The 121,896-nt window shown below is 44.7% G+C and overlaps 2 protein-coding genes across 4 annotated transcripts in view; one reads left to right on the top strand and one right to left on the bottom strand.

Moving 5' to 3' along the window:
* Positions 1-22,686: 22,686 nt before the first annotated feature.
* Positions 22,687-105,805, top strand: gdap1l1 (ganglioside induced differentiation associated protein 1-like 1). 3 transcript variants are annotated; one of them, XM_086005367.1, is made up of 6 exons: positions 22,687-22,935; positions 40,754-40,946; positions 61,900-62,073; positions 78,126-78,220; positions 95,499-95,613; positions 103,262-105,805. In XM_086005367.1, exons 1-6 carry the CDS (start codon positions 22,738-22,740, stop codon positions 103,603-103,605), a joined length of 1,119 nt encoding a protein of 372 aa, XP_085861493.1. In that variant the 5' UTR covers positions 22,687-22,737; the 3' UTR covers positions 103,606-105,805. The 3 variants fall into 3 exon arrangements, with proteins under 3 accessions (XP_085861493.1, XP_085861494.1, XP_085861495.1); XM_086005369.1 differs by lacking the exon at positions 22,687-22,935 and adding an exon at positions 30,524-30,642; XM_086005368.1 differs by lacking the exons at positions 95,499-95,613; positions 103,262-105,805 and adding an exon at positions 88,528-89,163.
* Positions 105,806-116,638: 10,833 nt separating this feature from the next.
* The window catches only part of fitm2 (fat storage inducing transmembrane protein 2), a 6,663-nt gene continuing 1,405 nt past the window's right edge, over positions 116,639-121,896 (bottom strand). The window contains exon 2 of the mRNA XM_086005366.1: positions 116,639-119,634. Coding sequence (XP_085861492.1) covers positions 119,031-119,634 — 604 coding nt within the window. The 3' untranslated portion in view covers positions 116,639-119,030. The remainder of the gene's footprint in view (positions 119,635-121,896) is intronic.

Here is a 121,896-nt window from a genome sequence, read left to right as displayed (position 1 = left end):
CATTCTCTCTGTATCTACTCTATCAAAACCTTTCATAATTTTAAAGACCTCTATTAAGTCACCCCTCAGCCTTTTTTCAAGAGAAAAGAGACCCAGCCTGTTCATCCTTTCATGATAGGCATACCCTCGCATTTCTGGTATCATCCTTGTAAATCTTCTCTGCACCCTCTCTAGTGCCTCTATATCGTTTTTATAATATGGCGACCAGAACTGTGCACAGTACTCCAAGTGTGGTCTAAACAAGGTTCGATACAAGTTTAGCATAACTTCACTACTTTTCAATTCTATCCCTCTAGAAAGAAAACCTAGTGCTTGGTTTGCTTTTTTTATGGCCTTGCATCTGAGTAAAGTTAATGTAGGAAAAGTGCTCCCTAAATATCCACTGCGGATATAGCCTCCTGCACAGTGCTCTCCTCCTCCTCCCTTTTATGGCAGCTGCTCCTGCTTTCTCATGTTTTCCTTGCTGCTCCCCATTGTCCTTCGACCCCGAAGCAGTCCTACAAAACCAGCCATAACTGCAGTCAAACTATTTCTGAGGCAGCCAATGGCAGTACACCAGCAAAATCTTGCTCTGTTGAGTCAAAGTGAACTCTCCAGAATGATAAAATACACCAAGAAGCACCCAAAATTAACCGGCAGCCTGAAATGATAAACCAGCCACTAACCTGTAAGTACTGCATGATCCCTTTAAATAGTACTGGCGAGGGGTCCTTCCTATCAAATAGCACCACGTGTTGCTGGGCAAGTTCAGCACATAACGAATAATGCGCTGGGACATACCAATATCTAAACAAGTCCTGCAGGAAATGCAGGACTCTAATTTTAAATAAATTATTCTGCTTTTCACATAATTATAACATGTGCTCTTGACGCCATCGCATCTACCCACACCAATATGGCAAGTTGAATGTTCTGAGTGAGTATACCAGGAGGTTTACAGTGCTGTGTTGGCCAATTATAACACTGACTTTCTTTCAACAGTGGTTCGATATGCATCACCTATTAGTGTCATAGAGAAACATCAAAATAAAATAATTCAGGGCATAAGCCAGGTAATTCAAAAGGAACTGATTTACTTCACTAATATTTTGTCATATAATTTGACAGGAAGTTTATATGGTACAGTCATTAATTGCAAGGTTTAAATTTCTAACGCAGTTTCTAAACATGCTGTTCAACAAATAAAACATGGTCTGCCAAAATCACAGACTGGGCAACAGCTTAGAGATGCCAAAAATATTTCCCTAAGCACCAGTTGTCTGATAACAGTCTTCTACTTTTGTGTTTGTAACATTTATAGCTGTGTCAAAAGTTATATTTTACTTTTCAACCTGAACCTTAAATGCTCTATACACAAATATAAGACAAGCACCAAAAATCAATGCCCAGATAAAGACTAGGGAGTCTCTTTCCTGTTCCTTATTCTGGCAATCATGTGAATGATTGAGGAGCAGCTCTAGATATCAGTATGCAGTGTAATTTAAACCTGCAGCAAATGTAGGTTGAGCAAATTTTGACAGACTTTGGAGTGCCATAGGACATAATCATCTTTTATTTGACATCATCATGTCAACATCTTGACATTCAAATTATGCTGACACTTACTGTCTAGCAGATATGAAGAACATTAACTTGGGTGAGGTACCAGAAAGCTGCCAGTGCCTGTGGGCTCACAAGGGTCAGCGACCTGGAAATTGGATCGTGCTGCACCAGTGCTACAGGTGTAAAACGGGCGCCTAAGGGTACAATATGGAGGCTGCCGTGCACGCACTGGAAGTGCGTCAGCCATATTAGATTGGGCTGGTCAACAAACATCTAGGGCGCATGTCCAAAACTGGCATTAGGCCCAGTGCATATGCAAACCCCCTTTGTGAAATTGTTCCGCGGAATTGGTCATGCACCGTCAGTTTTTTCAGACACTTTGCAGCCAAACCAGTGGTAAAGGGACTGTTGGAGGCTCCCAGCCAAAATTTAAGCCTTTTACTTACCTTATTGTGGAGCCAGGAGAAGCAGGAGTATTCCTGCCAGCTCCACACTAAACTGCAGGTTGCTGCTGCCCTCCTCCTGATTTCACCTTCACGTGGACTCTCATGAAGCCCTCAGCTAGCATCCAAGCCAGTTCATCTTGCCCCCCACGACCGGCGAGTTGCCTCTGGGTCCGCGACTGGTGTCCGCAACTTGCTGGTCTCTGTCCTAGTGAGGCCACAGACCTGTTTGGCATGGTTCTGCTGCAGACCTCATTAGGAGCATGCACTCCACTGGGATTGTGCCGCAACTTGGGTCCGTTCCAAGTGTTATCCGTTAATTAGAAACTGTGGAGTGTAGAGGTTTTGTCAGTTTCTGAGGAAGGGTCTACCCCCGAAATGAGAAACTATTTTTCCTCTGTACAGATATTAACAGACTTGGGAGGTGAAATTCGATAAGGCGATGCGAGATATGCCTGCACGTCAATTTGGTGTTGCCTGCTAATTAACATGATTGTAGCGTACAGCTTAGCTACTAACACACTGCTGACAGGCTTTGCGCTCAGCATGGGGCCCAAGTTCACATCGCTGGAGCGAGGCTGGCTTTACTTAAAGGTAGCCTGCTCCTTTTCAAGGCAGTCTCTAGCTCTTAAAGCTGAACTGCCTTGTGCACATAAAAAATGTTAAAACTGCTTCAGCACCAACACAAATGGTTCAACAGGCCAGGGAAAGGACACCCAGGGTCTCGAATGCAGTACTCCAGCTTTGTGCAGTGGGTCAACACTGGAAGAGAGGTCCTCTACCCAGAGGGGGGCCAGGAGGCCCTCCAGAAAGAAGGATGTGGAACCAGATCGCCAAGGTGATCACTGCTAGCAGTGTCACCCCCAGGACCTGGCTCCAGTACCCAAAGATGTTTCATGACCTCAGATGAGTGGCCAGGGTCAGTGAATGCATCTTCAAAAGCCGTCTCCTACCAACTGCACCACTAGCCTCACACACTGCTCAATGCATGGCCCCCCATCACTCACCTACCAACAATCTCTACCAAACACAAGGCACACCTCAGATTCCTAGCTTCACCTCACCTCCTTGGAAGAGACGGTGCTGGCCATTCTTAGCAGGGGCATGGCTGAGCCCTTGGTCACAAGGAATACAAGATGCCGGTATCCTCATACGTTACCTTCCTCACATCCCACTTCTCCCTCATTCCACAATCTCTTTTGATTTACAAGCTGCACATGGTGTAAGCATGCACCTCTTGCTTTATCCCCTCCCCTCACCACAACCTTACCCTTGTGCCTGCCTCATTTCAATCACCCAAGAAATCCAGCCTGCCCAGCCAATAGTTGACCAAGAAGAGGGAGAGGAGAGTGAAGAAGAAGAAGAAACACCATCACTCGATTTCACACTCCCAGCCACCAGCTCCTTGAGGTCATCCTGCAAGGCCATCTGCAGTGTCCCCCACTGAAATTCAGCAGCCTTCCACCAGCCATGCTGCAGCCACTGGGGTAGCATTGTGTGACATCACTAGGATTGGCAAAGGCACACGCAACACAGTCACAAAGAGAATGCACAAAGGTAATTAGTTGATTTTTTGATGTAATATCGGATGCATATGTGGATAAAGTTGGATTGGAAAGTTTGCTTTGTGGTGGCTTTTATTTCAGCATTGTGGCCAAGAGGACGCTGTGATGGTCAGTAACAGAGGGAAGGTGGAACAAATGTTAAAAGGGGAGTTGGGATTGTGTTCACTGGTATCGCGGGCGGATGATTCAATCCGGATATCCCGGCCAGAAAGGGGCTGTCTGGGTTGCCTACTTCCTTCCACTTCCTCCTCTGCTGCTTTTTCCTCTTCTGCTTTATCTGCTTCTGCTTCCTCTTCCCACTGCGAGCAGCTTGTCCCCTTTGCTGCCTCTGCTGCATCTCCATGTGATGTTGCAGTTCAAGGGGGACTGCAACTAGAGCCACCAGGACTGGTAGCAAGTGGTGTTATCAGAGGCCTTACTTTAACAGCCAAAGCCTTTCAAATGTTCAGCAGCAATCCCTGCACACTTTAACAACTTTTTAAATTATTGCACCAAGCTACTACTCCAATAAAATGTAAAAAAATCAGTCCAGAAGCAAAAAATCTAGTCTTACCTGAAATATATGTGTGTCCCTTTAAGAAGCACTGACAGCATCTCTGTTGTACTGATGCACGCACGATCTTCCATGCGTGGTTTGGAGAGGGCAGTATCAAGTGCGGTGACATTGAAAATCATAGATCGTGTGTCAATTCAGGCGTTGCATGCCGATTGACGTCGCAATCTGCATCATTTAAATGTGGGCGGCGAGCAAAGGCTACAATTCTTTGGTGAGACCACAACAGGAGTACTGTGCACAGTTTTGGTCTCCTTGTCTGAGAAAGGACATACATGCCTTAGAGGGGGTGCAATGAAGGTTCACTAGATTGATCCCTGGGATGAGAGGGTTGTCCTATGAGGAGAGATTAAGTAGATTGGGCCTGTACATTCTGGAGTTTAGAAGAATGAGAGGCGATCCCATTGAAACATACAAGATTCTGAGAGGGATTGACAGGGTAGATGCTGAGAGGTTGTTTCCCCTGGCTGGAGAGTTTAGAACTAGGGGGCATAGTCTCAGGATAAGGGGTCGGCCATTTAAGACTGAGATGAGGAGGAATTTCTTCACTCAGAGGGTTGTGAATCTTTGGAATTCTCTGCCCCAGAGGGCTGTGGATGCTGAGTCATTGAGTATATTCAAGGCTGAGATAGATAGATTTCTGGACTTTAGGGGAATTAAGGGATATGGGGATTGGGCGGGAAAGTGGAGTTGAGGTCGAAGATCAGCCATGATCTTATTGAATGGCGGAGCAGGCCCAACGGCCTATTGCTGGTTCTAATTTTTATGTTCTTATGTTCAGGCAACAGCAGCGCCGCTGACCTGTCCAAACTGGCGGCCACCGTGTTCCGCGTCGGAAGCTGGCAGACACAAGACAGCTGCGACTTTTTCAGCAAAACCAGCCTTAACTGCCAGCACTAAACCTCCCAATTTCGTGGTCTTTTTTTAATTCATTCCTGCGATGTGGGCATTGCTGGCAAGACCCATATTTATTGCCCATCCCTAATTGCCCTTGAGAAGGTGGTGGTGAACTGCCTTCTTGAACTGCTGCAGTCTGCGTGGTGATGGTACTCCCACAGTGCTGTTAGGGAGGGAGTTCCAGGATTTTGACCCAGTGATGATGAAGGAACAGCGATATATTTCCAAGTCAGGATGGTGTGTAACTTGGAGGTAACTTGCTGTGTATTTCCAGCAGTTTCTGGCTTTATTTCAGATATCCAGCATTTACAGGATTTTTAACTTTTATCTCCAATGTTGATTTTAATGTAGAATGATCATAGAATCATAGAATGGTTACAGCACAGAAGGAGGCCATTCGGCCCGTCGAGCCCGTGCTGGCTCTCTGCTAGAGCACGTCAGCTAGTCACACTCCCCCGCCCTTTCCCTGTAGCCCTGCATTTTTTTTCTTCAGGTACTTATCCAATTCCCTTTTGAAAGCTACAATTGAGTCTGCCTCCACCACCCTTTCAGGCAGTGCATTCCAGATCCTAACCAATCGCTGCGTAAAAAAGTTTTTCCTCATGTCGCCTTTGGTTCTTTTGCCAATCACCTTGAATCTGTGTCCTCTGGTTCTCGACCCTTCTGCCAATGGGAACAGTTTCTCTCTATTGATTCTGTCCCCTCATGATTTTGAATACCTCTATCAAATCTCCTCTCAATCCTCTCTGCTCTAAAGAGAACAACCCCAGCTTACATAAGAACATAAGAACATAAGAAGTAGGAGCAGGAGTAGGCCATACGGCCCCTCGGGCCTGCTCCGCCATTCAATAGGATCATGGCTGATCCGAATCTAGACTCACGTCTACTTCCCTGCCCACTCCCCATAACCCCTAATTCCCTTATCTGCTAGGAAACTGTCTATCTCCGTTTTAAATTTATTTAATGTTGCAGCTTCCACAGCTCTCTGGGGTAGCAAATTCCATAGATTTACTACCCTCAGAGTGAAGAAGTTTCTCCTCATCTCAGTTTTGAAAGGGCAGCCCCTTATTCTAAGATTATGCCCCCTAGTTCTAGTCTCACCCATCAGTGGAAATATCTGTAGGGGGTTTTGTTCCAGGGGCTTATTGTAGGTCAGCCAGTTATGTTTTCCTGAGCTGCCCTGCCCGCTGTGCGGTTGCGAATCGCTTTCCCCTTCCTGATTCTGAGCTCAGGACTTATCGAGTGGTAACAAGGACAAACAAACAGACCAGTGGATTGGTGCAAGGAAAACCAATGTTTATTAATTAGAAAAGCTAACACTACAAGAAAAAAACAGTATTATACAGAAGATAAAAGAAATCGCTATGGATGCAATACAGTTTTACACTTAACGGGAGAAGAAACAGACACAACGAGGGAAAAATTCTAAAATCACAATTTTGTAATACCCCTTTAACTCCCACCCTTACACCTAGCTAGGTTGTCTTGTGACGGCCAGAAAGATAATGCTCACCGGTGAAACAGATGAAAAGGCCTGGCCCTTGTGCCCCGCTGCTGCCGTCAAAATGTGCTTGCGATGCTTTCTAGATGGTTTTCCTTCTTGGTTGCTAGCAGACAAACAGGACACTGGGCCGAGGCGAAGAGAGAGAGAGAGAGGTGCTGGGCCACCCCAGTTATATCCTCTCAGCAATGGGTCATTATCGTGCCTCATCAGTCCGTTCCATTGTCCGATTTGGGCTCAAAAACGTAAGACAAGAGGACCTTGATTTTGGCCCATTTACGTTGATGGCACCGATCAGTACCACAACTGCCTTTCCATTGTTTTCTGAATGTCCTTAATTGTTCTGAATGTTCCTCAATTGTTCTGAATGTTCCTCAAGCAACTGGGACTATCTCCGCCCGAACTTAGATTGTGTAGGCAAACAATTGATAACCTGCCTCAGGGCGTGAATACAACTGAGCTTGCCTCACTGCATTGTTCAAATTAAACATGCAGTCTGTGAAGCTATCAGAAAATCCATATGGATGCCGCAGGCCCTTTGGCCATGTGTCTGACCGCAGCCATTTTGAGAGGCCCTGGATTTTTAAAACACAGTCACTCCAAGGTTTCTTTAATAACTCCAATTAATCTTCGGGGGGGGGAACATATGAAATTTTGCGAATCCCTTCAGTCCCCCCTGTGGATACTTAAACTTGCTTGAAGTGTCCATTCAAGGTGAGCAAAATTTCTGACCGCCGCAAACAACCCTCCCCTTTATTACCTATCCCCAATCCCTCGACACATACATTCCCTTACTTGGAGAGAGCCCCAGTGTACGGCAGGCATTCGGATAGAAAACAAGGTTGAATTACAACAATCCCAGCATGGAGGGGTCCAAATACCCCTGCACCACTTGGGATGAAACAGTATTTCACATACTATGCATTCTTTATTAAAATAATGAAACAGGCTGCCATCACTCGCAAGTGATGCATCACAGAACTCACACGGGTGTTCCGTCTACCCGAGCATACTGGTCCTTCCATACCCTTTGTGTTCTAACTACCACCTCGGGACTCCTTTTCTTACACTGGACGCAAACCAGGTAGAGGACGATCCCGAGCTGACAGATTACTAGTATGTGCGATGCCAGACGAATCCAGGAGGGGACCTCTATATTCTCAAAGATGTCCCACCAGGGTGGGGTCGTAATACTGAGAATATCGGCCCCTATCTGGACAGTCTTCTGTTCCAGCGTGTAAAAGTGTTTTTGGGAAACCACTACTGCTTTTAATAGTTTAACAAGGTGTTCTGGGAGAGGGGGGATCTGGTAGCCGAAGTGGGCTACATACTTTTGGAGGTTGGTGAAATTTTCTTTCACAGTGAGGTGAACAGTGGATGGTTCGTGACTGTGCCATTTGAACTTCTGCCTCGGGTTTAAAGCAGAAACTGCTGTCACTCACCGCGCACCAGCTGTGCTGACCGTGCTGGTAGTGGGACGCTGCTGTGGTGACGCAGTATGTCCCACCTCCTATATACGCCACCTGTGGGGGGACATGGCCTTGTGCCATGGCTTCCATGGTGCAGTTTATAGGCTTCGCGTCAGCAGCTCTGAACCCGCACTGTGGATTTGAATAGGCGTTCAAGGGCTGGGGACACAGGATTATGTGTGATCCCCGGCTACGGCACCCCGAGAGGTCAATACCCGTCATAGCATGCTCCCACTTTATGACATAGGGCGGGACCGCTGTAAAACGAATGTGTGCACCCCCCTGAATGACTCCAATGTTCTCCACCCTGTATACCGGCACAGATCGGGCCATCCCGCCCATGACTGGCATCCTTACAACTATCCCTATGATGGTGTGGTTGGAACGCCCACAGTTCACTGGGACTGGGTAGGCCTCAGAAGCTAGGCGGAGCTGGCACGGACTTAATGTGTTCTCAAAAGGGTGGAGGGCTGCGAGGTGCTTGTTGCTGATCCAGGACGGGACCAAACCTTGTTTTAGATCCTCCAGATTATTGCGGCCCTCGCCTAGCAACCATGCCCCGTACAAAACGCACACCTCGTTTTGCGCCGCCTGGTCTGATGCATTCCGATCCTCCCTAATGAGCGCATTCACCGTCTTTGCATGCTTCTCCAGCTCCGCTATGATCTCCTTTAAATGGAGAGTCATGGCCTGGTCTACGTGCAGTTCCGAACCCACCACCTTATTCTCATCAGTCAAAACCTTCTTTAACTGGGCCTTTAAACCGTTGATCTGCGACTGCAGTTCAATGTCATCGAAACTATTAATGACCGAAGACCCCGTATTAAAACCCGTTAACACATCGTTAACACTACCCCTCTTTTGTCTCCCCACCCAGTCCCCAGCCTCGTGGCTATGCGTATATAATTTGGTCTTATCGACCTCCGAAAAATTGAATTCATAAAACCTTTGAAACGTTTCTTTTAACAGGGCTTGATATAGTTTGGCCATCTCTGCAGGGCACCACGCGGGCAAGTGCACCTCTGTGAGATTTAAAATCACCGAGGCCACCGCGTAATGCACCCCTTGATACAGCACCTGGTCTGTGGGTATCAGCACCAGGCCGTTCCCTGGTCCCTTGGTGGTGGTGGGGCATCCCTCTGCTACAGTCTGTGATGTCGGGGCCTTGGGCAGGGGCTGTCGGGGACGGGTCACTAATTCAGTGGCATTAACCGAGATTGGGGAGTATGGGATCGCGCATGCGTCCAGGCGCGATTCCCAATCCATCCCCTTCCCATTATCTTGCCACTGGCTGCGGAAAATGATGGAAATGCCTGTGGGGCAGACCTTCTCTGAACCCCACATACAGACATAGATCCCCTGATCCGGTTCCCACCATTTGTCCCAGCACACACTTAACCCTCCCTGAGTCCCTGTGATGGTCCTGTGGGTGTTATTCCCTAACCTCTCCCACTCTACCCTGGGGTTCCCCATATCCTTACTTAATTTTCTAAGCCACCACCACCTATCCAGGGGAACATTGCCTTTACATGACAAACATATTCCTTTTCCCACGGTGACGCTAATCCTTGGGGTGACAATTCGTATCCTCGGGCACTGGAGGGAGGTCTCCCCATATGAAAAACCGGTCTGGCTCGAGTACTGGGTCGAATTTGACCCCAGCCATCCGGGCCAGCTCCCCTCGTGAGTGTACAAGGCGATTTCATCTGCCTCGCGTAGGCCACTCCCATCGTGGGCTAGGGGCGCCGTTTTTCCGGAGCATCCGAAGATGTGGTGGTCCTCGGTGTCACCCCTTCTCGCGAGGCTCAGCCCAGACAGGGCGAGCAGGATCACGCCTCCGAACATTCCCTTTTAATTCCCTGTAAAAGATGAAGAACATCTAGCCGGGCTCCCTGTAGGCTTCCTGGCTCGGGTGAAGTGTGAGCGGGTCCCTCGATCTCGGCTCACGTAGACAACACTGGAACGGTTCCATCTTAAAATTACACTACGGTTCCACACCTTATAATTAACCTAAACACCCTAACTTAAAACTACAAACTTAACTGCTAAAGTTATATACATCCGCCGCCCGTCTCCGAGCGGCCAGCTCAAATTCTGTCAGGATTGCTGCAGGCTGCTCCCTGCGGCATGGCTGTACTGACCTTTACTTCCGGTCCCTCACAGCCCGCGACTGCTGGCTGAGGACCTTTGTCTTTCGACTTAGCTTTAACACGGGAGGTAGCCCCTTTAAACTGGGGAGCCGGCGACCATGTCTTCCTAGGCTGGGGTGTCCGAGGGGACCTCCTAGGAAGTGCTATTGGTGGGGCTACCCTGGTGAGCGGACCCTTGCTGTGGGTCACAGTCCTCACTGGCTGGGGGCTTTTCCCCTGTGGCTCCTCCCTTCCCAAGTCTGAGCTGGGGACAAGCAACCCCTCGCCGCCTGCTGCCGGTGGCTGGGAGTTTTCCTCTCCAGGTTCAAAACCTGGGTCGGGGGCGGGGCTACCTGCCTCGGGCTCCTCCTCCTCCCCATCTGAGTCCCAGAAGAGAGGGTGAGTGGTTTGGACAGGGGCCTGGGTGACTCCTCCCCTGACACACGCGACTGCGCCTGCATGTGCTGCCTGTGAGCTGGGACCTGCTGGGAGCTGAGGATTTCTAACCTCGGGTTGGATCCCAGCTGCCTGCTTTTTCGCCTCCGGTCTAAACAGCTTACATTGGTTTATATGAAACCATTTCGTCCGCCGGGGCAATTTTACGGCGTAAACCATGGGGCTGGCTTTATCTACTATGCTATAGGGTCCCATGTACAGTGGCTCCAAACTCCCTACTCGGGCGTAGTTCCTCACCATTACCTGGTCCCCTATCTCCCACTGATGACTTTTGTTAGGCTCGAGCAGCAATCGGTTATTCCGATGCTGCTTCCCCATACTACCTGCTGCCTGTTCGTAAATCTGCTTCAGGCGCTCGAGGAGTGTTCGGGCGAATTTATCCCGGTTTACCTCCCGAAGCTGCCCTTCAGTAAGAACTGGGGCTAGGACATGGGTGGGGGTTCTCATGACCCTACCGGTCATGAGCTCGTGCGGGGAATACCCCGTACTCTTTGACTGACTGGCCTGGATCCCCATGAGGACTAGAGGCAGGACCTCTGCCCATTTTTGGGGCGAGTCCACTGTCTCCTTCCTCAGCCTTTCTTTGACGGTGCGGTTCATGCGTTCCACAATCCCTGAGGACTGTGGATTGTGAGCTATGTGCCACTTCCCCTGAATACCGAGCAGCATAAGGGTATTCTGCATGACCCGGCCGGTGAAGTGGCTTCCCTGGTCGGACTCCACAAATTGGGGTAGCCCCCACCGCGAGAACACCTCCCGTACCAAGATCCTTGCAGTCCCTAATGCTGTGGCTTTTCTACAGGGGAAGGCCTCGACCCACTTGGAAAACACGTCCACGAGGACGAGGCAGTATTTGTAGCCTCCCTGGGTGGTGGGCAGGGGCCCGATGTAGTCGATCTGGATTGACTGCCATGGTCCCTCTACCCTCCTAACGTGTCCCATGGGCACCTTCCTTCTGTGGGGGTCGGGGTTATTTGCAGCGCACACAAGACAGCTAACGCAGAACTCGCGGACATCTTCCCGGAGTCCTGGCCACCATCCCGCTTGTTCCACCCGCTGCCAGGTGGCCTCAGGCCTGGGGTGACCTGCTCCCGGCCCTTCATGGGCCAGTTGAAGGAACTCCCTCCGGTGCTGCTGGGGTACTACCCACTGTCCTTCCTTGAACAGCATGCCTTCTCTTATGGAGAGGGCTGCCACGCCGTAAGGGCCTTCTATCCTCCTACCCTCGCTCACTGCGCTAGTGACGGTTTTCAGGACAGGGTCCTGGGCTTGGACCGTTTTAAGATCCGGGGCTAATGCTACCCCTAAGTTCCTCTGGGTCCCACCCCTGCCTCTAACTGCCGCCACAGGCCCGGACCAACAGGGGTCCCAGAAAATGCCGGTGCGGGCACCCTCCTTGGCCAGCGCGTCGGCTTGCTGGTTGCCCTGGCTGCGGGGTTCTGTGGAGGAGTGGGCCTTCACTTTGTGGATGAAGACTTCGCCTTCCTCCCCCACAACTGCCAGGATTTTCTCCAGCAGGGGTTTTACTGTTAAGGGCCTCCCGTCGGCGGAGGTATATCCGCGACGGGACCAGATGGCCAGGTATTCCGTGCACGAGTTGCAAGTGAACATACAGTCCGAGCAAATCGTGTATGGGGTGGGAAAGATTTCGGGGTGGGTAACCACGTACATCACCGCGGACAGTTCAGCCTGCTGGGCGCTCATGGTGCTGGGGAGCTTGATCGCCAAGGCAATGTTAGCCAATGGGTCATAGACTCCACATCCCGTGAGACGTTCACCAGCGGATACCATGCTGGAGCCGTCTACATAGATCTCACAGCCTGTGGGATGTATCCCGGCCCGTAGACCAATGTTCACCTCCCATACCCCTTCTATGGAACACTGATGGGCTGTTCCGGGATATACCATGTTAGCCGCGAGCTTCGGCTCGCAAAGGCCCCTCACCCTCAGATCCATCTGGGAAAGGAGGAGGGTCCAGCACGGAATGCGGGCACTGCTGACTGTCCCATCTTTAATCCTCCCATCCAGAAGCATCTGGGTGGGCGTGTGATGCGTGAGGAGGGTGATAGGAGAGGTGCCTGTGAAGATCAAGGATCTTTTCACGGCCCAATACATGGCCAAAAGGTGCCGCTCGCAAATTGAGTAGCTCCTTTCCACGTCAGTGAGTGCTCTGGAGGAGTAGACCACAGGTCTTAGCCTGCCGTGCCGCTCCTGGAGCAGCACAGCACTGAGATTATCCCCGCTGGCCGCTACCCCCAGAAAGAACTCTCTCCCTCCATCTATCGCTCCCAGGGCTGGTGCGGTCTGCAGGTCCCTCTTGAGCTGGACAAATGCTGCCTGGCACCCCTCATCCCAAGACCACTCCATTCCCTTGTGTAGGAGTCGGAGCAGAGGGGCTGCCGTGGCTGCATAATCCTCAATAAAATCCCTGCAGTACCCGGTTAGCCCTAAGAATGACCTCACACCCCTCACAGTACTGGGGACTGGTAGCTCTTGGACCGCTTCCCTCCTAGCCCTGTCTATGGCTCGTTCTCCTGCGCGGACGGTCAGGCCCAGGAATTTAACTTCCCGCTGGCCGATCTGCGCCTTTTTTGGGTTGACCTTAAACCCTTTACTCTGGAGCAGCTCCAGCAATTCGGCCAGTAGTGGGCCATGCTCTCCGACTGAGTCGGTAAACAAGAGCAGGTCGTCTACATACTGCACCAATTGGGTGGGCTGGCTAAATTCCTTTAAACTACTCGCCATGCACTGGTGAAAGATGCTGGGGCTGTTATGAAAACCTTGCGGCAAGCAGTTCCAAGTATACTGTTGCCCTTTAAAAGTAAAGGCGAACTTATACTGGTCTTCCCTCCTTAAGGGGATCGACCAAAACCCATTCGAAATATCCAGCACCGTGAACGTAGTCGCGGATGCTGGAATGCTTCCGATGAGGTCGGCGACTGCTGCTACCGTGGGGGCACACGCGGGGATATTGCTGTTGAGCACCTGATAGTCCACCGTGGCTCTCCATGAATTGTCCGGTTTCTTGACTGGCCAAAGCGGAGAATTAACATGGGTGGCTATGGGCCTCAACACTCCCTGCTGCACCAACGAGGATATGGCCATCTCCATATCGGGCTCTGCTTCTCTAGGAAAGTTATACTGCTTCTGTGGCCGGGCCATGGGGTCCCCGTCTACCCTGACCTCAAACCCAGTGACCCTCCCACAGTCGTGTTTGTGTGTGGCGAACGCAGCTAGGTGAGCCTGCACGAATGCTTTAAATTCCTCCGGGACACCCTCCACCATGAGCCTGAGGTCGTAACCTCCTTTCGGCTTCACAGTACACAGGGTTCCCTTCCCTTCTTTTCCTGGGATAACTACCACGCCATTCTCCTCACCCGTGTCGGCTCCCCAAAGGCAATGATTTCAGAGATCCACGAGGATCCCGTGGCCCACGATGAAGTCAGCCCCGAGGATCCCCTTTCCTCCCTCCGCTTCCCACCTCACCAGGACACACGTCCACTTGGTTTGGAGTGGGCCCAGGCGGATTGAGAGTGGCTTGGAGTATGCTCCCGCCTGTTCCTTACCGGTGAACCCCGATAGAACGTATGGAACTCCGCTAGACAGAGGTGAGGTGGTGGGATTAGCTGCATGGATCACGGTGCATGATGCCCCCGCATCCAGCAAATAAGTCCCTTTAACCTTCTCTACCTCCATCTGCACGAGCGGTCACTTCCATCCATCATACCGGAGCGCACACAGGTAGACAGGCTGTGCGGGCTCTAGTCATTGCGGGGCTTCGTCAGAGGGGGTTGAGGGAGCTACCACACCGGTAGTGGCTGCTATTTTTCCCTGGCTGGCCATAAAAGATCGCATGGCCTCAAAAAATGACTCCACGGCAGCGGGGGTAATTCCTGTCTCTGCCTCCCCCGTCGCTGCCTTTTGGGCTGGGGCGGGGGGATTCTTTCCCTTGGTGTCCTTCCAGGGGTTTTTACAATCTTTGCGCCAGTGGCCGTCCTTCCCGCACCCATAGCAGTTTAACTTAGCCTGGGCGGGACGATTCCCTTCCTGGTGCCATTCCCTTTTATGCTGGGCCCCTGGTTTAACCTCGTGGACTTTCCCCTTGGGTTGGGGCGTCTCAATACCCCTGATATTTCTAAACGCTACTGTGAGCTGGCGGATCACCGTTTCTTCGGTGGTCTGGGGGCTTCGGGGGTCAAACCAGGCCGCAGCTTGAGTTCGAATTTGGGGCAGGCAGTTTGTCGTGAGACAGCGGAGCCAATGGGCCAATTGATCTCTGTTCAGGAATGCCCGCACTGGCATTCCCGGGCATGCGCTCCGGTAGACTGGCCACAGCCTGTCTGCAAACGCCTGTGGGGACTCCCCAGGGAGCTGTACCGTTTTTTCCACCCAGGCGAACGGACTCCCGTCATTTAGTCCCATGGCCTCCAATATCTCATCCCTTAACTCCTCGTAATCCTTCTGCCCCTTTTTGCACTCATCTGATAAGGTTTGGAGGAGGTCACTACCCTGAGAAAACAGCAGCATTTTTGTTTGTTCTGCTTCATCGCAGTCATTAACGCACGCTGCCTGCTCTATCTCACGGAAGTGTAGAGAGGGGTCTCCCTTCACTGTAAGCTTAGGGATATGGCTAACCATGGCCCTGAGCTGTTGGGTGCCATGCTGTACTACAAACTGGTTCTGCATGGCCCCTAGGTCCTCGCCATCGGCGGGCGGGCCATACCTCCGTTGTCGGAGGGGGTACACTGGTCCTGGTCTCTCTACCAGGGCTTGCTGGGTCTCCCCTAATGCTTCATCCTCCATCCCCCTTGCTGCCAGACCTCCTGAAAACTCGGGGCTATGGGTGGTGGCCGTGAAACCTCTGGTTCCCTAACCAGTGTCATTCTGGGAGCTGCCTGTGGGACTTCCCTGCTTGGGTTGCCGGTAAAATCCGACTGGCCTGCCTTCGGGCTAATGAGGCATATCATGCCCTTCGCCCTCGCTAAAGCCATGCTCGAGCTTTCTATTTCTTGCCTGCAGGGGCCATGATCTGCCTCCTCAAACCCCCGAGCGCAGGCCAGCTTATAGGCTGCATTTACTTCGCCTACCTTTTCCTCCTGTGCCTTCAGTTCCCCCGTGAGGCGGCCAATCTCCGTCTTTAATCTCCTCTCTTTCTCCCTGGATTCTCTTGCCTGATATTCTACGTGTTCTGCCCTGAACCTAGCGCTCCCCTCCAGCCCAGCTATCTTGCCTTCCAGCCTTTCTACCCTGGCCTGCTGCTCACGCTGCACTTCAGCGGCCTGGCTTTCCATGTGCTCTACCTTCCCCCAATGGTCCCGGACCATCACTGCCCTCTCCTGGCTTACAGCCTCCAGGGCCACTAGCACCTTCCCTTCCGCTGCAAACTTTTCCTGCAGCTCCCGGGACAAATGCCTTATTTTAGTTTCCTTACTGGCCACTGTTTGGTCCAGTATCAGAACCTGCTTTTTATAACACATAAGCCATACCGCTTTTTCAATGCCCTTGCGGCGCTCTTTACTAGCCGTCCACTGGGCGGCTGCCTCTAGGGGACGCTCGGCTTTTAACATATCGCTCACCCACTTTTTCGCGATACTTACCTTGCCGCACACATAGGTAGACAACCTTTCCTCCATTGCGGATTCCTCCTCCGCACCACTGTCTGCCTTGTTACACACTTTCGCCTGACCTCCTACCTGGCTCGCCATTTCTGTAGGGGGTTTTGTTCCAGGGGCTTATTGTAGGTCAGCCAGTTATGTTTTCCTGAGCTGCCCTGCCCGCTGTGCGGTTGCGAATCGCTTTCCCCTTCCTGATTTTGAGCTCAGGACTTATCGAGTGGTAACAAGGACAAACGAACAGACCAGTGGATTGGTGCAAGGAAAACCAATGTTTATTAATTAGAAAAGCTAACACTACAAGAAAAAAACAGTATTATACAGAAGATAAAAGAAATCGCTATGGATGCAATACAGTTTTACACTTAACGGGAGAAGAAACGGACACAACGAGGGAAAAATTCTAAAATCACAATTTTGTAATACCCCTTTAACTCCCACCCTTACACCTAGCTAGTTTGTCTTGTGATGGCCAGAAAGATAATGCTCACCGGTGAAACAGATGAAAAGGCTTGTGCCCCGCTGTTGCCGTCGAAATGTGCTTGCGATGCTTTCTAGATGGTTTTCCTTCTTGGTTGCTAGCAGACAAACAGGACACTGGGCCGAGGTGAAGAGAGAGAGAGAGAGGTGCTGGGCCGCCCCAGTTATATCCTCTCGGCAATGGGTCATTATCGCGCCTCATCAGTCCGTTCCATTGTCCGATTTGGGCTCAAAAACGTAAGACAAGAGGACCTTGATTTTGGCCCATTTACGTTGATGGCACCGATCAGTACCACAACTGCCTTTCCATTGTTTTCTGAATGTCCTTAATTGTTCTGAATGTTCCTCAATTGTTCTGAATGTTCCTCAAGCAACTGGGACTATCTCCGCCCGAACTTAGATTGTGTAGGCAAACAATTGATAACCTGCCTCAGGGCGTGAATACAACTGAGCTTGCCTCACTGCATTGTTCAAATTAAACATGCAGTCTGTGAAGCTATCAGAAAATCCATATGGATGCCGCAGGCCCTTTGGCCATGTGTCTGACCGCAGCCATTTTGAGAGGCCCTGGATTTTTAAAACACAGTCACTCCAAGGTTTCTTTAATAACTCCAATTAATCTTCGGGGGGGGAACATATGAAATTTTGCGAATCCCTTCACATCCTCACCGCATCCACCTGATCAAGCCCCCTCACAATCTTATATGTTTCGATAAGATCGCCTCTCATTCTTCTGAACTCCAATGAGTAGAGGCCCAACCTACTCAGCCTTTCCTCATATGTCAACCCCCTCATCTCCGGAATTAACCGAGTGAACCTTCTCTGAACCGCCTCGAGAGCAAGTATATCTTTTCTTAAATATGGAAACCAAAACTGCATGCAGTATTCCAGGTGTGGCCTCACCAATACCCTGTATAACTGCAGCAAGACTTCCCTGTTTTTCTACTCCATCCCCCTTGCAATAAAAGCCAAGATTCCATTGGCCTTCCTGATCACCTGCTGCACCTGCATACTAACTTTTTGTGTTTCATGCAGCAGGACCCCCAGATCCCTTTGTACTGTAGCACTTTGCAGTTTCTCTCCATTTAGATAATATCTTGCTCTTTGATTTTTTTCTGCCAAAGTGCATAACCTCACACTTTCCAATATTATATTCCATCTGCCAAATCTCTGCCCACTCACTTAGCATGTCTATGTCCTTTTGCAGGTTTTTTATGTCCTCCTCACTCACTGCTTTCCCTCCCATCTTTGTATCGTCGGCAAACTTGGATATGTTGCACTCGGTCCCTTCCTCCAAATCGTTAATATAGATTGTAAAGAGTTGGGGTCCCAGCACTGACCCCTGCGGAACACCACTAGTTACTTCTCTAATTTATCCACGTAACTAAAGTCCCTCATCCCTGGAATCATTCTTGTAAATCTTTTCTGCACCCTCTCTAAGGCCTTCACATCCTTCCTAAAGTACGGTGCCCAGAATTGGACACAATACTCCAGTTGAAGCCAAACCAGTGTTTTATACAGGTTCATCATAACATCCTTGCTTTTGTACTCTATGCCTCTATTTATGAAGTCCAGGATCCTGTATGCTTTTTTAACCGCTTTCTCAACCTGCCCTGCCACCTTCAACGATTTGTGCACATATACCCCCAGGTCTCTCTGTTCATGCACCCCCATTAGAATTGTACCCTTTAGTTTATATTGCCTCTCCTCATTCTTCCTACCAAAATGTATCACTTCGCACTTTTCTACGTTAAATTTAATCTGCCATGTGTCCGCCCATTTCACCAGCCTGTCTATGTCTTCTTGAAGTCTATCACTATGCTCCTCACTGTTTACTATACTTCCAAGTTTTGTGTCATCTGCAAATTTTGAAATTGTGCCCTGTACTCCCAAGTCCAAGTCATTAATATATATCAAGAAAAGCAGTGGTCCTAGAACCGACCCCTGGGGAACACCACTGTATACCTTCATCCAGTCTGAAAAACAACCGTTCACCACTACTTTCTGTTTCCTGTCACTTAGCCAATTTTGTATCCAAGCTGCCACTGCCCCTTTTATTCCATGGGCTTCAACTTTGCTGGTAAGCCTATTATGTGGCACTTTATCAAATGCCTTTTGGAAGTCCATATATACGTCAACCGCATTGCCCTCATCAACCCTCTCTGTTACCTCATCAAAAAACTCAATCAAGTTAGTTAAACATGACTTGCCTTTAACAAATCCATGCTGGTTTTCCTTAATTAATCCACACTTGTCCAAGTGACTGTTAACTTTGTCCCTGATTATCATTTCCAAAAGCTTCCCCACTACCGAGGTTAAACTGACGATATCCTGATGATATCCTGGAATTGATGCTCAATTATTCTTGGGGGAGAATAGGGAGACATTTCATAATTCTTCTTGGAAATCCTACCTGTGGGTATTCATTTTATATAAGGCATTAAATTAGTTGCAGGCCCATTACAGTGCAAATTCAAATGTAGTTTGTTGGAAGGAATCATCGTGATGGGCTAAATTGCTTTTCTCATCACATGCTTTCTTACATTCTTATAAATTGAAATATTCCAATACAAGCACTTTAATGTATACATCGGTATCTACTGAGATTATAGATGTTGCCCTCCTATTTATTCTTGGGACATTCTTTTGTGGTAAACAGACTGTACCAGCTGGTGAATGTGGTTATTTGAATGAGAAGGCTAACAGCATCTAACAATTTTAAAAACTTCTACAAATGTATAAAAGTACAATTGATCACAAAGGATTTACCAAAATACAGTTTATGTGAGAAATCAAGAAACAATTATTTTTTTCTTTACAATCTGCCAACACACATTGCTGCATATGCACAGGTGATAAAACTCGAGTTTAAAGGAAAGTTAATTTTCTGTAAATTTGTACTTGAAAAACGTCATTGAAAAATGCGTTGTTACATAGTTTATCAGCTTGTCCTGCCTTTTATTTTCAATATTCTCTGAAGATGGTGACATATGCTGGGCTACGGTTCCATGGGCATTGGCAGTATTCCAGTACCTCACCCAAGAAGCCATCTTTATACCTAGGTAGTATCAGTAAGTTATTTGACAATAGGAGGACATCACAATCTAAAATGGTGTTTCCAACAATTCTACTGAACTTCGGAAAAACAGAAGGAGTTCATGTTGAGAACCATAGGTACCTCAGACTGGAGTCTTAGAACAAAGGACTTTTTCACAACCAGCACATGATTCTAATTCATGGCCAGAGTTAGGTACACCCAAGTTTGTCAAGGTTAAGTGGAGATTATGTTGTCTGACCAAGAGTAGAATTACTTGAGATAACTTCAAAGGAGAGCCATCCTATCTAGTACTCTCTTGTTGCCATTATCTAAGGCAATAGAAGGAGTTTACCAACTAATCAGCAAGTCTGATTGCAATCAAGTAATTAAAATTTGCTTATTATAAGTTCTTGATATATGCCTGTCCAAGGCTATTGACACTAAAAATGAATCCTTGCAATAAAATGAGTCACCTTGATTGGTCAGCTATTGAAATGGGTAGGAAAGGGGTTTTTACTTTGTAATAATAAATGTACAAAAGATTTTGTTTTTGACACCCAAACCAGATGGTTTTGAAAGAGGAAGAAGAGGTTCAGGGAAACTCATATAAATCTGGAGGAGGGTTCAGAAGATTAACATAACAAGTGCTTAAGGAGCAAGTCTTCTAAGCACAGCGAAGGTGTTAAAAGTCAGAAGTTTAAGATGTTACTGATGGAGGCAGAAGTTTAAAGTGCATCATGTCTTTTGGATGAGACGTTAAACCGAGGCCCCGTCTGCTCCCTCAGGTGGACGTAAAAGATCCCATGGCACTATTTCGAAGAAGAGCAGGGGAGTTATCCCCGGTGTCCTGGCCAATATTTATCCCTCAATCAACATCACTAAAACAGATCATCAGGTCATTATCACATTTCTGTTTGTGGGAGCTTGCTGTGTGCAAATTTCTGCTGTGTTTCTTACATTACAATAGTGACTACACTCCAAAAGTACTTCATTGGCTGGAAAGCGCTTTGGGACGTCCGGTGGTCGTGAAAGATGCTATATAAATGCAAGACTTTTTTCTTATGTGTTATGTAACAGATCCGCTTCACTAAGAATGGGAAACAGAAATTAAAATAAGCCATGGTCCAGACATAACAATAGACATGTACGATAGCAAAATACTGCAGATGCTGGAAATCCGAAATAACAACAGAAAATGCTGGAAAAACTCAGCAGGCCAGGCAACATCCGTGGAGAGAAATTAGAGTCAACGTTTCGGGTCAAAACCCTTTGTCAAGACTAAAGAGGCACACGGAATGAAATAGATTAAGAGGCCAGGCTGGGAGAGAACAAAAGAGAAGAGACATTAAGAGGTATTCAAAACGAGACGAGATGGTGATAGGACTAGTGGAGACAAAAGACAGCTCTAGATTAGGTGTGAAATGCGCTGGCAGAATGGGAGACCGCTGCCATGTGGGGGAGAGAGAGAAAAAAAGGGGGGGGAAAGGCCAAAACAAAGGTGTGGATAAAAAATATAAGTAAAAATGTAATAGGGGCCGAGGTTATGATCTGAAATTGTTGAACTCGATATTGAGTCCGGAAGGCTGTAAAGTGCCTAATCGGAAGATGAGGTGCTGTTCCTCGAATAACAATAGATATGCAAGGTTGGATCTGCCAGGAAGAAAAGCAGATGACTTGAGAGGGAACAGAAACCTGTGCTGGAAATTTCAACTTCAGTGGGGTGTAAGATGGACAATATTGGATTGACTGCCTGTTATATGCCCGCTTAATTTTTTTTCCATTGGAGTCAATGGGAAAGAAAATCAGGCGGGCGAGGTGTGTAATGGGTAGCCGATTCAATATCGCCCGTTTTACAAAACCAATGTTGAAAGTTCCACCCTACATTTATAAATGGCGAATTACCACACTGATGTCCCCTAAAGTAACTAAAGCATTCCAGAGGGAGGCAGGACAGCTAACTTTACTACAGCTGACTCAAAAGGATAAAGTTCTATGAGATTAAGGAATAATATTATTAAATCTACAAGCTCATCAGAAAAACACTAAATTAGACTAAAGACATATACTGAAAAGACTTATTCAAAGCTGCTCCTAGTGTTCTTGCATACTTGAGTCCAATCTTGCCCTCACCTGACATCTACAGCAGGAGTCACTGCACATAGATCAGAGGTGGGAACCTTGGCTTCTTTTTTCTATCTATGACTCACAGGTACTGAGATCAAGTGTGATGCCCTTATCACTGGACCATCAGTTATAAGCTAATGTAGCAAAGACCAAGGGTCAAACCAGGGACCTTCCTGGTTTGTATGGCTCACTACCATGCCAGATAGTGTATTTACATACTAAGCCATTTGGCACACAGTCTTGATCCTTTTCTTAACTTCAAAATGTTTTTAGATCTGGCAGTGATTTCTAAAATGTGGATGTTCTGGTGCTGTGCTGATCATAGCAATATTCTACCTGCTGGAAGATTCTATCATCTGACTCATCTTGGACCAACTGTTCTTTTCTACTTCGTGCATGCATATTTTAAATAACAAAACAATTTATCCTGCCAGAGCATACACACCTATAATAAAGCTATGCATACTATTTAACACCATTCTTATAGAATCTATTGTACCATAGATTGTATCCTACACAGTGCTATAGGATGAATCTGGACAACCTGTATGAATTTCAGAACTGTAGGATGTCTTTGTGTCATATAAGCTTTCATCAGCAAGATATAGGCACAAGTATGCATACAATTTAAATGACATTCTACTAGACGCCACACAACCATTGGATGTTCTAGTCTATAATATAAAATTCAGCCAGCCCATTACAGTAGATGCATATATTCATCACTTTCAAATGTACACTCTTAGATTAACTTGTAACCCAAGTACTATTTATATATATATACCTGCATTATACACACACATTACATATTAAAATGATGTGACAGGTTGGAGGTTGCTGGGTCTCTTCCTGTTTCTGGTTCTGGTGCTGAGGCTGAGGCTGAGGCTGATGCTTTCCCCCCTCGTTTCTCGCCCTTTCTTTTCTCTGTCATGGCGTCTCAGAATTCTCCTGCTTCAAACTGCAGCTGGTGGCCGATCTCAACAACAGAAAACGATGGGAAAATCAACGAGGGCGACCAAAGCAGCACCCCAGCTCAAGAACAGGCGGGATTTTTCTCTGATAAAAACGAAAAAGACAGCGACAGCATCGTCTTGTACCATTGGACCCAATCGTTCAGCTCTCAGAAGGTAAACACTGCAATTCGCTGTAGGTGACCAGAGTGCACAAAATTACACAGCAATGGGAAATGGGAATGACTCGCGGTACCTTTAAGGCGATTTATAAGGTTGTGTTTTTGCATTATTTAATAAACTTTCAAAAAAATGTTGAAGACGTAAGGAATTTGCTAGAATTTTGTACGGAATGTGTCCAGCAGTGTGCCCTCCTTACAATCTGCAGATTTCGACTGTTACTTTCGTGACATCCTATTGTTACTTCATAGGGGATAGTGTGAATGGTTTTTATTCTCGGCAATAAAATCAATCAGTGAATTTTAATTGACGAATGCCATTTCATTGTTGAAGGAAATACTGCAGCAACGCCCACAGATGTCTCAGAAAACACGGAATAATGTGGGGAGCATGTCATCGCACACGGGAGGAATTGTGTCCTCTCACAGTGTTGCGTAATGTAGACATATGTTTATTAATTACTAAAATAATTTGTGTGTGTGGCGTTTGAATTCTTACGCAAGTGTAACCAACATACGGTTAAAAGAACGAGGCAATGTAAACACTTCAGTATATCTATTTGCTATAAAAAAGCAGTAGGATGTATGGCATTGCAAGCATCTCATTCAGTTTCGTTAAGTGAAATTAGATCCTCCAGTGCAGGCTGATTCTGAATGTCATTCTATTATTTGATATAAAGTGCAGAAATGACAAACCCCCGCCGTGTTCACATCTGCTGTTTATCACATGGATGAGGGTTTCCTACTTCCTCTTGGCTTTTATTGGTTAGCTGAAATATATTTAAATACGTCTTCTATAGTATTTGACGTGGTATTATAATGTAAAGGCAAATTGCTTTGATGCCCTTGGCACTAGCGTAACTGTAGGAAACAAAAACAGCCACATCAGAGCTAAAAATATGTCGTTTAAGATACTTAAATCAAGAATAGTTTCTGATCAGTAATACTGTGTTATAAGGTTTAGGAGGACTTTCATTTCCTTTTGAACGCGGTATGAACAAGTGCTGGTAATAGAGCAGAACCTGATTGGTGAATCTAAAATACCTTCTAGTCCAGTGTCGCAAATCTAATACACCTTCAGGTCCTAGCTATAAAATTGATAACTCTCTTCGACTTCAGTCACATGATATTTCAAAGAGCAATGATGGTGCAAATAGGCAAACCACGTGACATTTTCTTAATAAAAATAACAATAGAAATTGGCAATCTTTATTTCACATATGAATAAAACACTATTAATTAATCCAATCTCATAATCAGATATTGAAATGACCAGCTCTTATGGTTTATGACCCCCTTTGATTTGATTTCTGTCTTGTAATTCACTGTGACTTATCACTGTACGTAGCGTTTTCACCATTATGCAGTTCTCCAGCATATACATTAAAATTGTATTCTGCTATATTGAAATTTGACCAAATGTGTAAAAAAAAAGCCTTGCCCTTAGTTTTTAAAGACTCCCATCCATCAAATGTTGCAATGAACTCCTGAGCTGGTAGAAACTCCTCATATACAATATATAAACAAGGTACTTTTATCTTCCGTGTTTAAAAGTGCTTAAAACTATACTGTTATGTCAGCCCATGGGGATTATGTTCCTTTAAATATTGCACTTTTTTTGTCCAATGCCTATTTTCTTATATTGCATCGGCATAATTTATCTTCACTAATGTACCCTTCATCCCTGCAGTTACTTGATCCTCATGCAAGACCTGAATTTTTAGTAACTGTCACTTGTCCCGAAACCAACTTGAAATCACATGCATATCTCTACATTAACCCAACCCTCCAATATTCTACATGTAACTTAAAATTAGCCTTACACTAAGTAAATATTTATTTTAGAAAAACTGGAGAATAAAATTGTTTCTCCAACATAAGATAGATCTCTTTAATTATTCATGTGTTTGCTGTATTTTTAAAAATACAACCTATACATAAATATTTTCTTGCTTCTAATATTATTCTTTAGTTTGAACCTTCAATGACCCACCAATAAATATTTTCAACTAACTTTTTACATATATATATATATTTTACTAATTTTCAAAGTGAATTTATCCCTTCTTTATTGGCAACCTGCACACTCCTCCATTCCCGACTAAGAGGCCGCAGTATCTGTTCCTTTTGCTACCTCCTTGAAGCCTCATATTTTATGCTTTTTAAACTGTAACATTACAACATACCTGCATGTGCCATTAAATGTTTGATATGATGTGTTAAAAAGTCCCTCCTTATCTATATGTATATTGGACAGATATGTTGAGGTGTAACATCAGTGATTAGTGTATATCAAGACAAAGATTTAGAGCAGTCTTAAATCAATTTACAAGTTATTAAGATTATGTAGATAGTAGACTTATGCAACAGTCTTATCTATGCTTGCTACTACAAGTTATAACGAAACCTATACCTTTCAAGAGTGGACAAGAGTGGGTAGCTTCCGAATCCAAGTGGCATGTACTGAAATTGTACTTTTCCAATCCAAACAGGGTGGTAATTTTGAATGGCAATGTTGTCAGTGTTCAGCTGCAGGTTCCATTTATCTATATTTGTAGCCCTGGAGTATACTTTCCAATGACCTTACACACATTAGTTATCCACCTAGTGCAGAGGCAAGATCAGTTTATTTGAACAAAATACTGCTAGAAAAACTGGAAGCTTAAAATGGGTGACTGCTCAATCAAGGTGAACTGAAAGACAGTTGTTATCCTTGAATACTGCTCCTGTCAAGATGTTACGCTGTTTATTTTATTCAAAAGCTTCTGGGGCTAATTTTGTTGTAAACATTTCTTCCACATTTGTTCCAGCACAAACTGTTCCAGTAGTACTATATGCATCGCTCCAATACTTGAATACAGAGGTATATACCTAACAATAATATTCCTATAAGCATAAACACTGCTTAAGAGTGAAGGAGTGGCACAAGACATTAGTGGACCCATATGCTGCGAACATTATAGTGGAAAGAGTATGTGCTTGTGATTTTGAATCATTCTTGTCTATTCTATCAAGCTAGGCACTGATCCAAGTTATGAGAGTCAAAAAAAATGTAAATTCTAGAAATCTGAAATATAAACAGAAAATGGCCAAAATATAGAACAAATCTGTCAGCATTTCTACAGCACCTTTCATGACCTCAGGATATCCCAAAGCGCTTTACAGCCAATTAAGTCCTTTTGAAGCAAAGTCGCTGTTTTATTGTAGGAAATGCGACAGCCAATTTGAGCACAGCAATGTCCCACAAACAGCAATGTAATAATGACCAGAAATTCTGTTTTATTGATATTAGTTGAGGGAGAAATATTGACCAGGACACCAGGGAGAACTCCTCTGCTCTTCTTCAAAATAGTGGCATGGAATTTTTTATGTCCACCTGCGAGACGGGGCCTCAGTTTAAAGTTTCATCTGAAAGACGGCACCTCCGACAGTGCAGCACGCCCTCAGTACTGCACTGAGTATCAGCCTAGATTTTGAGCTCAAGTCTCTGGAGTGGGACTTGTACCCACAACCTCCTGACTCAGAGGCGAGAGTGCTACTACTGAGCCACGGCTGACATGCTGATACAATAGTACAAACATAAATGCTTACAGGTGTGAGGATTGATTAGTCCAGACTCGTATGTGGCCATTACTGATAGCAGTACTATGATACAAGCTGTTTTATTTGTAGTCACAAGATCATAACTTAAATATTGATGTGGGAAGCTAGTCACCATCATGACTCATCCATCTTGTCTGTCTAGGAAAAGAACACACAGTCCACCCTTGCCCATCATGTCAACCAATGGATCTTGAAATAAATTAAGCTTTTCACCTTCATTACCCTATCTGAAAGATGACTTTATACATTGATCGCTCTTTTTGCAGAAAGAAATTCTTTCTGACATCAATCCTAAATTGACTTTTCAACAGATTTAGCCTATGCCCATTTGCTGTACTGTCATGGTTTACCTTTAAGTAGTCCTCTTTTTCTATACCATCTAACATATACCCTTGCGATGTCCCCATTTTGCCTCCTTTAAAGCTAAAGAGTCCCAGTTTCTCCAAGTCTCTGCTGCTAGGAATCAGCCTGTGGCTCTTCTTTGAGCTGCCTCCAGGGCTTGAGTGTTTCTCTTGCACTTTGGTGATGCAAACTAAACATTGTTCTTGAGGTGCTGTCAGACCAGAGTACTGTACCATTTTATAATGATTTCTCAGCTTCTACTCTACTGATTAGAAGAATTTAATTTAATTAAACGGTGTATCTATTTCTGCACCACATCTGCACCACATGTTAGATACATCACCTCCAGATCCCTTTCAATTCTACCTTTAGCTAGTTGTACAGTACCTATAGTGTACATGGGACACCCATATTCCTTCAAATGTACAATACCTACACACCATTGGTTTCAGACAGAATTTGGGCTGGATTTTCTCAATAGGGAGCTTTTGGAGTCGGGACTCCCACTTGTCGGGTTTTAGTCCCGCCTCCATCGACTTGTGGTCAACCCACGCTATTTTCCCTTGATTGACCTTGTTAAGCCCGTCCAGTGGGCTGAACAGGCCAATTAAGGGAAAGCCGATTACTGGTGACGTCAGTGAGTGACATTTCATCTGTCAAGAGCTTTTGGCAGATGAAATGTCAGCATTTGACGGCTCTGTGAAGCTGTCAAACACTGACAATCTATCCTCTAAGTTGAGTCCTTCTACTCAGACTCAGTTAGAGATCTCTCCTGAGCAGAAAGCAGAAGGCTGCAGCTTTTGACAGTTCAGCGGCCATTCTGCTTTCTGTGCCGGTGAGCTGAGGGACTCCTGAGACCTGAAGGGAGGAAGTCTGCAGGAAGAAGTAAAGGTAAGTAAAACTTATTAAAACATTTTACACGCACCTCTCCACACTTATCTCTGCACACATGCACCCATCACTCACCTGCACACCGGACATCTTGGCCCCTCTGACCCCCGCAGACCGACGGCCCGCCTCACTGACCCTGGCGAGGTTTGGATCCATTGGGAAGCCCACACTTCAGGGCTGAAAATAGGGATGCTCAAAAAAACTGCCTGTTAACTACCTGTTAACAGGCAGCTAATTGGCACTAATCCCCTTCCTGCCTCGAGGAGACGGGACCCAGTGCGGGTCGGATACCCGCCTCCTGGGAAGATGGCACGGAGGCGGGTTGGGGGCAGGATGGGCACCCGCCCCCAGATTCTGCCATTTTCCCGGCAGTCCCGCCTCCAAAGCCACCTCGCCAGGGCTGGCAAAGTCGTCCCCAATGTGTCAGTTTGTCTGTCAACATTAAACTTATGTTTAATAAACTATTCTAGCCTACAGCTTTGCTAAAATAAATAATTAACACTAAACCTAAATGTCCAGCTGAAATCTGGTAAGGCACATCTGCCTGCAACTATTAGACTCCGGGCTAGTTAAAGAGACTAGGAATAGGAAAATGTCAACAGGCCCAACAAGCCTGTGCCTTTTGACTGATGAGCCCCAGCTACTTACCTTCTTACCATATTCCTCACTCCCTTTTCTTTCATATTGTATTTACTCTAATTGAAGTAATGGCAGCGAATACTTTAGGGAAAAGCATTGTGGGTTCATAAGTAGTTCTGAAAATGTATCAAACCTGAATTTAACATAAGTGCATTAAATTTGCAATAGTTTGACTACTAACTGCTGTACTATAACAGGTAAAACAGTAAAAAAAATTGTACTTTAGAATGTATACCATACATACCTGTGTACAGGAAACTTTCTGGTATCCGGCACGGATGGGACCGACGTGTTGCCGGTTCATCAACAATTCCGGATAACCGAACGCTATAGTTAAAACATACGGAGCTTATCTAGCAACAAGCCCTGTTGCTTCAAAACAATCAGCACAGCTTGCAAGCATCTCTGTAGCTTAGCAACAGCTTCAGTTAGACACTTGCACAGCCAGAAATGGGTAAAAAAAAGTAACTAAAAGTAAAAAAAGTTACCTGAACCGACTCCTGAATTTTGCCGGTTAACCGACATTTCTGGTTATTTAATGGCCGGTTAATCGAAAGTTTCCTGTAATTCAAAACAATATGGTTTCTTCTGTGCAACTATGTTTACGGCTCAGTACATCTTAAACTGTGAATAGTACTTGCAGATTTCATACGCTCACCCACCCACTCACCCACCCACTCACCCACTCACAGATTTACACTCTGTTCCAAGCTGCACTCCGTGACAAACAGCACTCTAGCCTCCTTTATTTATGCTGCTGAGATTTAAATAAGTGAGCTCTCTGGCAGTTACACATTATTTTGGCCACAAATCGATGGAGGCAGAACATCACTATTTCACCGAGAATTCTTTCTTCCTGACTATATTAATGTTACATTTTACACAGGCAATTACCTAGTTCTTGTTAAAATTCTGCTGCTGATGTGTAAAACCTTCAAATAAAAGTGTGGCGCGATCTTGCCAGCCCTGGGGAGGTGGGTTTGGAGGTGGGACTGCCGGGAAAATGGCCCCCAATACCCGCCCCAACCCACCCCCAACCCACCTCTGTGCCATCTTGTCAGGAGGCGTGTAGCCGACCCGCGCTGGGTCCCATCTCCTTGGAGGCGGGATGGGGATTACAGCCACTTAAGAGGATAAGAGGATTATCCCCATTTTACCCACACAAGTGCAGGCTTCCCGAAGACTGCGAACCCCGGCAGGGTCACCGAGGCGAGTAGTGGTTCTGCGGGGGTCGGAGGGGTGCAAAAGTGCGCTGTGAAGGTAAGTGACAGGTGCAAGTGTGGAGAGGTGAGTATGTGAGGTAAGTGGAAAGTGTTAGAAAAAGTTTACTTACCTTTGTTTCATCCTGCAAGCTTCAAGAGTTGGGTATGCGGAGAGTCTCGCACCTCCGCAGCAGAGATGACAGATGGCTGCTGCATTCTCCAATGCAACAACCATCTAATTTCTGCAAAAGAAAGAAGTTTGATGAGTCTTGAATTCAAGAACTCATCAAACTACAGAGAATGTCACTGTTTGACAGCTTCACAGAGCTGAGCAGACTTAACAAAGGAAAATAATGTGGGTTGGCCACAAATCGATGGAGGCGGAACATCGACCCGACAAGCAGCAGTCCCACCTCCAACGCGCCCCCATTGGCAAAATCGCCCTCGTGGTGTCCCAAAGATTGGAATAAGTTTCTAATTTAGATTTAAATGAATTTATACCTCCTGCAAATACAACTCTAGTGTTTGTTTCTGAGAGGTGTGGAAGGATAGTGATACAAATTAGTACAATGACAAACAAAATTGTGCTTTGAAAAAAGTGCAGATCGGAACAGAGTGTTAAGCTGCAAGTTTAGTGGGTGAGGAAGTGAATCTTAAAGGTTAATCTCTTTTTAAAAATAAAATCTAGTCTTGTGTGCTTGCAATTAGCATTAAACTTAAATTTAAATTTTCTGTTTCAAGTTTTAAGTTTCTTCCAGGCTTGGGCAGGGCTAAGCAAGCTCTGTGCTGGAGAGCAGGTGAGAGTAATTAATTAATTAACTGGTCTAATCTGGTTCTGTAACTGCCAGAGAGCTCACTTATTTAAATCTCAGCAGCATAAATAAGGGCGACTAGAGTGCTGTTTGTCATGGGAGTGCAGCTTGGAACAGAGTGTAAAGCGGTGGGTGGTTCCTTTCTTTTTCTATCTTTGTCAGCTTCCAGCATAGCAGGAGCTAAAAAGCTGCGCAAGAGGGGACAGAGAATCAGCGGTGAGTATTTCTACATTCCAGTTGTAAAAGTAAGGTCTCTAGTGTTTAAAGGGCAGTAAATTCCCTAGTGTGTTTAATATTCTTTAATTTAAAGGTAGGACATGGCAGGGCAGCGTGGAGTGCTCCTGTGCTATGTTGGAAGTCAGGGACACTTTAGGTGTCCAGCTGCAGCTACTCAAAATCCATGTTTTGGAGCTGGAGCTGTGACTGGAGTCACTGGAGCATCCATGAAGCTGAGATCGTCATGGATAGCATGTTTAATGAGGTGGTCACATCGTAGGTAAAGAGTGCACAGGCAGACAGGAAATGGGTGACTGCCAGACAGAGTAAAAGAACTAGGAAGGTAGTGCAGGAGTCCCCTGAGTCCATCTCCCTCAACAGATTTTCTGTTTTGGATACTGCTGGGGAAGATGGTTTCTCAGGGGAATGCAGCCAAGTCCATGGCACTGAGTGGCTCAGCTGCACGGGAGGGGAAAAAGAGTGGGAGAGCAATAGTGATAGGGGATTCTATCGTAAGGGGAACAGATAGACATTTCTGTGGCTGCAGACGTGACTCCAGGATGGTATGTTGCCTCCCTGGTGCCAGGGTCAAGGATGTCACTGAATGGCTGCAGGGCATCCTGAAGGGGGAGGGTGAACATTCAGAGGTCATAGTTCACATTGGTACCAATGACATGGGTAGAAAGAGGGATGAGGTCCTGCAACAAGAATTTAGGTAGCAGATTAAAAAGCAGGACCTCAAAGGTTGTAATCTCTGGATTATTCCCGGTGCCATGTGCTAGTGAGTATAGGAATAGGAGGATAGAGCATATGAATGTGTGGCTAAAGAGTTGGTGCAGGAGTGAGGGCTTTAGTTTCCTGGATCACTGGATCTGGATCTGCTTCTGGGGAAGGTGGGATCTGTACAAGTCAGACGGGTTGCAGCTGAACCGGAACGGGACCAACATCCTTGCAGGGAGGTTTGCTAGTACTGTTGGGGGGGTTTTAAACTAACTTGGCAGGGGGATGGGATACGGAGTGGAGCGCGAGTAGGGGGTGATGCACAGCCAAATATAGAGGAAAAAACAAGTTAGCCTGGAAGGCAGAGCAAATATGTAACGGCGCAAGGGAGTATGGCAAGGCTGGATGGCATTTATTTTAATGCAAGGAGTCTTGCGAGTAAGGCAGATGAATTGAAGGTGTTGCTGAACACATGGGAGTATGATATTGTTGCTATCACAGAGACATGGTTGAGGGAGGGGGCAAGACTGGCAGCTCAATATTCCAGGGTATAGAATTGTCAGGCGAGAGAGAGGAGGGTGTAAGAGAGGAGGGGGTTTTGCACTATTAATCAAGGAGTCAATTACTGCAGTAAGGAGGGATGATATCTTAGCAGGTTCCTCTAATGAGTCCATATGGGTAGAATGTAAAAACAAAAAGGGGGCAAGCACTTTGCTGGGAGTGTACTATAGGCCCCCAAACAGTCAGGGGAGATAGAGGAACAGATATGTAGGCAAATCTCAGGTGTAGAAATAATAGGGTAATAATAGTAGGGGATTTCAACTTCCCCCCCCCAATATTAACTGGGATAGTCAGTGTGAAAGGCTTAGATGGTGTGGAATTCTTAAAGTGCATCCAGGAGAGCTTTTTGAGCCAGCATGTAGAAAGTCCTAAAGAGAGTGGGTGGTACTGGACTTAATTCTAGTGAATGTAGCCGGGCAAGTGGTAGCAGTGTCAGTAAGAGAGCATTTTGGTGACAGTGACCATAATTCGGTGAGATTTAAGGTAGTCGTGGAAAAGGACAAAGATGGATGGAAATAAAGGTTCTAAATTGGGGGAAGGCTGATTTTTAATATGATAAGGCAGGATCTAGCCAAAGTGGACTGGGATCAGCTACTTGCAGGAAAATCCACATCAGAGCAGTCGGAGTCTTTCAGAAAGGAAGGAGAGTACAACGCCAACATGTTCCTGTAAAGGTCAAGGGTGGGACCAACAAGCCCAGGGAACCCTGGATGTCAAGGGATATACAAGAATGGATTGGGGGGAAAAAAAGGGAGGCTTTTGGCAGATACAAAGGACTAAAAACAGTGGAAGCCCTAGAGGAGTATAGAAAGTGCAAGGGGGGGGTACTTAAAAAAAGAAATGCAAAGAGGGGGCATGAAAAACACTGATGGGCAAAATAAAGGAAAATCCCAAGGTGTTTTATAAATATATTAAGGTTAAGAGGATAACCAGGGAAAGAGTAGGGCCCAGTAGGGATCAAAGTGGCAATCTGTGTAGAGCTGGAAGATGTAGGTGTGCTTTTAAATGAATATTTTGCATCTGTGTTCACTATGGAGAAGGACCATGTAGGCATAGAAATCAGGCAGGGGATTGTGATATACTTGAGCAAATTAGCATTGAGAGGGAGGAGGTTTTAGCGGGCTTAAAAGTGGATAAATCCCCAGGCCCAGACGAGATGTATTCCGGGCTGCTGTGTGAGGCAACGGAGGAGTTTGCAGGGGCTCTGACACAAATTTTCAGAAGCGCTCTGCCCACAGGAGGTGCCAGAGGACTGGAGAACAGCTAAAATAGTACCATTATTCAAGAAGGGTAGTAGGGATAAACCAGGGAATTACAGGCCAGTGAGCCTAACATCAGTGGTAGGGAAATTATTGGAAAACATTCCGAGGGACAGAATTAGTCTCCACTTGGAGAGGCAAGGATTAATCAAGGCTAGTCAGCATAGCTTTGTCAGGGGGAGATCATGTCTGACCAATTTGATTGAATTTTTCGAGGGGGTGACTAGGAGTGTGGATGAGGGTAGTGCAGTTGATGTGGTCTACCTGGACTTCAGTAAGGCTTTTGACAAAGTCCCACATGGGAGACTGGTCAAGAAGGTAAAAGCCCATGGGATCCAGGGCAACTTGGCACATTTGGATCCAAAATTGGCTTAGTGGCAGGAGGCAGAGGGTGATGGTCGAAGGTTACTTTTGTGACTGGAAGCCTGTTGGTGTACCACAGGGATCGATGCTGGGTCCTTTGCTGTTTGTAGTGTACATTATTTAGATATGAATGTAGGAGGTATGATCAGTAAGTTTGCAGATGATACGAAAATTGGTGGAGTGGTAAATAGCGAGGAGGGAAGCCTCAGGCTACAGGATGATATAGACGGGTTGTTTAGGTGGGCAGAAAAGTGGCAAATGGAATTTAACCCTGAAAAGTGTGAGGTGATGCACTTTGGGAGGACTAACAAGGCAAGGGAATACACAATGAATGGAAAGACCCTAGGAAGGACAGAGGATCAGAGGGACCTTGGTGTGCATGTATATAGATCCCTGAAGGCAGCAGGACAGGTAGATATGGTGGTTAAAAAGGCATATGGGATACTTGCCTTCATTAGCCAAGGCATAAAATATAAGAGCAGGGAAGTTATGATGGAACTGTACAAAATGCTAGTTAGGCCACAGCTGGAATACTGTGTGCAGTTCTGGTTGCCACACTATAGGGAGGATGTGATTGCATTGGAGAGGGTGCTGAGGAGATTCACCAGGATGTTACCTGGGCTGGAGTGCTTCAGCTATGAAGAGAGACTGGACAGGCTGGGGTTGTTTTCCTTAGAGCAGAGAAGGCTGAGAGGGGACCTGATTGAGGTGTACAAAATTATATGGGGCATAGATAGGGTAGATAGAAAGGCACTTTTCCCCTTAGTAGAGGGATCAATAACCAGGGGGCATAGTTTCAAGGTAAGGGGAAGGAGGTTTAGAGGGGATTTGAGGAAATACTTTTTCACCCAGAAGGTGGTTGGAATCTGGAACTCCCTGCCTGAAAGGGTGGTAGAGGCAGGAACCCTCACAGCATTTAGATGAGCACTTGAAACGTCATAGCATACAAGGCTACGGACCAAGTGCTGGAAAATGGGATTAGAATAGACAGGGCTTGATGGCCGGCATGGACACGATGGGCTGAAGGGCCTATTTCTGAGCTGTATGACTCTATATTGGGGGGGGGGGGAAATTCAGTATCGCCCCATTTGGGGCGCCATTATTGGCCATGTGCAAAGTTAAGTGCCTGGCACTAATTATCACCTCTGACTGCAAACTTGGCTTTTATCGCCCCTGGAGGTGATTGGAGTGCTAAATCAGGCACTTCACACCTGTCTTAAGGTGCAAAGGCTGAGCAGCGAGGCGCTACCTCAGAGTGCTGGTGAAGCAAGGAAGGGCAAATCAAAATGAACCTGCAAAGTGCTGCTCAGTACCCAAAACTCCTTCACGCTTGCTTGCTTGCTTTGGGATTGGTTCCACATATAAATATAAAACTTTGGAACAGATTTTCAGCAAAGCCATTAGTGTTGTGCCAATGAGCTGGATAACTATCTGGTTAGTAATGGGATTGAAGAATTTATGATCTAATACCCCAAATGGCACAATGGTTCCTGTGCTCCTGGACTGGAGGATGGTGAAGGTAGGAGAGTGGAGGGTGTGATGTCTGCACAGGGCAACCAGCCAACGTTGAATGGTAGAGATGTGGAGAGATATTGTGAGTTTAACTTCTGGGTAATTTTCCTTCAGGAGAATAAATAGGCTGGATAGAATCCATAATATGATAACATCTATATGGTCTGTGGAAACAGCAGGTTTGATGAGTCAAAATAATGTTAACCCCATGCTTTGAGATTAATAAATGAACTCAACCTTTTACAACTGATCTGCTTGCTCCCAAAATTTCAAACGAGTATCTTATTACTCCTGGAGGTCAATACAACATTTACAAGTCAGCAGTATGTATTTGCAAGATCAGATAATGCAATGAATTTAGTAACATTGTAACATTTTTTAAAAAATCACCGATAAGAAAAGGCCATTTGCCTCAGAGCAAATTCCTGTAATCCACTAACACTCCTATCACAAGATCCAACTATATTTTGAACATATCCAACTTTATTATCTCTCGTACCCTGCCTGACAGATTCTTCAAACCATTCATCACTCTCAGTAAAAGGTTCTTCCTGATATCTGTTTTAAATTTACTCTTCACTAACTAAACTTTTTGGTCCTATTTTCCTAGTTTACTGTGAAACAATCTCTGGGCTTATCTATTTCATTTAATATTTTATATAGTACTATGAAGTCCCTCCCTTAACCAACTCCTTTTCTGGACTTTGATTTTTGAGCTTCATTAATCTTTCCTCATAGTACATTCCCTTTACACTTGAGTTAAATTTCTTGCTTTTCTCTGTACCTTATTCCAATGCTTGCATATCTCTTTTGTGACACAGTAACCAGAACTGAGCATAGTACAGTAAGGCTACATTTATACTGTCCATTTTATATTCATTCAAAGTGGTTTTAGATACACATTACTGCAAAAATGTCAGGAGAAGAATGAATTTGCATTTATATAGCATTGTTCACATCCCAAAGTGCTTCACAGCCAATTAGGTACTTTTGAAATATAGTCACTGTTGTAATGTGAGCAAATGCAACAGCCAATTTCCATACAGCAAGGTCCCACAAAAAGCAATGAGACATTTGACCAGATAAATATTGACCAGCATACTACAAAAAATCTCCTGTTCGGAAAGTGCCTTGGGATCTTTTAGTTCCACCTTAGAAGCTTCAATTTAACATCTCACTGAAAAACAGTACTTCCCAACAATGCAGCACTCCCTCAGTACTGCACTGATGCTGAAGGGATAATTACTAGTCCTAGCCCCTTTTGGGCTACCCCGGATCAGGCGTATTCCCCAGATGTTCACTTTCAACTAAAGTTAGAGGTAGCCGAATCCTAAAGACGCTTAATCGGGTCTAAAGGTCCAGACCATCTCTCCTTAAAGGAATGACCTGAAGATGTTACCATCCTCCAAACATCACGTTTAACTAGACTGTAACCTTCCAGATGTTAGGGTCTGGAAAACTCCCCCAGAATTCTGCAACTCCTCACCAAAGAGTGTACAGAGATTGAGTTTGCAAGTTTGATACAGAAGTACTATGAGACAATTCTAAAAATATATAGATTTATTAAAGAACCAACATGTAATTACTGTTGGTGATTCAGTCCCAACATTAACAGTTCCAAATACAAAAGCTTACAAATCTTATCAGAGATCCTTATTCTCAAATCTTAACTTCGTTACATTTTTACATTTCTTAGTCTATTTCAGGATATCCACCAAAATCAAATACCTTTGATACCCGAGACTCAAAGGGTTGAAAACTTAGAGCCTACCTCTGAAGGCTGAGAATCGCTTTGCCCCTTTCAGCGAATCTATCTTTCCATTTGAAAGTTCTATATTTATACCCTTTTTTCAGTGGTATAGCCTTTGAAGTTTTCTGCTGATGTAAGCTAATTATCTCATTTTTCTGTTGACTCCTGCTATTCTTAGTCAGTTCAGCTGTAGCATTAAGAATTATGTCTCCTCCTTTAGGTGTTTGAAGCTTATCATAAGAACAATGTGACAGCAGTGGTTCTATTTGATGTCATTTTTATCAGTCTCCTGTTTGTATCTTTTGCATTTAGAACACCTCAACTGGTTGCAACACAGACTTCGTGTCTCCTAGGTGTTCCAAGTTCAACACAAAAACAATGATATTTTTATGAAGGCATATGTTTCTTTAATTTTATGTGATTCTTTCTTTCCCGAAGTGTTGGTTTAAAACAATTTAACTGGGTATTCCATTGTGTTCTTTCCAAAGTTTCAGACTTTCAGGAACCTCTAACCTGCTGCTTCAATAGGGCTATTGTTTCAGTGTCAACAACTTATCTTATCTCAAAAGCCTGTATGCCATTTACAGCTTTTGATTGTTAAGGCTTCCAGACCCAATATGTCATGTTTTAATAAGGCTTTTTCTTTCATAGGATGGTGTATTTTTCTGAATATAGCTATTTCTTCACAATGCGACAGGATCGTTTGTGTGCTCAAGTCTCTGGTGGGGACTTGATCCTATTACCTTCTGATTCTATAGCCAAGTGTGCTACCACTGAGCCAGGGTGGGCTCAGATTAGAATACACTGAAGCCCTGAGCTGTGAGCCCCCCCCCCCCCCCCCCCCCCAACGCTCTCGTAGACTGTTTCTTACCAGTTTGCGTTCCAGTCTAGGTGTGGTCTCAGCAGTGCAGACTTATAAGGGCCAACTTTCTAGTCCAGGCATAAAGTTGACTCTCAAAACCAAGCAGTATCTGATATTACCTTTTTCCTTGCTCAGGGAGGTGGGGGGAGAATGAAAACACCACGGAGGCAATTTTCAGGCAGGCTTGTAAATGGGCAAGCAGCACATCTGTCTGTTTCAGGTGTAGGGCTGCTTAAATATGTAAATTGTGGACCCTGTTTGCAATTTTTAGGTACAAATCGGAAGAGCATCTGCTGTGCATGGTCCGCCATTTGTACCAGGCAGGGAGTGGTCTAACCACTGTTCCTTAAACGGACCACTGGGCGCTCAAGAATAGGCCTAGGAATTTTTTTTTGGGGGGGGGGGGGGGCAGGTATAACAACTTGTACTGTATTTGGGATGTAACTAACATAGTTGCTTTCTGGCTCCCCTAATCTCTCATGGAGGCTGGTATAGAAGAACTCCTTTTCATGTGCTTTCTCAATTCATCTGTTCCAGTACTGCTAATGTCCTGTAAGCGCTTCACATTCAGTCTGCTTTCCAGTAATTTAATGGGAAATAATAGACTATTTTGGGGGGAATGCTTAAAAAGAAACTTACTGTAATTAGTAAATAAAAATAGTCCCTCTAAATTATTCCAAAAACAATAAAAATCTAAAAAATACAGAATTTGTAATAAAACTGGAATACTAATGGTACTGTAAACAATGCAACAACAAAAACACATGTACACAGAACTTCCAACTTTGGCAGGCATATAAAATGGATGATATTAGATTGGCTGTCTGTTGTATGCCCCATCGGAATTTCCTTTCCATTGACGTTGATGGAAAAGAACATCAAAATGAGTGGATAATGGGCGGCCAATCTGATATCATCCATTTTGCACCCTGACTGAAGTTGAAAGTTCCACCCATAAAGGCTGTTCCCCTTTTTAAGAGCTCCATTGTACATGGAACATCCCTTGTGCCCAGTCAAGAGGCTTTCAAGGCAAAAAGCACAGTCCCAGTGGGGGAAAAAAATAGCATTATGCCATGTATTTACCTAAATATTTTTTGTATGCATTCTGAGGCCTAAATTAGACTATGGCATCAAATGTGCACAACTACTCCAGTCTGCAGCCTTCCGGACTCAATATCGAGTTCAACAATTTCAGATCATAAGCTCGGCCCCCATTTCATTTTCTCTTGTAATTGTTCCACTCCTTTTCTTCCCCCCCCCCCCCCCCCCCCCTTTTTGTTTCTCTCACACCTGGCAGCTATCTTTTGCCCTGCCAGTACACTTTACACCTAATCCCAGCCTATTACCATCTCGTCTAGCTTCTAATCTCTTTTTTACTTTTGTTTCTTTTGTCCGATCGCAGCCCTGCCTCCGATCTAGTTTCTTTTCTTTCCAGTTTTGAAGAAGGGTCCAACCCGAAACGTCAACTCAAATTTCTCCACGGATGTTGCCTGACCTGCTGAGTTTTTCCAGCATTTTCTGTTGTTACTCCAGTACACAATGTAGCCAGGCAAAAAATTACAGACAGAAGGATTTGGACACAAAACGTATTTAGGCTTGTTTTCCCCACATTCAGAACCCCCGCACACATTCTATGCTTGCCCAACTGACATAGCTGTTCAGAAAATCTATTGTACACTACTGTTTTGGCCTTATATTCTAGCATTCTATTTTTTATTAATTGCTTGCCAAATTGCCTGGACCTTGAAAGTTATACAACTATTACACTTGGGTCTTTTCTAAGTTTCACTGTGCTAATATAATACTATTCATCTGTGCAATACTTAATGTTTATCAATGTCCTTTCACCTCGAGGACTTAGGTTTAAATTCATCTTGGACTGATGAGAGGCAATTTCTGGCTACAGGTTTTAAGTGAAGTTAGTACCACAGTACAAAGCTTTTTATAACTTGGCTCCAAATTGTCAGTTTCAATTAAGTTGGCAATAAGGATTCTTGCAGTGGGAAATGGAAATATCACATTGGTGTAGTAGAAGATGCTTTTGAGATTTGGGCTAAGATATATTGTTGGGGTGATGAATTTGAACCTTACTTCATCTGTTTTTCAAGTGCAAAACAGGTCCACAACCAACCAATTTTTGTTGGCGATCGCACACTACTGAAATGCACAGGAAGTGCATTGATCACCCCGTTGGATAGTGTTTTCCTTAATTGTCCCAGGCTCCTACCTGAAACGAGTGTTGGCCTATCTCCTGTTTCAGGCCCCTTTTACTAAATTGTATTGTTTGACCACAGCTTGTGTTGTGCATGCTACGGTTGTCTTCTCGGGCCTTGAAGCAGCCAAAACAACGGTCTTTAAAGGGACCGCTGAAGGCTACTGCCAATAAAGTAATTAAACATAACTGAATGTGGAGCCAGGAAGAGCTGGAGTGACCAAGGTAATAACTGGTCAAACTAATTACATGAATCTAAAAAAGACAGTAGTAGGATATAGCAACATGGCCACTACACTATTCAACTAGTGAAGTATGGTAAAGATCTCTTTACTTTCAGAGTACTGTGAAACAGCTTATTTTTACTTGGGCTTTAATTTCACAAATGTAGTGTCTAAAAATAAAGCCCATATGAATTGTGCCAGTAATAATCTTCCTGTGATGCACACAGTAGGTTCACAAATTTAAAATGTGCAAAATTGTTCCTGAGCTGCCTCCTGCAGAAATTAGCCCGGTGCATATTTCCCAACTTTTATTATTTATCTCACCATGAAATATGATTAAGAATTTATGTCTGACACCAGTAATCTTTATTGGAATCAATGACTTGGAATTAGAGGTGGAAGCTGTACCCACAGAGGGACTGTATTTCTGGACATCAAACCGAATCATTGGAACTACAAGTAGAAACACTGAGATGAATCAGAGGTCATTGCAAATAAGGTCTCAAAATACTTCAGTGGTTGCAATCTTTTAAAAGCAAATATGCAAACCATAATGCCTCCCCCCTCCCCCAAACCATTAGCTCAGTATTGATTTACATTTGTTTAATATAATTGAAAAGTCATGTGAAAAGTGTTTCTTTATTTCAGGTTCGTTTACTGATTGCAGAGAAAGGTGTGCAATGTGATGAACGAGATGTTAGTTTACCATTAACTGAACACAAAGAACCATGGTTTATGCGGCTGAACCTAGGTGAAGAAGTGCCAGTGCTGATCCATGGGGACAATATCGTCAGTGATTACAACCAAATTATTGATTACCTAGAGAAGACCTTTGTGGGAGGTAAAGTTTTATTATATCTCATATCACGAGTGTTTACAGAACAAAATATGACATTTTCCTTTTGGCCTTTGATAATCTATAAAATGCACGTGAGGAATCACCCAATGACTTTTGTTTACCTCTTCTATAGTATAATATGAGAGCATTCACTTTTTGTTTATAGTTTTATTTATGATTTTTCTCTCAAACAAACTACTAACTCCAGTCATGCAAGTTTGCAGACGACACAAAGCTGGGTGGGCGTGTGTGCTGTGAGGAGGATGCCGAGAAACTCCAGTATGATTTGAACAGGTTGGGTTATTGGGCAGAAGCATGGCAGATGCAATATAACATGGATAAATGCAAGGTTATCCACTTTGGTGTCAAACAGGAAGGCAGATTATTATCTGAGTGGCAATAGATTGGGAGAAGGGGAAGTGCGACGAGACCTGGGCGTCCTTGTGCACCAGTTGCTGAAAGTAAGCATGCAGGTGCAACAGGCGGTTAAGAAGGCAAATGGTATGTTGGCCTTCGTAGCGAGAGGGCTCGAGTACAGGAACAAGGATGTCTTGCTGCAGTTGTACAGGGCCTTGGTGAGACCACATCTTGAGTATTGTGTGCAGTTTTGGTCGCCTTATCTGAGGAAGGATGTTCTTGCCATGGAAGGAGTGCAGCGAAGATTCACAAGGCTGATCCCTGGGATGGCAGGAATGACATATGAGGAGAGATTGGGTCGATTGGGCTTGTACTCACTGGAGTTTAGAAGAATGAGAGGGGATCTCATCGAAACTTATAAAATTCTAACAGGACTAGACAGACTAAATGCTGGAAGGATGTTCCCGATGGTCAGGGAGTCAGAATCCGGGGTCACAGTCTAAGGATAAGGGGTAAGCCATTTAGGGCAGAGATGAGGAGGAATTTCTTCACCCAGAGAGTGGTGAACCTGTGGAATTCTCTACCACAGAAGGCAGTAGAGGCCAATTCATTAAATATATTCAAGAAGGAGTTGGATATATTTCTTAAGGCTAAAGGGATCAAGGGATATGGAGAGAAGGCAGGAACAGGGTACTGAATTTGGATGATCAGCCATAATCTCATTGAATGGCGGAGCAGGCTCGAGGGGCCGAATGGCCTACTCCTGCTCCTATCTTCTATGTTTCTATGCTTGAATAGTTGTCCAACAATAGAACAATTCTCTTAATTTATGTATGACAAAGGGGGGAGAAATTCGGTTGTTAGCGCCACCGATTAACGCCTAGAGGCCAAGAAGTGGGGCGCCAGCCAATTTCTGGGCGGGCGCAAGGCACCTAGCGCCTCTCCCCATATTGAGCATGCATTTAGCGCCAGCGCTAAATCTTAGCGCCCGCTCATGGGCGCAGGCTGATTATGACGTCATTTGAGTGTGCAATGCCTTTTGGGCGCCCCAGACCAGAAATTCAGTGGCGCCCCCTCTGTAGCGCCTGGCGCTAAGTGACCGCTTACCTGGACCTTACCAAGTCGCTCTCTGACTAGTGGAGCGTTATTTAAAGGGGACTGGTGTGGTTTAAAAGCGGCAGCCATTTTTGGAACACCACTTCCTCGAGAGCTACAAAGAGTTGCTGAGCTGCACACTGAGCCATTTGACCACTGAGCCAGCGCAGGCAGATCATCTTCAGCCTTCTGACCATCACCTTGCTGTTGGTGAGCCTTGACAATGGGGAACCTTCCTGTGGGCACTTATTATGGGGGCTGCATTGGAGGGGAACATCCTGCTGCTGAATCATCTGGAAAGGGCACAGACACTGGAAGAGGGGGGCGGCATGGCCAGATGGAGGAGGGCCAACAGACTTCGCCACAGCAGACCTTATGCTGGCAGGGTTTTCCAACAGCAGTTTTCCTACATGAACATGCTGGAGGAGCAGTGTCAGAAGGCTGCGATTTAGAAAGGAGGTGGTGACTGAGCTGTGCCAGCTGCTTCAGCCAGATCTGCAGCCTCCGATAAGGTGCAGGACATCTCTGTCGGTGGCTGAGAAGATGCCTGCTGGCCTGAACTTCTACACGAGCAGCTCTTCTCAGGCTGCGCGTCAGAGGCTGATCAGAAGTAGCTTCTAGGCCCCTCTCTCGGAATGCTTGCTGCCATTCAAAGAACCGGAATGGAACCGGTCTGATACACACACCCCCCCCCCCCCCCCCCCGCAAGCCTGTGAAGGGCAGATGCATGTAAATAGCAGGCATGGCCATTGTAAATGAAAAGTGTTTCATTAAACAAAATGTGGTTCCTTCAAACATGAGAAAGCTATGGCAACAGAAAGCAAAACTAATACACTGACACATAACTGCCTCTCCCACCCGGGAGAACTGTCCAAAACATAAATCACATTCCGACCATCTTCCTTGGCCTTGATTCCACTGCGCCAACCAAAGCATCCAATGCCTCATCAGTGAGTCGTTCTGCCCTCTGCCTCACCCCTTCCATGTCTTGCTAGGCTGGTGCACCACAGGTAGGCTCCCACCGCTTTGAAGGCCGACAAGGCAGTGAGTGTCTGGTGATGCCAATTGACCTGCCCCTTTAAGAGCTGGCCAGCGCCACTGTCTCAGGGAAAGTGATTATTGAAAGCACCCTCGCTGTGCCCCGCCGCCGCAAAATTGGGTTGCGACGCCGGGTTAGCATCTTAAGAGTAGCGTGCAGCGCCTGATTTAGCGCCGCAATCCCCTTTAGGGGTGCTGCAACCCAATATCGTGCCAGGTGGTGCTAAATCGCAACTGGCGCTAGGCTTTGCGCTTTGCCAGAACTAGCGCCCCAAACGGGGCTATACTCAATTTCTCCCCCAAAGTCAATTAGAATCTGTGAACTCATAGAATCTGTGTTTATTACATTCTATTTTATGTCTTCATGTCCTACAATTTTAGGGCCAGTGTGATGGGAAAGTAGGCAAGCAGGTTATTATTATCAACTTGACCGAATGTACATAACAAGCTTCCTTCGACAAGGTTTGTTGCTGGAAAGTGGGTGAGGAGGATGGCAGTACTCAGTGAAACTAATTGTGCTGCTACAACTGGTATTTGTCTGAGATGGAAACTTTTACCCACCATATTTTAATCTACTATAAAAACTTGCATTTACATAGTGCCTTTCATATAGAAAATTGTCTCAAGGCACTTCAGAGGCATAAGGAAAATATGAACGCCATGGCAAAGGAGGCGATATTAAGATGGGTGATCAAAAGCTTGATCGAAGAGGTGGGGATTAAGGAGGGTCTCAAAAGATAAGCAGGAGGTGAAGTGGCAGAGGGGTTTAGGCCAGGAATTCCAGAGCATGGAGCTAGGTGGCTGTCATATTTGTCACCTATATTAATGTAGTTGGAAATCAATCTTTTTGACTAATTTAGCTTTAAATACACACAATGGTAGTGTTACTGTTAAGTGTACTCACGCTGTTTCTAGACGTGCATTTTTAAAAATTAGTTCCTGGGATGTGGGTGCCGCTGGCAAGGCCAACATTTATTGCCCACCCCTAATTGCCCTTGAGAAGCTGGGGGTGAGCTGCCTTCTTGAACCGCTGCAGTCCTTGTGGTGAAGGTACTGTTAGGGAGGGAGTTCCAGGATTTTGACCCAGTGACTATGAAGGAATGGTGATATATTTCCAAGTCAGGATGGTGTGTAACTTGGAGGGGAACTTGCAGGTGAGGGTGTTCCCATACACCTGCTGTCCTTGTCCTAGGTGGTAGAGGTTGCAAGTTTGAGGTGCTGCTGAAGAAGCCTTGGTGAGTTGCTGTAGAGCATTTTGTAGATGGTACACAGTGCAGCCACGGTGCACCGGTGGTGGAGGGAGTGAATGTTTAAGGTGGTGGATGGGGTGTCAATTAAGTAGGCTGCTTTGTCCTGGATGGTATTGAGCTTCTTGAGTGTTGATGAAGCTGCACTCATCCAGGCAAGTGGAGAGTATTCCATCACACTCCTGACTTGTGCCTGGTAGATGGTGGAAAGGCTTTGGGAGTCAGGCGGTGAGACACTCGCCGCAGAATACCCAACCTCTGAACTGCTCTTGTTGCCACAGTATTTGTGGCTGGTCCAGTTAAGTTTCAGATCAATGGTGACCCCCAAGATATTGATGGTGGGGGATTCAGCAATGGTAACGCTGTTGAATGTCAAGGGGTGGTGGTTTGACTCTTGTTGGTGATGGTCATTACCTAGCACTTGTGTGGTGAGAATGTAACTTGCCACTTACCAGCCCAAGCCTGCACTTGCTGCAAGCGGGCATGGACTGCTTCATTATCTGAGGAGTTGCGAATGGAACTGAACACTGTGCAATCATCAGTGAACATCCCTACTTCTGACCTTATGATGGAGGGAAGGTCATTGATTAAGCAGCTGAAGATGGTTGGGCCTAGGACACTGCCCTGAGGAACTCCTGCAGCGATGTCCTGGGACTGAGATGGTACCTCCAACAACCATCTGTTAAAACATCTGGGAGTCAAACATTGGAGCCTTTCCATAACTCCAACAGGAGTGTAGTGGAACAACCATAAATTTGGCCAAGACCTGGCTATACCAGATCACTCTCTTTCCTAGATGTTTCTGTATGCTAATAAGGACTGGAAGCTCTACCCCACTCCAAAAAAGGTCATCTGTGTTGGAAGGGTTATGGCCGGGCGTGGGAATTCGCAGACTGGGAATTCCTGTTTCCAGGCTTGGTGTATATTTTGGCCGCTTTACGGGATTTAAGGAGGTACTTGTTATTTTTTCATTGGCTGGGGGGGCCTTTCAACCTGGACCCAGACCGTTCGTTCCCAACATTTACACAAGGGTATTGCACCCCTCATCCCCAACACCAATTTTCAGCCACTTGACTTTGGGTATTCCAGTTCTTTCAGTGACTTTCACCATTTTTTAGAAATGGAAAAACAAACTCAAATACATTTGCCTGTTTAAAAACAGATGTAAATAACCTTCCAATATTAGTTTTCAAGAAGCCGTTCATAAATCAAAACTACTTACTCGTTTATTTTTAAATAGACAATATGAGGGGTAGTTTTTCCAACTTCACATTGCTGATGGGTAAGGCTCGCCTGCGAGTGCATGTCGGAAATCTGAACACACAAATTTCTGATATTCGCTCCAGCCAATGAGGCCCACTGCCAGCAGCATGAAGCTGGGAATTTAGTCCTATGGTGTATGGGCAAAAAAAAAATGAAGGGACAGGGACTGTTTAAGGCCAAAGTGGCATTTAATATCTTGTTGAATCACCAATCCAGTTCCTCAAATCACTTTTTTTTTGAATTTTGAAGCTGCTAAAGCTTTAGGTTCTAATCCTGATGCCTATTAGGAGCTCTGCCAGTGATACTGTATTATTAAACAAACTGCTTTCTCGTCACCTTTAAATGGCTTATATAATGCAGCCTCCCTATTGGGGGGGGGGGGTCTTACTGACATCTCATTTCAGGGAATACAGATATACAAAGAGGAGAAAAAAAGAACTGAACCATCTTTGAAAACCATCATTTAAAAATAACCATCCAGAACATATTAAATGGTAAATACCTTTCAGTTAAATTATTTAGACACACTTATCACTTCTTATCTCCTGGGATAATTATTTCACATTAATGGATGTTGGGAATTAGGGTGTTGCTAAGGATGAGACATAAGAAGATAAACCCTTTTTCACTAAAGCTAGGAAAGTTAAAGGGTGACCTGAGAGGTCTTCAAGGGTATTGCTTGTGATTAAAAGAAAGTGATAGATTGTTTCCATTAAGATGGTATCAAAAGAACATAAATTCAAGATAACTCCTGATCCCCAGCCACCTCTCCCAATTCCCAGCTTTTTATCCCTCCCCACCCGTTCAGCCTCCTCTCTCGATGACCCAGCCCCCTCACTCCCTGGCCCCGCAAATCCTGAATTGACCCAAACACTGATCCTGGACACCCGGTTCTGATCCAACCCCCCAGTTCTGACCCTCGGCCCTGATCCTAGACCGGACCCACTTACCTGAGGATCTTTGCAACACTAACAATGGCTCGATCTTGCACTTCTCTTCGCTGGCTGGCCCAATATCGGAGGCACCTCAGGCCTCACCATTCAGGCGCAGGGCATGTGCCCCTGCACACCCAAAAATGGAATTTCTAGGCCATTATTTTTTCATCACAGGGTGCAATTTTACCTTTTATTGCCAGGTGAAAAACAGATGATTTCTTTTCCATTGAAACCAATAATGCGTGACAGCATTGAGACTTTAATTTTGAGAAACATATCACCTTTACTTTGCCCTCTCGTTCTCCTTTTCATAGGGAAGGGATGCAAGATTCCCTTGGCAAACAAAGTTTCCATTACTTATCTGATGCATCGGTGCACTGAAGTTATGTTCCTAATTTGGTAAATATCCCTGTTGACAGCCATTTGAATTGACCCTGTGGTCACCACTTTGAATTTGAGGTACCCATTAATTCCCTTACTGGAAATCAAAAGCTGTATTGTAAACTAGGATATCTTACTCAAAACAATGATGCATAAATTTTTACCCTTAGCATACACATGCTAAATATACACCAAACACAGTTGGTACAAATGAGAAGTCACATTTTATAGCAAAAAAAATTCTTGCATTTCTTAGTCAAACCCCTGCTGTTAGTTAAATTGGTGCAGCTCCTTGGTTTTAAATAATCTCTGGTAGAAAAGCAATGGCTTAAAATAAATCTTTGTTCATGAAGGTGAGTGATGCCAGTACTAAGCACTCTGGGGGCCAATATGACACCGCTAGTAGATCTCTTTATTCTGCCCAATAAATCAGTTAACATAAACTCAGAAGAGTGCTCTGTGCCGTGGGCATTTTTCCACTTCCTGCACCAGCTATCCTCATTTCTTTTCTAGGTACATTCATACTTCTGTGCTGACTTTAGAGTGACACTATGGCCAGCTTTCCCCCGCTACACTCCCCCCACTTACATTTCCAGCTGATGCCATTCTCCATCAGGCACTGAGTAAAAGCAGAGTCCTCAAGTCTGGTAAAGCCAGCAGCAGTTTCTAAAACCCACAAAGTAGTGGGTCTTCAATGCAGTCACAAGAGGGTAAGCCATCACGTTTATTATACCAACCATAGCTGATGGTAAATACATGGTTCTGTTGCTATCAGCCGCAATTTGTAAATGTAAAATCACCTGCTAATTGAAAGCAATCTGCGGGCAGTTGTGGGCACATGCCCACTAGGTAATAGTTCGAGATGGGCCAAAACATTTCATGTAGAGCCCTTCCAGCCATGCAGCACATCAGTCTGGACTGTGATTGAACCCAGACCTCGGAGGTGAACCCACATCACCAGCCAACCCTCTGTCCCAGTATTTTCAAACATTTGAAAATATGGAACTGCACATCGTCAAAGTGCTGCTGACTGCCAGCCTTATGACTGGAATTGTTTTAGTTTGGATTCCAGGAGACCAGTGTCTGAGCTGCCTCTTGGTATTTATACTAAATCCAGCTCCCTTATCCCAGTGCCAGGCTCAAAATCTCAAAAGGGGGCTAGAGTTAGTGTAAACAGTGGGAGCCAACTCTCAAATGGTGAAATTTGAAAACGGCACCAATATAAAACCAGCTTTAAAATGTTTTTTCAAATTGCTTTGTCTCATTATATTATTTGAGGAAGGTTTTGTCACTTAATTATATTATACAGCCATGAGAATTTTTTTTTTAGTCTGCCCTTATGCCTTGATTGGAAAATAGCTGTAGTGGGGGGGAGGGGAACTGTGGCTTATTTCTGGGAACAGGAAGGCTGCATACACTGCCAACTCAATAGAGGTCACATGATAACAAAATATTTAAATATATTAAGAATATGCATAGCAAAAAAGAACTAAGTTTAGGTAGTTAATTAACTGTTCAATAAAAAGGAAAAACCTGGTTTCTAGTCTTCATGCATTGATTTGCAATATTAACAGGAGTCACCAGCGACTCTAATAAAATTTTCTACCACCATATGTCATGTTCATGAATAATATATCTTTTCTAATGACTACTCATAGTAGCTACTTCAGTACCAAGTGACACATTTAGTGCATTAGAAGAATTAACAGTTCTGTTAAAAAATTTTATGTAAAGAAGAAAAGTCTAGTTGCAGTTTTTTTTCATTTTTAGCAAAAATGTCAATATTCTTACTGGCTCAGGTTGTAGATTTCCCAACCAGCTGAAATGAGAGTCACTCGAGCAGTGGGATCTTATTGCTCCAGAGTGACTCTCGTTGCAGTTTGAAGCCACAACTCTTGCACTTTTGTATAGAATCACTCCAGAATGCATGAAGGCATCAGCAGAGTAGAACAGGGAGACCTTAGTTGAAGATTTTCATGCTGTTAAGCAAATTGATGCTTTTACTAATATATCTGACAAAATTCTGCTGAGTCATTATTTTCCTCTGTAAAATGGGGCAGTACTTGGTACAAAAGATACTTTCTGGGACATTTTTAACCTTTCATTAGTTGCTTTCTAGTGGAAATTTGTCAAGAGAAAAATAGTTTTTTTTAATTTCCAAATCAATCATGCTAATTTGTGCACTAACCATACTAATTTTCTGTTTTATGTAATGGATAGTGCAGAAGGCTAGATTAATCATTGGAATCTGTGACTGATTTCAGTCCAAAGGGATGAGTTGAAAATCTGTTAAGTACAGTTCTTGTGAAAAAACCTGAAGTAGTTTCAACTAAAGGATATAGATCCACAGTCCAATTCAGCTCAGATGAGTACTAAGGCCACAGTCTCACTCAGTAAGGCCACATGGTTGACTGGTCTCAAATGGAAAGATTCACACTGATGCAGGAGCGGTGTTCTTCTGAATTTCAGGTTAAGGCACATTGGAATAGAATAGAAGGATCTGAATCTGAATCTAGATGTACTGCACCTGATCTGGGAATCATAGACACTTACAGCACAGAAGGATGCTATTTGGCCAGTCGTGCCTGTGCTGGCTCTTTGAAAGAGCAGTCGTGCTTAGTCGCACATCCCCGCATTTTGTCCGAAACCATGTAAGTTCCTCGTCCTCAAGTACCTGTCCTTCTTTTTTTTTTTTTTTTAATTATTTATGGAATCATCTTCCACCACCTTTTCAGGTTGAGTATTCCAGATCCCGACTACTCTCTGGGGGCGATTTCGCCAGCCCTGGAGAGGTGGGTATGGAGGTGGGACTGCCAGGAAAATGGCAGAAACTGGGAGCGGGTACCGAACCTGCCTCTGTGCCATCTTCCCGGAAGGCAAGTCCCTGACTCGCGCGGGGACCCATCTCCTCGAGGTGGGAAGGGAATTACAGCCAATTAATTGCCTGTTAAGAGGACTATCCCCATTTTTCCAACACAAGTGCGGGCTTCCCAACGTCTGGAAACCCCGCCAGGGTCAGTGAGGCAAGCAGTGGGTCTGCAGGGGGGTCAGAGGATTCAAAGTGCGCTGTGGAGGTGAGTGATGGGTGCAAGTGTGGAGAGGTAAATGTGAGGTGAGTGAAAAGTCTTAGAAAAAGTTTCCTTACCTTTGTTTCTTCCTGCAGCCTTCAATGGTTGGGGATCCGGAAGCTCTGGCATCTCCACGGCAGAGGTGACAGAATGGCTGCTGCATTCTCCAATACAACAGCCATCTGATTTCTGCTCGGGGAAATAGGTTTTGTGAGTCTTGAATACAAGGACTCATCAAACAATAGAGTGTCAGTTTGACAACTTCTCAAAGCTCAAATTTTTGACAGATGAAACGTCATACGCTGACATTCCCTGTCACTGACTTTCCCTTAATTGGCCTGCTAAAAAATAGCGTGGGTTGGCCGGACGTCAATGGAGGCAGGACGAAAACCCGACTAGCAGCAATTCCGCCTCCATCACATCCCCATTGGCAAAATCACCCCCTCTGAGTGAAAAGAATTCTCCTCTCTAGATCTTTTGCCAATGATTTTGAATCTATGACCTCTGGAATGGTAGAATTCCGCTCACGGTCATGTCCACAATTCCCTAAAATACAAGTTCATGGTCTTAACTAGGGTACAGGAGCCACCAAACTCGTCATTTTTCCCCACACAGGTAAAAAATTTAGAAGACAAATTAACCTACATTACTTTTGCACACTTTTGGACAGTTACAAAGAGGTTTTGTCAGGAGCCTAGGAGCAGATCATCTGCAGACCTTCTTCAATAGAGAATATATATGACACAGGGTTATCACTCTTGATCACTATCCAGCAACCCTTCTGAAAGTACATGTATATGGACATTGGAATGAGGACAGGGTTAGGTTTGGCTGTTATGCAGTGTTTCAATTTCAAGACTCCAGTAGAAATATTGGCCCCCTGGGGATGGTACTGGAAGGTGATTGGTACCTGAGGAATAGTATCCCAACAAGGAACCATATCCCCTTTCAAGAGAGCAGAGAAGAAAATTGCTGAGGAGCATAGAAAATCTATAATAGTTACATCGGAACTACTGTGTGTTGATGGGAGCTGCAGTGCTATTGAAGCTAAGGTTCTTCCTTAACATTGCAAGCATGTGTATGAGTTATCCCCACCAACTGTATCTGATTTGTGGTAGTACAGCAAGATGATCTGTGAAATTAATTTACATGCTTTGAGTTGTGTGTAGATTACTGCTTCTTTGTTGAAGGGTCTGGCAATCTCAAAAGATTGTAGCCCAGAAATTCCGTTTGCAGGCCTCCCGCGGGCGGAGGCCTGCGATTTGGAAAAATCTCCGCCTGGACCGGAGGACTCCCGGGAGGCGCAGAGTTCCGGTGCTGTGCCTCTTCAAACTGCCGATGTGCAGGGCACACGTATCCCAGGGGTGCAGGTAGTTTGCAGTGTCCCTGGGATCATTTGGGACATGGGGAGCCAATCAGAGCAGGGAATCTCCATTCATAGATTTGACATAGAAACATAGAAGATTGGAGCAGGAGTAGGCCATTCGGCCCCTCGCGCCTGCTCCGCCATTCAATGAGATCATGGCTGATCATCCAAATTCAGTACCCTGTCCCTGCCTTCTCTCCATATACCTTGATCCCTTTAGCCTTCAGAAATATATCTAACTCCTTCTTGAATATATTTAATGAATTGGCCTCTATTGCCTTCTGTGGTAGAGAATTCCACAGGTTCACCACTCTCTGGGTGAAGAAATTCCTCCTCATCTCTGTCCTAAATGGCTTACCCCTTATCCTTAGACTGTGACCCCTGGTTCTGGACTCCCCGGCCATCGGGAACATCCTTCCTGTGTCAGTCCTGTTAGAATTTTATAAGTTTCAATGAGATCCCCTCATTCTTCTAAACACCAGCAAGTATAAGCCCAATCTCTCCTCGTACGTCATTCCTGCCATCCCAGGTATCAGCCTGGTGAATCTTTGCTGCACTCCCTCCATGGCAAGAACATCCTTCCTCATAAGGTGACCAAAACTGCACACAATACTCAAGGCCCTGTCCAACTGCAGCAAGACATCCTTGTTCCTGTACTCGAACCCTCTCGCTACAAAGGCCAACATACCATTTGCTGCCTTAACCGCCTGCTGCACCTGCATGCTTACCTTCAGCGACTGGTGCACAAGGACACCCAGGTCTTGTTGCACTTCCCCTTCTCCCAATCTATTGCCATTCAGATAATAATCTGCCTTCCTGTTTTTGACACCAAAGTGGATAACCTCACATTTATCTACGTTATATTGCTTCTGCCTAATCACCCAACCTGTCCAAATCATACTGGAGTTTCTCGGCATCCTCCTCACAGCACACACCCACCTAGCTTTGTGTCGCCTGCAAACTTGGAGATATTACATCTAGTTCCCTTGTCTAGATCATTAATATATATTGTGAATAGCTGGGGTCCTAGGACCGATCCCTGCGGTACCCCACTAGTCACTGCCTGCCACTCGGGAAAAAGACCAGTTTATTCCAACTGTTTGCTTTGTCTGCCAACCAGTTCTCTATCCAAGTCAATACCTTGCCCCCAATCCCATGTGCCTTAACTTTACACGCTAATCTCTTATGCAGGACCTTATCGAAAGCCTTCTGAAAGTCCAAATACACCACATCCACTGGTTCTCCCTTATCTATTTTACCAGTTACATCCTCAAAATTCCAGTAGATTAGTCAAGCACGATTTACCTTTTATAAATCCATGTTGACTTTGTCTGATCCTGTCACTGTTTTCCAAGTGCTCTGCTATTACATCTTTTATAATGGACTGTAGCATTTTCCCCACTACTGATGTCTACCACCTTTTTTGAATAGTGGGGTAAGATTAGCTACCCTCCAATCCATGGGTACTGTTCCAGAGTCTATCGAATTTTGGAAGCTGACCAGCAATGCATCTACTATTTCTAGGGCCACTTCTGAATAATGGCAGAGAAACCGCTTTCTCTCTGGGATTGAATGCTTGCACAACTATATCTCCGGGATAAAGTGGATTCTCGGCCCCTATGGATGCTGAGTATTCGTCATTCCACAAAAGCCAGGAACTGCAATGGGCATAGGGTTCCCCACGCTCTCAGAATGAGCGGTACTCTTGAGAAATGGTATGTGGGTCTCCAGAGCGCTGCCTCTAGCAGCCCAGGAGATCGTTGGATTTTTTTAATGGAGATTATTTATGTGACGATCATCACATGAAATTTTCCACCGCTCCATGATATCATCCAACCACCTCCGCAGAGAGCCACAACCGCATGGAGTGCAGTCGGGAGGTGGCTGGAGAGTCGGGGATTGTGGGTCTCCTGATTGATTCAGGAGAGGATCTGAATTTGGAGGGGTGAGGGTCTCTAAAATCTGTGAAGGGAGTCTGAAAGCGGGGGGTCAGAAATTGGGGGTGAGAAGAGATGGCGACTGGGGAATGGGAGCTGGTGGCTTGGGAGAGATGGGGGCTCAGTGAGGAATGGGGTCTCAAGGAGCGAAGGGGATTAGGGGTCGGGAGATTGGGGCTCCAACGGAAGGTGGGGGTGGGCACCTTCGTTGTTTGCAGAGCAGCAGCAACAACATGGAGTGGGAGCAGCACAGAGATGCAGCCAGTGAAGTGGAAGAACCAAGGGAGAGGGGAGGAGGAAGGTTCCTAAACTGAGGGCTATTAGACCGCCAGATCCTACATCACGTGGGTATTGAGGTAGAGACTAATAATTAATAATAACAACAACAACTTGTATTTATACAGCGCCTTTAAGGCAGTAAAATGTCCCAAGGCACTTCTCCGGAGCATTATAAAACAATATGAATGGGAAGGGGATCAATATCTGAAAAGGAGGAATATAAAAGGATCTGAGAGTTGCAGGCGAGAGCAGCAGCACTGAGCACTCGAGGCCATCTCCTATGCTGTAATTTCTCGGTTACCCCTCTTCGCCTGCTCATGGGTGCCCTCCTGGTTCTTGCACAACAGCTGCTGATGAAAAACCACAAGCAAAAAATACTCAAGTTCAGAGGGTCCAACCTTTACACGATAAATGCAATAGCATTTGTAATAGTCATGTGATCAGATGTCACATGATCATGCACCACATGGTCAGATGTCATGTAGTCAGAACAGCACGTGATCAAACCTCCAGGAATACATTCAACCAGAGTTGGAAATCCTACCTGGGCGGTCCTTCAAGCTTCAGTCTGTCGAGCAGCGCACCATCTGACTTCAGGTGCTGGAATCCATTTTTTTCCATTCCTGTCAAATATTATTAGGTATTTCTAATTTAAAACGCTATTAAGTGCACAGAAGAGGAGCACAGATGCAGAGTGTGAATGCGGCCGCACAGGGGGAAAGATCCGGTCAGACTGCGAGCAACAGGCGCCTCACACGAGCTGAGCACTCAAAACCCAACTGAGCACATGCGAATGGCTGGAGAGAGCGGGGAAAAAGTAAAGCTGCGATTGGAAGATCACATCTCACTCTACCAGTAAGTCAGGTACTGATGAGCTGCTAACCTACCCCTACCCACCCCCCAGCACTTCAAACATTAGCAACTGCAGCACACGAAGGGAGGGGGTCCTGGACAGGGGTCTGCAGGACATCAACCGCCCCCCCCATCCCAATTTGGCTGGGATCTTCCAGGCACTCCGGCCCTACAGCCACCTCGCCCCATGCAGACTGCAAACGTAGCAGATCACAGGATCAGGACATCCCTCCTTCAATGGAAAAGGATACCAGGATGGCAATGAACTGGAAGACCCGACAAACAGAAAATAAAACTGAAATCACATCTTGCTGGTAGGGCTCCAGAATTAGGCACAATTCAGGTGGGAGGGAAAAAAAAGAAGGACCGCCGCAGGAGATGTAGCCAATCCTGTGATATTTGGCTCATCTGGTTTATTTTACATACAAGGACCATTTCGAAAATAAGGACACGTGCAACTAAAGGACAGCTAATGCAAGTCCCTTAGGTATCCCTAATTTACAGATTTCACTGTAGTTGCATACATTTTGCTTTTGTTTTGACAAATGCATGTTAAGTTTGTGTTTGGTCTCACCTCCTGTTTAGCCTATATTGGGTGGTCAATTAGCCAGTCAATAATAGCAGAGAACTGCTTACAACACCCAGCCTGAAGTTTGAGATCTGGACTTCACAGATAATGCACCACAATTACAACATCCTTACCAGTGCAATGAAAGAAGCCACAACAGAGTTTAATACAATAGAACTGTAAGGAATGAAATAACCACTTACTCCCATGATGAATGATCTTTGAGGCATCTTTGCCAATGGTCAGCCTACTGAATTACACTGAAGGATAGAGAAACATTCCAGAAACTGATGGTATAATAGTATAGGTCTGCTGTGTTTCAATCTACCAAGACATTCATGAGGTTCTAGTGATAACAATACTAATATATGATGCAGAAAATTGGGAATCAATACAGATTGAAGAGAAAGAAATGGGTCAATTTGGCAATGAATGTCACTATAGGATACTTAAAATAAAATGACAAGAACAAGGATTAACGTAACACAGATAGAATATAAGCAACAACAACTTATATTTATATAGCGCCTTTAAACGTAACAAAAAAAAAACAGATTATCTGGTCATTATCACATTGCTGTTTGTGGAACCTTGCTGTGCACAAATTGGCTGCCGTGTTTCCTACATTACAACAGTAACTACACTCCAAAAGTACTTCATTGGCTTTAAAGCACTTTGAAATGTCCGGTGGTCGTTAAAGGCGCTATATAGATCCAAATCTTTCTTTAAAACATCCCAAGGCGCTTCCCAGGAACGTTAGCAAAAAAAAGCATAGAAATTACTGTTTGTGATGATGGCTTATGAATAATTTATGCATTCATATGGAATTCCTCTTCCTTTTCTTTAGTGAAGGCATTAATCCATTTAAAATTAACACATTAATGCCACTATTAAAATAGTGACACAGGAATGTCACTGGAATGCAGTAAGCATTTGTACATTATTATAATGAGCAGGAATTTCTAGGCTCTAAACTACACTTAGTATTAATAGCTACCCAATTGAAGAGGCTACAGTGATCGAGACTGGCAGTGAGGGCTCTCGCCAAAACAGGCGGACGCCTCGTTAATATAACTAAATAGGGTGCAGAGCAAGGCACACTCACTCGCACCAAATGGAACACCAGCAAAGCAACAGCCCTTAAAGGGATCGCTGGAGGCTGCTCAGACAAGAATGCTCTTCCTGCAACTCTACAAAAATCTTAAGAGCCATTTTTATCTCCTGCCTCCCCTTACTGATCATTCTGGCCTTTCTCTTTAAGGGTAAATACCGTATTTACGAGCCCCTCCTCTCCGATCAGTGAGCTGCATATCAACTTGTTTAGTGTGGGCAGCTTTCTGATTCTATTTAAATAAAGCCCAGCTATGAAAATGGTTTGTGCCTCCGGTGAGCTTTATCAAGTGGACTCTCTCTGCTCACTGTCCCGTCCAATGAATCAGGCCACATGAAAATTGTGCCCAATTATTCAGGATGCCATTGTGCTTTAAAAACATCGTAGCTATTTCAAACAATGGCCTTTTTAGCAGAAACAAAATATTTTGTGGAGAATTATTATTTCTATTCTTAATTTGAAGATTGCATGGGTCTAGTTTAGCAGACAAATGTCAGATTTCCCATTCACAATTACATTTCATAGGGTGGCAACATCCTTTAGTGACATTTAAGTGAACTTGTTCCATTCAATATTTGAAACATGAATTTGAAGTTGCCAGAAGATGAAAAAGAAAGACTTGCATTTATATAGCGCCTTTCACGACCACTGGACGTCTCAAAGCGCTTTACAGCCAATGAAGTACTTTTGAAGTGTAGTCACTCTTGTAATGTGGGAAATGCGGCAGCCAATTTGCGCACAGCAAGGTCCCACAAACAGCAATGTGATAATGAACCGATCTGTTTTTATTATGTTGGTTGAGGGATAAATATTGGCCAGGACACCGCGGATAACTCCCCTGCTCTTCTTCGAAATAGTGCCATGGGATCTTTTACATCCACCTGAGAGAACAGATGGGGCCTCGGTTTAACGTTTTCATCCGAAAGACGGTACCTCCGACGGTGCAGCACTCCCTCAGCACTGCACTGGAGTGTCAGCACAGCTTTATGTGCTCAAGTCCCTGGACCTGAAAATGGACCTGAAGCCATTTCTTTGTTTTCACTAATATTCCACTTGCATTTGATATCGATGTCATTCTCCATTTATCGCATTAAAATTCCCAGTTTGCCCATGTTGCTTGTAATTAGCTCCTTTTTATATTTTATCCTTCCCATTTGTACAATTTATATATTTTAACGCTCATTTTATGTTATGGTCTAGCCATTTTCCTGCTGAGCTTCCTGATAATTTTCTGTCTCTCTGTTCAGTTTTTGTGTGATTTGCCTTTGTTGCTAATGAATTCAATAGTTATTTAACAACTAAAACCTAGTGATGAATTCTTCTCAGATTGTGTACTGTCTTTAAAGTGGTGTTTACCAATAAGATCAGAGTGCAATGAAATGATTTAATGGGTTTATATCAATATTGTAGCTTGTTGGATGGTTGCATTTAGAATATATCCAGTGTTTTACTTCACCAACATCATAGAGAACAGTAGGTGAGTTAAACGAGTTGTGATAATACCATAAATATTGTGAAATGTAGTCAAGCAGTTTATAGTCATCAGAGCCCCAAGAATGTTACCCCTGCTACAGTTATAGTGGGGAAAATGCTAGAGTCCATTATAAAAGATGTAATAGCAGAGCATTTGGAAAACAGTGACAGGATCGGACAAAGTCAACATGGATTTACAAAAGGTAAATCGTGCTTGACTAATCTACTGGAATTTTTTGAGGATGTAACTAGTAAAATAGATAAGGGAGAACCAGTGGATGTGGTGTATTTGGACTTTCAGAAGGCTTTCGATAAGGTCTCACATAAGAGATTAGCATGTAAAGTTAAGGCACATGGGATTGGGGGCAAGGCATTGACTTGGATAGAGAACTGGTTGGCAGATAGAAAGCAAAGAGTTGGAATAAACGGGTCTTTTTCCGAGTGGCAGGCAGTGACTAGTGGGGTACTGCAGGGATCGGTCCTTGGATCCCAGCTACTCACAATACATATTAATGATCTAGACAAGGGAACTAGATGTAATATCTCCAAATTTACAGACGACACAAAGCTGGGTGGGTGTGTGTGCTGTGAGGAGGATGCCGAGAAACTACAGGATGATTTGGACAGGTTGGGTGATTGGGCAGCAGCATGGCAGGTGCAATATAACGTGGATAAATGTGAGGTTATCCACTTTGATGTCAAAAACAGGAAGGCAGATTATTATCTGAATGGCAATAGATTGGGAGAAGGGGAAGTGCAGTGAGACCTGGGTGTCCTTGTGCACCAGTCGCTGAAGGTAAGCATGCAGGTGCAGCAGGCGGTTAAGAAGGCAAATGGTATGTTGGCCTTCATAGCGAGAGGGTTTGAGTACAGGAACAAGGATGTCTTGCTGCAGTTGTACAGGGCCTTGGTGAGACCACATCTTGAGTATTGTGTGCAGTTTTGGTCGCCTTATCTGAGGAAGGATATTCTTCCCATGGAAGGAGTTCAGCGAAGATTCACCAGGCTGATACCTGGGATGGCAGGAATTACGTATGAGGAGAGATTGGGTTGATTGGGCTTGTACTCGCTGGAGTTTAGAAGAATGAGAGGGGATCCCATTGAAACTTATAAAATTCTGGCAGGACTGGACAGACTAGATGCAGGGAGGATGTTCCCGATGGTCGGGGAATCCAGAACCAGGGGTCAGAGTCTAAGGATAAGGGGTAGGCCTTTTAGGACAGAAATGAGGAGGAATTTCTTCACCCAGAGAGTGGTGAATCTGTGGAATTCTCTGCCACAGAAGGCAGTAGAGGCCAATTCATTAAATATATTCAAGAAAGAGTTGGATATATTTCTTAAGGCTAAAGGAATCAAGGGGTATGGGGAGAAAGCAGGGACCGGGTACTGAACTTGGATGATCGGCCATGATCGCATTGAATGGCGGAGCAGGCTCGAAGGGCCGAATGGCCTACTCCTGCTCCTATCTTCTATGTTTCCTGTTTTCTCTTTTCGTAAATGTACAATATCAACTTGTACTGAATATTCTTGAAATTTTACAGCTTGTTATTCATTGCTAAGTTTGGGTTTATTTTATGTTGTGCTTGAATAGACTTTACTGGAACACATCACACGGAAGGAAGGGCAAGCTTCTACAAGAAACAAATGGTCTGACACCATCATGCATGTTATTATTTTGTATGTATACTTATAATTTGAGGCGACTCAATACGACTGTTTACTCCACTTTATTGTAAACTGTTCAATCAAGATTTCTGCTTAATTAATTGCACATGTTCACTTAGGGACTCTCTCGTTCTCAAAGCTTTGTTGTGTTCTGATTAATCTTATTTACATGAAATTACTGATTATCACCCTATCCAGAGAAACCATGCTGTATGTAAGTTGCATTACTCGAGTCAGATAAATGCAGTTCAAACAATTATATCCAACATTGACTTAATGGGCGGAATTTTGCCGGTGCTCAAGGGACAGATTTGGCGTGGGACTGCTGGCGAAATTGCAAAGATTGACAGCAGGTCCCGAACCCGCTGTCAACCCGCCGTCATACAGTCTTCCCAAGTGTCGGGTCCCCGATTTGCACAGGAACCCGACACCTAGCAATGGGAAGAGGATTATAGCTACTTAACTGCCTGTTAACAGGTAGTTAACATGCAGTTAAGAGGCTTTTTTCAATTTTGACAGGTCGACTGCGGGCTCCCCGATGTCTGGACACCACGCCAGGGTAAGTGTGGCATGCTTTGGGTCTACTGTAAGGATTGTGCATTGATGACAGCTGCAGAAGTGGTGTGAAGGATCCAGTGGTACACTGGTGAGTTTCAAAGGTAAGAAAATGTTGGGAAAATCATTTTTAATGTATTTAGACTTTTCTGTAGGTAACAAGGTTTGAAGTTTTTGTGTAGTCTCACCTCATTGAGAGAACCTCTCTCACCAGTGACAGCTTGCTTCTGCAACCTCACCTGCAGCTGTCATCTGTTTTATCCTAAGGAGAGAGTCACTGGAGAGCGTGTGTGCAAGGGCTCACCTTTGTACAGTGATTAGCAGTGTTTGCAGCACCTCAATGCTGTCAACCACCGAGAAATAAGCTGTCAAAAAAAATGTGCATGGCTCCTTTAAGAAAACCGGCAGATGATGCGTCATCAACTGATGTCATCTGACACCGGCTTTCTCTTATTTGGCCAGCAAGCCCGCAGGGCGGGCTTAACAAGGCCAATTGACGTAAAATTACATCTGTGCGTCGGGCGTCGTTGGGAGCGGGATTGGAACCCGGAAGGCAGCTGACTCGCGCTCTCAACTCGCACCGAAAGGTAAGATCACAGCCAATGAGTTTATTCATGCTGTATTGGCCATGGGAAAAGCCTTAAACAGTGAAAATAGGCCTGAGTGTAGTGAACACTTAGATAGCCAATTGTGTTTCATTAGTGCACCTGACTGATTCTATATGAATACAGGATCCACATCTGAGAATCACTCTTGGCACTGGGCTTCCTGAAAAATGAGCAACAAGTAAAAAAACACATAACAATCATTTTGAACATAATAGCCTAGAAATGACTGAAGATAAGAGCCTACAAAGTAATGACATTTAAGATGTTAAGCACCCATGCGCTAATATCTCACACAGTAATTTCTAGGTCAATGTGTAATTGAGTACAATAATATCTATGCAGGCTACAATAGATCATGTTGCTTTACAAGTACATTAGGAAACAGCTGTCGTAAAAATCTGCACTGAAGTATCAATAGGCTCTTGGTAATCCCACTTGACAATTAATTGCAAATTGTTTTCTTGTCCTAGGTATTTACAATTAATAGAAACAGATTATATTTGTAGTTTGATTGATCAGTGCAATTATATGCTAGGAAAAAGTTTTATTTAGGTGTAGGCAAATATAGACTGAGAAAATTTTCATTCAATTAACAACATTCATTGCATATATTCAGCAGTCATAACAAACAGGTAGCAGGTATATTGCATTAATACACCTGAATATAAACATTGCTGTACATTGATATATGTACCTTATATACTTTACATCAGCATGGAATGCAAAAGAATGATAGTTTTAATTTACAGTACTTTATTTGTAAATTTAACCTGCTTAAACAAACATTGTGCCTTTATGACAGTGTACCTTTAAGTATGGTATACAAGCATGCATTAAATTTTAAAGCCTGGGAATTGAGGGACATTAACTTTTATCTCTCTTCTGTGTAGGTGTTTATCACATTAAATCTTTATAGCTGTAATTCACCGAGATGACTTTCCTTAGGCTAGGCTGAGTGTAGTCATAAGAATGTTCTTATGTGTGGGTGCATTGTCAAATTGCTATTAAAATGCTTTATATTAAATAAGTTGTTTGATTGAAAGGGCTATGTTGTAATTACAAAGTTACAGTGTTTAACAATTATACAATCCTGGATAAATTGAAGAGCCCAGGTCTTTTTTTGGCAATGCCTGACATAAATTATTATTTAATCTCCAGAAAACTTCCCAAGGTTAATTCCAGAAACAGGGAGCCTTATTTATTCCAGAATGCAGCACTTTAAAGACCTGCTGGACTCACTCCCCATGGATGCCTACACTCATGGCTGCATTCTACATCCAGAATTGACCACAGAATCCATGATCCCAAAGTACGCCACAGCTGAAATCCGCAGTAAGTTGATACACAAGTGCAAAGAGTGTAACACACTTTGGAATGGGGTTGACATTGTAACATCCAGGTATGGTAGCATAGTAATTATGGCACTAGATTGACAAACCAACAATCGTTAGTTCAAATGCCAATGGAGAAAGTTGTGAAATTGTATTTAATAAATTTGGTAATTAGTGGGCTAGCACCAGAAAATGACCATGAAAATGACCAAATTGTTGTAAAAACCCAACTGATATCCATCAGGGAAGGGAACCTGCCACCTCTACCTTCTCTGGCCTACATGTGCCTTCAGTCCCACTGTATATTGTTGACTCTTAATACCCTCAAAGCAACAAAGGATCAGGAATACATTCTGTTTTACCAGTGTCTCCCACATCCCAAGAACAAATAGATAAAAAAATAAGAGTTCTTGCTATTATTAAACACTCCGATCAGCACAAAGCATCATTTAAGCCCAGAATATCCTGGGAGCTGCTTCCACTTCACCACCGCAACTTTGCCAGAAGTGCGGCAGAAATCTCATTTACACGTGTAAAGAGGGTTTCCGCCAAAGTTATGGCAGCAGCTTTAAGAAAATTCCCAGCCTTAGTTACCAACAAAACACCTCTTGCACAATGCCAAGACAAGTAGACACATTTGAGTATGCCATTTCTTATGTGGTGCTAGCTTATGTTAGAATTCAGTAAACTACATCTAGAATAAATATAAAATAGTCTTCATTTTAATTCTTTCATTGCATATGTTTAGGCACTGAATTGTCAAATTATGCCTGCCTTAATGGATGTTGAAGGTTGATTTCAGGACATTTTGATTTGTCATCTTAGATTATCAATTATGTATTAATAATATTCATGCTGATGGTCTGAGAGAGTCCTGAAGATAACCTTCAACAAAAACTCAGAAATCATGATGATGGTACAATGCAAGTTCTTTTCTTTGTATGACTGTAGGGGGTGGTGTCGTGGTCGTGCCCAGTCAGCTTCGCCTCTGACTGTCGCCTTTTTGAGCGGTTCAAATCGCTCCCACACCCCTGGGTTCTAGACACCGGACTTAGGTACAGGCGGCGATACAGAAAATCAAGTAGACAAGTGGTTCGGTGTAAGAAAACCAAGATTTTATTAAAACAGAATAAAACAGTCTTATGAGAAATTACTGGTATAAAATACAGGCATAAACAATTACACTTATTCAGGGAATGGGGAACACACGGCACATCAAGGGAAAACATCTACATTAACAATCCCCTTATCCTTATCCCACCCCTTATACCTAACTAGATTAAGCGATGAGGGGCCAGGAATTCATGCTCACCAATCCAAAACCTGTTGCTTTAACGTTGTGAGTTTTGAGGTTTGGTCTTCTGTCCTTTGGGGTATTCTATCGCCACATGGTCTCAGGGCGCGGTGCTGGAGTTGTTGATGCGACACACCTTCCCTCTCAGCTACTGTCGTCGTCTTGTCGCGATGGGTTCTCTTCTTCTCCCTTGGGCGGTCGTCGGTGGTAATGGGGCAGTTGGCGGTTTTTACTGCTTATTCGATTTTACTATCCAAGCGTCAAACGCCAGCATATTCGTTGTGGGCGTGGACACCCGCGTCTTACTCCAGCTTATTCGCAGTGTTCAATTGCCAACTTATTCTCACTGTCCATACATACAGTGCTAATTTCTTCCCCAAACGCCAGCTTATAACTAGGCATTTGGTTTTTACCAATGCGTCTTTTGCTGCCCTTCTCTGCTCTTGTCGGGTTTTACCTTCTTATTCGTCTTGTCTTGTCTCATCTCGTTTCGTCTGCCCTTTTTGTGGCCTGTGTGTCCTGTATGACTTTGAACTCGGGTCTCGTTCTCCTCCCGCGTTTGGTCCCGGTGTAATGGGCGTTCTTGGTTGTTGAGCAGTGTGGGGAGTGAGAAGAGAACCCGCCACGAGGCCAGGGCACGAGTACGAGCGGCAGCAGGCCAAGGCTCAACAAGAGTCAAGGGAAGAGACAAGAGAGCGATTGCTAATGATGGGCCTACAGTTATACCCGTTCTTCCACTCCTTATCTGTGTGCCAAATCAGGTCAGTCCATTGTTTAACTTTTGGCGGGCTGTTTTAAATGATTACAACCATTTGTTTTAACGACTTTAGGAGTGGTTGTCTCCGGGTCTAATGGCCCCGATGTCCTGGTTGCTTTGTCATGGATAAGACTTAATTGTCCCCGTCCTACCTTAATGTCTACTGTGAGCTGTTATCAATTAAACATGCAGAAAGCTAATGGCCACCATTACGGGCCCATTCTAATTTGATTTGATTCAACTTGAATAAATGCGTATTCTGTGTATACTTTGTCTGGCTGGTTCTCGAGAGTCCTGTTCTCACTGATTCCTGCATTTTAATGTTTTGTCTCCAGGCCTGCTTGTTGGCAGAGCCCTGGTTTTAAAAATCCTGTCAGTATCGGTCACGAGGTTTACAGAAGCCATTCTGGGTACCCTACTTTTAATAACTTGTCCAAAACAGGGTCCCTTGATCCATAACTTGTGGAGTGTGGGAATTTTGAGAACCCTGCAACTTACAACTCATGCACATTTTCATTTCAGACTAACTCGTGGGACTCAATGGGCTCAATTTTCAATGGGCCGTGGAGGCGGGATTGGAGGCGTGTGGGAGGTTAAAATCATGAAATCTGGTGGGTGGGACCTCCCCCGCCTGGTTCCCGACTCCGAGCAACTTTAACTCAGTCATGTCTAATGGTCCCGACTCCGTCCCGCCTCCAACAGGCGGGATAGGTCATTAAGGCCCTTAACAAGCACTAAATAGCCTCTATAATTCTATTTTGAAAGGCCCTTGCGAATTTAACCCTTTTCCCACGTTAAACACACCTGGTGGGAAACACGACGGTGAAACCTGGTGTGAGCACTATTGGATTGGTGACTATCAACTGCAGGTCAACCATTAAAGAGGAGATTTGATCAGCCATCATTTGCAGGTGGCAGGACTTAGTGGCCTCAGGTCTGGGGCAACTTTTAGAAGGCTCAACCACAGCTGTGGAAGTTTGGAGCCTGACACCCATCTCCAGTGTGACCTCCTGGGAAACCCCTCTCGCCACCTTCACTGAGCGCTTTCTCAACTGAGGCATATACCAGAAGCATGGGAGCCATTTATTTCCTTCCCTTCTGGGCATTAGATGAGCTCGAACACCAGCCGCAGAACCAGGAACAACAGCAGCAGCAACAGGAGCACCAGGCTGCTGCTCACCCACCTGAAGCTGCACAGGCCAGAAGGGACCAGCGCTTGGAAGTGGCTTGAGAGCACCTTGCTGCACATCAGGGGGCCATGGGGACCCATATCTGCACTGGCAGTCCTACTCAGAAGTACTTCCATGAAGGTCTGGTTTCTCTGTTCAATAGATGACCATCGCTCCTCCAGCGATGTCATTCTATTATGAAAACTCGCCATGTTTTCTGCACTCTGGTGACTTATCTCCTCCATGGAGGTTGCCATCCTTTCCGTGGTGATGCATTGAGGCACCAATGACTCCACAAAAGCTCTGCTCATGTTCACTATGGACTCCTCCATTTGCTCCACACTCGCAGCGACCCTGGAGACAAAACCTGCCAGAGACTCCTGCATCTGTTCCTGGAGTTCCAGCACCGCTGATCTTATGGATGGACCCAGAGGCAGAGGGTCGACATGCAGCTGAGCCGAGCTGGCAGAGTCCTGTGCCCTCTGACTAGGACTCTCCACTGCTGTCCCTGTCTCCACAATCTGCTGATGCTCACTTGTGAGCTGTGATACACCAGGTGACAACACTACTCTATGTCCCGAAGGTCCCACCGAGGTGTGAGTGTCTGTGCTGGTGCTGGCTGCACTGAATTCTGCTTTCACTGCATGCTCAGAGGTTGCAGCTTCCTCTGAGGAGTCTGGCTGCTCAGGCTCTTCCTCCTGGCTGGTGGGGACAGCTGCTTGTGATGGTCCTGTGGGGGAGTAAAAGAAAGAGTCATGTGATGCCAAGGTTACATGCACATTGCATATTGCAGATGCTCATAAGTCCATCTGTTAGAGCTTCAGAATCATTATCAGCAACTCATGCAATGTCAATGAGAGAGATGGAAAACTATTCTGTCACCAGCTTGCTGTGATGCACCCATCTGTCCGTCCCCCACTTGCGCATCTTCCTCCACTCCTACGATCTCCAGGACCACCTCCTCCCAGGGGGTGAGGTGGGCTAGTGAGGGTGGCCCTCCTCCTGTCCTTGCTCTTTCTCGCTTATTGTGAGCTCTCTTTTCCTGTAATGAGGGAGACAAGTGGAGGTTGAGCGAGAATGAAGAAGTGAGTGGAGATTCCATAGCATAGATAGTTAGGAGACAAAGATGGAGTGAGGTGGCAAGACCAAGGGCCCTCCCTGCGTGTTGTCAGTTGTTTTCATAGCATCACAGTGATAGGGAGTGTGAGGGCTACATAGCTGAATAATTATGTGAATGTGACCATAGAGAGAAAGGGAACAGGTAAGGGTGCATGGATGTCAGTGTCAAGTGGGATGTGGAGGAAGAGATTGCTAAAGCTGAGTGCTGGTGAGGAAAGGCAATGGGGATCAGATTGAGGGTGATGGGAAATTCATACTCACTTTTCCGGTGCGCAGAAGGTCATGAAATCTCTTCCTGCACTGAATCCAGGTTCTGCGGGTTATTGATAATGATAACCTCCACTGCCACCTGGATCCACACAGCCTTGGTCTGCTGGGGAGGCATCTTCCTCCCTGAAGAAGGGAAGAGCACCTCTTTATGAGCTCTTGCTCCCTCAACTAAAGCTTGCAGGGCCACATCATCAAACCTGGGAGCAGACCTAGGTCTCTCGATGGTCATTTTGCCTCCAGGTCCCTCTAGCATGAAAGGGCAAAAGGTTGGCAGCCTGCAGAAGAAGCAAGGCTTGTTGCAGACCCTAAATGCAGCAGCAATGATGACGTCATCGGAGGGGACTTTCAGTCAGGAAAAACTCAGTTGCCAAGGGTTCCCACATGTTGGAAATCAATTGGACAATTAAGTTAAAATTGCATCAATCTCCCACATCCATTTAGATTCGGGTGAATAACACGAAATGCGGATAACACGACACCATCCCACATCTGAGTTAAAATCCAGCCCAATGTCTCATCTGAAAAATGGCAGGGTCCATTTTAACTTGTGCCAGATGGGGGTTCAGTGGCATTGGATTTTGGGTGACAGAAGGCCACTGCCGGGGACTCACAGGAACAGTCCTGGCACTAAAGTAGTTTTGATTCAGAGGTGGGAAGCCCAGGGAGGGGAGGCCCAAGGTTTCCTTATGTGCGTAAACACAGCAACGCACATAACTGTGAGGAGAAGCTGTCGGCTTCCTGCATGTTTTCCACAGCTTGAATACAAAGTCGTTTGACAAAGACAAAACAAAGCCACTGAATAGCATTTTGTTCTCGCAACGCAATATTGTCAAGCTTTGAACTGTGGTTCTGGTGCAATGTTCTGCACTTATTATAAATAAAGAAGCAATAGAATTGCTAATGTAGTTTTTTTTATTTACCCCATTTCATTTTGAAAAAATTAAAAACTAACTGATTGTTTCTTGGCCTGACATCCTGGAAGTGATCCAGTTCAGGAAGTTGCAACTATAGTTTTGCTTATCTCTCCTTCCACTCCCCTACTACTTAATGGCAGTTCTAGTTTACTATATGTAGATAATTGTGAAATTCTCAGCTTCTATGTTTGTCCCTGTGTCTGACCCTTGGAGGTACTAAAACTGTAAGACTAACCATTATAGGATGGGCAATCCTTATTCAGTTTCTTTTGACGGTTTTATTACTCTATTTTTCATCCAGTTTTCTCTCCTTCCTAGACTCACTGGAGGAGAGAACGCCTGGGACCCACAAGGAAACCTTGGGCCTCCCCTCCCTGGGCTTCCCACCCCCGACCGCAATGGCCCACTGAAACCCTCCGCCCCCCAAATCAAAACTACTTTAGTGCGGGGACTGTTCCTGTGAGTCCCCGGCGGTGGCCTTCTGTCACCCAAAATCCAATGCCACTGAACCCCCACCACCGATCTGGCACGAGTTAAAATGGACCCTGCCATTTTTCAGATGAGACATCGAGTCCCATGTGCCTGTTAAGATGGACAGATTCCATAGCACTATTCAAAGATGAGCAGGGAAGTTCTCCCATGTGTCCTTGCCAACATTTAGTCCTGAATGACCAACACCAATAAGAGATTAACTAGTCATTGTCCCATTGTTATCTGTGGATCTTTGCTGTGTGAAAATTGGCTGCCTCATTTACCCACATAACAACAATGCCTGTCACCTCTAGACTCAACTATTCCAATGCTCACCTGGCCGGCCTGCCATCCTCCACCCTTTGTAAACTTCAGCTCATCCAAAACACTCTGCTGCCCATAACCTATTCCACACCAAGTCCTGCTCACCCATCACCCCTGTGTTTGCCGACCTGTATTAGCTCCTGGTCCCCCAAAATCTCAAATTTAAAATTCTCATTCTCATGTTTAAATCCATTCAAGGCCTCCCCTCTCCCTATCTCTGTAATCTTTTCCAGCACCACAACCTACCCAGAACTGTCTGTTCTTTTGACTCTGGCCTCCTCTCCCTTTGACCCACCATTGGCAGTCGTACCTTCAGAAGTCAAGGCAACCGCTCTGAAATTCCCTCCCTAATGCCTACTCCCCTCTCTACCTCCCTCTCCTCCTTTTAAGACCATCTTTAAAACCAAACTCTTTGATCAAGCCTTTGCTCAGTGCCCATTTTTGTCTGATTAGGCTGTTGTAAAGCACCTTGGGACATTTGTCTACGTTAAAGGTGTGGACACATAAGCCTCCACTGCTGTAGTCTCCTTAGCTTGCAATCTTTCATCATACACTGCTGTAGTCTCCTTAGCTTGCAATCTTTCATCATACAATCAGCAAAGAACGTTGCCAGGTAGGAACAGTGAAGAGCTGAATAGTTATCTCCCAATTAAATGATTTGTGAGAGAACCAAGAGAAAGAAAGAAGTAGCGAGAGAAAGAGAAGATGCACAAATAAGCGCTGTGAAAACATAGTTTAATCCCCGAGTGAGGACGAGTGATGAGCAGCATTATACAGTTTTGTGTAGCACGAGAAGACACAAACTGTTAAAAAAAATAGTTCTGTTTTAAAATTTTCATAATCCTTTGTTACAGGATTGATTATGGGTGCAGAGCACTTTAATACATCCTGTAATGAGAGTGCTTTGCATTCAATCGCAGGATGCATTTAATGGAATCAATATGCTTTTGACTGTATGTTGTGTCTCAAGTTGAAAATGAATAGTTCCCCTCATGGCTCAGTTGGTAAATGGCACTGCTTCAGGTGGAACAAAACCACACAGAAAAATCAACACTCGGGTTCAAATCCTCATCCATGCTGAGTTAATTGCTCTCAACTGGGTCGGCAGTATGGATACAACTGACCTCAGCACCTTGGGCTAGGGAAGGGAAGGGAATAATCAGGCAGGGTTCCTACTCCTGGTCACTATGTCGCAACTACCATTGCAAAGTGCTATATCGGAGTAGGACATTTTTTGGGCTTGATTGTGGTTCTTGCACTTGCATAGTTGAGTCTTCTACTGCTAATTGTTTTCTGGGCTCACACATGAGAATGGCTAGCATCAGTTCAACCACACCCCATATGAGTCAGCACATTCAGCCGAAGAGGGTGAAACAAAAGCTGTAAGACACTGAGCTATAGGATTGCTTACAAAGTACATTTTTTTTTAGTCTTAATGATGGCTTGTGCTGGCCATCAGTTCTGCACCCCAAATGCATTTTTCTTCCCTGTAAATTGTCCCTGCCAAGAATTAGGCTGCTAGTCTACTTGCCCAAATTCAAAAACCATGCTCCTGACCACTGAGACTCTGCACTGCCAACGGAGTCTTGGAAAATTGGCCCTGTGAAATCTTGGGTACTGAAAAGAGCAACTCAGTACAGGAAACTTTGGTTTATCCGGAGGTTAACTGTCCGGAATGCTCGAGCCACCGGCAAAATTCAGGAGTCGGTTCAGTAAGTTTTTTTTCTTTTCGTTGCTTTTTTTTTACTAGTCAGGCTCTGAAAGGTCTAGCTAAAGCTGTTGCTTAGCTACAGAGACGCTTGCAAGCTACGGCCGACTGTTTAGAAGCTGTTGCTAAGCAACAGGGTTTGTTGCTAGATACGGAGCTCAAAAGTTTCCGTATGTTTTAACATTAGCGCTGGTTTGTCCGGCAGTTTTGATGGGACGGCAACAGCTCGGTCCCGTTGGTGCCGGATATCACAAAGTTTCCTGTAATCCTAAAATGAAAGATTGACCTTGAAGTTGCCAACTCACCTCTACTCTACAAGGGTAGAAAAATCTCTTCTGTAACAAACATTTGCCTCTTTACTTGTTAACCACATCTGATCTGTGCTTGGGCAAACAAGGGGAAAGAATGTGTGGTAAATCTCATGCAGAAAGAAATGGGCATCCTTAATAGAGCTTAGCCCAAGTTGTCACCATTGCTGGCTACAATATTCTACAAAGCATATATATATAATATTATAGCTGGTCTCTTCCTCCTAGACACAGTAGATTTGATGATAATAGGCTTAACTGGCTATTGTGAAGCATATTGAATACCAGATATTATTCTCATGGTGCTTTTAGGTTAATTGAACTCTTGCTTCTACAGAAGTGTTCTAAAAATATCTGCATAAATCTAGTTGAATCTGTTATAGTGACATAACTCTTAATACTCTCCAAACTACCCACAGGATGTGCTCCCTAATTGCGACAGATAACAGTTGTGGGATTGGGCTTTGCTGTTTTATATACCTATCCCAAAATTTACAGCAAGCCCAGGTTGAGCTCCAATTATCACAGCCATCAAATGATATTTTGCATGTCCGCTACTCCACACCCTCCACTACTAGCATTCTAAAAGTCTGTACACTATTCCTCCTTAGCTGTCAGAATTATCCAGTTTTAAAAAGATTTGTCATTCCATTTTGGGAGGTGAGCTCTTTGTTTGTTTAACATGAATATCATCTCATTTCCTGCCAGGTTCACTCCTCTAGGCAGGTTACATGTTTCATGGCAATTGGAAAGACCATGATTTTCTTGTTCATCTCTTTCAATGTGATGGTGACTTTAACCAAAAATGGTCTCATTTCTATTTGTTTTTCTTCTGCACATATTTAAACAGTAATTGCTGTAGTTTAAATTTTTGTCATCACTAAAAAAAGGCAATGGTTTAGATCCAGTGACACCACCACTTGATTGTCTTATAGTATTTTTGCATGGTTTTGTCATAATTTCTGGAGACATTCTTCCCTTTTGAGTGTGGTTTTGCATTGGAAAATATTGTTGCCAAATTCCTCAGCTGTTCTGTAGACTCCTGCTGAAACTCTGATGGGAGTCCAGCAGAATGCCTTGGGGAAAAGGCCAAGACTGGTCCCGAACTTAGTTGGGAAATCCCAGTTAACCTTGTAAGGGGCAGAGCCTCTAAAAGGAGCAGGGCAGGGATGGGGCTCCCTACACTGGGAGTTCCTGCTTTCCTGGCCCATGTAAGCTTAAAATCCGGTACACCCAGTGAGTTGAGCCCTACGGGCCCCCGGTGGGGGTGGGGTAGCCAGACTAGTAGGGAGGTAGGCTGGACCCCCCGAGATGGGGACTAAATGGGGTGTCTGGGATGTGGAAGCCTAGGCATGATGGTGACCAGGCACCAGAGTTTCTGGCAGCATGTGGCAGTAGCGCTCAAGAGACATGGGCACCAGCTGGTCCATGCATGGGAGGTGCCCTCCCACTTACCACACAAACTCTTTCAGGTTCAGTGTTGGCAGACGCAATCCTGGTATTACTGCTAAGATCGTGAGCTGATTGAGTTCGTCGCAATCTCTGATCTCTCTCTGACCGATCTTACTCGCTTGCTCCGGGACTTTTCCGATAGATTCAGCCCAGTAACATCTGCAGTACATCCAGCTTAACGGCCTTACAAGTGAGTGCCATCAATGGTAGTCAATTTAAAGGAAAACCCCAAGATAATAGTCTATAATAAGCCTTGCATTGGGGCTGTTTATGAAAACCATAGTCCTGTAACAAAAGGACGCTCTTTTAGATTGTACATTAACAAAGATTCGCCTCCCTGTGGCTCGCTTCCGCAGAGGCTCAAAGCTGATGTTGCCTGTTCAGCGACACACTCACATCCTGCCTTGCTTCTCAGCCTTTTGCATTGAGCTTACCTCTGCACAGAGAGGTTGTCCATCCAGGGCAGTTTCAGAGCTGGGTGTATATTTCAAAAAGTTTCATTATTTGTAAGGTATCTCCAAGTTAGGAATTTTCTATTAGGTATATATATTTTTTTACAAATTACTTTGTGACGAAACAGGACTTAAAATGTATTTTTTGCAGCTGAATATGTTCAGATCCAGTTGAATTTGACTAGATCTGAATGATTGCCATACATGAACATGAGTGTTCTTTCTGGTGTAATAGAGGGCTTTGATCCATGCAGTATAATAGGGGAGTATTTATACATTTTCTCCAGCACTATTTGTGGACTAATCGATCCTAGTCCAGGGACTGAATCCCATCCCTGATAGCACAATAATAAATATTTATCAGTTGTCCTTCAAAGTATTTATATTCATTGGTGGAACGTTTATGCATGTGCTTGAATATGGGGGTAGATATTGTTTCAACCTTTATAAAATTTCAAAATAGATTAAAAAAATGTATCAGCCTTTGTGAAAGCTTTAGGGGGTGGTGGTTGGGTAGTGGTGGTCGGGGGGGGCGGGGGTTTGGGGGGGAAAGAAATGCCCAGCAAAAATAAAGGAAACCCAGTGTAGAGGCATGAAATCAAGTCTGTAAACGTGATGGAATAGTGCAGCACCTGACTCCATGGTGTGAAATTTAACCCTCAACGATTGGACAACCCCCCCGCCCCCCCCACCGCCGAACTCCTCTCTGCCCCCGCAATCTTCTCACAGCCCGCGATCTCCCCCCCCCCCCCCCCCCCGATGCCCTCCCTGGTCCTCCAAGATCTCTCCCCCCCCCACCGGCTGCAGTCTAGTGCTGCAGGCCTTCTCGCCCGACAGCCAGTCAGCCTCTCGATCTGGCTGGCTGCCAACCCGGAAACAAAGTAAAAAAAAAATGTAAATAAGGTTCTGCCGTTAAATTCAGCAGGACCTCCGGTTTTCCCAGCCACTACACCTCCCTGCAAATATCGAGGCCCACGTTTCTTGGCTGAAAAAGTGGACATGCGAGGTGGATGAGAACTGGATTGCACTGTTGGGCACTTTAAGAGACCTCCCCAGACGACAACAGTGTACATTGTCAGTAGGAGGTAGCAGTTAGGCTCAATGATCTGTACAAGTACGTGGGTGACACCGATGATGCTCTGCACTGTTAGGAACCCTGCCACTTGTAAACCCGATGCCCCCTTTCCACAGAGAAATTGATGAGCATGTTGGCCCTTTGCAAACTTGCTTGGTGCACCTGGGGACAGCTGACTGACTGATATGGCATCTGTCACTAGTGGTAGCTTGGCAGGATCCTCCAGCAAAGTAATTTGATTTAGTAGTGACCTTCACACCCACGGGAAGAGCCATTTCTATCGTACAAGTTGTCTGCAGCACAGCCTGCAGGAGAAGGCATAGCTAAGTGGCAGCCTCCTTTGTCAAGCAGAGATTGGGAGACAGGTCTCCTCTGAGATGCCGAGGAAGGACTGTCTGGGCCAGTTATCGTGAGTGACAGGGTACTGACAATGCACACGTAATGTCAGATCTATATTTGGTTTACTCTCACAAACCTGTTTCCTCATCTAAAATTTGAATACCTTGGAAACCCCCTAAGCCATTTCTGTCTTTAGTACTTTGATTGCTGGATCTTCAACTGCAGAAGCAACTAGTAGTACTACAAAAAAAAGGGAAAATAGATCTTAAAAAGCAAAATTGGTGCCCTCAAGAAAACAAATGTAAGGAATAAAATGTAACTGACTATCAGTTCTTATTGGAAAAAAATAAGGATTGTAGCAACTTTTCCAAATCAATACCAGCTTTAAAAATCCAACTTTTGCAAGCCAGGCCCATTAATTAGTCATCTGCCTATTCTATATAGAATAAGTATGTGTCCTGGGCAGAGCTTGCCTAAAGAACGTGAAATTCAGCGTAGGACCTGATTTGCACAACTTGACTGTTCCAATTAGGCTTGTACCAACCATTACCTCATTTTTCATTTACCTGCCCACTTTTTTCCTACTGCCCTACCAATCTGGCACGTGGGCCTGCGCGCCCAAACTTTCAACCTTCACTCTAAAGTGTGGCTTTTTTGCCATATTCCTGTGAAATCATTTGTGACATTAAAAAGGTACGAGTTCCTGTCAGTGTTCTAGTTAATCTAAGATATAAGAGCAGAAAATGCTCAGCAATCTGACGTTTATCCTTCTTGCAATAATATTTTTTTGAATACAAATATTTTATACAAACACTTGGGTTTAACCCAAATTGTATGGCGAGAATATTATCCACTAACACGATCAGTTAGTTCCGCTAGATTTACAGAAGTACCCAAGTCTAGCATTAAAAGAGTGCTGAAAAATGCATGAGTTCTTGGTTTATTTAGAACCGTTCTGTATCCCCAATGATTGTGGTTTATGTCCTCTTTCTTGCCATTGCTGCACCTCTTATCAGCACGTATTCAAATACCTGTCACTCCAGAGCAAAATAAACCAGGGTGCATTTCTCTGTCACCTTTGTAATTGCTTAATAATGAAACTAGAACTCAGCTTATTGGCATATTATGCCATCTCTGAGGCTCAGTTCAAGGTGACAAAGCAAGGTAAGAGAAAAAAAAAATCTTTAATCTATGATCGCAATCCATAATATGGATTATCTCTTGAAGGAGACATTAGGACAGCTGACCAAACGTTTAGTCAAAGAGATAGGTTTTAAGCAGCGTCTTAAAGGAGGAGAGAGAGGTGGCGAGGTGAATGGGTTTGGGGAGGGAATTCCAGCGCTTAGAGCCTAGACAGCTGATGGCACATCCACCAATGATGGGGGCGAAAGAAGTGGGGGATGCACAAGAGGCCAAGTTGGAGGAATGCAGATTTCTCTAAGAGTTGCAGAGCTGAAGGAAGTTACAGAGATAGGGAGGGGTGAGGCCATGGAGAAATTTGAACATGGAGATAAGAATTTTAAAATTGAGGTGTTGCTAGAAACATAGAAAAATCGGAGCAGGAGTAGGTCATTCGGCCCTTCGAGCCTGCTCCGCCATTCAATATGATCATGGCTGATCCTCTATCTCAATACTATATTCCCGCTCTCTCTCCATACCCCTTGATGCCTTTTGTGTCTAGAAATCTATCTATCTCCTTCTTAAATATATTCAGTGACTTGGCCTCCACAGCCTTCTGTGGTAGAGAATTCCACAGGTTCACCACCCTCTGAGTGAAGAAATTTCTCCTCATCTCAGTCCTAAATGTCCTACCCCGTATCCTGAGACTGTGACCTCTCGTTCTAGACCCCCCAGCCAGGGGAAACATCCTCCCTGCATCCAGTCTGTCTAACCCTGTCAGAATTTTATACATTTCAATGAGATCCCCTCTCATTCTTCTAAACCCTAGTGAATACAGACCTAGTCGACCCAATCTCTCCTCATAAGACAGTCCTGCCATCCCAGGAATCAGTCTGTGAACCTTCGCTGAACTCCCTCTATGGCAAGTATATCCTTTCTTAGGTAAGGAGACCAAAACTGCACACAGTACTCCAGGTGTGGTCTCACCAAGGCCCTGTACAACTGTAGTAAGACATCCTTGCTCCTGTACTCAAACCCTCTTGTAATGAAGGCCAACATACCATTTGCCTTCCTAACTGCTTGCTGCACCCGCATGTTTGCTTTCAGTGACTGGTGTACAAGGACACCCAGGTTCCTTTGTACATCAGCATTTCCCAATCTAGCACCATTTAAATAATATTCTACCTTTCTGTTTTTCCTACCGAAGTGGATAACTTCACATTTATCCACGTTATACTGCATCTGCCATGTATTTGCCCACTCACTCAACTTGTCTAAATCGCCTTGAAGCCTCTTTACATCCTTCACAACTCACAATCTCACCTAGTTTCGTGTTGTCAGCAAACTTGGAAATATTACATTTGGTTCCCTCATCCAAATCATTGATATATATATATTGTGAATAGCTGGGGCCCAAGCACTGATCCCTGCGGTACCCCACAGTGCCTGCCACCCCGAAAAAGATCCATTTATTCCTACTCTCTGTTTCCTGACTGTTAACCAATTTTCAGTCCATGCCAGTATATTACCCCCAATCCCATGTGCTTTAATTTTGCACACTAACCTCTTATGTGGGCCTTCTGAAAATCCAAATACACTACATCCACTGGTTCTCCCTTATCTATTCTACCAGTTACATCCTTAAAAAAACTCCAGTAGGTTTGTCAAACACAATTTCCCTTTCATAAATCCAAGTTGACTTTGTCTAATCCCGTTGATATTTTCTAAGTGTCCTATTATTACATCCTTTATAATAGACTCAAGCATTTTCCCTACTACTGATGTTAGGCTAACTGGTCTGTAGTTCCCTGTTTTCTCTCTCCTTTTTTAAATAGTGGGGTTACATTTACCACCCTCCAATCTGCAGGAACTGTTCTATAATCTATAGAATTTTGGAAGATGACAACCAATGCATCCACTATTTCCATGGCCACCTCTTTTATTACTCTGGGATGCAGATTATCAGGCCCTAGGGATTTATCAGCTTTCAGTCCCATTAATTTCACCAGCACTATTTTTTTACTAATACTAATTTCCTTTAATTCCTCCTTCTCACTAGACCCTTGGTTCCCTAGCATTTCTGAGAAGTTATTTGTGTCCTCTTCCGTGAAGACAGAACCAAAGTATTTGTTTAATTGCTTAGCCATTTCCTTGTTCCCCATTATAAATTCTCCCGGGAGCCAATATAGGTCAGCGAACACAAGGGCGATGTGTGAACGGGTCTTGGTGCGAGTTAGAATATGGGCAGTGGAGTTTTGGATTATTCTATCAACTACTTAAAAGAACTCCAATCATAAAATTATGAGGGGCCTAGATAGAGTGGATAGGAAGGACCTATTTCCCTTAGCAGAAGGGTCGATAACCAGGGGGCATAGATTTAAAGTAATTCGTTGGAGGTTTAGAGGGGATTTGAGGAGAAATCTTTTCACCCAGAGGGTGGTGGGGGTCTGGAACTCACTGCCTGGAAGGGTGGTAGAGGCAGAAACCCTCATCACATTTAAAATGTACTTGGATATGCACTTGAAGTGCCGTAACCTACAAGGCTACAGACCTAGTGCTGGAAAGTGGGATTAGGCTGGATAGCTCTTTGTCGGCCGGCACGGACAAGATGGGCCGCATGGCCTTCTTCTGTGCTGTAAATTTCTATGATTCTTTGATTCTATGATAACCAGAGCACTTGCAGCTTTGTGCTGTGTAAGATGCTTTTCATTAAGCACAATGGTCTGGTGAAGGGATAGTAGGTAATGTGAAAGCAACATTAGTTTAACAAACTGAAATAGCAACAAATTTTGCAGCCTGTATGATTCTGCTCTTATCTCATTTAGCATAAATTGATATGAGTCATTCAGATTGTACGATATGGATGAGTATCCAAATCACAACTGCAAATTCAATTCACACAGAATAATGCACATTTCATTTGAACATTACATAGTCAAATAAACTCCACTTGAATGATCTCTATTGCTTTTGGAAAAATTGCTAGAAGATTTTACTTAAAAGCGCAGCACTTGATATGATCAACTTAAAAAAGAAATGACGATAATTCAACCATTTAAGTTTGGTTGTTACAGTTTTCCACAGTACAGTTACGATTTCAAACCTTGGCAGAATCTTCCTGATAAAATGGTAATTAAGAACCTGTTTTACTAGACCAAAAGCTGTACCAGCTAAGGGAATGATTTCTGATGCTTCAGTATACCGTAATTCTTTTGTTTACTGTATTGTACAAGATATAATAGGTATGAAATTATCATATTTCTTTGTCTTTCCCTCTCACAGGACATTTAGTAAACACCGCTGCAGAACTGATGAAGCTTGACCAAGAACAACCTCAACTCACAGAGCCATATCTTTCCAAACAAAAAAAACTAATGGTAATACAAATTCAGTTTCCTTTCAACATGATTCTAGAAATGAACCTGTCTTTTTTCACTTTAAGTTAAGTACTTTTGCAGACAAGTTGCTGTTAGACCTGAAATGGAATACCGTACAGTTTGAGCTCTGAGCTATGTGAGGACAAAACTCTATTCCAGTAAGAGATTAAGGATTACCCATCTTGTTTTTCTCCCCAAATGAATCAACGTTGGGTGACCAGTTCTCAGAAAGTAATGGAAGTTCTAGAAATCAGTAAACATGAAAGAATCTCAGGTTATTTTCCAGTGTGTGTCAATTAGTAATACAAAATTACCTCACCTTTATCCAGAAACCTAAAATACATTATAGAGAATATGAATTTCTTAAACATCTGCAAGAGAGACACATTATTACCACAACACATTGTTAGAACAATGAAATAAAAACAGAAAGAGTTGGAAGCGGATCGGTCAGTATTTGAAAGAAAAAGATAGGTGAAGGATTTGGGTGGGACACTTCATTGGACCAATTCTGATGAAGGTTGCCACTTGAATTGTTGATCTATCTTTCTGTTTCAGATGCTGTTTTTATTTCTGATTTCCAGCATGCAAATACAGGAGCCTCACAATTGGGCCTGACTGCTTGGTTAGGGGAGAAACTATTCCATTCTCCAGCACAGCCATTGATTCCTTTAATCACCAGTAAATTTACTTTGGTTAATTCCCACTTTTTTGTCTAGTTACTGAAGCAACTGACTACAACTGTCTTGAGAATTTTGTCCCATGTCTAGGACAAAAAGATACTATTAGTCAAGCATTGTCTATTGCAAGGTAACCTGAGACAATGCATCATTAAAAACTCATACAAATGGTCATCCTAGCTCGTATTGAGGCTCAACCTTATTAACATTTGACCATCTCTCCCAACCTTCAATTAGACCTACAGAAAAATTAGTTCTAATGAAAGGTTAGTGATAGAAGAGCTATCATGATGAGATATCTAGAAGCCAGAAAGCCATGCTATATTTTACATCTATTTTAAAAGTCATTTAAAACTCTTGCTAATTTTTTTTAATAACTATAGGTAAATTCCATGAAACAAATATAGAAAACCGAGCTCTCTCAGCTTAACTCAGATTAAGATAACTTCAGATTGGCTGCTGATGCAATTTTTAGACAGGGTCACAAGCTCGCAATTTTTAGACAGGGTCACAACTACTATATTGTAAATGTTAGAAGTCTGACTTATCTACCTATTGGAACAACGTGGAGAGTCTCTCTGAGACAGCAGGCCATTTCTCAACCTGTCACAAGATCAGCATAAGGTGAAATGGACCATATCCAAAATGGAATTGTACTCTCATAAATTACAATGGCCAAAAAAAGCAGGCTAAAACACATTAGAGTCTAGAGACTACTGTCAGTAATGTTATCAAACAAGGTTTAACTTGGTCATATCAAATTTCTGTGTGTTATTTTACAGTAATTTCCAGGCTTTTGTTATTCCTATGTGCCGGTCCTGGTAGGCCTTAGTGAAAAAGGACTAAATGGAGAGTCTTGACTTAAGCCATGACATATTTCTTGGGATTATCAAGTCTGAATATTACTTATGAGTAGGCTGTTTATTTTTAAATAGCTGCATAAGACTAATGAGCAGAATTACTTGATGATCCCATCTCATACTGTCAGAAGCGCTTACTTTGTCTGACATTACCTAGTACATTTCATGAACATATGCATCCCTGACACTGATTTTATAATGTGAAGCTGGCATGTTGAATTTAAAAAACAAATTTTTAAATAATTTATTTCTCCAGCTTTTAGTACTTTCTTTTTGCCCCAGTGTCATGCACTATTTTCCAGCTTCGAGAGTAGGCAGGTGACCTGTTCCCAGCTGTCTGCCAATGTTACTAGTAAAATAGGAGGTGCATAAGAGCAATGTAGGTACAGATCTCTCGCTCTTTCTGACAAGGCAGCTTCTCTACAAATTGGTTGAGGTATGGAATTCAGTGAGAGTAGATCCAATTTGTGCATAAACCCAACTCTTTTAATGGCACACTTATGGGTTTTAAACCATTCAAACCACCATACACTGGTCAGGAATACTCACTTCTTCTCTTAGGCAGTCCCTTGGAACCGAGGATGACTTGCTTCCACATTAAAAATTAGTTCGCAGGTGACTGATGAGTCCAATGCGGGACCTACAGTCTCTGTCACAAGTGGGGCAGATGGTGGTTGAAGGGGCGGGTGGGTGGGGTGCTTGGGTTGACGTGCGCTCCTTCCGCTGTTTACGCTTGGCTTCCGCTTGCTCCCGACGAAGAGACTCGAGGTATTCGGCGCCTTCCCGGGTGCTTCTCCTCCACTTTGTGCATTCTTGGGCCAAGAATTCCCCGGTGTCGGTGGGGATGTTACACTTTTCCAAGGAGGCTTTGAGGGTGTCCTTGAAGCGTTTCCTCTGCCCACCTGGGGCTCTCTTGCCATGTCGGAGCTCCAAGTAGAGCGCTTGTTTTGGGAGCCTCGTATCGGGAATGCGGACGATGTGACCCGTCCATCGGAGCTAATCGAGCATGGTCATAGCGTCGATGGTGGGGATGTTGGCCTGAGCGAGAACACTGACGTTGGTGCACCTATTCTGCCAATGGATTTGCAGGATCTTGCGGAAGCAGCGTTGGTGGTACCTCTCCAGTGCTTTGAGGTGCCTGCTGTACATGGTCCATGACTCTGAGGCATACAGGAGGGCGGGTATTACTACTGCTCTGTAGACCATGAGCTTGGTGCTGGGTTTGAGGTCCTGGTCTTCAAACACTCTTCCTCAGGCGACCGAAGGCTGCACTGGCACACTGAAGGCGGTGTTGGACTTCATCATCGATGTCTGCCCTTGTTGACAGTAGGCTCCCGAGGTATGGAAAGTGGTCCACGTTGTCCAAGGCCTTGTCATGGATTTTGATAATCGGGGGGCAGTGCAGTGTGGCGGGGGCAGGTTGGTAGAGGACCTTTGTCTTACAGATGTTTAGTGTAAGGCCAATGCTCTCGTACGCTTCAGTGAAGGTGTTAACGATGGTTTGGAGTTCGACCTCCAAGTCTGCGCAGATGCAAGCGTCATCTGCATACTGTAATTCGACGACAGAGGAAGGGACGACCTTGGATCTGGACTGAAGGCAACAGAGGTTGAACAGTTTCCCGTTTGTTCTGTAAATTAGCTCCACTCCAGCGGGGAGCTTACTGAGGGTGAGATGGAGCATTGCCGCAAGGAAGATCAAGAAGAGCGTTGGTGCGATGACACAGCCTTGCTTGACCCCGGTCCATACATGAATTGGGTCTGTGGTGGAACTGTTGGTCAGGATCACGGCTTGCATGTCGTCATGAAGCAGGCGGAGGATGGTGACAAACTTTTGAGGGCAGCCGAATTTGAGGAGGACACTCCATAATCCCTCATGAAATACAGCTCACAATCCCAAGAGCCCAGTGTGTGTGTGCTAGGCCGTTGTAGCAGAGCCGGTCTCCAATCGCCTTGGATCCCCTTGCCATTGGACAAAGACCTTGCTCTGTCAAGCCCATGTGGTAGCTGATGTGCAATGGCCACCCCACATTAAAAGAATTCACGCACAGGCATCTTCCACCCTTTAAAATGAAGTTCGGGACCTGGAACATCAGGACCCTCATGGACAACCCCAACAGTGACAGACCGGAACGCCGTACTGCTATCGTTGCCCGGGAGCTCAGACATTTCAACATTGACATTGCCGCTCTAAGTGAGACCCGGCGGGCAGGGGAAGGCCAGCTCAACATAGAAACATAGAAGATAGGAGCAGGAGTAGGCCATTCGGCCCCTCGAGCCTGCTCGCCATTCAATGTGATCATGGCTGATCATCCAAATTCAGTACCCTGTCCCTGCTTTCTCCCCATATCCCTTGATCCCTTTTAGCCTTAAGAAATATATCCAGCTCCTTCTTGAATATATTTAATGAATTGCCCTCTACTGCCTTCTGTGGTAGAGAATTCTACAGGTTCACCACTCTCTCTGGGTGAAGAAATTCCTCCTCATTTCTGTCCTAAACGGCTTACCCCTTATCCTTAGACTGTGACCCCTGGTTCTGGACTCCCCGACCATCAGGAACATTCTTCCTGCATCTAGTCTGTCCATTCCTGTCAGAATTTTATAAGTTTCAATGAGATCCCCTCTCATTCTTCTAAACTCCAGCGAGTATAAGCCCAAGCAACCCAATCTCTCCTCATACGTCATTCCTGCCATCCCAGGTATCAGCCTGGTGAATCTTCGCTGAACTCCCTCCATGGCAAGAACATCCTTCCTCAGATAAGGCGACCAAAACTGCACACAATACTCAAGATGTGGTCTCACCAAGGCCCTGTACAACTGCAGCAAGACATCCTTGTTCCTATACTCAAACCCTCTTGCTACAAAGGCCAACATACCATTTGCCTTCTTAACCGCCTGCTGCACCTGCATGCTTACCTTCAGCGACTGGTGCACAAGGACACCCAGGTCTCGTTGCACTTCCCCTTCTCCCAATCTATTGCCATTCAGATAATAATCTGTCTTCCTGTTTTTGACACCAAAGTGGATAACCTTGCATTTATCCACGTTATATTGCATCTGCCATGCTTCTGCCCCATCACCCAACCTGTCCAAATCATCCTGGAGTTTCTCGGCATCCTCCTCACAGCACTCACGCCCACCCAGCTTTGTGTCGTCTGCAAACTTGGAAATATTACATCTAGTTCCCTTGTCTAGATCATTAATATATATTGTGAATAGCTGGGGTCCAAGGACCGATCCCTGCGGTACCCCACTAGTCACTGCCTGCCACTCGGAAAAAGAGCCGTTTATTCCAACTCTTTGCTTTCTGTCTGCCAACCAGTTCTCTATCCGAATCAATACCTTGCCCCCAATCCCATGTGCCTTAACTTAACACGCTAATCTCTTATGCGGGACCTTATCGAAAGCCTTTTGAAAGTCCAAATACACCACATCCACTGGTTCTCCCTTATCTATTTTAGCAGTTACATCCTCAAAAAATTCCAGTAGATTAGTCAAGCACGATTTACCTTTTATAAATCCATGTTGACTTTGTCCGATCCTGTCACTGTTTTCCAAGTGCTCTGCTATTACATCTTTTATAGTGGACTCTAGCATTTTCCCCACTACCGATGTCAGGCTTACCAGTCTGTAATTCCCCGTTTTCTCTCTACCACCTTTTTTGAATGGTGGGGTAACATTAGCTACCTTCCAATCCATGGGTACTGTTCCAGATTCCATTGAATGTTGGAAGATGATCAGCAATGCATCTACTGTTTCTAGGGCCACTTCCTTAAGTACCCTAGGATGTAGATTATCAGGCCCTGGGGATTTATCGGCCTTCAATCCCATCAATTTCCCCAACAAGGCGGTGGCTACACCTTCTTCTGGAAAGGCAAACCTGAAGAAGAATGCTGCCTCCTTGGGGTAGGCTTCGCCATAAAAAATTAACTAGTTGGGCATCTCAGAGACTCCCCTAGCGGTATAAACGAGCACCTCACGACTCTTCGGCTCACACTAGCCCGGGACCAGTGTGCTACGGTCATCAGTGCGTACACCCCAACACTGGAAGCCACAGCCGAGACCAAAGAGGAATTCTACTCCAGCCTCGAACAATCCCTGTCCCAAGTCCCAATGGGTGACAAGCTGATCCTCCTTGGTGACTGATGCGCTATCAATTACTCATAAAAGACGGAGAGTTAGGAGAGTAACTAAAAGGCTTTTATTAGCAAAGAACAGAGCATGCCTCTCGTGGTTGACTGGGTTCCAAGAAGGCAGGGGGCTGCAGAGCAGTCACCTTTATACCTGGGCCTGTGGGTGGAGCCAAGGGCGGAGCCAGCAGAGGCATGCTGAGGCATGCATAGATACAACAGTGTGCAACAACAACAACAACGGTGAACAACAATAACAGTGGTTTACCACATTCACCCCTTGTTTAAAATTGAGTCCGGCGGGGTGAAGTGTACTAAAGGTTCGTGTAAGTAAGTCTATCAGGTGGCCTTGTATGCCGTCCTGATCGTCGTGGTGGCGGTGATGATGCAGTATCCAACGTTGAATCTGGCGTCTCATTGAGTGGTTGGGTGGTCAATGACGGGTCCTGGGGCTGCGGCATGTCGTCTACCGGGGTTGGGTTGTGGGTAGTGGTGGATGGCAATGGTAGTGTTTCAGGGGCACCCGAAGGTGCGAGGTCTCGTATGGAGACTGTGTCCTCCCGCAATGGTAGTGTTTCAGGGGCACCCGAAGGTGCGAGGTCTCGTATGGAGACTGTGTCCTCCCGCCCATCCGGGTACGCCACGTAAGCATACTGGGGGTTGGCGTGGAGGAGGCTCACCCTCTTGACCAGGGGGTCCGTTTTATGGGACCTCACGTGCTTCCACAGTAGGACGGGTCCTGGAGACGTCAGCCACGTCGGTAGCGAGGTCCCCGATGTGGACTTCCTGGGGAAAGTGAACATTTTTTCATGGGGGGTGGCATTGGTGGCCGTACAAAGCAGTGACCGAATGAAGTGGAGCGCCGCAGGGAGGACCTCCTGCCAGCGAGAGGTCGGAAGGCCCTTAGATTTTAAGTTTAAGAGGACGGCCTTCCAAACCGTTGCGTTCTCTCTTTCCACCTGGCCGTTCCCCCGGGGGTTGTAGCTGGTGGTTCTGCTTGTAGCAATACCTCTCGTGAGCAGGTACTGACGGAGTTCGTCGCTCATAAAGGATGAGCCCCGGTCGCTATGGATATAGCTAAGGAAGCCGAACATGGCGAAAAGGTCATTCAGACATTTAATGACCGTGGTACTGGCCATGTCCGGGCACGGGATGGCAAACGGGAAACGGGAGTACTCGTCAATTATGTTGAGGAAGTACACGTTGCGGTCAGAGGAGGGGAGGGGCCCTTTAAAATCGACGCTCAGGTGCTCGAAGGGGCGAGTGGCCTTGATCAGGCTTGCTCTGTCTGGCCTATAAAAGTGCGGTTTGCACTCGGCACAGATTTGGCAGTTCTTGGTCATGGTCCTGACCTCCTCGATGGAGTAGGGCAGGTTATGGGATTTGATGAAATGGAAGAACCTGGTGACCCCCGGATGGCAGAGGTCATTGTGGAGGGTCTGCAGTCTATCGACCTGTGTGTTGGCGCATGTACCACGTGATAGGGCATCTGGGGGCTCATTGAGTTTCCCGGGCCGGTACAAGATATCGTAATTGTAGGTGGAGAGTTCAATTCTCCACCTCAAGATCTTGTCGTTCTTGATTTTGCCCCTCTGATTATTATTAAACATAAAAGCTACTGAACGCTGGTCAGTGAGCAGGGTAAATCGTTTTCCGGCCAGGTAATGCCTCCAATGTCGCACCGCTTCCACAATGGCCTGGGCCTCCTTTTCGACAGAGGAGTGTCGAATCTCGGGGCCCTGGAGGGTCCTTGAGAAAAAGGCCACGGGTCTCCCCGCCTGGTTAAGGGTTGCAGCTAGGGCGAAGTCAGATGCGTTGCTCTCCACTTGGAAAGGGATGGACTCCTCCACTGCGTGCATTGTGGCCTTCGCAATATCTTTTTTTATGAGAGTGAAGGCTGCACATGCCTCTGCTGTCAGGGGGAAGGAGGTGGACTTGATGAGGGGTCTGGCTTTGTCCGCATAGTTGGGCACCCACTGAGCATAGTAAGAGAAAAACCCTAGGCATCTCTTCAGTGCTTTTTGGCAGTGGGGGAGGGGGAGCTCCATAAGGGGGTGCATTCTGTCGGGGTCGGGGCCGATGACTCCGTTCTCCACTACGCAGCCAAGAATGGCGAGGCGCGTGGTGCGAAACATACATTTGTCCTTGTTGTATGTTAGATTCAGCCGCTGGGCCGTACGGAGGAATTTCTCTAGGTTAACGTCATGGTCCTGCTGGTCGTGGCCGCAGATGGTGACGTTGTCTAGATAGGGGAAGGTGGCCTGCAGCGCGTTCTGGTCAACCATTCGGTCCATCTCCCTTTGGAAGACCGAAACCCCGTTGGTGACGCCGCAGGGGACTCGGAGGAAGTGGTAGAGACGACCGTCAGCTTCAAAAGCTGTGTACTGGCGGTCCTCAGCCCTGATGGGGAGCTGGTGGTATGCCGACTTCAGATCAATCGTCGAGAACACCCGGTATTGTGCTATCTGATTGACCATGTCAGATATGCGGGGGAGTGGGTATGCATCTAACTGGGTGTAGCGATTGATCGTCTGGCTGTAGTCAATAACTAGGCGCTGTTTTTCGCCAGTCTTCACTACCACCACTTGTGCTCACCATGGGCTAGTGCTACCCTCAATAATCCCTTCCTTCAGGAGTCTTGCTACTTCGGATTTAATGAAGCTCCTATCCCCGGCACTGTACCGCCTGCTTTTGGTAGCGATGGGCTTACAGTCGCGGGTGAGGTTAGCGAACAAGGGGGGGGGAGACTTTAAGCGTGGAGAGGCTGCAAATGGTGCGCGGCGGGCGATTTAAAAGCTGCTGGCTGCAGACTGTGAGTGGGGGGAGGGGTCTGCCGTACGCTAATGTGACACTTTTAAGGTGGCACTGAAAATCCAACCCCAGTAGAACGGCAGCGCAGAGATGGGGCAGGACAAGAAGTTTAACATTTTTGTATTCTGTGCCCCTTACTGAAAGGGTCACTACACAGTAGCCACCGACGTCTGCTGAATGGGATTTGGAAGCCATACAGATCCGATGGCGCGTTGGCAGGACCGGGAGAGAGTAACTGCGCACCGTGTCGGGGTGGATAAAGCTCTCCGTGCTCCCGCTGTCGAAAAGGCAGGTAGTGGCGCGGCCGTTTACCGTAATGTCCATCATGGACCTGGACAGTTGGTGAGGGAGAGATTGGTCCAGCGTCACGGAGGCCAGCGTATGGCCGAGCGAGTCGCTGTGGTCGTCAGACGAGGCGGTGGTTGAGTCCGGGTCACCCGCGATTGGAGTTGGAGGCGTCCAAGATGGCGGACAAAATGGCTGCGCCCATGATCCCGATCCCCACGCGGCTGGAGGTGTCCAAGATGGCGGACAAGATGGCTGCCCCCACAGTTCACACGCGGCCCTGCTGGCGTTAGCGGTTTTACCTTTGCAGGCGCTGATGTAGTGTCCTTTCTTCCCGCAGCCAGAGCAGGTAGCGTTTTTTGCTGGGCAGCGTGCTCTGGGGTGTTTTGCCTGGCCACAAAAGTAACATTTTGGGCCCTTGGACATCGCTGCAGCAGTTGGTGCCGGGGGTGGCAGTCCCATGACCCAAGGTTGCGGCGTCCACGGTGCGGAGCGGTTAGGGGAGAATGCGTCCATATTCCGGTGGGCCGCGTCTAGCGAGAGCGCGAGGGACACTGCCTTCTTCAGTTCGATTTCGCCCTTCTCCAGCAGTCTCTGCCGGGAGTAGTCGGATTTGAGGCCCGCAACGAAGGCATCTCGGATAAGTCCCTCCGCGTGTGTCGCAGCCAATACCTCTTTACAATCGCAGGCTCGGCCGAGTATCTGTCGTGCCCGTAGGGATGCCTCCACCGATTCCCCGGACTGCTGTTTGCGGGATCTCAGGAGGTGTCTGGCATAAACCGTATTTACCGGGCGTGTGTATTGTCCTTTTAGCAGATTGATAGCCGCCGTGTAGGTAGTCGCGTCCTGGATGAGCGTGTAGACTTGGTGGCCCACCTTGGAGGCCAGGATTTTTAGTTTGTTTCCATCTAGTGTCACGGCTGAGGCTTCCAGGTAAGCTTCGAAGCAACGCAGCCATTGTGCGAACTTGGTAGACGAACCCGCCTCTTGAGGGTCTAGGTCCAGGCATGTTGGTCTGAGGGCATGCAGCAGCGCCTGCTGCTCAGCGTTTGGTGCCGTCGTTTGCTGCAGCGCCTGCTGCTCAGCGTTTGGTGCAGCAGCCTGCTGCTCAGCGTTTGGTGCCAACATTTTGTTTTTGCTAATAAAATTGATGCGCTATCAATTACTCATAAAAGACGGAGAGTTAGGAGAGTAACTAAAAGGCTTTTATTAGCAAAGAACAGAGCATGCCTCTCGTGGTTGACTGGGTTCCAAGAAGGCAGGGGGCTGCAGAGCAGTCACCTTTATACCTGGGCCTGTGGGTGGAGCCAGCAGAGGCATGCTGAGGCATGCATAGATACAACAGTGTGCAACAACAACAACGGTGAACAACAATAACAGTGGTTTACCACAGCGACTTTAATGCCAGAGTTGGAAAGGACACAGACCTCTGGGGAGATGTGATTGGCAGAGAGGGGGTAGGGAAAGCCAACTCCAACGGTACCCTTCTCCTGACGAAATGCTTAGAACATGGCCTTGTCATAACCAACACCTTTTTCCGGCAGAGAGGCAAGTACAAGGCTTCATGGCAGCACACTCCCTTCCAGCACTGGCATCTGCTAGACTACGTCATCGTCCGAGCGAGGGACCGCAAGGGCACACGCATCACCCGCGCCATGACAGGAGCTGACGCCTGCTGGACAGACCACCGCCTAGTCCGCTCTGTCATCTCCATCAATGTAGCCCCAAAACAGCGGCGGCAACAGAAACAATGCCACAGGAAAATCAACGCTGGAGCACTCAAAGACCCCGCTAAGTACTCACTAATGTTTGATCGAGTCACAATCCCAAGTGCCCAGTTCAAGAACCACTCTAACTGACCCATAATAAAGCAACAATAGGTGCTTATTTTAAGCTTTGCATATGTGCCATATTTGCAAACTTAAAAAGAAAATACTTTAAAGCCCATGAATGGATGATTTTCTTGTTGTCATTTTTCTGTTGTAACACTGAAGACCCCATTAATTCTATAAAATGACCATTTAGAAACCTAAGGGTTGAAGACTTGAGTTGCTCTTTATTTGAAGGCCATACGATAGCCTGGTATATTACTGGCTCCATTTATTACACAAATCATTATCAGAAAAATCGGTGACAAGCAGGTGGTGGTACAATTTACTGGAATATGTCCTTTCAGTGGTCGCCCGGGTGGTGGGGCGGGGGAGGGAAAGAGGGAGGTTAGGAAAGAGAGGGACCAAAATGTGTTATTGCTGCTTTGTGTGGTGTAAGAGTGCTTTAATTTATGATAACACTGCACAAAAGTAATAATCATAATAATAAATTTCACATTTTGATTGAAAGAATAAGCGGGGAAATGAAAGAAAACAAAAAAGATGGGGAATAATGCTTGGGCAAGATTGTGCAAGACTTTGTATATGTTTTATTTTAGTACAAACATATATCTATCTGCATCCGAGTTTGTTTCTGGTTATGTATCTTTATCCATGACTAGATGTAGCTGTCACAATGTGTAGAGATTTGTTTCTCTTGGATGGTGACATTTAAAAAGAGAGATGCATTTTCCTCTTTTTAAATCTAATGACAACTTGAAACCTTCTTAAATCAGATATGGAACATATTAGTGACAGTTGTTCAATAATTATTGGAGTTACAAACACTGGAGAAACTTCAGAAGATCTCTGATTATTTCACAATGTCTGTATACTCAGAATACACCCACTAGGTAGGTTAGCCCTTAGTTACAGCCAAGATCAAAATTTTCACCTTGGGGCCTGGCCTGAGTACTGCCAGTAAATAAACACTTCAATATTACTGTCACTAAACAGTTTAATATTCCATTATTCAACATTGAAATGGTATTTGACTACACCAATCAACATCTGAGCATTCAACATTCGGAAGGTCCAAATATGTTAAAAATGCTTAGAAAAAAAGTCAGCAGTCGCATCATAAACCATTTTATTAACAACATTTGACAACCGGACAGGAGGGCCAAATAATCAGCTCTGATTTTTATAAAAACTTGGTTCACTTCATGTTTAAGCATCAACCAGGAATCAAGTTAGAGATTTAACAGTTCTTAAGCAAGTACTGATCCAGGGAAAAATAGGGGGAGGGGAGGAAAGAACAAAAGGGAAGGTCTGTGCTAGGGTGGAGGGCAGGAGTGATTAAATGACAAAAGGGACAAAAGGGACAAAAGTTAAAATTGGAGACAAACAAACAAAATACTTCCCACAGGGGCGGGGGGTGACGCAGGGCTCGCCAATCTCACCGACACTCTTTAATATTTACATAAATGGATTGGCAAAACTACTTGAACAATCTACAGCACCCGGCCTCACCCTATATGAATCCAAGGTTAAATTCCTCCTCTATGCAGACGACCTGGTTCTGCTGTCACCTACTAAAGAGGGGCTACAGCAAAACCTGGACCTGCTGGAGTCGTACTGCCAGACTTGGGCCCTGACAATAAATCCCCAAAAAACCAAAGTCCTTGTGTTCCAGCAAAGATCCAAACATCAGGGACCCAAAATAAATTTCACAGTAGGAACAACCAAAATTGAACAAACCACTAACTACACATACTTGGGCTTAAAAATCAGTTCTACGGGAAACTTCAAACTGGCTGTGAATGAACTGAAAGAGAAAGCAAGAAGGGCTTTCTATGCCATCAAAAAATCAATCCAAATAGAAATCCCAATTAGCATTTGGCTCAAAATTTTCAAATCAGTAATTGAACCAATTGCACTCTATGGCAGTGAGGTATGGGGACTGCTAACTCAACAAGAATTTGCAAAATGGGACAAACACCCAATTGAGATCCTACATGCAGAATTCTGTAAAAGTATCCTCCGGACTCAAAGGAAAACAGTAAACAATGCATGCAGGGCGGAACTAGGCCAATATCCATTAATAATCACTATCCAAAAAAGAGCCACCAAATTTTGGAATCACCTACAAATGAGCAATCCCCAATGCTATCACTACGACGCCCTGAAATGCCAAGAGCTGACCATAAAGAAGAATACCCTCAGTCAACTAGTCCTGGGACTCAGTGAAGTAACTACTAACAATACTAACAATAACCAGCCCCAGGACAGTGACAGGGTAACACAAAGAATTCGACCCAACACAATCGTCGCTAAGCAAAAGGAAAAATATCTGACATATTGGGCAGAAACAACAAAAACCCAAAGCAAACTCAATTGCTACTTGGCCCTAAACAGACAATACAACATAGCTGATTACCTGACCATGGTAAAGGATAACAAACTGAGAAGAACCTTGACAAGGTACAGACTTAGCGAACATAGCCTAGCGATCGAAAAAGGCAGACACAGGCAGACCAGGCTGCCAAGAGAGGACAGGATATGCTCTCACTGCAGTCAGGGAGTGGTGGAGACAGAGATGCACTTCCTCACAGCTTGTGGAAAATATCAGGGCATCAGGGAGAATTTCTACCAAAAATTCTCACAAATATGCCCTGATTTCAGAAATCTGAATGACAACCAAAAACTCCCATTCCTACTGGGAGAGGAGAGAAGCTGTATAACACTGGCGGCACACTATGTTACAGCTTGCCATGAACAGAGGGACAACCAGTAAACTAAGAAAAGAATATATATAAACAATGCGAATGTATATTTATACACTCAGGGATATACCTGTTTATACACTGTATGAATAGAACTGCGTTTATGTGCTAAACCATAAATGTATTTTGATGCTTTGGCAACATAAGATGTAACTTATCATGCCAATAAAGCGATTTGAATTGTGAATTGTGAATTGTGATGATGGTGCAAGGCAAAAGGGGGCAGTAATAGGACAAGTAAAGAAGCAAAAGATGGATCTAGAGGAGCTGTAAATGGCAACAGCAGAATCATTACCAGCACCTGCTGTCCGATAAAATGGGAGCAGTGGTTATGAACTGAAGTTGTTGAACTCAGTGTTGAGTCTAGAAAGTTGTAAAGTGCCTAATCGAAAGATGAGGTGCTGTTCCTCGAGTCTCTGTTGAGCTTCATTGAAACAGTGTAGAGGGCCGAGGTCAGAGTGGGAGTGGGACGAAGAATTAAAATGTCAAGTGACCGGAAGAACATGAGAAATAGGAGCAGGCTTAGGCCACTTGGCCCCTCGAGCCTGCTCCGCCATTCGATAAGATCATGGCTGATCTTGGGCTCAAAGCCACTTCCCTGCCCGCTCCCCATAACCCTTCACTCCCTTATCTTGTAAAAATCTGTCTATCTCCACCTTAAATGTATTTAATGACCCAGCCTCCACGGCTCTCTGGGGCAGAGAATTTCACAGATTTACGACCCTTTGAGAAAACAAATTCCTCCCCAATCTCAGTTCTAAAAGGGCGACCCTTTATTCTGAAACTATGCCCCAGGGTCACACTTGCAGACTGAATGGAAGGTCAGCAAAATGATCATCCAAACTGCGTTTGGTCTCCCCAGTGTAGAGGAGACCGTATCGTGAGCAGCGACTACATGGCCACTCGTGAGGTATATCCAATACTGTACACTGCTAATTTACATTACCAGTTTTTGAACGCTAGATAATTGCTTGGGTCTTGAATTCCAGATTTAGCAGCATCTATTAATATAAAGTTGGAACAAACTCTTTATACATTAATATTTAATATGTTAAATCGGGATTGGCAGTGGCAGCAATATCAGAGGCAGGAAGCTACGTTACTGACTGAGGATCCCAAAAGTGACTCGCAAAGACTCCATTTGACCCATATTATAAAAATGGTTGATATTGGCTTATAAATTTAGAAGAGCAGTTTTCTGTAACATTTATTCAGACACATAATTAGCAGTATTCTGAACTCACAGGATTAAGATAACCCCATCTGCACTGTAAATTAATAATTGGATATGATGTGCAAGAAATTGTTTAAAATTAAATCGCTTAAGATCATTAAGGACTGAGAATTCTCTCTGAAGTTCTCCTGATCGGCAGAGTCCTACAAGGCACAATGGAAGATGGCTGTGGTTGGCAGAGGTCAATCATCGCAGCCCCAGGACATCGCTGCAGGAGTTCCTTCGGGAAACGTCCTGACCAATGTTCCCTCTAAGCTGCGCGGACACGCAGCCACGAAGGTCCCGCACAGGCTGCTTACCGGCTTCTCCATTGTAAATACCATGCATGCATGGAAATTTAAAGGGACCGCGCACTAAAGGAAACAGGCCGCGCAGACCAGTGTTCCCTTTAATTTTTAAGGGGTGCATGGCCCCTTTAAGGGGCTGTGCAGCCCATTGAAAATACCGCGCAGCGCGGTTTTTCCCATTTAAAAGCTGGTGTGCCAGCTGCGCGGGAGCTCCAGAGCGCTGCGTGGCCTCACAGCTTAAAGGGAACATTGGTCCTGACCCAACCATCTCCATATGTTTCATTAGTTACTTCCCCTCCATCTTAAGGTCAGGAATAGGGCTGTTCATGGACGATTCCACAGTGTTCAGCTCCATTCACAACTCCTCCCATAATGAAGCAGCCCATGCCAACCTACAGCAGGACCTGGACAATATTTAGTCTCAAGCTGACAAGTGGCAGGTAACAGTCACACCTCATAAGTGCCGGGTAATGACCATTGTGAACAAGAGAAAGCCCAGCCATCACCCCAACCATAACAACAACAGCAACTTGCATTTACATAGCACCTTTAACTTAGCAAAATATGGCATCACCATCAACAGCTTGGGGGTCACCACTGACCAGAAACATAACTGGACTAGCCATATCAATACCATGGCTACAAGAGCAGGGCAAATACTGGATACTCTGCGACAAGTAGCGTACCTCCAAACCTCTCCAAGCATCGCCACCATCTACAAGGCTCAAGTCAGAAGTGCACTGGAATACTCTCCACTCGCCTGGATGGCTGCAGCCACAAAAACACTCGAAGTTCAGCATTGTCCAGAACAGTTTGCTTGATTTGCATCCCAGACACTGGACTCAATAGCCTCCTCTATCACCGGCATACTGTGGCTGCTGTATACTAATATACAGGATGACCTGCAGCACGGTGGCATAGTGGTTAGCACTGTTGCCTCACAGCGCCAGGGACCCGGGTTCGAATCCGGCCTCGGGCGACTGTCTGTGTGGAGTTTGCACATTCTTCCCGTGTTTGCGTGGGTTTCCTCCGGGTGCTCCGGTTTCCTCCCACAGTCCAAAGATGTGCGGGTTAGGTTGATTGGCTATGATAAATTGACCCTTAGTGTTAGGGGGATTAAATACGTGGGGTTACGGGAATAGGGTGGGATATGTGTTGGTGTAGGGATTACGGGGATCGGGTGGGATATGTGTCGGTGCAGGCTCGATGGGCCGAAATGGCCTCTGTCTGCACTGTGGGGTTTCTGTGATTCTGTGAACTCATCCAGGTTACTTTGACAACATCTCTCTCCCTTACAATCTCTACCACTAAGAAGGATAAAAACAGAAATGCCATGATTATGCCATCACTCCAAGTTCTCCTCTAAGTTGCATCTTCAATGTTGACATATATCACCATTCTTCATTGCTACTGGGTCAATATCCTGGAATTCCTTACCTAACACCATTGCAGGAGCACTATCATCTCAAGGACTGCAATGGTTCTAGTAGAAAGCCTACCACCACCTTCTCGGTGCAATTAGGGATGGCAATAAATGCAGCCTTGCTAACATCATCCACACCGTGGGAACAAAAAAAATAGCAAAATCTGTACATTTTGTTTGAAATACTTGGAAAGGTGGCCTGTGCAGATTACACGTGATTATGATCTGGTCTCACTTTGCCAAGTCATTACTCAAGAATTTTCCACTGTTTAATACAGTGGTGAATCATATATTTAGGAATTTGTTTGCATTGTGCTACATGACATGCCTAATAAATGTTCGTTGTTTAATCCAAGTATCAAGTTGAGTCCATATATGTGCAAACTGTTGGGAAATGTTTCCTTCAAAAATAAGATTACATTTATTTTGCTATGAACTTGAACATAAACGACTTTGTATTTGAACCTTCCTTGTTGCTAATTTTATAAAAGACAAGTCTACTTCATCTGTAATTGAAGAAGTTAAAGGTTACTTTACAGGAATCCAGTCTTTTTCTAATTTAGTGAGGCTGCCAGACAGAGGTGATGTCACCTTATTTGTGCTGTGTAGTGGCTGCAGTTTCACTGCAAGCAGTGCCAAGCTAAATTTTGAAACTTTTAACATTAAAATTTGAAAAGAACTCAGGAATTTCACTGAAACACCAATAGACTTCTAATAATAGAAAATAACTGACTATACCATCAGCAATTTGTAATGATAAAAACATCACCAGCAGTTTGAGGCCAGCAAGCAGAGCTTCTTGCTGGTATGTGTGGGTAGAGTGCCGCTTTTCCCAGTTCAATAGCTCTATCAGCTAGAAGGATAATTCCATACTGCCCGCTCACACCACTGGCCACAATGAGCACTATGAACAGTTCAGTTGTTACTAAATAAGGTTGAATCGCAGTAACATTCTTTTTTTTTCAAATTCTTCCTAGGCCAAGATATTGGACCATGATGATGTGAACAATCTGAAGAAAATTCTTAGTGAGTTAGGAAAAGTTTTAGATCAAGTGGAAGCAGAGCTTGAACAGCTGAAGCACGAACTAGCAGGTATGGAGTTGTTAAAAGAAAATGTTTGCAGTGATACAGTAATATGTGCCGTGCAAAATAAAGTTGAAAATATATCTAGAATGGGAAATTGTAAAAGTTGCCACAAATTTACAAACAGCAGGTGCTTCACTGAAATATACTGTGGTATTCTGGCTGGTAATTGTTTCACTGGTAAAAGACATTTTAGCTTCATTTCAACCACACCCAACCCACACACACACACACACACACACACACACACACACACACACACACACACACACACACACACACACACATTTTGCAGATCAGGTCATTTAGTAACCTTTTAAAAATACGATAAAAACATGTGTGTTCTTACGAACATACAGATAATGACAGACATGAAAAGACCCACTGGTACATCCAGCTTGTCCCACACAACTGCGATGCCTTGTACATCACAATGGCCCGGATTTTACAGGGCCTATGACCACGAGGCCATAAGTGCCCTGCAAGTTCCGGGTTTCCAAATGCGCTGTGCATGCGCGAACACCCGGAACTTGCGATCTTTCAAGTTTCAGCTTGAGAAATCCTCCGCATCCCCGGGAAATGGACATTCGCTGGCGGAGAGTTGGGCTATTTGCCCAACTACTGCCCAGTGAATGCCCGTGAAACTTTTACGCCTGGTAAAGGCAGGTGTAGGGCCTTCTTTTACCAGCGTAAGAGTTTAAATGAATATTAAAGTAATTTAAAAAAAATTACTTTAACATAAAAATCTTTAAAATTCGTTATTTTTAGCCCTTTAAAACATTTAAATTATTTTCCAAAAAATTATAATTTTTTTTGTAAATGTTTAATTTAATAGTATTTTAATTAATTTTGAACATGTAATGATTCATTTTTATTTAAGTTGTGTGAAATTTGTGTTTTTTAGGTGCATTTTATTAAGCTTATGGGGATTCCGTATGTAAATTAAATTCCCATAAGCATAATGGAGATCCCCCTTTCTAATTGGTTGGCCAGGCCCATGTGATCCCAGGGACACTTGCGAACCGCGTGCGCCCCTGGATACGTGGGCCTTTATGCATGCATACGTGTAGAGGCCCAGGAGCGCGAGTCTATGAATCTCCGTGACCATCAGGTAGGTTTGTATTGTTCTTGCGGTTCAGAGGCATTCACCCGCAGGAAGGCTCCAACTGCAAATTCAGGCCCAATATGTACACTCCCCACCCCACCTAAAAGCCATGTAATCTCCTGGGAGATCCTGAGATCTCCGACACCCTTAGGCAAGCAAAACTAGTTCAGGAGACCACTCTGGCCCTGATTAATGTTATATGGTACCTATATGGTAAGAGGTGATCTCCACCCCAGCCAGAAACAGATCCAGCTCTCGCTTTAAGGAATTCTACAGGGCCAAAAGTTTGGGATATCCATCTTCTATCATATATATTTAGTTTTGAAAACATGTTCAAGATCAATACCATTAAAATTATTTGGCAGACTTGTTAATCTGCCATGTTACATACTCCAGATTTGGCCATATTAAGTTTTAGTCTTGCAGGAACATCTAGCCCCTTTTGCAAAAATACATTGAAAAAAAGGTGTTCTGTTGTTCTTTCAAGTAGTTATTTCATTCTTTCTTTCTTTGTTGAACCTTTTAACTACTTATTTTCGGATGCTTATCCAAGTTAATGAAGTTGCAAAGGCTGCGATCACCAAAAATGTGTACACCAAGTTAGAGACTATGGGCTGGGTTTTGCTAGGGCCGGGGAGGCGGGATTGGAGGCGTGTGGGGAATAAAAATCGCAAAACTGGCGTGCGGGCCCAAACCCGCCTCCATCCCACCTCCACGCAATTTTCCTAAATTCGTGTCTGCTGGTCCCGACTCCGTCCCGCCTCCAGGAGGCAGGATAGGCCCTTAAGGCCCTTAACAAGCCCTCAATTGGCTCTATAATCCCAATTTCCTAACCAGTTGCAAGTTTAATCGTTGTCCCACGTGAAACACGCCTGGTGGGAAACACACATCTGAAACGTGGTGGGAGCACAACTGGCTTGCGGAGTAGCAGCTGCAGCTCAACCATTAAATGGCAAATTTGAACAGGCTTTAATTGCAGGTGGCATAACTTTGCTCTCTCAGGTCTGGGGGATCTTTCAGAAGGCATACCCACAGCTCTGGAAGTTTGCAGCCTGACAACCATCTCCAGTGTGACCTCCTGGGAAACCCCTTTCGCCACCTTCACTGAGCGCTTCCTCAACTGAGGCATCTACCAGAAGCATGGGAGCCATTTTTGTCCTGCCCTTCTGGATATTACATGAGGCCGCCCAACAGCAGCAGCAACAACAGTTGCGCCAAGCTGCTGCTGCCCCACCTGAGGATGCACAGGCCAGAAGGGGCCAGCGCATGGAAGGCCGTCGGCGCAGGAGATACCCCCCAAACAGGGTCTACAGACGCAGGGTCAGCTACCTCAACATGTCTGAGCAGCAGTGCCAAAGGCGGCTACGACTTTTGCGAGAGATAGTGGCTGACATCTGCGCAATGCTGCAGCAAGACCTGGAGCCCAGAGGAGCAGCTGGACACCCCTTATCAGTGGCCGTCAAAGTCACCATCGCACTCAACTTTTTTGCCTCAGGCTCATTCCAGGGATCAGCGGCAGACATCAGCGGCATCTCCCAGGCGGCCGCACACACCTGCATCAAGCGGGTAACCGATGCCCTCTTTGCCATCGCGCACAATCACATCCATTTCACCAAGGATCGAGCAAGTGTCATGGCGAGAGCGGTTGGATTTGCTAATCTTGCAGGCTTTCCAAGGGTGCAGGGCATCGTTGATTGCACACATGTGGCCGTTAAGGCTCCCCATCGCAATCCTGGTATTTTTGTCAACCGCAAGGGCTTCCACTCCCTCAACGTTCAGCTGGTGTGTGACCACAAGAAGGAAATTTTGCATGTTTGTGCCAAGTACCCTGGCAGTTGCCATGACTCCTTCATACTGCGCCAGTCTACTGTGCCTCCGCTATTCAGTCCGCCACACCAACTTAACGGATGGCTACTTGGAGACAAGGGCTATCCCTTGAGGACGTGGCTATTGACGCCGCTGAGGAGGCCAGCCAACGCAGCTGAGGAGAACTACAACTCCAGCCACCTTTCCACCAGAGCCATGATCGAGCAGACCATTGGTCTGCTGAAGATGCGCTTCAGATGCCTGGATAGATCAGGTGGAGCCCTGCAATACTCAGCAGCCAGGGTCTCCAGAATCGTTGTGGTTTGCTGTGCACTTCACAACATGGCACAGCGTCGTGGCTTGCAGATGGCCGAGGACCAAGTGGCTCCTGACATATCCTCCTCAGATGAGGAGGAGGAGGAGAGCGAAGACGAACATCTTGCAGAGGCTCATCAACCAGCGGCAGCAGTGCGCGAGAACATTGGTGGCCGGCATGCAAGGAACGCGCTCATATTGGGCAGATTTGCTGAGCCTCGCCCATGAGGGACTATTGCCTCGCATCCTTTTACCTGAGCACTGACCAGGAACCAGCTGACTTCTAGCGATGTGACCACCATACTGACCTCAAAGTGAAAGTCCCATTCGCGAAATGACACACGCCACAACTACAGCAGTAGCCAACAGATGATTTATTACCATTATTCTGATGGCTTTCAACCATAACACATTAAATTCCACCCAAGTGACTACCCTTGTGACTATTTGTGCAGTTTCTTTCTCTTACGCGTGCTCCTACGTAGTGGTTCCCAAGTGGCATCAGCAGATGTGGAGGCCCCTTGCTCACTTCCTTGCTGCTCCTGTCTGGACACCTTTGGCGGGCGTCCTCTGGGGTTGCGAGCCTGTAAGGGCTGCGCAACAGTCTGCTGCTCCTGCGGCTGTGCAGGGGTTGAGACGCCGATCTCACTTGGGTGCTGACTCAGGTGGGGCTCTGACCGAGGACTTGTCAGTGGCATGGAAGTTTGAGCGCTTGGAGAGGAGCCCCCACCTCCTTGTTCTCTGCCACCATCATCCCTCTCATGGGTCAGGTCCCCCTCAGCACTTGCAAGTGGCGAGAGAGCACCTTGCTGCACATCAGGGGAGCCATGGGGACCCGTGTCGGGACTGGCAGTCCTTCTCAGAGGGACTGCCATGAAGGTCTGGTTTCTCTGTTCAATAGCTGCCCATCGCTCCTCCAGAGATGTCAGTCTAGTCTGAACACTCACCATGTTTTCAACACTCGCGCGACTTATCTCCTCCATGGCCGTAGCCAGCCTTTCCACGGAGGTTGCCATCCTTTCCGTGGTAATGCGTTGATGCGCCAATGACTCCACAAAGGCTCTGCTCATGTTAGCGACGGACTCCTCCATTTGCTCCACACTCGCAGCAACCCTGGAGACAAAACCTGCCAGAGACTCCTGCATATTTTCCTGGAGTGCCATCACCGCTGATACTGTGGATGGACCCAGAGGCAGAGGGTCGACATGCAGCTGAGCCGAGCTGGGAGAGTGCTGCGCCCTCTGACTAGGACTCTCCACTGCTGTCCCTGTCTCCACCATCTGCTGAGGCTCACTTGTGAGCTGTGATACACCAGGTGACAACACTATTTTATGTCCCGAAGGTCCCACCGAGGTGTGAGTGTCTGCGCTGGTGCTGGGTGCGTTGCCTTCTGCTGACGCTGTGCCCTCCGAGGTTGCAGCTCCCTCTGAGGAGTCTGGATGCTGAGGCTGAACCTCCTCCTGCGTCCTGGAGACGGGAGCTTGCGATGGTCCTGTGGGGGAGTAAAGGAAAGTATCAGAGATGAGAGGCCAGGGTTACCTGCACAGTGCTTATTGCAGATGATCAGAGGTCCATCTGCTAGAGCTTCCAAGTCATTATCAGCGAGTCATGCAATGCAATTGAAAGAGTTGGAAAACTCTTCTGTCACCAGCTTGCTCTGCTGCACCGGTCTCTCCGTCCCCCACTTGTGTGTCGTCCTGGATGCCGACGATCTCCAGGATCGCCTCCTCCCATGGGGTCAGCTGGGCTAAGGAGGCTGCCCCTCCCCCTGTCCTGGCTCGCTCTCTTCGGTTGTGAGCTCTCTTTTCCTGCAATGGGGGAGACAAGTGGAGTTTGAGCAAGAATGAAGGAGTAAGTGTAGAGAATCGATGGCATAGATGCTTAGAAGGAGAGAAAGATGGAGTGAGATGGCAAGACCAAGGGCCCTCCCTATGATAGGGAGTGTGAGGGCTGCATAGTCCATTAGTTAGGTGAATGTGACCATAGAGAGAGAGGGAGTGGGAAAGGGTGCATGGATGTCAGTGTCAAGTGGGATGTGGAGGAAGAGATTGGTAAAGCTGAGAGCTGGTGAGGTAAGGCAATGGGGATCAGATTAAGAGTGATGGGAACATCATACTCACTTTTCCAGTGCGCAGGTCATGGAAGCGTTTCCGACACTGGATCCATGTTCTGCTGGTATTCGAGCTGGCGTTCACCTGCTCTGCCACCCTCAGCCACACAGCCTTGGTTTGCTGGGGTGGCTTCTTCCTCCCCGAGGAGGGGAAGAGCACCTCCCTGCTCTCTGTCGCTCCCTCCACCAATGCCTGGAGGGCTGCCTCGTCAAATCTGGGGGATGCCTTACTCCGATGTGTCGCCATGATTGATGATGGTAGCAGCAGCTGCCAGGGCCAGAAGCTTGGCAGTCTGCTGAAGTGAGCAAGGCTTGTGGAAGCCCTTAAATGAAGCAGCAGTGATGATGTCATCGGAGGCGAGCTTCCCACCTGAAAAGCTCTCCGGCTAGGGGTTCCCACACGTGGGGAATCAATTGGGCTATAAAATCAAAATTGCATCAATTTCCCACATCGTTCAGGATTCGTGTGGGAAACACCGAAATGCGGCGAATACGACCCCAACCCGCCCCCGTAGCAAAATCCAGCCCTATATCTGTGAATAATGTGCCTTCTGTTAGGAGGTCAAACCAAGTGTAGGCTGAGATTGGTCTAATAGATTAACCAAATTCAAAGGGACAGTGCTCGGGGGTGGGATGGGGAGGAATTGATGGTAGGACTGGAGGAGGTTACAGAGATGGAGAGAGTTAAACACAAGGCTAACATTTTTTAACTGAGACATTTTGGGACTGGGAGTCAACTTAGGTCAGCGGCGAGATGTGAGCGGAACTTGATGCGGGTTAGAATATGGGCAGCAGAGTTTTTCATGAGTTGAAGTTTATGGAGGGTGGAGTATAGGAGGCCAGCCAGGAAAGTGTTGGAATCGTTTATTCTGGAGGTGACAAACACGTGGATGAGTGTTTCAGATGCAGATCAACTGAGGTAGGAGTGGAGGTGTGTGATATTAAAGAGGTGAAAGTAGACAGTCATTGTGATCGAGAGAAAAATAGTGTTTCCAGCTCAGCTCAAGGTGAAAGAGGCTGCCACGTTTATCTGGTTCAGGTTGAGGCAGTGGCCGGGAAAGGAATGAAGTTGGTAGCGCGGGTGCAGAGTTTGTGGTGAGGCCAAAAATGATGGCTTTGGTCTTCCCAACGTTTATCTGGCAAAAATTACAACTCATCTAAGACTGGATGTTGGACAAGCAGTTTGAGAGAATAGAGGCAGCAGTGGGATTGAGCAGTATTCACTGTAAGCTGGAGCCCGCGCAGCTGAATTTTTAATACAAAGTGCGGTATTTTGAATGGCCCGTGCAGCCCCTTAAAGGGGCTGTGCAGGGCCAAACAACATTAGAGGGAACATTGGTACTGAGGTAGAACTAGTTATCATGTGGAAGTTGACCCTATATCTGCAGATCATGACAAGATGCAGCATATACGTAACAAAGAGGAGGGGGCCAGGGATGGGTCCTTGGGGGACCCCTGAGATGACAGGTGCAGGAGCTGTAAGAGAGGCCATTGCTAAAGCTGCCCTAGCTACGATCGGATAGAGAAGAGTTGAACCAACCGAGGACAGTCTCACCAAGCAGGACGATGGAAAAGTGACGTTGGAGGAGGATGATGTGGCCAATTATATTGAAGGTTGCAGAGAACGACAAGGATAAGGATGGATGATGCACAATAACCGTAGATAACAGCTAAAATTGAAATGTACTAGTGCTGCTGTTCCCACTCTTTTGAGGTGGAAAGAAATTCCACAAGAGATGTAGATCACCCCCGCATTACAACTGATGCAAGCCAGACGGCTAACTTTACAGCACTTGATAAACTAGGCACAAGAGCAGGAAAGTAACCAGTTCATGATTATGTATGTTTAATAAAGAAAATATAAACTGTTTTTTGATTTAGCAGCCATACTGTAATGCAGTTCATTATGGTTTAAAAGTGCCTTTTGCATTGAAACAGTATATAAATCCCAACCCTGACAAGTGAGTAAGCTCCACCCTACCACTGAGCGTCTCATTCTCAATCCCTGGTTCTAGGAGCTAAGATTTGTGCTTTGCGACTGTTACTTTCACGCCCACCTGTCATTCATTTCGATTTAAGCAAGTCTGTCGGTGACAGGAGTGTGTCATTTAAAAAAAAAACTTGGGTGGGATTGACACCAAATTTGTTGAGAATTGAACATATCAGTTATTATTTAGGTTCATCGTTAAAGAATATAGTTTGTGCCTTTACATATGAACTTTTATATTGTTTTATGAAATGATAAGCATTTTACAAGACTGTAATATTGAAACTTGCAGTAGAAGATCTCATGCAAGATTTTGCATCCCTTTGTTTTCTAGGCAAAAAGTGTGAAACGTGGCTGTGTGGATCAGTTTTTACCTTAGCCGATATCTCCCTTGGAGCAACGTTACATCGCCTCAAGTTCCTGGGGCTCGCTAAAAAGTACTGGGGAAATGCAGATCGACCCAATTTGGAAGCATATTTTGAGAGAGTGCAGAAACGTACTGCATTTCGAAAGGTTTTAGGAGACATACACACCACATTGCTGTCAGCTGTTTTGCCCAATGCATTCCGCCTTGTGAAAAGAAAACCACCTTCTTTCTTTGGCGCCTCATTTTTAATGGGAACCCTAGGTGGAATGGGATATTTTGCTTACTGGTATCTCAAGAAAAAATATATGTAAAAGAGTAAATGTAATTCTGTGGTCTGTGTAATGTGTGATATTATGGAATGTTTAAAAAAATGTGAATAATTTCACTAGGTGAATTCTGTAGTACTGTTAACATTCCATGCCATAGGATGGTATATTATACAGCACATATACTTTAACTGTTGTTTCTTTTTTTAAATACATAGGTTTAGATTGCCCATGCAGACTTCAGGCCAGAACTTCACTAAGCTGCATAAATACCACCAGATAGTAAAGTTAGAAGTGAGTCAAGTGAGAGTTAGGAAATTGCATTGTTTATTACATTCTAAAAGCTGGCAATCCAGCAAAACCCTGTCCTGTTGATAGAATTTAGAAATAAACAGGCTCTGGTGAGTTGGACTGACAGATTTAAAGCTAATTTTCATTAGACACATTACTGACTTCCACCAAGTCACTCTGCTCAATTTATTTTGTGATTAGATTTATACAAAACCACTCTGGAACCATCATACGACCATTTTCCTTTTTTTGTTAATTTAAAGTTTCACTACTGCTTTGAGGGGTGTTCGTGGATCATTTTCAATCATACTTTAGACCAATACATTTTATTAAACCGTTGAATGAATTGTGAACATAATTCATACTGGAAGAAGATGAAGTAAACAAATTAAAGTGCACTTACTTGACTAATAAATGCAAATTTATTTTGGAAAAAAAGTCCACAGTCCTCATTCAGGGTTTCTTTACATCACTCTCTAGCTCAGAGGGAAGCTACTCAATCTGCTCCTGGGCCTCTCCCAGTCTGTATTCAGTGATTTAAGAGATGGGCGATAATCGTTCAGGTGAACTTTCCAGTTTTTCCATTCTGCAGGGCTTACCTCCAGTTGGCAGTTCCACCCTACGTCCCAGCTAAATTTAGGAGTTGACCATGTTGGCTGTTACATGTGTTGGTTTACTTTCCATTGCTTGGTGCCGTAATTTGCTATATCAGTGTGCTGTTTCTTCAAGCCACTTTCCAGACAATTTTTTTTCTCTCTTCCAGCCTTCCCCCATATTTTATCTGCTTTGCTCACCTTCTTCCGAAAGTAGCAACTCGTGCTGGGGTATGGTTCCACATGCACCAGTGTCCCTCCATTGCCTCACCCGAATGGCCATTCTTGATGTGCAAGCTAAATAGCGAGTGCTGCCAGGCTATTTAAACATGGGTCCATCACAGCCAAGTCTGATGTTGCATTCACTTGATGTCCACACATAACTAGTAGGAGCATAAATCCTGATTGAATAGTCCAGGAATGCAGAGACCAAACATGGTGTCTGACTGCTGCCCCAGATCAAATCAGCTGCCAGCACAGATCATGGTTTAGACCTGGCAGCTTCCTGGTCTGCACAGTTCAGTACCACACCACACAATGCATTTATTGATGAGCCATTGGGTGAGCTTAAGCCAAATGTCTCTTCTTATAAATTTTCTTTTAAGTTAAAAAATTACCAAGTATTGTAGTGGCCAATCCCTGCCTGTTTAATAAGGTGGCTGCTCTTAAGGCCTCTCATAATGTCAGAGTCTAATTGATGCAATATCTGTTTACTTACCACATAAAAGACAAGAAGCATCTACTGGTTCCATCTCCATTCTAATGTTTTAAGTACATAGAAACATAATGACCAATATGCAAAACTAACATGCCAGCACGCGAATGAAGTTGAAACAAGCCTGAACCAACTAACACAGAGCTGGGTAATGATAACCTATGTTTTAATAATCTCTGCATCATTACTTAATCAACATACATGCCCAGATTTAGGTACTAAAAGTGTTGAAGGTGTAGATTCATAAAGCAGAAATAAGACCACAACTAGAGAATTTTTACATTGTTTCATATTTTAGATTAGTATCTTTCATAGCACCTCTAGATAAGAACCTTAAACTATTCCAGTTTTGCCCGAGATTTGTTTGTACAATCTGAAATGTTATCAACGTATGAAATAGTTTCATCCAAAAGCAGCTGAGCATTCGCATGGGAGAACAATGGCACATTCTTGAAATTTCTCAATGAGAAATGAACATAATGACTCACTGTGTAAAAGTATAAATTTTAGATAAAGCTGATCAGTATTGTAACACTTAAGATGCTCCCTTTGCAGCACTACAGTTGTGGATACAAGTCCTTGGATTATCACATTCACGTCAACAATCACACTTACTCATTCTCACCTAGACCACTGCTGGTCACATCACAGAGACTAACAAGTCATCACTGGGTGGATTGTCATTAGATGTTGTGGAGGGATCAATTATTGTTTTCCCAGTTACTCAGCTGAAATGGTTATATAAAGGAAAAAGCTCGAGATTGGATGGTTAAGTCCTGATTAGAATCACTACATACCCAACCATGATTAATTCTTAAGATTTCAAATTATCACTTAAAAACATTATGTTGTGGTCTATTTTCTTACTCAGAAACCAAGAAAATCTTGGTGGAAGTACGGTCCTTGCCTTGTACATGGCAGAAGCAGATCAATTCTGTATAGGTTTTAGAATATTGAACAATTTAAGCTATCTCAGTACCATGCTCGCCATATAAATTTGCCTCCGATAAAGATCCCAAGCAAGATGCTTTGGAAAACAAGTCATAGTATCTGCAAAGTTTAACTTTAATATAGATATCACTATACAATGGAGGAACAAGGACCTCGTCTTCAATGTTTACATCAGGAATGCAGTCTTCCTGACCACATAGCAGCCTTAAGATGTACACCATTAAACTGGATACCACTGACCATTTATTAAATACCATATGCTCTACTTGATTGTAAATTTCTTTAAAAAAATCAAAACATAATGAATCATCAGTGTTTCAATTTACTGGTAATTATGTGAACTGATGGATGAGTAGTTCCAATTTCTCTTTTCATGGGGCAAAGCAGCAATGTGTAGGATCAAACAATGTCATTGCGTACAGAATAGGATGGTACTCAAACCACTTACCTAGTCAACAGATCTGCCATGAACACGCAATATTTTGTTAATAAAAATCTTTTTTGAATGGCGAGGTGCAAACTTGGTGCAAACTCAAAATATTCCTTATGGAGATAGTAATTTGTAGGCTGGAAGAGAGTTAAGATTCTGGGTGTTAAAAAGTGAAATGGGGAAAGGGAGGAACATCCAGCAACATAAAATACCAGACAACAATCCTCAGTAGTTACTGTGGCAGGTGCACTAGAGTTATCAATAGTTTAATAGTTGTAGTCTGTAATTTGTGGGATATTTTGCAAGTGCCAGGTGACAGCTGCAGTGATGTAAATGATCAGGTGTACTACATACATAACTGTTAAATATTAATGCTGTGCATTAATAAATTAAATATTAATGCAGTGTAATTCTGTAACAACTGTAGAGACAATGCAAAACTACCAATACTGAATGTGTGCAAATATAAAAAAAAGAGGCTGTGATATCACTATCTTTCCTCCCACCCAAAAACCTTGAGATTCTGAATGGTAAACTTTTAACATGATATTATGGTATAACTTTGTACACAACTGGTTTTGCGATTTGCATGTATCTAGGATTTCTTAAGAGATGTTAACCCACAGAAAGTCACTACAAGTAAATTCCATACCAACAATTTCACTATAGTAAAGGAATACTCAAATGCATTAAAACCATTTAAAGGTGCTCTGCTTTGGTTGAAATTTTTAATAACATGCCAAAATTCTCCAGTCAATTCCAAAACATACATGCTACAAAAAGGTTTTTGGACCCCACAATTAATACAGCTGCATTTTCTTTAAAAAAATAACATTTAAGTTAATTGAACATTTAAAACAAATTCTTTAGAACTTAGATTTGGCAACATATTATATAGTAATATACACTAACTAAATCTACATGTTAAGTATGCTTATTTTTTGCTTTGTGGAACCACTACAATTGCAATGGGGCTGGCAAATTCTCTGCTTGTCTGTTAAATCTGCCAAAAATCATTCTTAAAGTAGTAAGAGTAATAGAATACAAAGCAGTTTCTAATATAGTCCTTAGCCTAGAAAAATCCAGAGTATCAGAATTACACATTTCAATCAATCTACCATTAGTATGTGACATGAGAAACATTTTTGCAAACTCTGCAGTTGATGGTCAGTACAAATATATGAAAAAAAGGAAAACTGCTGATTTACACTAGAGATCATTTTGTGGGACTATCGGACTGGAATTTGCTACATTAATTTATAGAAATTGCATCCGTATTCACAGAGGAATTTATACTTAGGAAGTCTGGCCTGTGGTCATTGATTGAAGGACCTTTTTTTTGTAATTATCGAAAAGAAACTGCAATATAACAAACTAGCCCTTCTTATTTATGATTGTTTTTAGAATCCCATGCCCATTCTCAGTTCCCCAACGCAGATCAGTGGATGTGAAACAATTATCAACATACCTGCAATACCGGTTTTTCTGCCAAATTTCCATTCATTACAACACAAACAGAGGGCCATTCACAAGTAACCCAGGATTGTATTCATGTCTAATTACCTGACCATGAAACCCATCGGGGTTTGGCCTAGATCTTGAACAACAAATGATTTGATGATTGATATGAAGCATGATTAATTGCTAAAAGTTTCACTGAATGTACTGTACTACTGATGATATTCACCTTGCAAACATACTTCACCTCTGTTCAGGTACTGAATTGTAAATGATTTATAATAATATACTATGTATGGCAATATTACTGTTTTACTTTTTTTGATGACACGGTAAATAAATGAAAGGCCACCATATTTTGATAACTTCTAGGCATCAGCCTTTATTAGCTTCCCACAATCCTTTTAGTTTCTTGTGCTTGGTCAAATGATAATGATGTGTTGTCATTTTTATTTCTGTCTTCCACCAACACTGCTGCCTTAATTTACATTGTTCACTTAAGATAAAGCATTTAATTAGCAGTAAGGCCTTAAATTAATATTTTACCCAATTCTCAGTTCCTTTCCGTACAAAATAATTCCGAACGTATCTTCTTGTCCAGTCTAATTTGGTAAAGGAAATGAGTTGGGGAGCAAAATGTTACATAAAATTCACTGTTTAAAAACTTGTATTTTGGTACTGTGGATCTTTAATATTAAAGTTGACCTGTATTTGTTCACTAGGCAAGTACCAAACCACAGCAATTGTATATACATGTCAAGCTACATAAGTGGTCAGAAGTTGCCATTTATATGTTACCACAAAAACCTATTGTGCGCACCTTGTAGTGACTAGACCTCAACCAATTTCTCTCCACACAAACACCATAGAGTACATTCTGTGACAAATACATAATGCTACTTTGTTATCAAACTGCACAGAAAGATATATTCATATTTAGAAAAATAAATCACAATACAGAGAAACAAAGGCAAGCCAAGGTAGTCTTTTTGCAATGTCAGTTCCCTTTAAGATGGGGGGGGGGAATAGTACCTACAACATTCTCACTGTGATACCAGACAACTTCTTCTAGGTTAATTATAATCATTTTGAGATTTTTCAAAACTATTTTATGATGCAATCCCTTATATTTCTTCCAGCCATGCATATTTATCATTGTATTAGCCAGTTAGATGTCACAATTCTTACATAACCAAAAATGTACCTCAATATCTACTGTTAAAAACCTTTGAAAATGTGATACAATTGCTGCATTTCTGCAAAGCTAATGAGACTACCACAAGCACTGTTTTAACAAATTAGATATGTATGAACAAAATAAATTCCATTCAAAATAGATTTCTTCTCTGTTAATAGATATAGGACTACTTGGCTGCTTTAATCTCCACTCCACTTTGCTTGATCCCTCACCCCTGCCCTGAATTCACATCACTTTGCAACTTCTCCCTCATCTCTAGCTTCCACCCGGCTAATTTTCTACACGACACCCATCTCCTTGTCCCTATGCTTGCAAACATTGTGAACAGCTTCCTTTCATCCAACAGTGTTCCTCTCATCTTTCAAAACTGCTATCATCCCTCTCCTCAAAATGATCCCTCACATAATCCCTGAGAGGTGAACAACTACACTCCTGTTAGTTTAAAAAAAAACTAAGTTTGCATTAGAATTTCATCTGTCATTGGGTGAGTGGCTTCAGTGCCATTATATACATCTAGAGCAGAGACTGGATTTTTTTTTGAATAAGGTTCAGCTTCTTTCTAGAGATAAGCCCTCAAGAATGTATTGTAAATTAGCAGTGTATTATAAACTAGCTGGAGTGCCCGGCGGTGCCGAGGGTTTTTTGAGGGCATGTTGTTATGAAAAAAGTAGAAATAATTTTTTTATATATATATGAATGAGTTTGTCTGTCTGTGTGGGAAGGAGAGAGAGAGAGAGGGAAAGCGAGAGAGAGAGAGACTGGGGGGGGGGGGGGAGAGGCCCGGGGATCGAGAGAGAGTCTGGGGGGAGAAGAGAGAGACGGGGGGGGGGAGAGAGAGAGTGGGGGGGAAGAGAGAGAGAGAGAGACTGGGGGGAGAAGAGAGAGATGGGGGGAAGAGAGAGAGAGAGACTGGGGGGAGAGAGAGAGAGGGAAAGAGAGGGGGAGGGAGAGAGAGGAAAGGAGAGAGGAAAGGAGAGAGAGAGAGGGAAGGGGTGGGGGAAGGGTGGGTGCGGGAAAGGGGTGGGTGGGGGAAGGGGTGTTGGGGGAAGGGGTGTTGGGGGGAAAGGTGGTGTGTGTGGGGGGGAAAGCGGGGTGTGGGGGGGAAAGGGGGTGTGTGGGGGGGAAGGGGGTGTGTGGGGGGAAAGGGGTGGTGGGGGAAAGGGGTGCTGGGGGGGAAAGGTGGTGTGTGGGGGGGAAAGGGGGGTGTGGGGGGGGAAGGGTGTGTGTGTGGGGGGAAGGGGTGGTGGGGGGAAAGGGGTGCTGGGGAAAGGTGGTGTGTGGGGGGAAAGGGGGGGGTGTGGGGGGGGAAAGGGGGTGTGTGGGGGGAGGAAAGGGGGGTGTGGGGCCTTGGTGACCCGGAGCCCTGCTCACTTTCAGTTGGGCTCTCGGATCGCGCGGTTGACGCCGTGGGGAAGGCCGTGCGCGACGGGTCCCGCTCCGGACCATCGCAGCGGCTTGCCTGCGGCCTAGTTGAGGGGGGGAAAGCCCGAGCCCGCGGCCGCAGAGCCGAGCCCAGGGACCAGGCCGAGGGGGGGAAAGCCTGAGTCCCCAGCCCGCAGCCGCAAACGGAGCCGAGCCCCGGGACCGGGCCGAGGTGGGGAAAGCCCGAGTCCCCGGCCCGCAGCCGCAAATGGAGCCGAGCAACAAAAAAATCCCCTCCACACACACACAAAGTGGGAAAAATGAAGCTGTTCAAATGTGAATAAAACTAAAAGCTGAGGTAAAGATGGCCGAATTGTGGGGGTTAGGTTGATTGGCTATGATAAATTGACCCTTAGTGTTAGGGGGATTAAATACGTGGGGTTACGGGGATAGGGTGGGATATGTGTTGGTGTAGGGGTTATGGGGATCGGGTGGGATATGTGTCGGTGCAGGCTCGATGGGCCGAAATGGCCTCTATCTGCACTGTGGGGTTTCTGTGATTCTGTGAATTAACGGCAGTTTGAAAGATTAGGCCCCACCCACACACGCCATGAAACGCCCCCCGTGACGCACCGATTGGTCAACCATCTGGTCACTGAACTGTAGGATTGGTCAACCATCACGTCACTCAACGCTAATGAGCGGTAGGATTGGTCAACCGCTAATGAGCGGATTTTTGAACGTTTTTTGTATACTGTCCGAACAATTTTTGTCTGACCAAAAAGTAAATACACCTATGAGACTTCCCTAATCATAAGCTTTCTTTTGATATAACATATGTGTAGGTACGCGCTATAACTTTTGAGTGTATAGCGGACAGACAGACATACAGACAGACATACAGATAGACAGACATACAGACGGACGGATCCTTTTATTTATATATATAGAAGATATAAACGTGTGAAGTACGTTGTTTTTAATTCTTGCATTCAAGCTAGTTGTTTGGCCGACTTGACAGGAAGGGGACAGAGAAGCTGAGAACTGGGGGATGCCGGTATAAGAAGTCCAAAGGCCAAGCTGGGAACCGCAGACTTGCAGGCCGAACCTGGAGATTGAAGATAGGTGACAGAGTTCCCTGGGAGCAAAATATTGGTGGTTCCCAAAGCTATGCTGGCCGATCTCAAAATGATTGGGGGGAGGTGCAGGGCTGGCCCCGCCAATGGGTGCTCGTGGAAGTTCAAGCTAACACTGGTTATGCTTTTAAGTTGGACAGACACAGAGGAATGGCAGCACAGGGAAACCTCATGATGTGTGTCGAGTGCCATAAGGGATCTTCACTGTTGCGGGGCACCGTGTTTCCACTAACTGTCAGAAAATGGAGTATCTGAGTTGATGATTTCTGTGCTCAACCACTTGAATTTATATAGCACCTTCAATGTAGTAAAACGTCCCAAGGCGCTTCACAGGAACGATTATCAAACAAAATTTGACACCAAGCCACATATAAGGAAATATTTGGACAGGTGGTCAAAAGCTTGGTCAAAGAGGTAGGTTTTAAGGAGCATCTTAAAGGAGGAGAGGTAGAGAGGCTTAGGGAGGGAATTCCAGAGCTTAGGGCCTAGGTACCTGAAGGCACGGCACCGATAGTGGAGCAAAGAAAATTGGGGATGTGCAAGAGGCCAGAATTGGAGGAGCATAGATATCTCAGTGTGTTGCAGGGCTGAAGGAGGTTAGAGAGATAGGGAGGGGCGAGGCCATGGAAAGATTTGAAAACAAGGATGAGAATTTTAAAATTGAGGTGTTGCCAATGTAGGTCAGTGAGTACAGGGATGATGAGTGAATGGGACTTGGCATGAACAAACTGGTCACACAGAAACAGAAGATAGGAGCAGGAGTAGGCCATTCGGCCCCTCGAGCCTGTTCTGCCATTTAATGAGATCATGGCTGATCATCCAAATTCAGTACCCTGTTCCTGCTTTCTCCCCATATCCCTTGATCCATTTAGCCTTAAGAAATATATCTAACTCCTTCTTGAATATATTTAATGAATTGGCCTCAACTGCCTTGTGTGGTAGAGAGTTCCACAGGTTCACCACTCTCTGGGTGAAGAAATTCCTCATCTCAGTCCTAAATGGCTTACCCCTTATCCTTAGACTGTGACCCCTGGTTCTGGACTCCCCCGCCATCGGGAACATCCTTCCTGCATCTAGTCTGTCTAGTCCTGTTAGAATTTTATAAGTTTCAATGAGATCCCCTCTCATTCTTCTAAACTCTAGCGAATATAAGCCTAATCGACACAATCTCTCCTCATACGTTATTCCTGCCTGGTGAATCTTCGCTGCACTCTCTCCATGGCAAGAACATCCTTCCTCAGATATGGTGACCAAAACTGCACACAATACTCAAGGTGTGGTCTCACCAAGGCCCTGTACAACTGCAGCAAGACATCCTTGCTCCTTGCTCCTGTACTCGAATCCTCTCGCTATGAAGGCCAACATACCATACCATTCACAGCCCACATCAACAGACAGGGTGAAAGATTTCTGGATTGTACTCTCCAGAATGTGGTCACTTAAGAAACAGCACTAGATCGGCTCAGGACACAGTAGTGTAGAAAGAGAGAAGTCCGTGACCATCTGCAGGGGCAGCAGAGAGAGACAGGATTGATAGGATTGTAGTGAATCCCTGAGCTACTGGAATTGTCCAAAAGGCACATAGTATTGGACAACTGTAAGGTGGACAGTGACACAGAAGAGGATGATCTTAAACAACATTGTGGTACCATGAAGCAAGCAACTGCCCAGGAGGGAGAAAAGCAGATTATATGAATGGAGTAGTTATGGTACATTCTATCGTCAGGGGAACAGGCAATCTTTTTTGTAGTTGTGACCGAGTCCCACATGGTATGCTGCTTTCCTTGTGCTACTGTGAAGGAAATCACTGAACTGGTGGAAAGACTTTTAAGAAGTGAGGGAAAGCAGCCAAAAGTCATGGACCAAGTTACAATCAATGACATAGATAGAGGTATGTTTGAACTCTTTGAGGGAGTTTAAGGAATTAGCCACTAGATTGAAAAGCAAGACCTCAAGGGTGGTAATTATTAAATTGCTTCCTGTGCCAAGCGCTGGACAAGTTAAGGTAGAGACAGATTAGGAAGGTTAACACAAGGCTGCTACAGGTGGGATGGGTTCACATTTTTGCAGCATTGGAATAATTTATGGAACAAGTAAAGACTATACCAAAGGAATGCCCTCCACTTAAACTGAAACATCACTAATGCCCTCCTGGAGAGGGTAAATAGAGCAGGGCTGGGGGGTGAAATGTCTATTTTGAGATTAGAGAGGGAGAGCAAGGTTAATAAAGCTGTTATAGAATATAGGCAGAAGACTGAGAAGAATGGGGCCATAAGGTAGTGAGAGCCAAAAACACTGTCGTGGAAAAGGCAAGGTATATCAAAAAAACATTAAATGAAAAAAAATCCCTGCAAGTGCAGGTAGACAAAATATTTTAAACAGACCTACAGCAATTTGGGTTTTATAAATAGGAGCATAGAGTACGAAAGTAAAGAAGTAGTAATACATTTGTACAAAATATTGGTTAGTTAGATGACTCTGTGCAATTTTTGATGCCGCAATATAGCTAGGAGATTAAAGCCATAGTGAGTATATAGCGTTGATTCACCAGGGATAGCAAAATATAGTTCATAGGAAAGATGCGAGATCCTGGGACTATTTCTGCTGGAGCAAGGAAGGTAAAGAGGAAATTTGATAGAGGTTTTTAAAGTTAGGAAGGGTTTTGATGGAGTGAATAAGGAAAGACTATTTGCTGTGGTTAAGGAGTCAGAAATGAAGGAACATTCATTTAAAAGTCACTAAAAATGAGGAGAGGGATTAGGAAAAATTTCTTTTTGCAGATTAAGCATAAATGCTCTGAAATGAGGAATGGTTGAAGTAGAGATCTATCAGAGAATTTGACACAGACCCAATGGGCTGAATGACCTCCTCTGTGCTGCAAACATTTATGGTTCTATCACCCCCATGTCTATCCTCTCCTTCCTCCCAAAGGTCCTTGCCCATGAGAACCTAGATTTTGATGCAAGTCTGTCCAGGGTTTGGGGACCTTTTAAAAATGCATTCCTGGGATGTGGGCATCACTGGCAAGGCCAGCATTTAGTACCCCATCCAACATTACAAGTGACTACACTTCAAAAGTACTTCATTGGCTGTAAAGTGCTGGTGGTCGTGAAAGGTGCTATATAAATGCAAGTCTTTCTTTCATCCCTAATCGCCCTCGAGAAGGTGGTGGTGAGCCGCCTTCTTGAACCGCTACAGTCCCTGTGGTGAAGGTACTTCCAGTGCTGTTAAGGAGCTCCAAGCCTTTGACCCAGCTACGATGAAAGAACAGCGATATATTTCCAAGTCAGAATGGTATGTAACTTGGAGGGGAACTTGTAGGTGATAGTGGTCCCAGGTGCCTGCTGCCCTTGTCCTTCTACATGGTAGAGGTCACTGGTTTTGGGAAGTGCTGCTGGAGAAGCCTTGGCAAGTCGCTGCAGTGCACCTTGCAGATAGTACACACCAACGGTATGGTGGCGGTGGAGGGAGTGAATGTTTAAGGTGGTGGATGGGGTGCCAATCAAGCAGGCTGCTTTGTCCTGGATGGTGTCAAGCTTCTTGAATCTCAAAATATTGTTAAAATACTCTAAATAAAAAGTGCAAAATGGTGCATTTAGTGTTTAAGAGCAGTTTAGCCTTTGAGTCAATATGTACTGCTTTGCTGTTTACAGTAATTTCCCCCACCCACCCCCTCCCCTTTAGTTATCGCCTCGCAAGACTCCAGCCGCTCTGTTCCCACCCCGAATTGATTGCCATCATCGCCCAGTGCAGATTCAGGGGATGCGGGCCAATTTTGCAGGCGGGATGAAAACGGGGCGCAGCGCACAATGATGACATAGTCATCGCCTGCACCGTGGAACGGGACGCTACCGGTTACCACTGCTGCTAAATCCTCGCTGAATTTAGCAGGAGCCGTTAGCAGCGTCGCGCCCTGCTAACGAGAGGCGCAAATGATCCGAATTTCTAGCCCTAAGTGTTTAGTATTTCTGTAATGAAATGGTGTCTTCGGACATAAAATTTTCTAATCCCTATGCATTTCACACCATGCACAAACAGGTGAAAAGTGCAAATTGTAAAATGCATTAAAATTAATGAGCTGCGTAGCAATGGGGAATAGAAAATTGGTATCACCTAACAGCACTGGACCAGGCATTGGTGGACCATGCATTAGTTCCAATACAGTTACAATGGGAAAATAACATAAAAATGGCCAGTGAGAAATTTTGTGGTACTAAATTCCACAGCCATAGAGGACTAAGGGGCCTGAATAAAACCTGTGGTCGCGTCACCATAGACCATTCATGCACATCAGGCAGCTCAACGAGGCATTTAAAAGTGGTGGTGGGGCAGGTCACCTGCATCCCTGTACTCGCACACCCAAACGAAGGTGGTGGGTGTGAAGAGAGAGAGATACTAACAAAGACTGATAATCGTTTATATAAACATTCAACCATCATGTGCATAGATTGGATGTTACACTATTAATTACATTAAGTCTTCCATTTCTCAGACCTATAAAGGCTTATACAGTGTACCTTTTCAGATCTTCAAATTCTTTATTTTTTTACTTTTATTAAAAACCATAATCTTCAGTATTCTTGCAGCATCAGCTGGCAGGCAACACCTTAGTAAAACATCCCAAGGCGTGCTTCACAGGAGCGTAATAAGACAAAAACTGACACCGAGTCAAAGAAGGAGATATTAGGATGGGTAACTAAAAGTTTGGTCAAAGGAAGGTTTTAAAGGAGGGTCTTAAAAGGAGGAGAGGAGGAGAGGTTTAGGGAGGGAATGCCAGAGTTCAAGAACTAGATGGCTGAATGCACAGCCACCAATGGTTGGGCAAAAGGAGTGTGGTATGCACAAGGCCAGAGCTGGAGTTCTTCAAGGGTGCAAGGCTGGAGGAGGTTACAGAACTAGGGCAAGAAATCTTCTTTTGATGCAAATGAAAAGACAGCAAAACAATTAAAAATGTTAAATATTTTAATGGAAAAACACTTAACTACTGAATTCTGAACATGCAAAACTAAGATTTTGTGTCACAATTGCATGCCGTTTCTCTTAGTGTTTCAAACTACAAACCAGGTAGGTCAAAGACTTTCTCTAGATTCTGGGAAAAGCCTAAACAGGACATGGTATAATGTTAAATTTCACTTGCATTAAAACCTGGTAAGTTTTTAAATACTAATTATACAATAAAAAGCAATGTCAAATTCTCAAGCCATTATGTACATCAACTGTGGCTCAATCCAATTCACTAAATTCCTTTTCTTAAGCAGATTATACATTTCATTATGTACAGCTGAAACATTCCAGGACCATAATTCTACACACAAGTTGGTTAACAGCACCAGTTTGCATCTCAAAAAAAATCATTCATTGCATTCAAAAGCATTGAACAAACTGTAAATCAGATGCACACTATTTTAATATAAATTCTTGCTATGTGAATACAATTGGCAAAAAGTGGTCAACAGGAACAGATTGTGTGAACACTTTGGTTTAAATGCTGTATTTTCACTTTATAACATTACTCCAATACAAGAGCTCTTGATTTTTTCCCTCACCTGTCCACAGTGCTGTCAATAACTGCAACCATGCAGCATATCTCTCTTAAAAATACAATACAGTATAGGAGACAGATACACTGCGGTCCTGGCAATTTGCTCTCCAACATCTCAAAAACAAGTCTTCAGTTGCAGCACATGACACTTGGTTATAACATTATAAATTTCAACACTTTTAGATACAAGAGGACCACTTCTTAAACCCACCAGGCACTAGAAATATTGGGACACAAACAAGTTGCCAGTAGTCTTCTCCAGAAACACTTGGAGGATGACAGCCTATCACCGTGCTCTGAAGTAAAATATTTGTAGTAATATCATCACCAAGTATTTCAAGAGAGTCACAATAAAAGGTAACAGTTTAAGCATCGTCTCAGCTGCAGAAAAGAAGCAGCTCCAGTCTTCTCTTGGGAAGTAAAAGTAACAGTTGCAGGAACAGAAGCAGGCACTGTACAACAAATATTACTCAACTCTGATTATATTACATAATTAAGTATGAGTTTATAAATACAGAGCTGCTTTTAATACAAGGAGTACTGAAAAAAGAACCATCACACTTTAACCAGCTGGTAAGTGCTTCACTGAATTTTTATTAGCATGTTGGACCAATTTGCTTGACTTAAAAGTTTTGAAGCTAAGGCTAACTAAATGAAAGCATTACATTTTTGTTGGAAGTTAAATTTAGCAGGTCTATGTACTGAAACTAAATAATACCAATTGCAACTAAAAGCAATTTGTCTGAATTCTTCTACTAATTGCCACCACTGGATAATCTTTCCATGTGTGTGTAAATTTTTAAATATCCAAAAAGCATTGGAGCAATATAAAATTCTCAATGGAATTATTGATTACAGCTATTGCATGCGCAGGATTTTTTTTTTTTTTTAAATTCTATCACACGACAGAGCCAAAAGTTGAAATAAAGGATGCATGTATATTCTGCTAAAGATTATGAAACAAAGCAATAATGATGAAGAATGGGCTTAAAAAAAAAATGGAGGTTTGAGATACAAAACTAGGGGAAAAATAGGCAAATGGATGCAATAGCAACCACCTTAATAATGAACTATTTGATTCTAAATAACAAAAATATTGTGGAGATGACATTTTTAAAATTTGCTGATAGATTTTTTAAACGTGGGTGATCACATAACATAATCTAATCAAGAGCAAGAGAAGCACAATGGCCAGCATCTCCTGTAACAGAGATCTGAATGCAACCAATTATTATTATTCCACAGTTACACTTGGGCTACTAAATGGCAACATATGCAGATATACTGTGAGCTGCAGGTGCAATTTTTCCTCATTTAAAATACTGCTGCTTGAAAATCCTATTTGTTCCAGCAATCAAAATTCAAATTGATTTAGCCTGACAGAAATTCAAATCTAATCTTCTGCAACCCAACTTTAGAATCCGTCCCAGTATGGCACACAGATATGGCAAAGCGAGGAACTACTGAAAAGCAAATCCAATATAAAAAGTTCCAAACACAAGTACATTTTTTAACCATATTCAGTTTATCCATTATTAGCATTCTCGTGTGGAAACTGATTATATTAGTTACGCTTCAGCATTGGTGTTCAATATCGGCCCTTGCCTCGGCTCTCAGGCTGCTCACCAAATGACCCAGGTCCATGTATGGAGAATACTGATTATTTGCATATACAATGTACTGCCAAACTACAAATCATAGTCCTTATGCTTAGAACATGTAGACATGATGGATGTTTTTCTTATTTGCCTGTAGTCAATATAAATTCTGCTTTTCGGACTTGAATATCTCTGATTACTCCTCCTTTTTGATCCCAATTTCAGGTGGCAGTCCAGGAGAAAATGGTTTCTTGTACCAAAACCTGTATGTTCCGTACCAGGCAGAAATTCCAAAACCAGTTCCGATTATTTTATGAGGCATATCGTGAAAATACACTGCAGTACATAAAAACATCCAAACCCACAACAGAAGCAAGGCATTTAATGCAATAAACAATGACTTAATGATTGTAGCGGTAGCCTTTCCTGGCTTTTGCTCCACCTTGTGAAGTTCATTCATGACTGTTAGTTCTTCTATTATCATCAGTACACAGTACGACAATAAGAAGGAATGTCCGGAGATGTCGAAGCCAACCCACAAATGGCCTTGTTTCCTGCAAGCGTATCGGTTTTCAAATTCGTGGAGAACGGTCATATTCTGGGGTTCGTAGCACTCACCCGTGAAATTTTCAACAACGTGAAAGATCCTTACGCTAATAAACCAAACAGCAGTTCCCACCACACATGAAGTTATGCGACGTACTGCAAACAGAACATCCCTTTGAACAAAGTAGTTTGAGATGAAAATAAAAGGAAGCAGCAGGCCCACGGTCCAACCCCATGAAAATTTGACAAAATACCTACCAAAAAAAAGTTAAAATAACTTTAATACCAAGATAGTCCTTGAATGATCTCTTATATATTCAATTCAGGAGTTAATGCAGCAGTAAATAACTAATTGCTTATTTTCCTCGCCGTACACCAACACTTAATATAAAGCTCCATCAATTATAATTGAAAAATAGCAGAAAGCTACATAGAAAGGGAGGGGCAAGGCCTGAAGAGATCTAAACACAAGGATGAAAATTTTAAATTTGAGCTGTTGGGAGGCAGAAGCCAATATGGGTCAGCAAGAACATGAGCAATGGGCGAGTAGGACTTGGTGCGAGATAAGATATCGGCTGCAGATTTTTGGATGAGATGTTCATGGAGGGTAGAGGATGGGAATCTACCCACGAGAGCATTGGAATAATCAAGTCTGGAGATGACAAAAGCATGGGTGAGTGTGTCAGCAGCAGCAGCTGGGCTGATATCGGGGCAGAAATGGGCAATGTTACGTAGTTGAAAGAAGTTGGAGAGGATGTGGGGAGGGAAATGCAGCTCGGAGTCGAACAGCACTCGGAGGTTCTGAACAGTCTCATTCAGCCCAAGACAGTGGCTGGGGAGGGGGATGGAATCAGTGGCATAGGTAAAGAGTTTATGCGGAGGTCAAAGACGATGGCTTCGGTCTTAACAACGTTTAACTGAGAAAACTGCTGCTCATTGAAAGCAGGTCAGTCAAGCAATCTGACAACAGAGGAAGTAGCGGGGTCCAAGAAAGGCAGGGGAGAGGTAGTGCTGCGTGTCAGCATACACGTGGAAGCTGATCCCAAGTCTGCAGATGATGTTGCCAAGGGGCAGCATGTAGATGAGGTGGCCAAGGATAGATCCTTGGGGGCTCCGGAGGTAACAGTGCAGGGACAGGAAAAGCAGTTGTTGGAGATGGTCTGGCTACAATCAGATAGGAAAGAGTGGACAACAGAGAGGCATTGGTGGAGGATGTTGTTGTTGAACATGTCAAAGGCTGCAGAGAAGTCGCCGACGACGACGAGATGGGATAATGCATCATGTTCACAATCACAGAGGATGTCATTTGAGACTTTGATTAGGGCCGTTTCAGCACTGTGGTAAAGGCAGAAACCTGAATGGAGAGATTCAAACAGGGAGTTATGCTAAAGATGGGCATAGATTTGTGAGGCAACAACATGGTCAAGGATTTGGGAGTGGCTTGCAAGGACTGTTGGGTGAAGGGTAGCGTTTTTGAGAAGGTGTGATAACAGTGGTTTTGAAAGGGAGGGGCTTAGGTAGCACCCGAGGAGAGGGCACCATTTACAATGTGAGCTAGCATGGGAGCCAGGAAGGGAAGTTGGGTGATCAGCAGTTTAGTCCAGTTATTCATTCCTAAAAACCTTCCACCTCACTCCCCTTCTTTAAGACACACCTTAAAACCTACCTCTTTGACCAAGCTTTCGGTCATCTGTCCTAATGTCTCCTTCTTTGGCTCAGTGTCAACTTATGTCTGATTACACTCCTGCGAAGTGCTTTGAGACGTTTTACTATGTTAAAGATGCTATATGATTGCAAGTTGTTGTTAAATACATACGCACTATGCGACTACTTAAGACCAGGAAAACAAATTATTTACCTTTTGGGTAGATTTTCTTGGGAGTAGTGAAGCCAGGCAGAACTAGTTATTTGACAATGCATAGCCAGCACTTTCTGCAACAAAAATCTTTCTGCAGGCACTGAAGACTCCAATAATAAAAACTTTCAGCTAAGGTTTGAAACAGTAGTGCCCCACAGTTGTTGCTATAGTCCCTCTCCATTTTATATGGAATTAATATATTTTCTTTCAAGCATTATCTGCCATGAAGATAGTTACATTTTTACAGTGGAGATAAATTTCAGGAGCAATGTGTGTACTCACACCACTATCCTCCACACTAATTCAGAGAGCACTGCATGTGGAATCTGTACGAATAGATGAAAGCTCTTTAGACTGCTTTGCACATGAACTAGGATTATGGCCTTTTTCTTCTCTTACTTGCTCCTAGTCCAGTACCTCACTGCAGTTGTTCTTCCCATGTGACCCGAGACACTAATCATCAGTAGGCTATTCAATCATTGAGGCCATCACAGCTCAGCCCAACGCTGTCCTCCCGACAGCCATACATATGCACTTTCCAGCATGGAATTCTAGACAGCAATCAGGAGCAAGAACTCAGAAAATCGCTTTGCAGGAACGTTAACATGAGGTTATGCACTTTGGCAGGAAAAATCGTAGAGCAAGTTATTATCTTAAT

Source organism: Somniosus microcephalus, chromosome 13 (genome assembly GCF_052327205.1).
Source record: "Somniosus microcephalus isolate GS21.2 chromosome 13, FLI_Smic_1.0, whole genome shotgun sequence".
NCBI classification, from domain to species: domain Eukaryota; kingdom Metazoa; phylum Chordata; class Chondrichthyes; order Squaliformes; family Somniosidae; genus Somniosus; species Somniosus microcephalus.
The sequence above is the reverse complement of the archived record's forward strand: the minus strand, read 5'-3'. Positions and strand labels throughout refer to the sequence as shown.

Excerpts from the sequence above, each read along its gene's own strand:
- gdap1l1 (XM_086005367.1), top strand. The coding sequence starts at position 22,738 with ATGGCGTCTCAGAATTCTCCTGCTTCAAACTGCAGCTGGTGGCCGATC. Across the intron at positions 40,947-61,899 it reads AGAGAAGACCTTTGTGGGAG|AAAACTTCCCAAGGTTAATT; the intron begins GTAAAGTTTTAT and ends TTTAATCTCCAG. Across the intron at positions 95,614-103,261 it reads GCTGAAGCACGAACTAGCAG|GCAAAAAGTGTGAAACGTGG; the intron begins GTATGGAGTTGT and ends TTTGTTTTCTAG.